General features: G+C 36.2%; 7 protein-coding genes across 15 annotated transcripts; 3 read left to right on the forward strand and 4 right to left on the reverse strand.

The window, feature by feature from the left end:
* The first annotated feature begins 5551 nt into the window (after positions 1–5551).
* Positions 5552–9508, forward strand: LOC146160491 (E3 ubiquitin-protein ligase RING2-like). The gene is made up of 8 exons (XM_083383496.1): positions 5552–5673; positions 6633–6793; positions 6946–7161; positions 7271–7374; positions 7446–7541; positions 7651–7756; positions 8640–8808; positions 8869–9508. Exons 1-8 carry the CDS (start codon positions 5599–5601, stop codon positions 8968–8970), a joined length of 1029 nt encoding a protein of 342 aa, XP_083239622.1. The 5' UTR covers positions 5552–5598; the 3' UTR covers positions 8971–9508.
* Positions 8561–24779, reverse strand: LOC146160492 (PAX-interacting protein 1-like). Its single transcript, XM_083383495.1, has 27 exons — positions 24648–24779; positions 23641–23778; positions 23270–23313; positions 22874–23051; positions 22464–22602; positions 22188–22244; positions 22040–22092; positions 21913–21962; positions 21748–21793; positions 21456–21524; positions 21079–21140; positions 20257–20533; positions 17984–18598; positions 17373–17547; positions 17082–17200; positions 16683–16779; positions 16048–16527; positions 15550–15644; positions 15087–15178; positions 14801–14942; positions 14402–14526; positions 13963–14153; positions 13427–13614; positions 12428–12596; positions 12228–12328; positions 11947–12081; positions 8561–9375 (listed from the first exon to the last, which is right to left on the reverse strand). The coding sequence occupies exons 1-27, from the start codon at positions 24768–24770 to the stop codon at positions 9223–9225; spliced, it is 4113 nt and encodes a 1370-aa protein (XP_083239621.1). The 5' UTR covers positions 24771–24779; the 3' UTR covers positions 8561–9222.
* Positions 24780–28394: 3615 nt separating this feature from the next.
* On the forward strand, positions 28395–40502 carry LOC146160493 (uncharacterized). The gene is made up of 17 exons (XM_083385411.1): positions 28395–28509; positions 29779–29970; positions 30096–30253; positions 30617–30788; positions 31140–31577; positions 32428–32576; positions 33245–33392; positions 33660–33800; positions 35461–35625; positions 35954–36124; positions 36353–36537; positions 36888–37114; positions 37918–38131; positions 38282–38420; positions 38506–38680; positions 39128–39318; positions 40310–40502. The coding sequence occupies exons 1-17, from the start codon at positions 28422–28424 to the stop codon at positions 40366–40368; spliced, it is 3012 nt and encodes a 1003-aa protein (XP_083241537.1). The 5' UTR covers positions 28395–28421; the 3' UTR covers positions 40369–40502.
* A 1339-nt stretch (positions 40503–41841) lies between these two features.
* Positions 41842–48430, reverse strand: LOC146160494 (uncharacterized). Its single transcript, XM_083384625.1, has 10 exons — positions 48334–48430; positions 47779–47920; positions 47476–47546; positions 46029–46200; positions 45826–45941; positions 44010–44172; positions 43808–43930; positions 43268–43452; positions 42944–43111; positions 41842–42331 (listed from the first exon to the last, which is right to left on the reverse strand). Exons 1-10 carry the CDS (start codon positions 48357–48359, stop codon positions 42172–42174), a joined length of 1326 nt encoding a protein of 441 aa, XP_083240751.1. The 5' UTR covers positions 48360–48430; the 3' UTR covers positions 41842–42171.
* A 692-nt stretch (positions 48431–49122) lies between these two features.
* LOC146160495 (116 kDa U5 small nuclear ribonucleoprotein component-like) lies at positions 49123–64661 on the reverse strand. Of its 5 annotated transcripts, XM_083385921.1 has the most exons (21): positions 64514–64661; positions 64180–64191; positions 63496–63575; positions 63187–63378; positions 63016–63081; positions 62200–62349; positions 61649–61750; positions 61401–61525; positions 61060–61254; positions 60708–60798; positions 59783–59898; positions 58548–58698; positions 57958–58151; positions 55496–55621; positions 54955–55081; positions 54106–54290; positions 52150–52325; positions 51652–51777; positions 50657–50870; positions 50268–50421; positions 49123–49561 (listed from the first exon to the last, which is right to left on the reverse strand). In XM_083385921.1, the coding sequence occupies exons 1-21, from the start codon at positions 64659–64661 to the stop codon at positions 49358–49360; spliced, it is 2934 nt and encodes a 977-aa protein (XP_083242047.1). In that variant the 3' UTR covers positions 49123–49357. The 5 variants fall into 5 exon arrangements, with proteins under 5 accessions (XP_083242047.1, XP_083242045.1, XP_083242048.1 ...); XM_083385919.1 differs by lacking the exon at positions 64180–64191; XM_083385922.1 differs by lacking the exon at positions 64180–64191 and having other exon boundaries at positions 63016–63054; positions 64511–64661.
* Positions 64662–83113: 18452 nt separating this feature from the next.
* On the forward strand, positions 83114–102379 carry LOC146160496 (polyamine-transporting ATPase 13A3-like). 5 transcript variants are annotated; one of them, XM_083385931.1, is made up of 23 exons: positions 83114–83330; positions 85181–85299; positions 86473–86601; positions 87649–87740; positions 87838–87919; positions 88056–88190; positions 88657–88815; positions 89733–89922; positions 90557–90713; positions 91395–91584; positions 92020–92196; positions 92574–92867; positions 93027–93113; positions 94196–94423; positions 94553–94712; positions 95100–95322; positions 95710–95773; positions 96828–96921; positions 97860–98014; positions 99282–99541; positions 99989–100143; positions 100341–100414; positions 100874–102379. In XM_083385931.1, exons 1-23 carry the CDS (start codon positions 83252–83254, stop codon positions 101429–101431), a joined length of 3861 nt encoding a protein of 1286 aa, XP_083242057.1. In that variant the 5' UTR covers positions 83114–83251; the 3' UTR covers positions 101432–102379. The 5 variants fall into 5 exon arrangements, 4 of the variants coding, with proteins under 4 accessions (XP_083242057.1, XP_083242058.1, XP_083242059.1 ...); XM_083385932.1 differs by having other exon boundaries at positions 94199–94423; XM_083385933.1 differs by lacking the exons at positions 83114–83330; positions 85181–85299 and adding an exon at positions 86279–86308.
* A 3953-nt stretch (positions 102380–106332) lies between these two features.
* Positions 106333–115440, reverse strand: LOC146160497 (uncharacterized). The gene is made up of 4 exons (XM_083385938.1): positions 115388–115440; positions 110169–112948; positions 109905–109947; positions 106333–109000 (listed from the first exon to the last, which is right to left on the reverse strand). The coding sequence occupies exons 2-4, from the start codon at positions 112875–112877 to the stop codon at positions 108876–108878; spliced, it is 2877 nt and encodes a 958-aa protein (XP_083242064.1). The 5' UTR covers positions 112878–112948; positions 115388–115440; the 3' UTR covers positions 106333–108875.
* Positions 115441–121644: the final 6204 nt, after the last annotated feature.

Consider the following 121644-nt stretch of genomic DNA (forward strand, 5'->3'; position numbering starts at 1 on the left):
TATGTTTTTAAAAAGCCTTGTAATACCGACGTTAATTTACAAATGTAGTGTGCTACCAATTATCTTGCCGAATACTTTTGTTCGTCAATTAAAAAACAAATTATTTCAATTTATCTGGGGCTCCAGCTGGGAAAGAGTAAAAAGAAACAAACTGACTGCAAACATTGAACTAGGAGGTGCAAATATGTTATGTCGATTCGTATATTTTAGCTTTAAACCTTAAATGGGCAGCTAAATTTTTGGATGTTAACTACACAGCCCCTTGGAAACTTTTAGAAAAAAATGAGTTATCTATAATGCAGCTAGAGTGCTGGGTTCGAGGCAACCTGGGAATAAACTTAAAACAAAGCGAAAAAATTGTTCCCTGCGAACAATACGAAAAATAATATTTGATCTTAGAGCCATAATCCAAATTTTCCATTCAACTAAAACGCACAGCAGGTCACTGTGGGTGTCAAAGAGCGTTAAATTTAAAAGCCAAACATTTTACTTGAAGCCTCTCATCGATGCGGGAATACACGAACACGACTTACTCGATTCGGAGGGAGAATACCTTAAGTATGAACAATTGGCAATCAAATACGACTTTAAACCGAATAACGAAGACTTCAAATCCTTCATTAAAATGATTGCTGCCTTACCACCCGAATGGGACCATACTGACGACATTTCGAAACCTAAAGTGTGTTTAGTTAGCGAATGTGCGGAGCAAATATGTGACACTCCAAAGGCGCTTTACAATAAAATTAAGCTGTATGCATCGGTTCCCCCGGAAAAGCAACAAAAAAATTGGGAGCGGGACTTATGCCTTTCTCCAAATACAACTCCTTGGCAAAAACTGTATTGTAATGTCTATAATTCAACAATTGAAACCAAGCAACGCTCTTTTCAAATTAAACTTAACCTACGTGCGATAGTAACAAACGAAGCATTACACTCCTTTGGGAAAACTGACTCCGACCAATGTGTTTTCTGTCGAAATGCCCCTAAAACTATTTCACACGTATTTTATTATTGTGTTCATATTGAAAGCTATTGGGAAGAAATAACATCTTGGATTTATTCAAAACTTTTAATTTCATTGCAAAACGACCCTGTAACTCTCTGTTTGGAACTGGTGTTGACAATGATTTGTTAAATTGCTTACTGTTATGTGCGCGCTTCGTTATATACCGTTCTAAGTATGCAAAGACATTACCGACGCTTTCCATGTTTGTTTTTATGATCAAGTCTGTAAAACACTCTGAGCATATCTTTGCTTTAAATTCAGAAAATCTCGCAATTCATAAAGTTAAGTGGGCTGGCCTTTAGCCCAACCTGTAGCTTCTTGATAGGTGCTATTTTTTATTCTCGTCCGTCTTTCTATTTTGTTGTTTCAGCGTAATAAAAAAAAAATAAAAAATGTCTGTTTGACCGATAGCTTGGTTAACTATAGTCTTCTTAACAACACAGATTTTGTCCAATTTGTAGAGAAACAACGAATGTCTGTTTGTGCTTGTGATTATTGCGTGTTCGCCTGGTAAAGTGTAAAATATTTCACCTCGATACTCTTTTCCTTCCCTGGCCATTCTGGCAAATCCAGTCGGCATTTCGGCTTAGCTAATCCCCAACGCAGTCGCTCTTGTGCTATATAGTGTCACGCGGCTGCTTGATAAAAAAACAACAGTCAAGATGCATGCCTTACTTGCGAGACGTGTTTTTACTGCGCTGTAAGCCATTTCATTAAAAGCGAACTATGCTAAATTATGTGAATGTACGAAAAATCTATAAGAGACCTGACAGTATGCTCTTTGAAATGCTACGACCGTTTGTTTAGTTTCGATTTAGTGGAGTTCTGATAGCACGATGGTCATGTCTTACCTGTTGAAATATACATCGGTGACCACGACGTGATAAGTACATGCAAATAAATCCTTCTGAATGAAATTTTATGCATACTGTCAGGTTGCATAGAAACGGTGAATTAATTTGGTTTGCTAGCGCAGTTTCTCGTTTTTAAGTATTTTTAAGCTACGCCGATTGTTATGATTTGTTGAAACGTTTGTTGACAAGTTTATGCCAGCATTATTGCTTGTCAATTTGATGTTTAATTAGATGTAATGCAGAGAAAAATCGTTTGACGCTTTAAATTGTTAGTTACGCAAAACTGTTTTAGTTATTGTTGCGAAATTATGGCCTTTTTTGGTAAAGTTTTCAAGGTGAAAGTATTACGATCGAGGTTGAACACTTCTCGTGATTTCTAATCTCAAAACCAACAAACGGATAGATTCTATCTCAACCAGCACTTCCTCAGACGTCGTTACTTCAAAAGTGTCAAAGCCACTGTGGCTATTGTCTCTGGTCAATGTTATGGTGATTGATGTTTTATATCTCACCCAAAATAACCCGACCACTTTATCTAAAATCCCTGCGTCACTTAACCGTTATGTTTCATTATAGAAGGAAAACAGAGCAGAAGGCCAAACCTTGTTGCCAATTCCCAACATAACGCGAGATTTATTTCGTTTGTGACTGCAAGCGAGCATGCTCTGGGTATTATAAACCCATGATTTTTAAGACCTTTGATACCTCATTTAACTTTCAGACGGTGTGAGATAACCGTCAGGTAGCCCACATGAAGTTACTAGCATGTAAAGAGTAACTTTCTAGAATAACCTTTTGCGCCAAGGTTTTTATGTCTGCTATACTCTTTTCCTTTCCTGGCCGATCTGGCAAATCCAGCCGGCATTTCGGCTTAGCTAATCCCCAACGCAGCCGCTCTTATGCTATATAGTGTCACGCGGCTGCTTGATAAAAAAAACAACAGTCAAGATGCATGCCTTACTTCCGAGACGTGTTTTTACTGCGCTGTAAGCCATTTCATTAAAAGCGAACTATATGCTGAATTATGTGAATGTACGATAAATCTATAAGCGACCTGACAGTATGCTCTTTGAAATGCTACGACAGTTTGTTTAGTTTCGATTTAGTGGAGTTCTGATAGCACGGTGGTCATGTCTTACCTGTTGAAATATACAAATTCATAAAATCAATATCGAGTCTCCCAGAAGACCGGGATTCGGGTAGCGCAACAACGTCCCGATCGTATAGAACCGAAACATTAAAAGCATTTATCCAGCAGTATAACTCCACCAAATCGGTTTACGAAAAAATACAAACACCAATCCTCTTTCCTCCAAAAGCTGAATTAGAATGGCACCGGACCTTAAGTTGCGGGAGTGCACGTCTGCCATGGGAAAAAATTTACCGCAACCTCTACAATTCAACAATCAAAAACAAACTAAGAAGCTTTCAGATAAAGTTTAACTTGGGCGCAATTGTTACAAATGACTCCCTTCGTTTGGTAAAACCGAATCTAACCAATGTACTTTTTGCACGCGATTATGTTATATATCAATGTAAATATGCCGAAGCTGTCCCGACTATGTTTCGCTTTCTTATAATGTTATCTTCTGTGCGAGCTTCCGAGCGATATTCGGCTTTGAAAAGAGAAGGTATGACAAAACACAAAAGTAAATGGTCGTTAGCTGCTTGAGAGCTTTTTTATTTTGATTTGTTTTTCTTGTTCGTTTTTTCGCTATTTATTTTATTAATAAAAAACAACTAAAAAAAAAAAAATAAAAACTATAGTCTTCTGATTACCTTCTGACTTATACCACCCACACAAAAATAAGCGGACATCATTTGCTGTTTCGCAATCAACATTGTTTTGCACAAATTAAAAGGGCCCTGTATAGACTGTAGAGCAGGGGTCGGCAACCTTTCTTGCAATGCGGACCGGTTTAAAACTGACATTTTGTCGCCGACCGGTTTAAAACTGAAACTTTGTCGCGAACAGGGTTTTCTGTGCGACTGGTATGCTAACGCCCTGACTCATTCCGAGATGCAATTTCAGGAAAATCAATCGGGTTAAAACATCTTATGCGTCAATCACTAGTAATTAACGTCTATGTAATTTGTCGGTTATGTAAATTTATTGAACTTAAATTTATTAAGACAAACGCAATATTTCTTTTAGTCGGCGATCGTCTAACATGTTTATTTTTTTTAAACATTTCGATATAATTTTCATCTTCTTTTAAAAAAAAGATTTGCCAAATATAGACCATCAGTCTTGTCCAGTTAATAAACAGAATGGTTGCTGCTGCAAGGTTGAATGGTTGTTTTCTGAGCTAAGGCTTAATACGAAGCAGAAGATGAACAATTCCATTTGAATAAGACTTTACCTTGAACAAGTGAAGTTGATTCATGAGGCAAATACACTAATGAGACTTGTAACTAACCCGCTTTCTTCAATCGTATGGACCGAAATGCATCTTGCACCCCATCGCACCCTCAAAAACGAAAGTTTGGGCAAGTGAAACAATGTAAACCGTTGAGTTTTTTCGCGAATCAATAAATTGCGATGTAGCCTTGGTATTAAAAGTAGCACCTTATATCCAACCAAGTCTTTTAACAAAATAACAAATTGTGTGGTGTTCTTAAGTGTAGGTACTTTTTATGACGTCACACTTATATCTAACTTTGCGACGTAACGTTATAATCTAATTTTGTGACGTCATTCCCGAAAAAATGTCATGTCCACAAACAATAATCCGAGTCTACGCCTGGGTCGTTGGAGAACTTGGTTACGTTCTAAATGTACGGTAGGCCTATAGGTTGTTTCCTAGGTCAGTGGTTACCCAATGTTTTTATTTCGTGTTGAACATTTTTGAAAAAAACAGTTCCTGGCTCACCGTTTGCCTTAAACCTTTTATTGTAGGGTCTTAATTGATCGCCCAAATCAGAAGATATATCAATTGCCTGTCTGCACTTTACGACTACAGTGGTTAATTTCTCCATAAATGCATTGATTTCAACAACAAACTGAATATTACTTTTTACCTCTATGATTTTTAGATTGGGATTAATAAAGATGTCTACAAAAACGCTAAATAAGCAAAATATGGCAAATAAAATATGAATATTCATAAATATCACTAGAAATATTCAGCCATATTCACAATTAACTGTCGAGCTAGCAATTAAGTCTACACTTTACCGACCTGAACTAGAAGACACACTCTTCCAAAAGAGCCATGTTTATTGTTCAGCTTTAATTTCACATCGGTTGTTTAATGTTCGTTCGAAAATTCATATCTTTATTAGTTAAAAAAATGCCGCAATTAAAGTACACAAACAGCAATTAATTGTGACTAGAGAGTTGTGTTTTTCACACAATTCTTCTTTTTTACGTGTCTTCAGTTATCCAACGCACACGTAGGATGAAAAAAACTTAAGATAATTTATAAATCTTAGTCATATAAGTAATGGGTACTTCAAAAGTTAAAGAAGCAACAAAAATATTTAAGCAGTAGCAGAAACTTTTTATAACGGATGAGTCGTTGTGAATGAATGCTTTCTAATGTTATTTGCTTAATGTTTATTGTTTGTACTGAGGTATGCTGTTTGGAAAAATACACAATTTTCGTGATAGGTTTATAAATATCTGTGTGTGTGTTAAATTGCGGGTTATATATTGTAGCATGTATAAGATTCACATTGTTTCCATAGGTTCTCGACAACAATATAGTCGGTTACTCCACATAACACTTAGTTATGTCCCAAAATAGCTTAGTGCAAACTACGAAGACATGGGAATTGACACCATACGAACTGCAAAGAACACCTCAGGTGTGTATTGGTAATCTATTAACGCAAGGTTCTGGAAACAACCATTAACGTCCTATGCACAATCCATTGTGGAAATAAGTGCAACCGCAAGTTTTTTTCAACCTTTAAAAAGTGCACCATGAAAAAAATTTAACCCGCACCCGAATATGTAAAACGCTTGTGTGGCATACATTTACAGTGCAATATATGCAATACGTGTGCATCGGAAAATCGTAAAGTGCACCCGGAAATTTGAAAGTGCATTGAGGTGCCTGACTGCATTCTATAATTTGTGGCCGCCAAAGATTTACGCTAATATTTTTTTCGGTTAAAATCCTACGCCGAGATAGAACAATATATACGCCAAACACGACAATTAGTTTTGGTAAATTCACTAGTTATTCCACGCCAAATGATGTCACTGGCGTGGTATTGGGCGGCAGTGAAATGCAATCAGGCCGAGGTGCACTTTTCTTACCTTTGTTGGACCTGGTCACTCTGATTTTTTCGGCCGTGCAACCGCGAGAGCTGCCATACTTTTCAGACTGGTGCACAATGTACACTTTAAAACCCTATAACCTTTTTTTTCCAGTGTAGTAAACAAGTCATTTTGAAATGACTTCAGAATAACGTAAGTCAAAGTCAAGTCTTATTAAAAAAATACCAGTCAAGTTATCAGTTGCCCAAGTCAAGTCCCAGTTAAGTCAATATTACAGTCATCTCCAAGTCAAGCCACTAATATAATAATAAAACAATAAACCATTAAAATATTATATAAGCAAAAATAAAACTAAATAATAACAAACCATGTAGCACCCGATTGTATTTTAATGCTTGGGCAAAAACACGCCACAGACGTCAACTGGCGTGGAATATCACCAGCCTATAGTCAATTTAACAGAAAAATCGATTTTAACGTCTATATTTTTGTTAACCTGTTTGTCAAATAATTTGTTCTAAATTACCTTCTTGTTTAACAGGAAGTTATTACAGATAACACAGAGATTGCAGTATCACCAAGAAGCTTGCACAGTGAACTGATGTGTCCAATATGTCTGGACATGCTTCGAAATACCATGACAACAAAAGAATGTCTGCACAGATTTTGTTCAGAGTGCATTACCACGGCTCTGAGAAGCGGGTACTTATTACTTAAAATGTTGACCCTTTTTTAAGGTTGTGGTATTAGTATAAAATACACACTCTATTTTTACAGCAGCCAGCTATGATAGATTCTAATATAATGTATGAAGTAAAAAACTCTGTGTTAAACAACAATTCCTCAATAATTAGAAACAAAGAGTGTCCTACATGTCGAAAGAAATTGGTATCACGAAGATCTCTTCGACCTGACCCAAACTTTGATGCTCTAATTGCCAAAATCTATCCATCACGTGATGAGTATGAAGCACACCAAGAGAAGGTTCTGCAAAATATCACGAAGCACCACAATCAAGCAGCCCTTACTGCAAGTGTGGAGGAGGGTTTAAGAACACAGGCAATTAGCAGGTACAAGAATGTGAATCAGCAACTTAATTGTAGCCATGTTTAACTATTTATATCCCAGTCTTTAATAATTTGTAGAAAATATGCTTATTTTGTTACATGTTTCTTGCAGGCAACAGAAGATGAAAAAATCAGAAGTGTCTACTCCTAAGCCATTAAAACCTGAAAGCTCCAAAATAGAGGCTGGAGAAGAAAAAGAAAATTCCAAACAATCAAGTAAATCTTAAATGGTTGAAACCTCTGAAGTGAATTTATGGTAAACATTTAAAATGATATTGGTTTTGCAGAGAGTGGCAGCTCCTCTCCACTGATGAAAAAACAGAAAACCGAAGAATTAGTGGCAGCACCAGAGGAGTTAACAGCAAGTACTTCAGTGACAAAGGGTATACTAACAATTTTAACATGTTTTTTTCATTTTTCTAAATATGTTTTAAACTTTCTAAATGTAAGATTCACCTATTTGATAAGTTCATATCAGTTGCTGTTTTTCAGAGGAACCAGTAATATCTAATGCCAGCAAGGACAGTTCTATGTCTATAGAACTGGAGCTTCAAGCCCATCCTGACGAAAAAGACCAGCACAATGATCACCACTCCCGGTAAAAACAACTATTGATATCAGGGTCGATGCCATATGATAATATAAGAGTTGTATTTCAGCCATAATTTATGATAAAACATTTATATTTCCACTTTAAAGGTATTTTGTTTAGAAAATGTCATATAAACCTCGTAAAAAGTTTGTTTTAGCTCTAAAGGTTTTTTTTTGTCAGCAGCCCGAACACCACCCTATTTGCACTTTTGAATTCTACAAATCATGCTTATTTTATCATAGTGGTGAAGTCTTTGGTAACGCATCTACCATATTTTTGCCCAAAATATCAGGTATCCAAATAAAATAGCTAGTATCGAAAATACCCCAGGTAGAAGGTACAACTATAAAATGGGTTTTGGATGTATATGGCAAAAAGTTAAAAACGTTTTTCAGCGATGACGCAACAAAGTTACGTAACGAATCTAGAAAAACGTAGTTTTTAGCCAACTCGTGCCCAAAATGTATATGAAAAGCAGTCTAATCGGGAGAAAGAATGCGTTTATTTGGTTAAAACTAACAAAACTTAAAACAAATAAAAATGTTAGATTTTGTCGAGTCCCGAGCCCGGCCCTGACTCTACAGCCTGTATTTTACCAATTTACGTATTAATTTAGTCTGTTTAAATGGAACGAACTTGTTTGGAAGGATTCAAATAGTCTTTTTTTGAATATTTTAATCATTTCTGCTCGTTTGCAACCGCTGTCATAAAACAAATTACGATTATGTTGTAATTTAATAGCAAGTTTATGATGTATGCGATTATGTTTTTTTATCAAAATGGAAAATCTAACTTTAACGCAATGCTACACATATGCCTTTGAAATTAATGTTACTTGTATCTTTATATATATACCATTAAAAATTACGCAGGTTTGTTATTTATTTAGGCTGGTGAAAACATCGGTTCATGGCACTGTGCGCCATCTTTCCCGCTATATATCTATGAGATTCACCTTGGAGGGACAAGAGGAGAGCACGCCAACCACATTAACTGCTGACGACGATAAACTTCCAGAATATTCCGTCTACGCTAAGACGACTAAGGGCGATTTCGTCGTGAGTTAAAATGGCATCAAACTTTAACTTGCTTATTTTACTACTTCGCTTTATTTTCAGGTACTAAAGGACGACGATACTTTAGAAACGGTTCAAGAAAAGTACTGGCAAACTGACGTCGGTCTGCAGATTTATTATTTAAAGCAGGAATCGACTGTATAAATATGTTTTGAGCAATTTCTTTTCGATTTCAAGCTTGGCACAATAAACTCATCTTTCTTATTCCGCGCAAACATGGCATCCAAAAAACACGCGTATGTTAGGAGTTGACATTCCATGTAATATACCAAACTCACTAATGTTAGGTTTGGGGTTTCTCAAAGCATTTTTAGGGCAACATAATTTTTTCGTAATAGAAAACGTAATGCGACAAATATAAGAAAGAAAAACAACACAGTTTAGGTATGAATAGCTTTACAACCTAAATGCTTCGGTGTTGATGACCTGTTTAAGAGCACCGCTGAGAATGATTTCGGCGTTGTGTATTGATATTCCTTCCTTTTTAAGCGGCTGGTAAACCTTCTCGTCGTCTGGACAGGACACCAGGTATATGCGTGTGTGTGGAGTCTGCAGCAAGATGTACAACTCTTAAGTTGCGCCTTTTAAAACGAACAGTCCAGAACAGTGGTCGGCAAACTTTTTTCGTCCCGGCCCCAAATACTTTTTTCAGGACCTGTTGAAGGCCAACTACGTAAAACCACTACGAAAACAGTGGCGGATTCATACAATTTTTTTTGAGTTGGAAATCATTAGAATGACGTCACAAAGTTACGTTATAAAACAATTGTTCTTGGTTACGTTAATTAACAATTGTTCATACGTGACGCATATGGCAAATAAAAGAATTCGAATGTTGCTCATAATTTCGGAATTTATAGTATAATTTAACAGAAATTGGACAGTACCGTCATGAGTCACACGACGCAAGAAATCATAAAATGTCGCTTTTGGGCTAAATAGATTAAAATATAAAACAGGGGTGTTCAAATGATTTCTGCCATGATCCACCACAGTCAAACCTGACAACATGATGATCCACCAAATACGAATAGTAAACATATTGGTCACGCTTTAATTTTGATGGTGCTTTATTTATGTAAATGTACCCTACAACATATTGATAACTTTGTAAAAGTCCAAAGTGAAGTGTGCTACAGCACCAAGATTGTTTCAGTGAGAAAAAAAAATGATGAGTTGGTTTAGAACGGGGTCGGCAACCTTTTTCTAGCCGCGGGCCAACACCAAACTCAGAAAGGTTTTTGTGGGCCGCACAAAATGTTATCTGAGAATTGTGCTATTAAAATGTTAGAACAACTTTTAATCAGGCGAACCTCGGATCTTTTTTTCACTTAAAAGCGTGTTTAGTTACATTTAAGGAGGCAGTAAAGTGTTGGCGCAAACAGGGTGGCCAGATGCTGGGTTTAGGATTAGGACATTGTTGGTGTGAAATTCGGACATTTTAGGACAAATAATAATTTAGCATGCACCTAGTGCAAGACTAATGGAAATTAATGGAGGTAACTGTTCTTAGTGAGCTGCCAAAATTCCTTACAAATTTACAAAACGGTTAGTCGTTAACAGCAGTGCAACAATGAAGCTTTCTGTAAATTCGATTTACTTTTGCCAAAACCGCAACACCACAATTTTATTACCGGAATTCTGTGGATGTTTTGGAAAAGGTCACGTACGTAAAAAGTTAAGGTAGAAATACTCTGCCTGTAACCTATTGTAAATCTAGCACAAATTTTATTGTAAGTTGGCCTACATTTCAATTTGAGCGCCCTATACTACACCTGACGCTTTTGTGCTGCACAGAATTACTGTAAAAATACGCATCAAATTGCGCGAAGCGCGAACAATTTTTGGATTTACGTGGTTAAAGTGGGCATAAATAAAGTTTGTAGGCCACGTAAGCCCGTGGTTTTACTTTATTCAATGTTCCAAATAAATTCGGTCAAATTAGGACAGAAAACTTACTGTCCTAATGATTTACAAACCGTCGGACACAGCAGGTAAAATTAGAACAATTTATCGTTTTTTGTTCGAATTTTAGGCCATCTGGCAACCCTGGGCGCAAAGCGCGAAAAAAGTCGTTTGTTTGGTTTAAAATTGGAGCCCAAACGTCGTCATCCATACTACTAATGGAAAGTGTAATGAAACTACTCTTAAAGAAACGCGATAACTTTAATAGTTAATCTTGTTTGGTATTTGTTAACTTTTTTAAGTCAGGGCACACGCTGCGAGCGAAGCGAGCGCGATTTTTTTTAGGTACACCGGCATTTCTTTTGAATTTCTTGCAAGCTTTTATTACATTGCCGAAAATTAAACGTGTTAAAAAATATATGACCAATATTTTTGAATACGTTTCACGTTAACGGCAACGAAGCGCTGATCTAGTTCAAAAGACAGCATCAAACGTAAACAAGTCGGACGTAGGAAGATCATTCGCGCGAAGCGCGAAAATTTTTCGCACTTGCGTATAGTTAAAATAGTCAAAAAGTAAGTATTTTATTTTTTTCAAGACTACATTAGAAGATCTGCACAAAACGTTGAAAAGATCCGGAACCGGATCGCGGTCCGCCATTTGAACATGACCGATATAAAACTTATAATAGTACATAAAAAATAATGAAATATACACGCGAAGCGCGTAAAATTTTGCCTTTACATATAGTTAAAGTTGGCAAAAAATATAGTTTGACAAGCACTCTCAGGGCCATATTTGGCATGTGGGCCCGAACCACGCTGAGACAATGTAATTCTTAGCCACTTCAAATTTTAAAATACTGTGCAATGAATGTACGGCACGCGGCCCAGCACCACATGATAAAACTAAACTATTCAAAAGTAACTCGCGGCCCACAGTTTGCCAAACAGAGATAGACCGATATATCGGATTACCGATAATATTGGCCGATATTTGGCTTCTACCGATATATCGGTATCGGTAAATGTAGGCCGATACTTTGACCGATATTTTAGTACTAAAATATGACGTAATTCTTCCTGTACAACAAACAATTTACCCATTTTTCGATGAAAAAAATTGGGTTTAGCATTATGTCAAGTTAATATGTAAAATAATAGTTTACCCCCTTTACCCCCCGTCGAGCCAATACAGTTTGAACATCGACTTACTGGTCTTGTGTTGACGTGCTTAAGCACAGCAAGAGTCGGCATCTTACTTAAAATCTTGCCCCCCGCGCATTCGACGATTTGACGGAGTATGCTGCGCTCAGGAACCACTTTCGGTGTTATCGCGAATAGACAATCCTGCAAGTAGGACTGTTGCGTAAGCGTCATTATAAACACACTTCAAAAGAGACGAATAGAGTTTTCATGTTGTTTGTACATTTTAGTAAACAATAAGTATCAACCTCACAAGAGTTAACAATATTTTTGTTCGAATGGAAAAATACCTTAAAAAGAGGTCCGCCTTTTGCCCTTTTGATGCTTTCTCTGAGCGAAAAATTTAACCCAGCCTCGGCAGTTTTGTCCACGAGGAAAAACTTTTCTTCATCTAAACAAAAAAATTTAGGCCGTCATGCAGTTTACGCCTGGGAAAATTTATTGTTCGATCTGTAAATTACTTCCCAAGCGTAGAGAAACAAGCACTCACCCAGCAACATGTTGCATTTAAAGCTCTCCTCGATCCACTCATGCGTAACGACAAAGGAGCACGAAGAAATGCAGGAGAGAAATTTAACGGAGCGTGATACGCGGTTGGCCACAAGGTGGGTGCAAAGAGTCAATGTCGTCTCCACCCGACCGTTCAGGGCTATAATTTTCTATTGAATAAAAGTATTTTACAGCAAACAGCGATTACTTATGTAGGTTATTATTCGCAGCAAAGAAAAGATTTCATAAAAATCTTAACATTCGTCCTGCTATAGTTTATTTATTTATTGGAAATATTTATTCATTAAAAAGATTTTTGCCTGCCGCCATAAGGAATAGCATTATAGAACCTGAAATGTTACGGAGACAATATATAAAAAAAAGTTTCTTTTCTAATAAAGCAATCTTTGTCAAGTGAAATAGTATCAGTGATGGTATTTTGCTAAACACGATGTGAAATCAATTTTTACAATATTTTTTTTTTTAATTTTAATCCTCCGCCCCCATACTAAAATCACCCTCAACCGCCAGTCAACTACAAAAACATCTCTCGAACCATGTTACCCAAATTTAAATCGCCATTACCATTAAACTACTTAATTCACGTTTAAATCTAATTATTTATTTGTGTTCCTATCAAAAACATTCCCCAACCACTGCACTCCCTAAAAAAATAGGCTAATCTTGTTTGCCTCGCAGGCTCGCACCACAAAAAGCTTTCGTATTTAAAAATTAGAAGTTCCTACGATTTGTACTTTTTTTACAAAATTATTGACCAATAGACGGCCTGAAACGTGCCATACCAAACTGAACCAAAACAAAAAAGAAGTTCGCCAAAAACAAGATATGTCCCGAAAATATATATTTTCGGCCCATACATTATGTCAGAACAAATTGTTGTGTGATTTAAATATTTTATTTAGCCGAAATAGAAAACACTGGTTTATGTTAGATATAATATATTTAAAGGTATATGCATAGGATGCAAGTTTTATGTTACCTTTGACAAATCTTGCGCGGTCATAGGGTCGAAGCCAGTGAAGCAGACTCTCGGCAGGGCTTCATAACACCCGCTGGTTCTGGGGCACTTCGGTAACAATGGGCTCGGGGGAAATAAGTCCGACTTGCGTTTAACTTGGGACTTGGCCAAAGTATCGGGAGATATCTGGATAAACGCCTTCCACGCTTCTGCAAGAGTTTGATTTTGTGTTACAATCGTTTTACTAACATTTATCATGAAGTGAAAACCGGAACAAAATAAACATCTTTTTATGTTCAAAGGTGCATACCGAGGAAATAATTTTAGTAATACAAAGTTACATTCTTGCTGGTGCTAGAAGTAAGTAATAAACTCATCCGACTTCATTATCCAAATGAATGAGGCGTTAGTAAGCCAACCAATGGCTCAAGAATCGCGAAAAGCGCTTTTCACATGGTAATCAAAAAAATCAATATTTTTAGAAAATAATTACCTTAAGGCAACCTTTTGGAGGAAACTAAACCACAAATAGACATACAAAATACTAGTTTACAAACCAAGCAAATGCTGGGACTTTGTGAAGTCGAGAATCATGCCATGCAAAGTTTCGGCGTCGTCGTGATACGATCGATACTTGGGCTGCATGACGTCAACTTCTTCTGTGCTCTGAAGTGTATCCCTTAACCAGCGAAGCGTGACGCAAGGTACCATCCACTCGCGTGCCTTGTCGAACTTAAGACTCTTTCCCCTGTAAGTGCAAGGTATGGACTTCCAAGAAAGGCGCGGGGTGGAAATATTTTTTGTAGATTCTCTTCACAATTGTCTAATTTAAAACAGCATGCCAAGTAAATGTATTTTCAACGACAGTTTTTTTAAGGGAAAGACAATCTCGCATTCTCTAATTACTGGTGTAATCTGTAATCTAAATTAAAATACATAAAATATATTTTCTTGGTGAGATTGAGAACTTTATAATTCAGTATTTTGCTGACTTACTTCAGCTTGCACAGAAGGGCAGTGTTGCTGCGCGTAAAAGAGCCGGTGAACTTGGCCCCACACACGAATGCCATCATCTTTAGGCGCTCCCGCTCTTTGGCGTGAAAACCGGTAAAACTTATAGTCTGCCAGTTAAAATAGAAAAAAAAGAAAAATTTCTCAAATATTACCATAAGAACTTGACAAAAAATCACGTTCACTAACGTTAGTTTAAGCGTTTCGGGGTAAATTTCCAATATTCAACTTGAAAACGGATGGAAAAATCAATTAAAAGGGCATAACAAAACTAAACTGTCAATACTTATAATAACAAAGAACTTCTAAATAAACTAAGATGGTGGAACAAGCGAGCACAAAAGGCCCTACAACGGCTCGAAAACCTAGAATAAACATCCTGACCTGTTTAGTAGCAGGTTTCTGGTTCCAAGGGTAAGGGGTGGGAAGGTGAATGGCGAGCCATGGCACCCTCAAATTTCGGATCTGTAGGACGTCGTTGAGCCAATAAACTGTCACACATCGCTTGCGATCCGCCAGTGCTTGTCTGTATATTAAATATTGGATTATTAAGTCAGAATTATGGTTAAGTTTTTTAGCCATAAACGAAAAAAATGAAATAAGTAGGCGACATTCGATGGACTTATTTTGGACAGACGTTAAAGTTGGTGGGGCTTGTATTTTTACTTACCCGAATAATGGCGTGGTAGCGGAGGCGCATATTACATGAGTGCAAGCATTTGTGTAAACAGCCTCTACAACTCCGCCATACTTTTGGATCATCTAAAAAATATTTTATGCATATTTTCTGTTGAGGAAAATAATGATTTTTTGATATCTTTATGAAAAACAACGTTTTGGGCACTTTAAAAAATAGGCATCCTACAGGCAGAACATTGCCCTCCGAGACGTTGACCTTTCTAAAAATAAAAAGGAATAGCCTCTAACTGATCAGGAATAAATTACACTTCGATAACGGGTTATACACGAATATCTGTTAAAATGTAGAACAAAGAGTTACCAAATTGTAAAATTAAAAAAATTATTCCAAATATTAAATCCTATAGGACAATTCTATATTTTAAAACAAATATATCCGCTTTTATATGACAAGACGGCCAACTACGTACAAATAGACGGTCCGGTAGGATTACCTTTTTCCATAACTCCAAAACGCTCAAGTCGGTTAAAAATCCGTCATATTCGTGAATGTAGAATATACATCCGAGCAGAAATAGGTCACTCGGAACTAAAAAGACAACAAAAAACATAATAAAACAACTCTTAACAACAAAAAGCATAAAGTAAATAGACTTAAAATGCAAATAAACTGCAGGTTAAGGAAGAAATATATATATATAAACAATTAAACAATTCTTTACAATTAAACATTCTTTCCAGGGACGGATTTAAAATCCCGACAAACTCCTTTTTTAGCCTGTTTTCAATTCTAAAATGGAAATTTCGAATTTATTTTGTTTTTTCTCTTAAGTTCCACGCGTTTTGACCGTCTTTACAGACAAAAGTTACCCTCTGCTTTTAAAAGAAATTTTGTCGAACCTAACCTAAAAAAATTGGAAATGGATTTTGTCCTAATCGATTTCGCATCCCTGGTTTAAAGTCAAAATCGAATTTTAGAACTTTTGACTTACCTCGTTCTGACTTATCTCTCGTCACGTATTTTCCGTCGATCTCTTTCACAGAACAAAGCAGAGGATCGATAAGTTTACCGCGCAACTGATCCGACTCTCTTCCGCTGTGGGGCGGCAAAGGCGGTGCAGGTGTTGGGTGTCTCTTTAAGGCTCCCTCCATGAAGTGTGTGATCATTTCCTGAGCCTCACTAACGGCGACGTTAATTGGCTGTTGTTGGTTATGGAGTGGCGGATGTTGACTAGCCACTTGCATTGGGGCGTGGGCAACCTGCTGTATTGTGGTTGGGTGCTGCTGGTGCTGTTGCTGCTGATTGGGGATTGGCATCTGCATGATTTGCTGGGAACGATGTTGATTAGGTAGTTGAAGATGGGGTGCTTGGGGCTGCTGGTTGCCTTGCATGAAGCCGGGAGGACCTCCCACTGTATGCATTGTACCGACAGTCGATGGCATCATAACATGAGAATGAGGTGGCATTACACCTGCAGCAATTTTACAACTTAATATCGGCAACTTGCAATAGAAGATCGTTTAAATAAAATGTCTTGAAAAGATAGCGTTGTGCAGAGCAAAAAAATCGCATACAATTGTATGTATCAGCTCGTCTAACACATATCTTTCTCCTAATTAAACATACCTTGTGGGCGAAACTGGGCTTGCGGTGGCATTGAAGGTGGGTGAGAACCAATTTGGGATTGCATAAGCGCGTTGGCACTTGGAGGAGTTTGAGGCTTCTAACAACGTTATAAATATTGCGTGGTTAAAAGGCATAAAATATAAATAGTATTTCCCCTAAACCCGTGTTTCTCGAAATAATTGGTGGCCCTTTTTTCTTCCTTGAAGATATGGCGGACACCATAAACTTTTTAAATTAGAACTTAAATAATAACGAGGGATACTTATATTGAAATTAGCCCGTTTTGTGGATCTTTGGAAATTTTAGGGTACACCAGTTAGAGAACCACTGTTTTACTAACATAAAATTTAATGGTTCTTTTTGTTTGATGCATTTAAACTAAACAGGAGAGAGAGCAACCTTGGGTTTATTCCTGGACCGGGGTTTCGGTTTTGTTTCTTCCTCCCCAGTCTCCGTCTTCTTTCTGGATTTTGATCTCTTTTTTGGAGCGGTACCGCTGCTTTGCTGCCCGTTCGTTACTAGTATAGAGATGTGGAATTAGCATAAAGATAAATTGTATACATAAAATACCACAAGCTACGGCAAAGGTTGTATGCTTCACCATGTTAACATGCAACCAAATTGTCTAGCGTCAGTTGGGTATATATATAATGAAATATGCAAACTTTATCACTCGTTTTTGTAAATCACCTTTAGGAAAGAGCGTTCCCTGCAAACTTGGATGTATCAAAGCAGGCTGGTCGTGGTGCTGCGAGTTCATTATTCCCTGCTGAAGCGCAATAGGAGAAATCCCTGCAATTCCTGCTGCCTCAAGTGACGAGGTGGTTGGAAAGCATGTGGCGGCCATGGAACCTGGAGATCTCTCCTGCAAACAACGACTTGGGAAAGTAATTTATATTGTAAAGCAAAAGCGTGGATATAATATTTAAACTCAAGGGTAGGATGGTTTAAAGAATAATCTTAAGGCATTCTAGAATAAAAGGTTTCTTGTCTAGAATAACGAATCAAGAACATATTTAAAATTTGACTTTTATAGTTTGTGGGGATTATTGAACATACAACAACTTTAAGTGAAAAAACGAAATTTAATTGCAAAACTATTTTCCAACATATGTAGATTCTAATCAAAAAATTATATTACAAAAGATTATAAAACCAAACTTTTTGCATAAAGTTCTGGTTTTGGTTAGGCCTGACAACGCGGGACGGGCTGTTAAGATTAATGATCGCTGGCCGTATATTTACTTCCGTCAAACTTGAGTTTGGGGGTTCAGACCCCCAAAAATATTGCCATTCCTTACCTGGAACATGAACTGTTGCTGCGAGGGTGGTTGACCTTGCATGCGATTTATCATGAACTGGTGACCTTGTGGCTGCATTTGGCCTTGAGGAAAGTTGTTGGGTTGTTGTTGTCCAGGGAAAATGTGCTGGTTGGCTGGAAACGCTGTCCCCTCCATATTGGGACGAGGCCAATTCTGCCCCATTGGGTCCATGGCATTGTGCGGCGAGGTCTGAGACCCCGGTGATGGCTGGCGTATCATGTTCATGCGAAATTGCTGCTGTTGTTGTTGTTGTTGCTGCTGCAACTGCAACTGCATCATCTGATGTTGCTGCTGTGGTTGCATGTTCGGGGGAAAATCACCACTAGGGAATCTACCTTGCATTACTGCACCCGGCCTTAATCCCATGGCCATGTTCGGTTTGACGTCGCCTACTTTTTGCATCATCATGCCACTCTGATCCATTGATAATGGCATTCGATTTTTCATCATCATCTGTTGTTGTTGGGGACTAAACTGGCCGACCTGTTGCTTAGATGGGAAAGCTTGCTGACTCACGTGGACCTGGCGGATGCTGGCATGCGGTGACATTCGGTTCGACTGACTCTGCGATTTTTTCTTTTTACTTCCTGGAGTCTGGAGAAATCGAGATGTACTAACAGATTTGGTGACAACTCGAGTATAAATAACGGCGATGATGGGTGCTTACTGCTTATAAAAAATTATAAGTACCACAACAACAAAGTTAGATCTAAAATAGAAAATGACCCTAAATCAACGTATGATGAATAACAAGATTGATCTACGTCTACTGCTGATGTAGTTGCAATGTAGTCGGCATATTTGGAAACACGCAATATATAAAACCTATATCTATAGTACAATTGTATTAATACCAACGACCCAATAAAGCCAAACACATAGTAATATCTAAGACGAAATAAGACTAAAAATCGTGGGAACAATATGTCAACCTGGCGGAATTAGCAATTTGGTCTAAACTTACTACAATAACAGTAGATAGAGTGTGGGCGCCACCAGTTTGGCATCAACATTTGAAGACCGTAGTTTGAATCGGGAGTGTTTGCCCTTGTTTGACGTTAGTTGTCGAGTTGGATTTGGTTACAATTATTGTGGAAGTTAGGATTTGGGGTCGGGTAAAAAAATGATTTATGCTGACGGGTTTAGGTCTTACAGATATAAACCATATTCTGACAATTAATATGAGTCCTATTTTGGTCTTACATCGAACTTAATCAGACATTTATGTTATCCACAATTAGGGATGTTCAAAGTAGAATATCGAATCCTTGGATTCGAATCCAGATGAGATTCGAATCCAATTCTGCAGTTTATTTCGAGTAATTGGAACCGATATAATTTAACGTTTTACCGCGGATTGTTGCGCCTAATTGCACAGACGCGTGTGGTAAGTTGGCCTGTCGCTGCGGCGACCAATTTATGGTGATTGCTTTAAATGTAACCTCGTAGTGCAGTGTTAGCGTTTTTTCGGGCGACCAATTACCGCGTCTCGCGATAACGTTCGTCTAATAATTAGGTGTCTATCAAGCCTTATTGGGCGACCAACTAACGTGCAATTTCAGGTGGGGAGTTCCCAATTTCCCTAAATGCGTTAAGTTGCAAACGTAACATTACGTTGCAAGAGGTGCTGGATGTGATCAAATGCGCTATAGGGTTACTGAAGGTCAACTTTAGGCCAATATTCAGCGAGGTTATACAGTAATGCACAGCGTAATTGTCAAGTATTCGTTATGTCAATAGTAACTTATTCTTTGCAGTACATTATTTGACTGCATAACAGATCACTTTAGTCAAAAAAGAAGCACAAAAACCCAACAATGCTTTAAAAACTGGGCCGAATTGCTAAAGAGTTATGTGTTCGGTGTTGCATTGTACTCTTGGCAAAAATATAAGTTTTGGCAACAACCTGGACAGTGGACATATTACAGCTTACACAACTGCTTCAAATGACAGTTGTTAAGAATGTTAAACATATTGGAGGTGTTTTTTTATTATAATGTACACATGTTAGCAAAAAATCCCTTCCCCAAACAAAATCGAGGTTAAATAATTTAATAAAATTATACTAGGATTCGATATTCAGGATTCGTTATTCTAGATTCGAAACCTATTATTCTAGAATACCTTGGTATTCTACTTTGAACATCCCTAACCACAATACTCCCTTATTGCTCGAGTCCGCATATTTTTGACTGATAAAAATTGAAATATGGAACAAAAACAGGAAATAGTTGTCATTGGTTACAGGTTACCTGTCCACCGCTATTTCTTCTCGGAGAACCAAGTGAACTCTTTGGTGAAGGGGACATAAATGCCTGTTGCTGATTGGGTGATATTATTGGCTGCTGTTGTGGCACCATCATCGACTGCTGTTGTCCACCAGTTGTCATCATCATTTGGTTGGGTGACATCATTCCAAAACCTTGAGCAGGTGATGTGGGGTATGTATGTGATGTCACAGCAGATGACAGCATTGCAGTATGATTGGGTGCCATTGGTGACCGCAAAGGATGGGAGGTAGGGAAGAATCTTTATCAAAAAATACCTTTTGTTGTGAGCAATACAAGTCCCTAAAGAGTGGTGGTTCTTAATCTGCGATGCACGATTAATTGTTACCAGTCGGTTAATATTTTTCCTTATCTTAGTACAGCTTTCACTAAGTGTACAATTTTAATATAGGCATCACAGAATAGAATGCACTAAGACTTACAAGGTAAACTCGTATAAGTGCTATGCTTATTTGCTGGTCTGAGCAAATGGTAACAATGCCAATAGTTGTCTCACTACAGAATCATGCGTTTAAGCCTAGTTACCAGTCCGCAGAAAGATTTTTTTTATTTTTACCAGTCAAATGTAAATGAGAATTGTTTAATGGAATACTGATAAACCTCATACCAGAGTGTTTATTTTAATATTTTTTATTTCATTTTTTTGTTTATAGCTTTAAAAATAAAAGTAGTACTAATGAATGGCTATATTTTAAAATGACTGTTAAACAGCCTACTTAAATTTATAATAAAAAACTATTTAATACAAGTTTATTGATGAAATTATGCCATTGTCATTTGCCATACCTTGGATTATTTGGCGTGGTTGCCTGGCGAAACTGCTGAGGTGGCAATGCAGCAAATCTCATCTTAAACAAAACATTATCGTTCATGTTTAATCAGCATAGTAACACATCAGTTTGAGAACAACATGTAACTTCTTAACATTACTGAAATTTATGATTTTACATTATGATGTAATTTGTGATGTCATATGTAAAAAAAACTATGGCCCCCCACTAAAATTGTGGATCCGCCTTGCAAGTTGGCATGTAATATGAAACCAATTGCCCAGATGGTCTTTTTGACCACGCTGTGTTAAATTAACAAAAACTAATAACAACAATTTGCGGAAAGTATCATCAAGACCATTTAAAATAAATTATTGATGAACTCCAACCAACCTGTTGCATCATTTGAGGATTTGTTGGGGAAAATGGTGGTCCAGGCATTAGACGTCCAGGTGTGACACTCTTAGAAGTCAACAAACAATATTGTTAACTACAAAATATGTTTCTATAAGAAGTCATCATGATTTCGATTTTTTTCTGATTAGAAATATAGGTCTACTTTATAATGAATTTCTGTTTTGTTTGAAATATTTGATTAAATTATAACAATTTTGTGTTAGCACTTAGCAGTAAGGTTGAGAATGAAACAAGTTAAACAACATAACAAGATAAAGGAGTAAATTACCTGTGAGGGTTTTTGAAGAGTTGTTGATTGTGGAGGCTGTGGTAAACTAAATAAGAAAATTAAATAACAGTTTAATTTGTTGCAATAAAACTTTTAAAATGGAAAATAATCACCTTGATCAAAATAAAGACTTTAGAGTAGACTACACTTTTAGACTACATTTACCTCGATACAGCAGAAGGTTTGCCAGAACCAACAGCTGCCTTTGAAGATTCCTTAAAATACAGGTTTATAATTCTACAACTTTTACAAAAGGAAATGACTTTAAATGATTATTTGTTTCAGGGCTTACCATTGGTAACAGTTTGCTAGTAGTTTCCACAGATTTTCCACCAGTAATTGATGCTACCAGAAAATGAACAATTATTATTATGAATGTTTTTACAGTTTCAGGTTTTTATTCATTTACATAACAAAAAAAATTAATCTATCATTCTCACCAGTAACTGACATTTCCTTAATGCCGTGTTCAACTGTTTTGGTCTCAATTTCAGGAGCTGTAAAAAACACAATATTTAAATATATATATGTACATAATAAATAAATTTGAAAAATTTGAATGAAATTTTTTAAGGTATTATTAAAAAAGTCTTGAACTCCTCCAACCAAAAATGTTTTAGACATGCACAATTTTTTTTTATTATTGTTAGCTTTTTTATAACTGTTAGTTTTTCATATAAAAATGTGTTAAAAATTGTAATATTAAATTAACTTACATTGTTTAACTTCAGGAATAATGTTTAGTCTTGGATGGTACTGAGCAGTATCAATAGTCTTTTTCTGTTTAACACAATGTAGTAACCAATCTGGTGTAACACAAATAACGCTGTGCTTCATTGCTGTGTCATACTTGCTCTGAAAAACATAAGTACAACATATTTATCATAGTGAAATGTTTAATAATGTTAAATTGAGGAAATTATAATATAAAATATGCTTAAACTTATTAGTAGGGATCACAGCTTGTGCTTAAAAATGTATACAGATTACTATGTTGTCTTTAATTTGCAAAAAACCTATAGGTTTAAAAAATTACATCGCAATTCATTCATTTATTGTTTTCAAATGTAAACCCAACACTTAATAAATACTTTGTTTTATGGAGTTAATAATAATTAATACTTACACCTTTAGGAGACGCCACCACTAGGTGTGTGACAGTTTTATTAAGAATTGTCTGACATTTTCCACCATAGAATGTGACTAATGACCACAGCCTTTCTTTGTCCTTTTTCGAGAGGTTTGAAAAAGAAACTGTATAGTTTGAAAACAGTTGGGTTGTTGAAATACTAAATCCTTCTGTTCTGTACCATTAGTCAAAAGTTAAGAAATAAATTTAAAGTATAATACTGAACAAAGCATTGTTTATTCTATTGAAATACTTGGTAAATTTGTTCATATTCCTGGGCCAAAATTGTGTATATCTAATCTTATTTGTGTTTTCACAATCTAGTGTTGTATTTTACTGTCAACCCAATTTTATTTTACCGAACATAGTAAATAATCTAACACAAAAGGATACGGCAGAAGTTGATTGCAGTTGACTGACATTTCCACCCAATTTGGCTAGAAAATAAAATAGAAAATATAGTATAACCATATGTTAATTATTTAATTTTTATTCATTGAAAAATTATTTTGGGGCTAGTCCCCTAACATTGTAGTATGATCTAGTTGATCTTTTTTATTTTGCTTATATTTTACTTGAAAATTGAAATAAAATGTTATGTAGTGTGTGAGACTAAATGCATGATTTCATATATACTTCCCATAATATTCAGGTATATAAGGTAGTCACACAAAATTCAGAAAGGCTACAAGAAATATAAATTGTAATTAAATAAATTGCTTATTGTCAGCAGTTAATAATCAAAGCAAATTGATATTATTTACAGAAACAGTTGGAATTTGCCAGACATCTTGTGCTTCTTCTGCTTCATAATGATCTGGATCTGAAATAATTGCATGTGTAACAAGGGTTTGAAGATATGATTCCTCCTTTGCCTTTTTCTTTAGCAGCTTATCTTTTATCTATAATAAATAAGAAGACTGTCACAAAGCAAATCAAAGGGGTTAAACAATAGTATAGGAACATATATGCTTATTGCAGCAAAACAAAGTCTTTGATCTATAAGAATACTAACACAAAATCCATAACTTGAGCTTCAGTTTATAGAAGTGCAGCTATTTCAGGTTAAATTTTTACATGACAAATTTCCCCAGCAGTTGCACTTATCCGCCGCCAAAGACAGGCATTTACAAAAATGACATAAAATGCTTTCTACCATGAAAAGTTGATCAAACTTTCGCAAAACTATATGACAGCATCGCAATCTACATTATCCAAAGCCAGTCTGCTTTCTGTGGCAGGTGCACACACGATTAGTTATTTTAAATAAATTTGTGTGCATACCAGAATAAGTGTGAAATATCATTGCAACGACCCCAAGGTCTAAAAGTCAGACTTTTCTGCCTTTAGATGCCCTAATTGTCGTAGACCATTTTGCTTAGAAATGCACTAATTTCTAACGGATCGGTGCAACCTGCATCCCAAAACATCGCCTTTGGTACACCAGGTCACTATACCTTTTTGGCCTTGCACCTGCAAGATCTGCTATATCTCCCAGATGGGCAGGTAACTCTGGTACACATACAGTACACCCATTAGTGATTAATGATTATCCAATTAAAAAGGTATTTTTTGTTATAGAATTGTTTTTAAGTTGGCTGCTGTTCTGTACGAACAGTAACGCCAATTTGGTTGGTTCTGGTTGTATAGTGTGTTAAAAATATCCCATGAAACGCCGACAGTGTTGTTTTAACTTGAAGCTTGTCAAAAGCATTACAAATCATGTTCGCTCGCTTCTGTGAAGACTCTTTAATAATAGTGAGAATTTTACCTTTGAATCAAGATCACCAATTGCATAAAATCTAACGTCCTTGAACAGTTCGTCGTTCGACTTTCTTTCTTCCATAGTTTCCCAGTTTAAATGCGTTTGGCGCCTCCTAATTACCAAAAACATACATGTTATTATAACTGGCCACAAACCTTGAAAAATATATTGACCCGCCAAATCAAGGGAAAACACCTTATGCAAATTAGAACACCCTAGTGGAAATATTTCGAAGTAATTGCAGGAAGTCGAACCGGAACCGAACCAGAACTTTATAAACCGGTTTTGGTCCAAATTTTCCCGATAACCCAAACAAAACCGTTTTTTGTAACTGGAACTGAACCGAAATTGTTTGAACGAACCTGAACCTTAACCGAACCCCACCCTGTCAACAAAAGCCGTTCACTCCAGCATGACGTCACAACTTCTATTTTACAAAGTCAAGTTATGCCATGTTAGAAATTTCATTAAAAAAAAGAATACTGATTGAATAAAACGTTTTATTTTTATTTTTTAGATATTTTAATAATCAGCTGCTTGTTTAAGTCAGGTAGGGGAGATGTGGGACCAGTGGATCATAGGGACCAGTGACTCGGGAGCTTTTCTCTCCTTTCCTTTAAAAATAAATGTTTGAAATTTTGGCTATGGTATCGAGATGCAACGCAATCTTTGACTACGAGTTTTCGAACAAGACGTAAATCTGTGTAAGATTTGCGACAATAAAACGATTTTTGAGGCAAGAAAGTATTTTTTTTCACATCTAATAGAATTTGTATTTTGTACTGAAGCAAAATGATTATGTATTGTAGTTTAATAGGAAAATTCTTATTGCATTTTAGTAAGGTGATGGCAAATAGTAGGCTACGCCTAAAAAACTAGTCTAAGTTTTAACTTAGGCCATGCCAAATGCAAATGGTCGCAATGGGGACCAGTGGTTCACAACCCGGTGGAGACCAGTGGATCAGTAAATTAGCAGTATTGTTCGCCTACCGAGTAAACAAATCACAGAGATCAGCAAATTTCAAACTTTAAAGTGGTCGTAACCTTAAACGTATTAACTGACACGACACAGACGATAGGGATGACGTCAAAATCGCTTCTTAAGGGACACAATACTGAAGTATGGATTACACTACAAGACCAGGTATATAGTAAGAAATATAAATTAGCAAATATTGCAGATGAAAATTGCAATTGTAATAGACGGTGTTTGAGTTCTTCTTCAACAAGATGTTCTAAAATCAATGGTCCCCAACCCTTGAACCAATGGTTCACTTGAGTAGCATTTTTTCCATGCAAAATAAACAACTTTTCTGTTTTTGCAAAATAAACAACTTTTTCTGTTTTTGACATTTTAAGTTAAATGCTGTGTTATGTTGAAGGATATATTCAAAATCATGTTAATGACTTCTAAATCCCATTTTATGAGGCAAATAAATCCTGCAGATGCAAAAACGTCAAAAGTGAACCAGTGGTCCCACATCTCCCCTAACTCTACATTTATTAAAATTTAGTCGAACTGGAGCTCAACCGGAATTTCAAAATGCTCGAAACCGAAACCGGAACTGAACCGAATCCGAAAAAATCCTTGAACCCGAACCGAACCTGAACCGGAAAAATCAAACGGTTCGACTCCCTGAGTAATTGTAATATTTTGTAAATGAGGTAGTATATTTGTTATCCAAAAAAGTGGTCCAAGATTGCTAGCAATTGCATCCCATAATGTTATTCACGCATACCTCTTTTTTAGCCTTTACACCAGGGGTCGGCAACCTTTTTGTATTCGCGGGCCAAAACCAACCTCAGAAAGGTCTCTGCGGGTTATTAAAATGTTAAAACTACCGTGATCAGGCGGACCTCGGATCTTTTTTGCGCCTAAAAACGTGTTTAATTACATTTAAGGGGGCAGCAGTAATAAAGTGTTGGCGCAAAGCGCGAATAAAATGCGTTTGTTTGGTTTAAAATCCGAGTCCACACATCGTCATCCATACTACCAATGAAAAGTGTAATAAAACTACTTTGAGGAAACGCAATAACATTAGCTAATCTATGTTGAGTGTTTGTCAACCTTTTAAAGACGGGCAAACCTGGCAAGCGAAGCGAGCGCGATTTTATTTTGGTATAACGCCATTTCTTGCAAGTTTTCATTAGCCTACATTGCCGACAATAAAAAATATAAAAAATGCTAAAAAATATATGTCCAATATTTGTGAATACGTTTTCCGTTTGTCCGCGACGCACTTGGCAGCCTTCCACGGCACAACGGTAAAGAAGCGCTGATCTATATTTCAAAAGACAGCGTCAAATCGTAAACAAACCGAATGGAGAAGTATCATTCGCGCGAAGCGCGAAAACTTTTCGCACTTACGTAGTTAAAATAGTTAAAAAGTATTTTAAAGGCCAAATCAAGTCTTTTTGAATAAATAGCAAGTTGAATTCCAACCCAAGTCGCCAGTTGCGCTCGTCAAGTCATTGTCACAAAAATAAAACGTCATACTATTAAAATTGGCAAACTTGCCTGATTATGAGCAAAACCTCTAACAAAAAATAACAAATATGCAGGATATAGTAGGCAAATTGTTTTATATGCAAAAACTAGGATAAATAAATAAAACAATCCAATTTTAAAGAACAACACAAACACCTCGTTAACGCAAGGTATTTTTCCATAAGACTTTAGTTAATTGAAGTCATTTAAATTGACCCAAAATACTTAAGACAAAAGTCAAGTCATTTGAAAACAGTGACTTAATGTACTTAGGTTAAGTTATTGACTTATTGCACTGCAAATTCAAAAGAATTATGGAAAATGAAAACTGGTTGTGTAAAATGGTACCATATTAAAAAAAATCCTTTCCACCACTTGAAGAGTTATTTTAGGATTTCTAGGGAGAACTCAAAGAACAGACTTAATTAAAGCTTTCGAAGGCGATTTCAAACAATTGCTTGATTTCAAAATCACAATCGCACCGAAGGCTCTTAAAATGTTCGGTATAGCGTTTATCAACGATAACGAGAACATGGTTCCGTTTAAAAGTGAGTTTTTTGACGACATACCTATTTTATAACGATGGTAGTCAAAAAGAGCTTATGGCCAAATTTCAGCCTCAATTACTTGGAATCATTACAACGCAAAAATCAATTTCGGAAAACCTGTTTAAAACAAAAATCAACAAACAGCTTAAACAAAATCGTATAGGGTACGGTAGATTGAGTATTTATTAGGTAAAGGATATTTTTGACATTTACAAAATGGAGAGTATCAATGTTAACATTTTATAGGTTGATGTATATTGGTCATTATGTGGGATTAAAAACGTTTCATTGTTCAAAAAAACGTAAGTGTGTAATACACATTTGTATTTTATAATTTTAAAACGATTTTCATTGGCTATATCATCAAAATCTCTTTTCGTAGGATCAACAATTCTCAACTGCTGTGACATCATTTATTTGTGAAATCAGATATAAAACTAGTCTATGACGACATGTAGCGCAATCATATCAATTAAATGCGATTAAGTGCGACGAAAAACGTGTCTGATCCTAGATATGCCGGGTAAAACTGGTTGGTCATCAACTAGCGACTGTAAGCACAGAAAGAAAAAGATGCCTGTAATAACTTAACACACGTCGCTATACCCTAATGGAGGAGCGAGCGTTGTAACGAAATACAGATCACGTTGAATTGCCTGCAGCGAATTGTGTTGTACTGGTCGCCGCTTTTAGAAAACCATTCTTTTATTCAGATGTTTTGATAGGATTAAAATTTAAAGATACATGATAAAACTAAAGAAAGCAGTGGAAATGTTCAATTTCGCAATATTGCTTGCCGCAATTGCTCAGTTGGGGTCAGCGCAAATACGCAGTAAGTTTCTTAAAAAAATAGAACGTTAGGTTTAATACTATTTATGATTTTGTTTTGCTTCTTGAATGTACGTTTCATATAGATATATTGATAATCGGCTTAAAAAATGTTTAAGTATGCAAAGCAGGTTTTTTGTAAACGTCAGAATAAAGATTTGTGTAACCCTATTTAACATACGAATCTAAAAAGCCAAAATCATATAAGTTATCAATCCATAAACAAGTCCTCAAGCTGTTGTAATTTTCGGCGTTAAGTGTAAATAGTTTTCTATTAACATAACATCACTTGACGCATAGTTACCCAATATTATACTAATAGTGCTATAAGTGTCCTATTAAATAAGATAATGATAAAAAGAAAAACATTATAAATAGATTTACTCCGACGATTTTTGCCTACATTCACTGTAAATATGTGGATTACATCATACAACGTTTAGTGCAAATATATTGAAAGAATAACGTTTGGTATGGCAGGATTGAATTATTTCTATGCCTTTAGGCAAAATAGCAAAATGACACGTTAACTGGTGTACCACATTTGCGGAATGCAGATTGAATCGCAAGATAAGGCAAATGGCTCACAAAAAAAAGTAATGCAGTTTAACATCATTCCTATACGCAACCGTAGTATGTTCCTTGTTGTTTTTCAGGATGGCACCTTTTAAGAAATATTAGAACATCCATCAATGTTTTTTATGTCATTATAAATACGGTTCTATATAAGGAAATTTTATGCTTTATCTTGCTGTTTGTACAATTTACTATATATCTATGTTTTTTTCAAGCTGAATAAAAATTAAGTCATAACATATGGCATTAGGCTATACATACTCAGTTCTAAAAACTAAATTATAGCATACTGGGCTCAGTCAAATTCGGGCTCAAGTTCCGAAGTAAACATGTCAAAATGCTACGCCTTCACCGAAAGAGTCTTACTTTGCCTTTTACTGAAATAAGAAATAGTTAAGCAGGTGGTGCGATCCATACCCCAAAACGATAGGTTACCCAGCAGGAAATACTAACAGCTGACATAGTGCAAAAAGCATCATCTAGTTGAAAAAGCTTAGTTAATATATATTTTTTGTGTTGCTACTGTCCCGTCAACAATATGGTCAACTATAGCTATCCAAACTATTCAAGCCGATAAAGTCATGTGTCTGCACTCACCAAAAGGTTTATACAAATCGCGACAATCTTTTAAGAATGCTGTTTTCCTCAAAATCGAAACTTTTTTCGAGAACATAAATCCAAATTAATTTACTTATAGTTCAGGTAAACAGTTGTGGGCTTCTTTCCCCTCCGATGAACGGCATGATATCGCGCTGCACAAGAGGCAACAGGGTGGGATCGGCATGCACAATGCAGTGCCTGGTTGGCTTCGTACCTGCCACGACCCGAAGAAAATGCGTATGTCTGGCAGGATTTTGTGTGTGGAAAGGCATCAACCCAACTTGCAAAAGTAAAAAAAACGGCGAAACTAGATATTAGGCTTATTATAGTTTACGGTTAAATAAATTATTGCCTGTATTTGAAATTCAATTTCTAGTGAATTGTAGTTATGCCCTTGTTTAACATTTACTCAAGAAATCGAATGTCCTCGGCCCGACTATGAAAACGGAAAGTTGACGATCGTGGACAAATGGCCGAAGGGTTTCGCTGGCTTGGCAGAATTCGGAAATATAGAAAGCGAATTTCGAGATGGATGGTCGGTCATCATCGCGTTTAACAAGCCTCTCGGACAGGTTTGTTTTGTATTTACAACATTATTCACATATCTTAATTAGGCGTTTATTTTGGGCAATCTCATTGAAATCTTGTTTGTTCGTGTAATCTCCTTTTTAGATGTCATAATTTTAGTTTGCAATTTGAACATTGAAGCTTTAATTAGAAATCCTAAATCGTCTATATAAAAAAGAAAAAACTAACAATAGTAAAATATTTATTAGCCTACTTGGTGGTTTTGTTCCAACTATAAGCACAGCTGATACCTTGTATTATAGGTTAAAAAGTTTCTCGCTATATACTCGGTCGAGTAATGAGAATGGAGCAAATACATGTTGAGCACTTGGACAGGTGTCGACCAAATAATAATAAAATCTGTTTAGCGAGCAAGGCTTTCCAGTTGGTCAGCCGAGCCAGCCGGTACATCTACTTCGCGGGACGCATTTACTCTCAACAACGCGCCTTTTAACAGATATCCGGACTTCAATAACACCGGGAATACCATGAGAGCTCTGTTTATCGTCGACGAGCTGGACAATGACATACCTAAACAGGGTTCGTTTTTATTCAGTTAAAGTAGTATATGAATTGAGAACAAAATAAATAGTTTCACGTCTAAAATATAAGACAACTGTGGTTTTTATATTTTTAACCTGGTCGCGTAGTTTGTTGCTCTAGGTTTTATGATTATTTTCCCATTATTTTTAAATTCTACTACCTGGTTTACGTGTTAACATTATTTTGTATTCGTTTTTTAGAGACTGATGATGCCGTGATTGGCGAAATATATTTCTCTTTTATAAACTAGAACCTATAGTGGCTGATTTTGACTGAGACAAGAAAGTCTATACTGTTTTACAACTGTGGTATATTTAATTTATTCGCTAATTCTCAAAATAAATTAAGGGTATGTCGGTCTTTACAAACATCGGTTGGTGGACGCCACATGTTTTCCGTCAACGCCATACAAGGACCTCGATGTTATCTCGTCTTTTGCCGCCTCGTCTACTCCACCAACAACAACTCCACAAGTAACTACATTGAGAACGTCCGAGCCACAAGTTTCAACAAAAGTATTTACAACAACTGCTGCGCCGCTGACAACGAGTGGGTTCCCCGTATCGCCCGAGACGACAGAATCAGAAACTGAAAGCGACCGACGTGTGACATCCAGAGAGGCAATTTCGCCCAATGTAACAGTATCTGAATTAGGTCCAATGCAAATTGCGATCAGTTTAAATAATGGGAACACGTCTGTAACGACTCCTGCGACTACTTTCCCCGGAGCGACAGTATCTACTGGCCCGAAGGAATACGACGTCGGGAATGGCAGGAAATGCAAGCGTGAGTTAAAATTCAAACAATTGTTTCTAAACACATTTCAGAGGAAGTAGTTTAACCAATAAACGATAGCGAATTATTTACCCGATTTTTCGACTGTTTAATTTATTTCAGTCAAACAGTCATAAAGGCGGATCCAGGATTTTGGCGATTCAACTTTTTAGTTGTGGCGCCACAAAGTTACTTAAAACGTGGTCATAAAATAAATATCATAAGAACCGCAGTTGTCTGTCTAACGCTTGCGTAAATTTGAAGATGTAACCGAATCTTTACACCCAGGAGGTAGCGTAAAAACATTCGCGAGAAGCGCACAAAAGGTGGTTTAGTTAGTTTAAATTGACACGACTTTCAATTTGAAGATATGAAAACACTATGCGCGAGAAAATATCCAAGTATTGCTAGATGTAATAGCCTTTTTTAACAAGATGACTGCCACAAAGACGTTATAACGTCCATTTTATACTTGTTTAAACATAAATCACATACAATTTAGCGCAAAAGGCATACATGCGTTCATCTTGTTAAACTTTCATGTTGGAGACATGTGAAATGTTCACCTGGCCATCTCGCAGATTTCCTAAGTTCACTTGTCTCAGACATATCGCTATAACGTAACTATGTGACGTCATCTCTGAAAAGTTTTATGCGATGAGAAAAAATTCATTGTCCCGAAAAATTATACTTTCACTTAATCTCGTTAAAGTGGTAAAACATTGAGGTCGAAGGGGAAAAAGCGAACTATAAAAATACATTCCCTTTAAATAACTTTGTCATACCTTTATTGTAAAGAATGGCCTAAATACTGTGACCCTTGGCTATAAAGTTTTATTTAATATTTTTCGATATTTAATAGTGCAAGGAGACCGATCATACCGCACTCAATCAGGCTGGATCGACAGTGAGAAGCCTTACTTCAGTGGTAACGCGATTGCGCAAATCGAAGCGACCATGAACGATTGGGTGGTGGTCGTTGTGTTTCAGAGGCCGGTTGTCGGTATCAAGGTAGGAAAATTGTTATACAAATTATTCGATAGTAAATAGAAACGGCTTTTTAAATGAAGCAAAACTGCACAGGGTTTAATTAATATGTCGTCTTTCATACTTTTGTATATACAGTGGTCACTATATAGTTTTGCGTAGTTTGGGATCCGTGCCTATACGTCAGAAGTAGTAACTGTGTATCCCACATTAAAGCATCACAATGAAAAACTTGATTACTTGTCTTCGGTTTTAAAAAATAGAAAACAGAAAACATGGTCTTAGAAAGTTGTGTTAGAAGAAATTACCTTATTTACAAAAACTAAAGCGCGCGTTGTTTTAATCCACACCAGAGTAAGATCTTGTACGCTTTAACCATAAAATCAAACGGGTCACTAAAAATGTTATAATTTCCAGGCATCCAAGATAGAACCAGCAAATTTACGTTTTAAATTAAATTCATCCTGAACATTTGGTATCGCAAACAAAAAGTAAATCTCCGCGTTTATTGCGCCAATTTTAAACTGTATACTTTATTTTATTATCAATTCTAATAGTTTTAAAGTGACAAAATTTTTATAATTTAAGATACCGCAAAATGGTTCACCCTTGGCCCTTATTAAAGCTACAAATCAAATACAATAAGATTTTAATAATTTGTTTTCAAATGTGTTTTTCCCAACAATACGTAGATTTGGAACGTGATGGAGGACGGAAAAGCAGAGAGCGGGCATATTTGGAGGTTCGGACCAAACATTTGGAACAGACAGCTTCATAAAGGAGAAATCAATATAAACTTTATTGCACAAATTAAACGGCAAATGGAAGTCAATCCAGATGGTAAGACGAACATAAAGTTAAAGTTATTTTATTATTTTAGCGGTTTAGCAATTTCGATTTAACGAGATATTTTTCTATTGTAAATAAAAACAAAAATCTCATATAGTATTAAGAAAAAAAATAAAGATATATAATATAAGGCGTTAAAGTAGCCTATAATGGTAGTCTTTGACGTTGTGATTACTCTTTTTTAAACCGGTATTGATTCACGTGTCTTAAAATCACGCCGTGATTGTTACTAAATTTTCTATTTTGTATTGCAAATAGGTCGCGTTTATTTGTGCTCCACCGAGTTAGATGCCAACGATCGCGTTCTATTATTTGAGGACAGTGAGTTGGATCCCGCTGACAACGAAGTCGATTCTTTCACTTATGAGGTCGATGAAAACGGTGATTTGGTGACTGAAGGTGGGTCATATATTTCATTTTTATAAGTGTTGTGGGTCGGGTGAAAAGCAGATTCATTCTTTAGTATCCTAAAAAGACTTCTTAACAATATTTTTTCACTTATTTATTAAAACAAAATATTTTTTCAGTTATTCAAATAAATAAAGTTCTCGAAATGTTTCTTCTATAGTTCCAGTAAGATTTCCTGCCCAAATATTAGAACAGGGCTTTCTAAAAGTTGCCAAACTAAATTCTCGTTTGTTCTTCTACACATAATTATTTAAGATATATATTTGGCTGTAGATTATTCATTGTCATATTTCAGCATAAACTAAAGGACAAGCACACAGGGGCGCCAGCAGAAAAATTTCCAGGGGGGGGGCAATCAGGAGCGTAACCAGAAAAACAAAAAGGGGGGGTCCTGAATTTTTAACTAAGGAAATACCCCTATTTTTCGTCTGACGTTAATGAATGATGACGTCATAAAACAGTGACAGTATGACGTCATAGAATGGTGATTACAAGACGTGATAAAAAAAACTAATTAAAAACAGCCAAATACGTACTGTAAAAGCGACCACGTGCGTCTTCGACAATCCTGTCAGGCGCCAGCTGCGAAATCACAGTGTGCAATCGTTTACTTGGGGCGAAAAAACAAACGAAGACCGTGAAATATGTGTGACTAATTGTGGTAGAATCACACATAATTCGACTATGAGTAGCGCGGTTTGCAAAGTACATGAACGGAACGAGCGCTAAATTGCGAGCACGTCTTTCACCACCTGCAATACTAAACGAAGATCGTTTTTTCCGGGTGTTATTATGCCACGATTAGCGCAACATCTTCGCCCAGCTGTGTGCCAAGTCAGCTAAATTACAAGCTGCGGTTGAGTGTAATTAATTGTGTCTATTGCACACTTAAAACGTGGTCTTACAGTATGCTTAACTAAAAATGGAGACTTTGAAGCGCGCACGACAGTCACCATTATACCTCCTTTTAAGAAACTGCTTCAGTTAAACAAATGTTGATGTTACACTAACATCGGATATTAGCGCAGAGACCGAACAGCGAGGAACATACTGCGTATAACTCGACGTTTTTTAGCGAGAAAAAAAGAAAGAAGGTTTGACTTAGCGTTGTCAATTGTCGAATACACACTTGCTAATCAGTCAACCTAAACAAATAACCAAAGAGAAAAACTTCCAGCGTTTACAGTCGACCAAACAAAAGACGAAAACGGCGTTTTGCGCTCGATTTTGGTTTCGCATTAGATTAGGACGCTTGACCCAATTGCTTAAAAAGCACGCCGCTTCGAACAGTTTGTTAAACCATGACAAAAACAAACAAAAAACGATAATATCACTTACAAAAGGGGGTCTCCCGCGCCCCTGGATACGCCACTGGGGACAATAGATAATGTATAATATTTTTAACCTTCATAAGTAATACATATTACACTTATAAACAATACTAATATCGCATTTTGAAATTCCAGGGGGAGCTATATTATTAGAAAATCAAGTTTGTAGTTTTCACAATTTTGATGACAAAGAATCTAATATCGTACAGGCTACTGAAACGTAAGGTGTATTGTTACCCATGACGGTGAATTCTATCTGGGGTTAACAGGGCGTGTATTTAAATAGAAAATCTGTAGATTGTTTGTTTTTCTGCTTATAGCTATAACCCTCGCACCAGGAGAAACTCACGGCCCGACAACCAGGCCTTATTTTGGTCCAACTACTCAACTTAGCACCGAAGAAAGATGCAGACCAAACGCACCAGGTGGCAAATTGCCTATTGTTCGCGGGAGACAAACCAAGCCGAGGTGGAAGAGATCCAGGGGTACAAGATCCACCAATATTATAATACAACCTAATTTTTTTTATCTTTTACGTAAATTCGTCCTAAACGTAGATAAGTTAAGTCTATTGCTTCTAATTTTTATCCGAATATATTTCACACGCCTTATCGAAAAAAAAAATATTTTGACCCTTTAAAAGAAAATCCATGCGCTTTTTGAGTGAGTTTTAACAATTTCAGTTTTTGCCAACACAGCTGTTTTCTCAGAACTGTTCACGCCGGAATAGCAATACTTTGTAACGCAAAACTGCAAAGCGTTGCTGTATATGCACTTTATATTACCTTTTGATTTATCATGAACATTGTACAGACAAAACTCCATATGACTACAACGAAGTCCTTCACAAGTCAATTTTGTTTTACGATGCGCAACGAGCTGGTGCCCTCCCACCCAGGTACAACCGCATTCCTTGGAGGGGTGATTCAACGCTAAAGGACGGTTGCCCTATTGGCGTTGATTTGAGTGGCGGGTGGTTTGATGGTAAGTTTCCTGTATTTGGATATAGTTAAAATCTGCCAAGCAATATAAACCGGACGAAACATGCAATAAATCCGAATGAACATGTTTTTAAAACTTCTAGGTGTTATGCCGGGTAGGCCTATACGCCATGCCGGTAAATGAATCTTGTTTGCATTTCACATTGGTTAAAAAACTAAATGACTGTACAAATTATGTAATAACCTTGTATTAAACTTACAATCTGTTTAGCTGGCGACCATGTAAAGTTTACCTATCCGATGGCATGGTCGGTTACCGTACTCTCGTGGGGCGGCATCTTGTTCCGTAGGGGATACACAGACGCAGGGGTCATCACGCGACTTCTCGGAACCATCAAGTGGCCAGTGAACTGGCTAATGAAGGCCCACACCGCGCCATTTGAGCTGGTCGCCATGGTGAGTTCGGGTATTTCGTTATTGACAATCTTACATTTTTAATGTTTTTAAAATGAACTTTTTAACGAAAACTTGAAGTATTTCGCGCGCTGACACAAAAGTTTAGATGGCATTAAAAATGTCAGGCTGCCTGGCGTTTTAAAGAACAATATACCCGACTAAAGCAAAGTTTTACATTCGCAATTGTTTACTCTAAATTCATTTACTCAACTTTAAGTAAAAGTAAATTAAAATTTAATTTTTTTCATCTAGACCTAGATGTATAATGTTAATTGTTCGAAAGACAAGATATACAATGATAACAATAACCGCAAGAAAAGGGGGTAATTAAATAGTTTCGTATTTGTCAGGTTGGAAATGGCCAAGAAGACCATCGGTATTGGGGACGACCAGAAGAGATGACGATGGAACGACCCGTGTACAAGGTTACAAAGACTGCGCCAGGAACGGAAGTTGCAGCCGAAACCGCGGCCGCTCTTGCTGCGGCATCAATCTTTCTCAAGAAGACCCACAAACCCGTTGCAACTGAAGCCCTGCGACACGCTAAGGAACTGTACGAGTTCGCTACACAATACAAGTAGGAGAATGGTCAGATTTAATTCAGCTAAAATGGTTTCTTATAATAGTGTGGGCGTAGCCTACATCAGTGTTTCTTAAACAGGCAAATGGTTCACACCAGGGTGAATTAAATTTTTGCATAGGTGAACCCAAAAAAAAGGGTTATATAAAGGTGAACCGTCATAAATGGTTGATAGCTCTGCAGTAAATCGACTATACTGAACTGTTTTTTGGTGTTTTTTTTGCTTATTGTAATAGTGAAGTTGGTTTGCACTGAGTGTATAATTACAAAAAAATGGTGACTGTGTTTTGTGCTTTTGTAGCTTTATTTTTTTGGACTCAAAAAATTGTAGATTTGCAATGGTAAAAATTAGCTTGAGTTGATCTTAAGTCATTTTGTGCTGTTATATATACGAGATAATTTTATCGTATCATGAGACAAGGGTGAATGAAATTTTGAGATAGATGCTAGGGGTGAACAAAACTAAAAAATTTAAGAAGCACTGGCTTACATACACGCAAAGCTACCAGTTTGTAATGGTATTATCACAGTATACCCATGTGGATTCCATGGCTTAAGATGCCATGTTTTTATTTGTTCTGTAAGCTGTATGCTATATTGATACACAGCGATTAGGTTTATATTTAGAGAATTAAATTTGTAAGTTAGTAAAGTTTATTGTTATAAATACACGAACTTAAAGAAAACTTATCGTTGTTATATTTTAAAGCTATGTAGTGATTTGACGTGGCAATTTACCTAACGTCGGATAAACGGCAGTCTATTACTAAATTTAACCGATATACACTTAAACGTTATAGGGGAAACTACCAAGAGGCTGTTCCCGAGGTACACGACTTTTATCGCTCATTCAACGGCTACAATGATGAGCTTGTTTGGTCAGCAGCCTGGTTGTACAAAGCAACTGGGATCACTCGCTACCTGGACGATGCAAAGCGCGAATACGCCAATATGAGAGGACAATATTTAACCTCGCATGCGTTCTCGTGGGATGATAAGCTTGTTGGTGCGCAGGTAATTCATATATATAGTTCGAAAATCGTCCGAAAAACGACCATTGTAGCAGGTATGGTTCTTAACTGTGACTTAAGATTATATTATTACAGCAAATTATTTAGTGTGATTGTAACTTAAATTTAAATATTTCGTCGTGTTTTCTTCTAGGTTTTACTCGCATCGATCACTGGGGAGAGTATTTTTAAAGGCGGCATAGAACGATTCATGAACAAAATGATGAATAAGGTAGCCAAAACTCCACAGGGGGTCATGTGGCTCGATCAGTGGTCACCTAACCGATATGCTGGTAAGAACTAAAATTGCTACATTGGCGCAAAGTAAAATTGCAACTGGACAGACTGTACTAAAGGCACTTAACCTTCACGTTTCAGCCAATGCCGCATTCATCGCTATGGCAGCGGCTGAGATCGATCCTCCTTTGCCCGACAGAGAACGTTACATTACTTTCGCCAGGAAGCAGCTGCACTTATTGTTGGGCGACTCCGGGATGAGTTACGTCATTGGAATTGGAAAGAAGTACCCGAGACGTGCGCATCACAGATCAAGGTATGATCACAAAGCACCTTTGTATGTTTTTAACACCTATAGTGGTATGTACTCACTGACTTATACATCGCCTTCTTAATCTTTTTTTTTTGTCCTTTTTTTGTGCATGTGTTATCGTTTTTATCTTCACTTGTATTTTTACACTGATGATGGCATGTTTGTAAACATTTTATCAAAATATAATGTCTTTAGTATTTTTATTAAAATTACTAAAAAACGTGTATTGTGATCCAAAATTATGATCACTTTAACCAAAATGGTGGACACCAACCTTCAATATTATTTGCCTACATTGTTCTGTTTTGTGTGTGTAAATTTAGCAACGCCTAATTGCAGAGGTTCCCACATCAATGCCACCTGAAACTAAATTTATTACATAGTAGCATATATAAAAAGATCGACTGCTGATCATAAATTAGTAACAGCTTTTTTGACTTTTGTTCACAGTTCTTGCCGACCTCCACCAGCCCCTTGCAATGTCAATACTTTCTTCAGCAGCAGATTTAACTTCTTCACCCTTTACGGGGGATTGGTTGGTGGTCCTGACAAGAGGGGTGTTTATGATGATAACAGGGCCGACCATAAACAGTCGGAGGTAGCGTGCGATTACAATGCCGGATTCCAGTCGGCCATTGCAGGTAACACAGTACAATTAAATTGAAATCCAATGCGGCATAGTTGTTTTGTAGTAAGTAGAGGAAGTTTTTAAGAGTTAAAAAATTAAAAATATAGCTTTATATTTTGAAATGTATGATATCGTATATGACTTTAAATTTAAGCAGGAAATTTATGCTAATTCTCTTTAATTAACAACTTGCATTCAAGTGTTAACATAGGCTAGTTTAAACAACAATATAAAACACATATATTTTAAAATATATATTTTAAAAACAATAAAAAGTTAAATGTCTAATGCACCTGCTCAATAAACATTTTCAAATGCAACTTTATAGTATACAATGCTTGCGCCTGCAAAGCTTGTGTTTTGGCAAAACATTGATTCCATTAGGGAAAATAATCGCTTCACAGATGTTCAAGTAGGCTGGCATTTTAACAATTTTGCATACCAACTTAGCACTGGCTCACGACAGAATGTATGACTTAGATTAGATTTCATTGAGTGTGTGGCCTTCTGCAAGGGTTCATAACATTCAGAGATCAGAAAGTGTGTTGCAAAAGATTGTGTAAAGTTAAGTTTGCAATGATCGACATCAAAAGGCTGTTATTATACGCTACAAAGAACAATGGAAACTTCGTCTCCGCTTATTTGTGAAATGTAGCACAAGAACTCTAACTGCGCCTTCCATATACACAAATCAATAAATGTTGATGTCTAATGGGGACACTTGAACTAGATCTACAAAGTTACCAGGATTCCATCTTTGCATTTTACAGTGAATACAAAACGATGTTTTTAATAACCTAAAAAAAAAACGCGACCTTTATGACTTAATGACTTCTTATGAAAAGAGTTTGAAACAACGTAGTTCTTTGGTAGTCACCAGTTTACTACTTTGTTTAGGGTACCACCAAAAAAAATACATAATGAATTTTACTACCATTAAAAATAATATATAAAAAAAGACTTTTAGTGGCTCTATTGATAAATTAAGTTTGCATTTCTTTCAGGTTTGAAAGAGCTTGTTGTTCGAAACCGTACGAGAGTAAGGACCAACAGAAGAGCATAGAATATTCAAACCCTCTTGTATTTATTGTTAACTATGAATATCAATGTTTAAACGCTATCCTTGTGTGTACCGATTAAGTTATGTTTATGTTATATAGTTCGATCTTGTTTACAACTTTTAGAAATACAATAACAACTGAGAATTGGTTGTTTTGATTTATTTTCTTAAAAGACAGCAAATAAGAAAAAAAGAAAACGAAGCTATTTAGCATTAGATTCCATTATTGACTGCGTCTTCAGTGGTGTATTGCTGAAACACAGTAGCAAAAATTGGTATTAAGCGACTAATGATGTTAAAGTAGAACATCGGATCCTTATATTTTAGTAAATAAAACTGGACTCGAAATCGAATTTAATTCTGCCGTTTATCAAAACTGTTATAATATATTCGTTGTACCGCGACAGGTTGCGTTAATTGTACATACGCGAGTAGCAAGTTGGATAAAGTACGTTGCTTTGCGACAACCTTCGCCTCATTAAGTGTCAATTAAGCGGCTAAATTTTCGTAAAATTATTTTTCTTTTTGTAATGATTTTAGAATGTAATTGGATAAATTAAACTTGGACAACCTCACTTTTCCGTTCTCCATCAGCTTGTCATAACAGTGCGATTTAAAGAGTTTATTTTTAATAATCACAACTTTATTTCAGTTCATCTTTAAGGTCCACCAGCCCAACATATTGTGTTTCTTATGTGGCCCCAGTTAAAAAAATTGCCCACTCCTGCTATGGTATATTAAAATTAATTCATCTCAAAAAATAAAAGTTAAATATTTAATAAAATATACTAGGATTCGATATTCTGGATTCGTTATTGTATATTCGAAACATTCTAGAAACCCTTGGGATTCTACGTTAAACATCCCTAATACCGATTAAAATTCTTCTTGTTGATTTACGCGACCTATTTGACTTTGTTATTCATATTTAAGCTATATTAGAGGTTCGTGCATATAGTGTATCCAAAGATATTATTATTTGTAGAGAAGATGCGGCAGCAAATTTAGCAATAATAATATCAGTTATTTAATATATGACCCACTTTATTCATTTTTCAATGATAAAGGTCTTGTTTGTAAACCGCGCAATGAATAGGTTCGCCATCCCCGGCATATACAATAATACTTAATATTTACGTTTGGCGCTTCACAAGATTGGCAGCTTTGTAAACATGTCCCTTTAAAATGGCTTAACCTTAAGTTAAGTTTGCCAAACAAACGAAGTTCAGGTCGTTTTAAAAGGTATAAGTTCAAGTACCTGTTCAAGTTAACGGTTACCCAAGTCAAGTACCAGTCCAAGTCAATGCTATATTGCAACAAATCAAGTCATTTGCAGCAATAAATACATAAACTAACTTATCTTGTAAAGAAGATGCAAAAGAAATATTCTACGTCCAACTATTTGTTTTGTTTATTAATTTCCTGCCTTTCGATATACGGTGCGAGTTAAAAAATCTGACACGTGAGCTATTTTATTGATAAGCAAATACAGTTAAACATCGTCTGTGGTGTAATTACAAGGTGTCACAATGTTTAAAATAAAAACAGAATAAATCCCTAAAACAAAGACATAGTATGACAGCGATACTAATATTCTGGTGTTAGAGTAACTTAAGTGCACTTTGACTTACTGTATTTGTGCTGGGCCCAATTAAACATTGTGCCATTAAAATGGAAATCTTTAAAAATAAAAATAACACCAAAGAAATCAGATACAAAAACGATTTCTAAATATAAGAGCATTGTGTACGAAACTAATAGTTTCAAAGATTTTAAAAAACGATAAGCAAAATATACGGGTGAGGCTTACTCGTGTTTCCAGTGGAGTTCATCGCCGTATACTTCACGTAGTTTTCTCTGCAACTCGTTTGCGTGTTCAGTACCGCGCGTTTCAACCGTACATCGGACACTCGTCTTGAACACAAAGGCGGGAAGCGACATACGATCGTGGAGGATGTCTTTAATACTGTAAATTATACACAAGTGACGACTCCTGTTGTTAGTCTATGACAAGTTAGGATTTAAGTTCGGATTTGGACATTTTTAGGTGTCACCTGACTACGTGATCACTCTTTGGCCTTTCGCTTGCCCCCGACACACGATTTCTCGTTTTGTGTATTTTGTATTCGTGTTTGTGTTCAAGTTTCTTTGTTTGTTCATTTTAGAAACTCGTAGAAAATAAATAAATTACGTTACATCATTAACCGAATTGTGTTTTATTCTGATAATGATGTTATTCTAATTTCCATACGACTGATGGGGTCCCATTAACGTATTCGCCCTAATATTTTTTATATTGATAGATATTAAGGGCCATTAAAAACGTTAATTTTCGCTTTCGACGTTAGCCATATCTTAGTGGCCAAGAAGGTGATAATCACTTAGTCATTAATCTCAAACGCCAACTAAATACTGACTTAAAAAACAAATGTTAATTCAATGCGGCGTATATCTGTCTCTTCTCTGGATTTAAACCTACGTACATTTTTTCTAACTTAGAGATAGCTTTAAAACCAATACCCTCTTGTAGGTTAAACAAGCTGTATCATAAGGTTCAACGACCAAAGCAAAAACTTACCTAGCGCCTTGTTCAGCAATAATCGCCAGAAGTTTTGCAAGCCCCCCGGACCTGTCGCTGATGACACAGTTGAAGCGAACCAGTCGGTCTTCCAGCATCAGGGCGCGATCTATGACGCGTCCCAGCACTGTGATGTCGATATTTCCACCGCAGAGAACACATACGACTCTGTCACACATAATTTGTTTTATAAATATTTGCGCGACCTAAATCATGTACTGTTTTGCTACTAGTAAATCGACTTGTTAAACGAATATTGAAAGATAAAATTACCATGGGCATGCAAATAAAACATTTGATCAAGTAAATTCAAATGAATCTCACTTTTTGCCTTTCATTTCTGGTATCGCGTCCGCCAGGATTGCGGCAAGACCGGCCGCACCAGCGCCCTCTACAACTGCTTTTTCCACCTCGAGCAACTTCAGTATTGCGCTAGCAATGTAATCCTCGGTAACACGAATCACTCTGTCGATCAGTGGATTTGCAGTTGCAAAAGCATTGTGACCAACCTAAAAAGGCCAGAAGATAAAATTAAACAAGACTTTTTGAATAAAATGCATATTAAAAAACGTATATTTTTAGCATACATGATTTTACAGCATTTTGCATGATGGAAAATGTATAATTTTAGTATAATCAGGGTCCTTCAAGTAAAAGTATACGTAAATTAGAAATTAAGCAAAGATCAGTCACGTCGTGATTTTAGTGCTTCACTAGTTTACAATTCGGCTTCCTTGCTTTTTCGTAAAAAGGTAACAACACACAGTCCATAATTTTATGAAAATACATAGGGATTATTGATTAAGCAAATATAATCTTATTTCTTTGTTGAATCTTTATGTTAATAAACAAGACAACACGTACCTCAATGACGCTAAGTCCGTCTGCGATAGAGTTGACGGCCCCAGCTTTTGATTCGTCACAAGGAACTGGTTTGCCGTGTTGGACCGCTGTCGACCACGACGGGCATCTTTCCGATTCAACTCCCTGCAAAATACGAAACAAATAGTGTACGACATGATTCGCTATGTCACTCCACTAACTGATAGAATTGTGATTAACCTACGATTATTTTGACATCTGGTTTAAGGTGCTTTACGGCGGCCGCGATTCCTCCGATTAAACCTCCGCCACCAATTGGAACCACAATGTAATCTACGTCCGGGATGTCTTCAAGGATTTCCATACCGGTCGTACCCTGGCCCGCCAAAATGTCAGGGTGGTCGTACCTGCCAATTTAAAAAATGCTCACTGCAATCGTTTGAGGAACTTTTTATAACATTCATTTTAAGACAAAGATCTATATAGTTTTAACCATGAAGTATTATATCATAATGTTTTGCTACGATATGAGTCGCGATGTGAGTTAGCCACGATATGCTTGAACCCTTGAGTCACTTTTAGTGGATTTCTTGTTTTAGGTTCTAAACAAGCAAGGGAATATGTATATATATTTATGTTTCTCATGTGACAACTTTACTAGGTTTACCATAAGTCCCGTTTTAGCAGGACAGTTTCGATTTGTTTTTGTTTAGTACTGTGGCCCAATAAGCCAACCACAATGTCTCGTTTTTAGGCGCCAAACATTGTTTTGCCAAACCTGATGAAGGGTGATACCTGATGGCGTTTTCTTTTTTCGTTTAATTGCGTTAAATGTGTATGTAATTATTACGTCGTTATGGCGTACAATTGGCTCGGTGGTGGGTTGATCTTTAGCGCATTAGATAGCTCGTAGTAGGCTATGCCTGCTGTAACTTATTTCGATAAAATAAAATCGAAATAAAGATTTGAAAAAAAGTAGCCTTTTATACGAAAGAGTACAAAGGGCGATTTGTGTAAATTCACAAATACTATACTTTGTTGTTTTGGTTTCTATAACAAGACAACAACACGTTAATTGTTTTGGTTCCTATAACATTAGTTTTTCGAGGTGTGCTACTGATTTATAGTTGTCCCATAAATAGTATTCAAAATAGTTATATACAAATTTTTAAACAATAGATAATCCTGCTGAGCACGTGGCTTTCAGGGGGGTTATTTTTCTTTAATGCAGTGTAAGTTTAGTCCCAAAATCTCGATAAAAGCCATTTTTAGCTGTTTGTGTAACGTTTTCATATCACAATGTTTGAAAAATAATTTATCAAAGGCATATTATTTGACTTAACTCGTCGCGTGGCAAACAATAGTAATACACCTATTCCCATTTTACTTGAACATTCACTCGAGAATTTGACTTGCAACAACAGGCTTCTTTACATGTTTTGTGACGTCACGTTATGCCGTAAATTTGCGACGTAGTTACACAAAAAAAATACTGAATCAACTGTTAAAAAGCGTCCCATTTTTAACTTAAAAAATGTCCTAAGCCTAAACGTAACTTATAACAGAGGTGGGAAGACTGCTGTTCTATCGACATGTTTTAAGGCTCTTTTAGCTATAGAGTAAAATCCATAATTGATATTGTTTGGTTACCTCATATTTGAATTTTTATTCATCAATGTGTTTTATTATGACAAAACCAGTATCTATGGTTTTCAAATTTACAGCCTTAGTTTTCTGTAACCTGTGACACTACGTCTACACGTCCACGTGACACTACGTGTACACGTTGATAACGACAAAATTAAATCTAAATGATATATTAGAAATTTTAAAGTAGGCCTATTTAAAGCCATTTAGTCTGTATATATATAGTTTAAGAAACACAAGTGAATCAAAAAATATTATGGCCGACTGACACCGTATTTGTTTTGTTAAATTTCTATTCAATTTTTTTTTTGGTAAAATGACAGTGTATACTTATTTGTATTAACAATACGCTACCCTTTTATTGAATTTTAACTATCGCTGTAACATAATATAACTGCAGGTGGTGGTTATACCCGTTAATATAGAGCAGGTCATTCTTCTGTCCGTACGCCATGGCATAAGACTTCGCTTCGTCGAATCGGGATCCGTGTAGAATTACTTCGCCCTTTAAATCGCGACAACTGTTCACCTGGGGGCAGAAATGTGACAATTAATAATTGTCACCTATCGGTGTTAGATCTTAGCCATCGGGTTGTCGTATATAACTTTACCATACCTTTACAGCGGGTGCCTGCACGGGCATGATCACAGTTGCCGACACCCTGAGTTTGGCGGCTTGATATGCGAGCGCTTGCGCGTGGTTACCCGCAGATGTTGTTACCACCCCCTTTGCCTTTTGCTGGTCTGTCAACTTCATGAGAGAGTAGAGGGCACCTCTATCCTTGAAACTAAGAAACGACAACGATGGGCGTAAACATGCTTGTCTGTATATTGGACATTTTCATAATTTTCAGTGCAGAATGTTTTTTGTATACATGGTAATCTAGTGTAGGCGACTGGTACATGAATTTTGTACTTAGTCGAAGTCGTGTCATTATTGTAACATGATTAACACTGAAGGTGAGCTCAATGACATACGTAACACTCAAGTTACAAATCAACTCATTTTTTCGTTTTCGGTATGACATTGAGTCAGTTACAGCAGAGTAAAGTGAATTGTTTCTGATTTTCTCACAACAGTTTGAAAGCGCCATGGTCTTACCGCAGCTCTAACGAATCGAATAAGAGGCATATTTAATAACAAAATTACAAAAATTGCAAAGCCAAAAAGGTCGAGTAAATCGACAGCATCTTGATTAAGACGTTTCGATACGAGCTTGTATCATCTTCAGTTAATGTGACTGAGAAGCATTTCAAGCATCACTTATAAGAGATGGGACGCAAACGCAATCTTCTGTAACATTCCGATCATAAGGTTGATTTTGGCAAACCCAAAGTTCTCGGATGGGCTATTGGGCTTCAGACGTTTTTAGATTGCGGCTACTCGAGTCGCTATCTATTCAAGACTGCAGCCCCGAACTGAACGTTGACACCTTATCAACACCGCTGTACCTGTTCAACACCTGAAGGTGCTAAATAAAACCCCCACTTTCGAAACTCAGACTGATAACAATTGCGTCCCATCTCTTATAAGTGATGCTTGAAATGCTTCTCAGTCATATTAACTGAATATGATACAAAGCTCGTATCGAAACGTCTTAATCAAGATGCTGTCGATTTACTCGACCTTTTTGCCTTTGCAATTTTTGTAATTTTGTTATTAAATATGCTTCTTTTTTGTTATTAAATATTGCAATTTATTATCAAAATTACAAAAGTTACATCTTAAATTGCTCGTCCATTTTGGTCTATTACACGTCCTTTAAAAGCCGTTTGGCATTTAAACAGGTATTTCATCACACTGCTAAGACACTCGAAAAAGTGGGCGTTTCCACAGCTTTTTAGCACCCTATTGGTCGACACATGTGGGAGTAACAACAGCATTTTGTGATCTCATGTAATCGGTGCGTACAGCACACGTAGGCTACGCAGAAGCCGTTTCACTCATACATGAAAAGGAAATGACGTATTTACGCGCACCATACGTCACGCAAATGCTTTATTTATAGTTCATGTACTTGGTTTACCGAGGCAACAATATTTGTTTATCTTCCTGCACATACCTTCCAGTGAATTGCATGTATTCTTTTTTGAAGTACAGCTCCAAGCCCAGCTTTGGTGACATGCGGGAATACTGTGCATAAAACAACATTCTATAAACTTTGACATACCGTTAAGATGTATTGCGGATGTATTAGCAATTCACCCGTTATAAAAGGGTGGTATTTAAACGCAGCAACGAAACAAATAAATTAATTTCTTTGCATGTTTAGGCCTTTGTCGTAGCGCTTTCATGGTAAACAGACAAGTTAACTTCTTACTACATCGTTAAATGGTAACATCGTTTTTTGTTTGCCAATACCCACCGAACATGGCGTCCTGACGACACCTCCTTTAATCATTTGATAGGCGTTGGCCACCCTTTCATATGTCACAATAACCGGATTGTTAGGGTCACAGTATGGATCGAGAATATCTTCATCTTGACTTACCGACGAACCACTAGGGCTAAAATTCAACAATAGGTCTGTAAACATATATTACCCACTTGTTGGGGTAACTATCTAATTCTATAGTATTAATTCAAATTTTGATTAAATGTTATTAACGTCCTTGTCAATTGTTGTTGTTTTAAAACAGAGAAAAAAATTCGTATATATATATATATATATATATAGTATATTCCCGTACAAATACGAAGAAGTAAACTACTAAAATGAATGGGTTACTTCAATGAGCGATTGTGCGATTTATTTGTTTTTGTCCGGTGTGAGTAAAACATTTATGTAGATCATTTAAGTGCAACTCTTTTGTTACGACCAAGTTACAGGTTTATACTAACAATGAATTAAACATGTCGTAATATGTTAAAAAAATCATATACACAAAACTATTCTAACAAAATTATGCAATTCACTTACCTCGAACCTCCTTTTAATTCTTTCATTTTGTCAACTACACAAACAAACAATTAAATTTTGTACCTCTCGATACAGGCCAAACCTACTTGAAAGTTTAGTAATAAAATGGCGAAATTGCCTCTGCGTTGCTGCTTTTACGTTATTTCTGGTTTTGTCGGCACGTTACCATGGTTGTGACGCATCACGAAAAAAGAGCGCTATGACGAAACAGATAATATTGCCTAGTCATACAGCGAGAACAAACTAACTACTTTATAGCAGCAGTGCAGTGGGCAAGGTTCACTGAGAGTACTACCGCCTCGACAGTCCTAGTGAGCGATCTGTTGTGATGCATATGGGGACAATTTTTGCTGGACAACAAAAACAATACCGTAGTGCGTAAATTGCAGACTTTCTAGTAGTGAATTTTTACATTGCCTACAAAATACACTTTACTCTGCATTATGTCATGCAGATGGGATTGGCATAACTTTGTATAAAACATTTTAGGTTTTTTGATGCTAAACTTTAAAAAATAATGGGTTCCTAAACTTCTAGTGTAAGAGAGACTTTTGCTTTATACTAAACATTGCCTGGTAAAAGCCTTTCTTCATTTCCATTTGTTGAACATCATTCCCAATAAAAACAATTATGTTGTATCAAATTTTAGCTGTGTACCAAAGGTTTGTAAGACCGGCATTTGAACGTTTATAATTGAGTCCTGGAGATGCAGGACTTTATGATAGGAACTAGACTAGACGTTGAATGTCATAACACTCTTTCATATGTATTACTGTTTGGCTTGCGAGTAACAAATCGTAACACTTTTAAGTTATGAAGGCCGGTGGTGTTTGCCAAACATGAAACAGCAAAACAATTTTAAAGTTGTATTTTAATGGTTGGCGTCTTACAAAAACACCAAAAATGTCTACGATTATGAAAAGTTGTGGCAGTAGTCCTTTCTTTCAGCCAGAACGCCGGCCAGCTGTTGTTTACAGTAACAGGAGCTCCCGAAAAGGTAGTCGATATTTTTAGTTCGGTCTCGTCAGATAGGGTAATTGAACATGACATCTTGACGGGCCAATTCTAGCAACATAGGGTCGTCGAAGAACTTGCTGATCGAAACATCTTCGCTGAGGCCTTTGCGACGTCGTGTCTTCACCATGAACTCTCGGGCCAGGTGGGTGGCCGGCTGGGGCTCCAGGGGCCGGATCACAACACTCTTGTCCAGGGGGTCGCCGGGGACAATCTACGTTAATTCGTCAAGAACCATTAATAAGTAATACCTATTTCTGTTTTTGTTTCACGATATGTGCTGGTATATTTTAAATGTTAGGTGCTAGTATTTGGTCATATTAATCGAATGACCTTTGGTCTCGTTAAGAGAAGCTTTTTTGTCAGACAAACTTTTGGACGAATATCGTTAGTCGTTAAAAAAATCTAATGTTAAATATTAAACTGCTATTATTTATAAATGGTGGGTCATATAGATTCAACGTTAGTTTAAATGACAGTTTTAATGTTAAATTCGAATTTCGCTTGATTGTATGTTGTGATTAATGATATTGATCGTTAAACCATAAACTGTAATAGGCAAAAATGCTAAATAACTTATGTTAAAGTACGTTTTACTAAAAAAACAAACAGAAATCATGGTAGTATGGTAATAAATTACACGGTGTTCACAACAATTTACCCAAACAATAAATACGTGTCTTGATTGATATAGCGTGCTTTGTCATAGCCCGAAGCGAAACATTGCAGTCACGGTATTGCTTAAAGGGATATACTGGACCCAACAACGCTTGCTTTTAAATGAAGGGACGGCGGCACAAATGCAGTGATTGATTGAAGTAGGAAACGGTGGAACAATATGGCACTCCGATGTTCACAAGTTGGCTTTGTATGCATGGAAGTCCTTTTAGCAGACATAAAGTAAACTAGCTTACGATTACCTGCCAATGGTGAAAAACCGATAAACAGAAAGCCTGTCCTTGCGTGTGGGTGCGAAGGTCGGTTTCGAATCCGAACGAGTCGATGGCGGGAAGGAATGCCTTGATGGTGTACAGGGGTGAACCGGGAACGGGGGCGTCCTGGGTAACATGACCCCTGAGCAACAATATTTTAGTATTACCGATAAATTGTAAGAAGTAGATAGTAAATAAACGAATTTAAGGTGATTCGATAGCGCATATGTGTTTACAGATTTGGCTGACTGAAAAGAATTAATTTCACTAGTAAAGTATTACAATACAACGAGACAAAAACAGACAAACAAAACAGCAAAATAGGGGAAAACGAATGACAGAATTCTGTCGCATGCGAAACTTAATTGCCGATGTACCTGCGTCTTGCCAGCACTGTGTAGACGGCCGACACGCAATCGGCGGGTGCCATGACCTCGACGAACATGTATGGCTCCATGAGGCGGGGGGTGGCCATGAGAAAGGCCGAGTAGGCCACACGGCGGGCGGTGGGGATAATCTGTCCCCCTCCCCTGTGCAGGGGCTCGTTGGCGATAACAGCATCTAGAATCTTGAACTTGACGTTGCGTATTGCTGCGCGTTAAAGAATAACGTGGTTTCAAATTTTATAATATATATGTATGTACAGTAGGGTTGTTCAAAAAACACTTTTTTGTCAAATTTCAGTGAGGACCCCCTGTAATTGTTAGGTTTTTAAAAAAAATAAATTACCCTCTCCCTGAAAAAAATGTTTTTTTTCTTATTTTACATTGCTTTGTAATTGAATAGCTATAAATAAATCTGTTTTGCAGTAAAAAAGTGAGTAGTCTTTTTAGCACATTTTTTTGAACTTTAAATAAGTAATTGATATAATTGTGTAAAGACTAAATGCACTATTTTATTAATTTGATGTCATGTGTGCTGCATCTACTTTATTTTAAAATTTTAAGCCATTTTTTATACAAAACAGCCTATCAAATGTTGTTGAAATATGACATTTGTACCATGACTACCCACTTTTTTACTGCAAAACAGGTTTATTTATGGCTATTCAATTGCAAAGCAATGCAAACAATTTTATTTTTTTCAAAAATTTTAGCCCAAATCTGAATTTTCAAATTGACGTAGCACGGTCAATACTGAACCAAACGTGCTCAGATTTGGTTTGTGGGGTTTTTAGACGCAACCTAACAATTCCCCACTGAAATTTGGCAAAAAAGTGTTTTTTGAACAACCCTAATGTACAGTATAGTATAGCAAAGACGTAAAGAACGTCTCTCTTATGGGTTTGTGAATCAGGTTCTCGCACACACTGTGATTGAACCAAACGTATTTTTCTAGTATGGTGCAGAGATGTCGAATGGCAATATCTTACGTTCGTCGCACAGCGGTCCCTCCCTAGTTCCCCATTGAAAACCTTGCACAATGCTATCTTTGACGGACCCCAACAGACCCTTGTCCACTTCGGACGGGAGGGTGTCGTCCACTAAAATGTTGGGACCTAAACAAAATAAACACAAACTGTTTAAACTTATCTTCTCAAATGTCTTGTGTGACTGTCTGTGTCTTGTGAAGAACTGTGTTAGTTTTTTTCTATTTTGTAGGCATGCATTGCGTTCGCGTAGTGGCGATTTAAAATCGAGACGAGGCCAACCAGAGTACTAAAACTTGTTGTCGTCACAACGTACTACTTCTACGAGTCGATTTTTTTTCTTTAAACAAATTTGTTTGTTTTTTTAACAAATTTGTTTTCAAAATGTAGAAAACAATATGCACTTTATAATATACTATCGAGAATCAAGAAAAAAAAAGGTTTTGCAGGCCACATCATACTTCACAGGCAAGGAAAAAACAACTTAATCAACTGACTGACCGGAGTTGTCGGGACCGAACGCCCAGATTGATCTTGCAGCAAGCAAATCCCAGTCGTATTTGGTCTGGAAGAACTCGCCCAACCTTTTCCTGTTCCAACCAATTTGAACCACCTCACGCTCGATATCCTCTGCCAGTCCTTTCTCCAGCGGTTCGGCGATCATCGTCAGCTTGTTTCTGTTGGTAGAGTTCACATTATGAGGGAGATCGAGAAATGAAATATTTTCCGACTACACATGCACCACACATGGGACCTGCTTATAGATAATAGCAGGAAATAATTTTAATTTGAGTATGTCAGTGAAAACACTTGACTAAAGCGTTTTACGTTACTTTTTACTGTGGCACACTTACAGAAGTAACAATATTACAAAGAAATTACGACATATAAACACTTGTTCGCTATAGATCACCAAACATTTTTTCCTGACGAAAATTGCAAAATGTTTATATAAAGTCATAAAAAACACCTGCAGTAGAATGACAGCAAGGTGTTTATTTAGAATATGACGTTTATTTAGAATATGGGTTTAGAAACTATCTTTTTAAACACCATAAAGTTACGTCTCGATATTAAATTGGTTGACTATTTTTCGTTTGTTATTTAATATTAGGTTAAATAGAAAATCGTTATTAGGTTTATGAAAAGATAAGATATTTTATGGCTAATATTAATTTGGTTAATTCCGCGGAAAAGGTTTTTGTGAATTAGAATTGAACTTAAGGTTATAAAGAATCAGTCGAAAAAAATGTAGGCTCCTCCACTTGAAAAACAGGAAATACTAGTCTGATTTGATATGATCTCATTTCAAATATCAATGATGTAAGCGGTCATGCGAGTATAAATTGTATTTTGGTCACCAGAGACCACATAGCATTTATTGAACTGTTGTTGACAAAAAATTCCATAAAAACAAAAGGCAGTCTAACAGGAATCGATAAAAATAACTGATAAGAAATCTCCTAGACTTAACTTGCGAACTTCGGAGAATGGCGACGGTGCGATAATTTGTGGGTGTGTAACAAGCGGTGGTGTCGACAATGACGCACCCCGCAAGTCGACCAATCACGCCAAGGAATTTACAAGACAAAACTCATTTTATAGGTAGGTGTAATTTCGCATCAAATAGACGCCTTTGTAATGTGGCCTATCAGAGACAGCAAATTGTGGCGGGGCTCACCAAAACTACCGGGCGCTTTGTGAGCGTCTAAACTCAATTGTTGTCGCGTGGTATAACTATTATGACTATATTGTTCGCCCGGCAGAAATTCGATTGAAACTGTGAAACAGCCATCAAGAAATAACTTCAACAAAGCTGAAAAAAAAATTACCATGCTTTAAACAAGTGGTAGTAAAAACTAGGGTTGGGCATTTGACCGGTCAAATAAAATCCGGCCAATTGACCGGTCAAATACTCGTCAAATAGGTTAAATATTGGTCAAATACTATACACACTATCAAAATGCAATTGAAGTTAAAATAAACCTCGATTTTAACTTTAAATAAATATATGAACGTTTTGGCGTGTGGTATACCCTTTGTGGTATACCCCGACTAGTGTTTCCTTTTATGACAAATGCGATTTATCATATACCTGGATTTATTCTAAACAAAATAAATCTACTTTGCTATTACAAACACTTGTTATCAGCACAGAACATGTGTTTGCATCAGGTAAACCCTACCATTTTACATTTGAATTCTTTAAGAAAGTTACAATCAAGATTATTAAAATCTCAAATCACAAAAACAAAATTTACAACATTTGAATCCAATATGAGTATTTGACCAGTTAAATAAAGTCCGTATTTGACCGGCTTGCCAACCCTAGCAAGTTGGGATTTTAAAATTTAGATATAGATTTTTGGCGTGGCCATACGGCGTTGTGAAATGTTCGATAAGGGAGGTGAAGCGAGATTTAAACAAAGTAACGTTTGCACAGATTTGAAAACTCACTTCCGATTCGGTGTCTCGGCAAAGCACTTTAGTGATGACGTGTCGACCACGGTTTCGCAGAAGGCCACCACCGGGTCGGCCACCTTGATGTCAATCTCGGCGTACATGCGACGCAGATCGTGCATCACGCAGTCCAGGTACAGCTCGCCCGTGCCCAGCACAACGTGCTCGCCGCTCTCCTCAACCTGGGTATCAGTGTAAATTAGCACGAGAAACGGTTGTGACAAAATTCGGTTTTTAACAATAGATCGCGTTTGCGCGAATGGAGAATAATGAAAATCTTTCACAACTAAGAGAAAGACTAGGCCAAGGGTGGACAAATGTATTCAGTGGAACATCCATTTGCAGAAATCACAAGTGTACCATAGCAAAGAGCCTCAACATTATTTCAATACAAAAACGGTAGATAATGTAAGTTCAGCAATAATAACAGAATTGTAATATGAAAAAACGGTAATAATTAACACAATATTAATAACTGTAATAACAATATAACACGCACAATATTTATCAATATCAGTCTTTTGTTTGATTTGTTAATCTCTGAAACCTTAGCAATGAAATTACGTTGACTTGCTGTTAACTAACTCTTTGGATTCTATGTCTAGTGTTACGGCATAAACGAAATGCTGGCCTAAATAAAAAAGAAAAAGAAAGAAACGTTCATAAACGGTACTCTTGGAGTCTTGGCAGCCTTTCCAATTTTTTGGGAATTTTACGATTCGACTAGAAGAGCCACAAAAAACAAGCCGGCGAGCCGCAATTTGCCCACCCCTGGGCTAGACTGTCATTGTTATTCTAAAAAAAATTAGAATTGTTTTTACAATTATATATATAAAACATTAAAACCTTAGTCGTGAGAAGAGGGTAGCTTTTGTTAACTTTGCGTAGGCCGTCCAACATTTTGGGTAGTTCGGAAGGATTGACAGGTTCGACGGCAATCTTTACTACAGAGCTCGTACAAAATCGTAGTGGCCTGCGTATGTAAGACGATATAAATCAGTTATTGTGAAACCATTGTCTTTAGTGGCATATGTAACGCATCACACACATTCGAAAACATCAAAAAGAGTCATTTATGTTTTAGAATCACTTTGACATCCTCCGGCATATATCTGTGGTTGCCTTACTGTGGTTAGTCTCCGTGACCTGATATAAGCAACATACAGTATTAGATACAACCAACATTATACAAATTCAGTAAAAAAGTAATTACTGAATTTATTCAAACAGTAGTTTAGCTTTTATATTTGGAAAATATATCCTCTAACATTTAACATTCGACAGTATAATATGTCTTTAGGGTCTCTTGTTCGACTCCGGTGACCCTAATACTATAGTAATGGTATTATTGGAATACATACATTTGATCTGATTGATATTGTTGTACCTGAAGATATGCGCCTCCTCGTTGCCTCTTGATTGCGTGATGGTGCTTGTTTTTACCACAGGTTCGTCCACACCTTCCATCAGAACCCAATTGCCTGCTGGAACCCTGTTTACCTCTACAGTGTACCTTGACAAATATGGTTGCCGTATGTTTATAAAAGTTGTGCTACATGAGAATAAGCTAACGAGTTTACAACAAAACGGCAAAATTAAATTACCAAAATAAATATATACAAAAATTCTTGAACAGAAAACTTGTCTACCCCTGGTGGGCACAGATTTCGGGATAGCCAGGCATATAAAATTATGGTGGTCATTTTAAAACCTACGTAAAGATAGCCACAGTGGTGAAGTTGCCAAGAGTTATCGTGTGTTCTAAGAACGAAAAGCTTAACAAATGTTACAAATGAGAGATGTCGCCTTGCGATTCGGGTGTGACGTGAAACTTGAAACAGTAAACAAACAATGGACATTAAACAATACTTTCGAAAGCAACGTTTTCGTTATATTACCCTGCGTTTCAACAAAATACATATCAGGGTTGGACTTAAGCACGCAAATCGCTCCGGGCGAGTGCTGATTGACACCCACTCGCCCGACTGTCGAGTGTATTCGGCGAAAAAAATAATTAGTTGGCGTGGAACGACTTGTGTTAAGCACCACTACTAAGCGAAATATTACTTAGCGCCAGTGATTTCCATAAACACTAAGATGCAAATATATTCAACACCACACACATAGTAAGGTTAATCGAAGTCACGTTCGAAGCTCGTAATTAAGACTCTTTGTCCCCGTTTAAAAAATCACTTACCGGCAAACAATCAAAAGACGCGCAGTGTTAAATAGTTATGACTTATGAGGTTGATTGTTTACCTTAAACGTTGTTAATTTTCAAATGTTTAACCCAAGGGTCGGCAACCTTCTTTTATTCGCGGACCAAAACCAAACTCAGAAAGGTCTCTGCGGGCCGCACAAAATGTTAACTAAGAATTGTGTTGTTAAAATGTTAGAACTAGTTATGTGATTCAGGCGGCCCTCGGAATCTTTTTGCACTTAAAAATATGGTTAATTCCATTTAATGAGGTATGAAAGGGCGAAAAAAAGCCTTTGTTTGTTTTAAAATTCGGGTCCACTCGTCGTGATCCATACTACTAATAAAAAGTGTAATAAAACTACTTTGAGGAAACGCCGAGTGCACCTAGCGAGCGCGATTTTTGGTATACCTGCATTTTTTTTTCAATTTCTTGCGGGTTTTTATTACATTGCCGGAGATAAAAAATAATAAAATGTTAAAAAATTGATGTCCAATATTTTTTAATACGTTTTCCGTTTGTCCGCGACATACTTGGCAGCCTTCCACGCCGCAACGGTAATGAAGCGCGGATCTAGTTGAAAAGACAGCTTCAAAACATAGGACGCGAAAAGATCGTTCGCGCGAAGCGCGAAAATTTTTAGCACTTTTGTGGTTAAAATAATTAAAAAGTATTTGAAATCGACTAGTGTCTAGTTTGTAAAAGAGGCGGGCCGGATGAATTACATTGGCGGGCCGGATAATATTTGTAAGCAGTGTTTTTTAAGTTGTTTTGAGGGACCGAAACGGCCCACTGAACACTACGATATTTTAAAATACCGCCAACTTGCGCAACTATAGCTGAGAATTAGCAATTAGTCTACGTAAGTATGTTGTTGCGATCTATTAAATTTCATGTCGGACGTCGGTCAACCAAGCCAAAGTTTAAAATATAACTGTCTGTAAATCATTTATATCGCAATTATTGTATGTTTAGATACGAATCGAAACCTTTGCAGACGCCCTTGGAAAATTGTAACGACCCACTATAGGGCGTCGCTCAACACAAAACCTCTGGTGCATAATTGCATATGGTCGTTAACTTTGCGAATGAATGGTTCAGGTGTAAATTTACAATTATTTTATTTAGTCATTATTTGCTGTTCAACCAGTAACTATAGTGTTAGGCGGAATGTGGCGATTTGTTTGTGGCGCGAAGCAACCTGCGGTGAAACGTCCTTTAAGCACAGAAAAACCTGAATATGGAAAAAAAGAGAGCGCGAGGATTTTTAGAAAAATGGAAAACAGGCTGGCCGTGGCTACTAAGTTCTTAGTGTTTTATTTTCACTAAAGATTGTAAAAAATATTTCGGCTAAAATCATTGTTTTTGAAATAAACGACCAGACTTTTATAAAAAAAAGTAAATTTGTATGTAGGAAATAAAGTTTGTATGTAGGAATTATGCAAAGTTTGTATGTAGGAATTATGCCTAACCCAGACAAAACCGTTAGAATTACTGCAAAAAGTTAAAATATTGAAGTCGAGCTCGCGCCCCCCTTAGAATTGTTTGGCGACCCCGATTAAGAACCGCTGCTCTAATGTGTACTGTATAGAGTACATTACGGTAAGGCTACTTTGGTAACGCTTTTCAAGTAAAATCGCGGCGGCCCAACCTTGCTTCGGCGATCCACAGCCTCCCCATGGTTAGCACACGCGAGTCCTCCTCGTCTTCCAGGGTGTAGTTCTCGCCCAGCACTTTGACTACGTCACCGGAGTGCACAGTGCCGCTGATGACGCGACCGAACACGCGGAAGCTGACACCGTCCTCTGTCGAGTACATCTTGCACGTGTGGATCATCAGTGGACCCTGGATGCGAAGTTGATAGTTAGCCCCACCTTGCGGACAACGGTTAACCAATTAAAATACAAATCAATGAAAGCCGATTCACTTTTCGGAAGGAAAAATATGGTGTAACTATGCTTATTTACGTTATATCAGTGGCTCTTAACCGGGGTGCCATTTCTAATGCTCAAGAATGCCGAGAGATATTTGACATTCTTTAAGAATCTGATTTTTGCTCAACTCTTACAACATTTTTGTAAATATTAAGTGGAATAAATCCAATTATAACTTCCCACGTTGTACAGAGGTGATGTGTGTTGCTCCAGTGCAATCTATTTGTTATTTCTGAGGGGTGCCGTTAGCTATAAAAGGTTGAGAAACACTGACGTCTGACGTATATTGACAGCAAAAGATTTTCACCTCTGGGTCGCAGGTGAGCATGGCTTGCACGAGTTCCGAGTCGTCCTGTGGCCCTGTGTAGGTGTGGGGCACTTTTATCTGGGCCGCTTGCTTCGCTGAAGGTATGTGATCTACACACATGCTTACGAAACCGGAGAAACCACCCATGAACCTGGAAATAATAAAGCATGCTGGAAAGGTCATGGTAACAAGTGGCCAACAACAGCCCCGCCGATTTTTTTTAAACGAAACGTAATAGTGTTGGCCAACAATCTTTACAGCTCGCCCAAAAAATATGTTTCGCCAATATTTTTTTCATTTCTGTCGACAAACGACGAATGTCTTTGAAGGCCACTCACTATTTATACGGCTTACCATCTTTTTTTTGCTCTTTCAAAAAACTTTTGAATGAACCATTGGTAAAAAGCTTTTAACAATATTAAATGCGATACACTGAAAGTAATAAACTATTTTCTCAGAAACTAAAACAGTAAGCGGCTACAAAACGTTTAGAAGAGCAGCAACAAAATTTTGTCTGCTTTATTTTAAACAAATCGTTCGGATTGCAAAGATTTTAGGCCGAGAGAAAAAGTATATTGGCGAAAGCCATGCCCGTACAAATTTTCAGGAACCTTTGTTGTTAAGATTTTAGGCGAGAAAATAGTGACAGTTTAGAGCCGCTGTACTTGTCAAAGCAGCCCTAAGTAAATTAACGACTAGACATAAAAATACAGTATGGCTTTTAATGAATGATGATCGACCAATCTATTTTGATAGTGGTAAAAATCAAAATGTCCCGCTAGTCGTGGGGAATAGTTGGTTGACATACTTTAAGAGTTGATGCAGAAATAGGCATTTCACAGAAAGATTTATCATTGTTTTAGGGGAGCTGAGCACAACAAGTTTCCGTAACTGACCAAGTTTTAATTAGTCTTTAATTTTACCTTTCAAATATAAAATCACACGCAATGTCCTGGTTTTTTATTATTAGTTTTATAATCAACATGATTACCGATGGTTTGGATTTTTTTTTTACTCTTGTTTTGTGAAATAAATATTAGGCAATTTTTGGCTGAAAGTTGTCCATACTAGGTATTTAGTTTACTGAAAATTGATTGGTTGAGGCAAATGAAAAAGCAGAATAGAATTTTTTCAAAGATTTTTAGTCAATCTTATACATGTATGACCGCTTTATATAAAGTCTGTCGCTCTCGATCTTCATGTTTATGTGTTATTACTGTGAAAAAAATAACTACCTGGAGCAAACAAGACGCAAGAGCGGACGAATGTTAATTTTCATTTCTTCTTTAGACAAATAAACTCCGAGTTCATCCAAAACGCGAGGAAGGGTGGAGTCCACATCACCGACAACCTTACAGTAAAGCAAACGTTTTATTCGGTCATAGTGTTCACAACTATTTGCCGAAAGAAAGTAAAATGTTTTTTAGAACAATGATACAAAAATAGGAAATAAAATTTCTCATACAAAGTTGATGACTCGTATGTTTGAAAAAGTTGCATGAAGCAATATCAAGTAGAGCAGGGATTCCCAACCTTTTTACGATCTCGTACCACTTGGACGCTCTGTAGTGTAATGCGTACCACTTGGACGCTCTGTAGTGTAATGCGTACCACTTCTTGCAGAACAACTAGTTTGATCAAATCATATTTTTTTCTATTTTTAGCTTATACAACTAGCATAATTTAACGCTACTTGTAGCTTAAGCTATAAAACAGTAGATTATATCTATCAAGAGCCATCATTTGACTTAATTAACGTCCAATGTCCCACAGCGTTGTACGCTTTACAAAGTAACTTTGCTTCTTGTCGACAATCGACATAACCTGTATTTTGTAGATCGCATTGTTTTCGAATCAACAGGAACAGTTACATAACAATAGGAATAGGTTTCGGGGGGGATTTTTTATGTGAGCAAAACCAGATAAACAAAATATAAAGTTGTGAATCCAAGGTTTTGTGAAAAGAATGGATGCTACTCACGTACCACCTGAAGAACCTTCGCCTACCACTAGTGGTACGCGTACCACAGGTTGGGAACCTCTGAAGTAGAGAAATTATGAAAGTAATAAAATACATAAAATTTTGTGTTAGACTAAATTCTAGATTGTAGAAACCTGTATACTAAATATGCAGTTCAAAAAAGAAGATTACTGACAAACCTGTGCAAAAATCTTGTAAAGGGGTTCAAGCACAAACTCAATAAAACTTCTCTGTGCATTTGTATGTGGTGACTTCTTTGTAAAACGGCGCCTGTATAAAATGTGTAACAAACACAATATATTATAGTACTAGTACATACATAAATTCTTATCATATGTATTTTATTATAAGTTTATAACCTTTGATTATTATTCGATACTAGGTTTATTAACAAAATCTTACTACATTTTTTCTGCAAACCTTTGGTGGTGAAATAAATCATATATACACTACAAAATATAGGTATTGAGAAAGAATTAAATAAGAGTAAATATTTAAACTAATAAATCGCAGATTAGGTGTTTAGTTTACGTTTTGGAGTTGAAGTAGATATCTCCCCACAGTCGCCGTGCAAATGCCTTGGCGTCAAGTTCTTTGCCAAACTGCTGTACATAGATGTTGGAGAATGAAGCAAGAGTAAAGCAGAAGGCATATTGCGAGCTGGCAAAACACACGTTTCCCAGCAAAGGTGAAATCATTGGAATGTCAGAAGTATCACTGTAGGTGCTGTAATGAAGTGTAATTGTTAGGAAAGCAAACAAATGTTTATCATGTTTAGTATACAAAGAAGCAACTATATATTATATATTTATGGGTTACAAATTATTAAATGTAACAACAACAAATCAATAATTTACAAATCTGACTCCAACCTGAGCAAACCATTGACTTCATCAACTATATGCCGTAGTTTGTAGTATGCATCAGTGGGGGGAAGTTTGAGCTCCAGAATAAGACGGTCAATTTTGTTAATGCACACAGTAATTGCTAATCTCTCCTGCAATTGATTGAGTGCATTTTAGCATTAAAACAAGCTTAACACAAATAATATAACAGTTTGCAAAACACATACATAAACAATAAACATACATATATATATTTACAAACCACTACTGTTTACCTGCAATGCATGTTTCAATAGTTGTTCGGTATTAAGCATAACACCTTCTGATGCATCAATGAACAAAACAATGCCATCACTCATTCTCATTGCTGCAGTCACCTAATCAAATAAACAAGAAATGAAAAGAAATCAGTCAAATCACTATATCTCAGAATGATTTTCATCAAATCAATACTGGCCATTGCACCTCTAATTTTCGTTAAGCTATCCTAGTATAAATAACTTCAAATGATTGGTGTAGATCAGTGGTTCTTAACGGGTGGTCCCCAAATATTTCTTAAAGGAGGCAGAGCCCATTCTACTGCCATATTTAACTTTTTGTACAGTAATTGTATTGGCTTCATGCTACATTTAGTAATCAACCTGCTTTTATGTGGTCCATGCTTTACATCAAAATTACATCTGTAGTTAAACCTGCAAAATATAGTTAATGATTTTTCCATTTGCAAGTAGTTTTGAGCTACTAAGTTTTACCTATTTGTCATGCTCACATGACTGTTTGGTAAATTTTAAATGGTTTAACTGAAAGTTATTTATTGAAATATAACCTCATCTGAAAAGTTGACATGTCCTGGAGTATCCATAATGTTCAACAGATAGCTTTTATCTTTAGTGTCTGGTAGGATCAGCGTAACAGGTTGAGTTTTTATACTTAATCCTCTCTCCTGTTCTGTTAGCAAAGTGTCAGTGTATCGAAGCTGAAATGTGCAAAACATATTTAACTTACAAACTATAACTAAAATATGAACAAAACAATGTACCAAATAAAAAACAGTGTTGTATCACATTATATTAGCTTAGTACAGGGGTGTCCAACTCAAACATGCCGGCGTGCCAATTTTTATCTTATAACTTCTTCTTGTGCCAAAGTTTCGTAACCGAACCAGTTCTCTTTAATCACAAAAGCTTTTACCAAAAATAAGAACGTTTATTTAAACTTGAAAAAAAAAACTGTCTAGTAGAAATGCGCATCACTACATCAAAGTGTCTCTCGGTGAGCTGACTTTTGTTTCTTCACACCAAGCTATATAATATTATGTGAATGCTAGCCTCCACACAGCATAATGTTACTATATCAAAAGTAATTGTTGGTTGTCATGATTGCCGCGATTATTTTATATTTTAAACAAACAATGGTATATTGCAAACAAATTGGCTGTATATCAAACTTATTATTTTCTGACAATTGGCTGACAAAACAAATTGAGCTTTTATGGCAATTGGCTAAATAACAATTTTAGTATTTTTTGGGAAGGGCTTGCGTGCCATTTTTTATTAGGTCGTGCCGCTTGTTGGACACCCCTGGCTTAGTAGTTGAACTGATGGTATTTTATCGTAAGAAACAAAAAATATAACAAACTTACATCTTTATCTTCACGTTTGGCAATATCTGAGTGTGTTTGCTCCATTAGGCAGTCAACAAAGTTAGTCTGCAATTCATAAAACCATGTTAAGGTTTTTTTACTGAATTAGTTTTCTATATTTATTCGATTTAAAAGCTATTATGAATAAATCAAGGTCAGAGAAATTTAAACCTTGCCATGGTGCAAATGCCCAATAAGCGAAACATTGCGAATCAACTCTGAGTTGTCCATCATGTCAGCAAGATATTCCATGTCATATGAAGTGCTAGGTAGTTCTTGTTCGACCAATGCAAACTTTTTCCTTTTTATAGGAGCGATGATGGGCTCTGTCAATGGCTGGGCATCTTCCTCTTCAACTATGGTCTATTTTAGAAATATTACTCTTGTACAACAATAAAAACTATATACAAGTTAGGACATCAAAGATAAATATTTACATTTATATCACAAAACAGTAAAAAAAATCCAAATCCACAATACCTCAACTTCTTGTCCATACACTTCTTCGTGTGTAGGATAGTACTTTTTGTCTTCATGAAGTACCACTTCCATGCCAGTACCTAGCAATGAAAAAATCACGATTTACGTTTATGAACAACCTATTTGTTTCTAAAAACGATTTTGGACACATTTTTTTATAACTGTACATACTGAGAGCTCAGACAGACAAGGGCCAGATTGAAAAAGGAAACATAAAATTTCAGTTGCATAATTACCATTTTCAATATTCTTTCATTTTATTGCCATGTCAATTATATGAAAGTAACTCTATTACAGCTGCACAAACTTTAGCAGTTACCTAATTTGAGACATGCATTTTTGAAGCTTCTCAAACATCTTCACCTGTTCATTTAAATTTTCCAAACTGGCGTTGAGCAGGATTTTGTAATTATATTTAAAACAATTTTTTACACTTTGTATATAATAAGCAGTAAATTTAAGTACATAGTAACAAATTAAGCGCAGTGTAATACATTAAACCTTTTATATATATTCCAAAATTACGTCGGGTGCCTTTAGAAGATTTAACAAAATCAGTTGTTTCTCAAGTTGCTCCCCTTTGAACCTATGGAACTCGGTTGGTAAAGTAAAGAAGGTATTGCCGAGATCATGAGTTAGAATTTCTACTGCACGCTAAATTTGTTTTACCCTGAACTAGCTTACACACTTTATCATCTGACTAATGTAGTCTTTTATAGGCTCCCTGTGTACTATGATATTAGTGCTGGTATTGTTGACACAAAGCGGGCTTCTGAAGAGCAAGATCACAATTGGTGTACAACTAATAACTGTGTATTTATGTCCATTACATTCCAAATAATTCAATTATTTTATTAGTTTATTGGTTTGTTTTATTTTACCCGTGAAATCAGTTTAACAACCTGATATTAAGAATTTTAGGAAACATTCATGTATGACATACACATTGTTGCCGTTAAACAAGTTAAACTTATTATACATTTGTAGTGAATTTCTATGATTAAAAAAAGGCAGCCACCTTGTTCATTATCAGCCACTTCATCATTGTCCTCATCATTCATCCCATCATCTTGAGGAGATGGAATTGACTCAATTTCTTCCTCCTCATCAGAGTCAAGATCTGGTCCTATATAATTTCCAAACTCATCATACATGTCAGTATCCATTATGAAGGTTCCTAATTATAGTTTAGGAGAGGCAAAATTTCTCTTTTGTCACTTCCGGCTGAAATGATACAACACAAAATCAAATAAAACATTTAATTCTGCAATATTATTAAGAACCAATCAACCCATTTTTTATCTGCAACCCCAGAGCAATATTTAAATATTAAGATTCTGTATTAAACTTGTGATCACAGAAATGATGGCCCTAAACTTTTACCAGTTTAAAGACTAATAAAAAATATGTTTTTTTATCGTTCTAAGTTTTTGTGCATATAGGTTATGAATTTTTGTGCCTACTTTGACATTTCAGTTACCTTTAAGCCTATTTTGTAATAATAAAACTATAATTAAACTTGCAACCTACATTAAAAAAATAGAGCACATTTGCTCAAGAGTGTACAAAAGTTGAGCCTGTTTTTCAAAATACAGTGTTGTGTGTCGGTTCTACTTTTTTTGATAAACATGATCTGTTATGCAGTCATACTGGAAAGAAAAAATGTTACTATGGCCATAACCAATACTTCAAGATTATGCTGAGAATAACCTCGCTTAATATTAGCCTAAAGTTAACCCTGTAGCCCATTTTGTCCAAGCCCAGCATGTTTAACAAGGGAATGCTACAGTTGCAACTTAAGGCAACTCCGGACCTGACATTACATGATAGACACTTGCCCAATAACGCTTTATTGATAACCATTTAATTATTAGGCAAAGTAATTGTCACCTGTTTTACTTTTGAGTAAGGATTTTTGGCGCTGGTCTAGAATCCTACCACAGTTATGAAATCAACGCACAAAATTGAGTTAGGTTGCGGGTTAGCGTTTGGGTGTGGGTGGGTCAAGTATTATTATATTCTTTATTTAATAATAATACTTGACCCACCTTAACCCAAACGCTAACCCGCAACCTAACCCAAATAATGCGCGTTGTGGTAGGATTCTAGACCAGCGCCGGATTTTTAAGTAGATGAATTTTACCTTCTAGGCCTCTTATATAAACTCTAAGACAAAGCTAAAGCCGAATTTAAAGTGCTGTCGGCATAGTTTTTTGTACTCGCTAAATAGTTCTCTAGTTTATTTAGAATAACAGAATCAAATGAATTATGTGCGAAATTTGAAACCGGTCTGCATTTTATCACACATTGTGCCGAGATCTCAGCGGTGCAGCACCAAATTTTGAGGTGTGAATTGTAAAATTAGGGTTTGATACACACCTCAGGTTCATAAATTTAGTACAACTCAATCTTTTTTTCAAAAATAAATATGCAAGTTACTTATTTAGGTGTGCACAGAAACTGCTTTCTCAAAGACTCATGTGTAGCGCACCAGACTAGTGCTTTATTTTTTTAGTCGACCCACTTTTCTAAATTAGCAATAAAACGTTCGAATTCCAACAAAAAAATATAATATGCATAAACACGTAAAAACAGACAGTCGTACTCCCGACGTACGATACATGCAGTATTTTCTTAAATATTAGGTAAATTCCCGCATAAGCGGAGAAAAAGTAAATAATTAAATTTATTTTATTTTTAAACAAACTTTTCTAAATTATTACAAAATTGCCCAATATTTTTATGGTGCTTTATTTATATAAATGTAGCCTACAACATATTGATAACTTTGTAAGAGTCAAAAGTGAAGTGTGCTACAGTACCAAGATTGTTTCAGTGAGAAAAATGATGAGTTGGTTTAGACCAGGGGTCGGCAACCTTTTTCTAGTCGTGGGCCAACACCAAACTCGGAAAGCACAAAAATTTAACTGAGAATTGTGTTATTAAAATGTTAGAACAACTTTTAATCAGGCGGACCTCAATTTTTTTTTTTGACTTAAAAGCAGGAGTCGAACCGGAACCGAATCGGAACTTTATGAACCGGTTTTAAGCCAATTTTTGTCGAACCGTAACCGAACCTGAACCGTTTTTTATAAAATTTTAAGGAGCCGAACCGGAACTGAACCGAATACTTTGAAAGAACATGAACCTTAACTGAACCCGAACCTGTAAACAAAAGCGGTTCACTCCGGCATGACGTCACAACTTGTATTTTGCAGAGTCAAGTTATGCCATGTTCAAAATTCTATGAAAAACATTTGATTATTGAATAAAAAAACGTTGATTTTTGATTATTTAGATATTTCAATAATAAGCTGTTTATTTTTAAATTCACTTAACTTAGATCAAATGACTTACAAAACTTAAATTAAATGACTTATTAAAACATTATTCTCTACATTTATTGACTCAAATTTTTAGATTTCACGTAACTATGTATCCGAACCGGAACGTTATGAACCGGTTTTGAAATAACAATGGTTGAACCGGAGCTGAACCGGAACATTTTGAATTGCTTCGAACCAGAACCGGAACTGAACCGGATTCCGAAAAAATCTTTGAACCCGAACCGAACCTGAACCGGAAAAGTCAAACGGTTCGACTCTCTGCTTAAAAGCGTGTTTAATTACATTTAAGGAGGCAGTAAAGTGTTGGCGCAAAGCGCGAAAAAGGGCGTTTGTTTGGTTTAAACTTCGAGCCCAAACGTCGTCATCCATACTCCCAATTAAAAGTGTAATAAAACTAGAAACGCGATAACTTTAATAGTTAATCTTGTTTAGTGTTTGTTAACCTTTCTAAATCAGGTCGCACGTGGCGAGCGAAGCGAGCGCGATTTTTTACGTATACCGGCATTTCTTTTAAATTTGTTGCAAGTTTTTATTACATTGCCGAAAATAAAAATGTTAAAAAATATGTGTACAATATTTTTGAATACGTTTTCCGTTAACGGCAACGAAGCGCTTATATAGTTCAAAAGACAGCATCAAAACGTAAACAAGTTGGACGCAGTAAGATCATTCGCGCGAAGCGCTAAAATTTTTCGCACTTACGTTTTTTTTTAGTTAAATAGTCAAAAAGTATTTGATATGGACTCGTATCTAGTTTGTCAAAGAGGCGGCGGACCGAATGAATTACATTGGCGGGGCGCATCCGGCCCGCGGGCCGCGGGTTGCCGACCCCTGTTTTAGACTTCAGGTCTTAATAGCATCGAATTGGGGCTTTCTGTCGCTAACTGATATCCTCAAACGCTCACAAAGATTAGCATTTGGGAGTCTCGTTCTATGCTTGATATTTTACAAAATTCATCAACACTGACAATAGGTATTCACATAAGACACTGTAGAAAGTTTATGTTTTCAAGACTACATTAGAAGATCCGCACAAAAGGTTGAAAAGATCCGGAATCGGATCGCGATCCGCCATTTGAACATGACCGGTATAGAATTTAATACAACTTCACCAGAGATTCGAAGCTAATCAAAAAACACGTACAAGGTCTTGATGAACTAGTTTCTTGTTAAGTTTACCTTAAAAGTAACCCATTTTTCGGGGACAATCAAGGTCCCTGTGATTCTGTTATATCTGATTCTTATCAGAGGTTGCAATAGCATTACCATCCCAGGTAAACACAATAAACAAGTTTTAACGCTCTACTTACATTAAATTTGTGACAGTCAATTTTTTTTTGTGTTAGTTAATTTAGTAAAAAATGTGAAACCACAGGGATATCCTAAAATGAATATAAGCATGCTATCTCTTATAATAAATGGCAAAGTTTGCCCGTCATATGTTTGCCGGTCGGATTTTTTCTTGCGTAGCCTATAACCCAGTGCAAGGTATTTGCTTAAATATCACGCAAGTCTAAACCAGGGAGTCGAACCGGAACCGAACCGGAACTTTATGAACCGGTTTTGGGACAATTTGTTTCCTAACCTTAACCGTACCCGAGCCGTTTTTTGTAAGATTTTAAGGAGCTGAGCCAGAACTGAACCAAATAATTTGAAAGTCGTGATACCCTAGGTTCACTTACAGCATGACGTAATAACTGGTATTTTACAGAGTCAAGTTATGCCATGCTCGAAATTTTATAAAAAAATATGAATATTGATTAAATAAAACGTTGATTTTTATCTTTCAGATATTTTATTATCGCGTGCTGTTTTTTTAATACGTCACGAAACTTAGATTAAATGACTTACATTTCAAAGATTATTCTCTACATTTATGACACACATTTTTAGATTTAACGCAACCTATATATTGTATCCGAACCGGAACTTTATGAACCGGTTTTGAACTAACGATGGTCGGAATGGAGCTGAACCGGAACTTTTAAATTGCTCCGAACCGAAACCGGAACTGAACCGGATTCCGAAAATATCTTTGAATCCGAACCGAACCTGAAAGGGTAAAGTTAAACGGTTCGACTTCCTGGTCTAAACAATTGATGTTGTAGCTTAAAGTTTGACGTTTATTAGTAATTCTGGACCGATAACTTTTTATGGACCGGGTTTCGTCGCTTAAAGGTTGTATGACATGATTAGCGAAGCGATGATCGACGTATGCTATAGTCGAGCATTTTATCGTACAATTTCAGAAACAACACACAAATCTGCACTTTGGTTACATGACAATAAAATTGTCACAATATATTTTTTAAACCATCGGCAACATGCGTCTCCAGCAAATTCTATACCACGCCAGTCGAAAAAGCATTTAGTTCAGGGGTGTCCAGCACGCGTGCCAAATGTGGCAGTCTGTTTATGATGTCATAATGTACCCTATTTTTAATGCCACTAATAGCAAACATACCATACGGGACCAACTGTAATAAATAGAGGGTAAAAAACAAAAATATAACGAAGGATACATATTAATTGGATTTACTTTTGCATTGGATCGCGATGGTAGGCCTACCAAGAAAACTCGTGTTTTCTCTGTGGAAATGTATTGATTTATCTTACACATTGAAGTTAATGTAAAACTTTAAAGACAGTATCATCTGGACATACAACGTAACAAACGCGTAGCTTTGTCGAAAACCCGTATCACAGTTACATAACTTGGTATGGTTAATAGTTTTAAGTTAGGAGTCCGTAAGCTTGACTTTTTTTAAGGAGTCCGTATTTTTTAAAGGAGAGCACTGGGTTACGAGTTTGTTTGACGTTCCATGCAGCTTAATATGGCGTTTACTGCAGAGGTGTAGCAATTTTCACTTTTAAACACGATACGGGTTTTTCTTACGTTATGTACACCATTTGGTACCCGGATATCGAGTTTGCTTGAATATCACACAAGTTGAACGAATACTGCTAGCAAACGGGTCTATACTGATATATACTTTGATTGGACATCAGGAAACCTACACAGATATCGTACAACAAACCTTCTCAAGAATAATTTGATAGTGATGAATACTAAACCCTGATATGACTTCTTTCTTACATTGTGTTTAACCACGCAACATTTAAACATTTCGCAAAATATTGTGCTTATTGCAGCAGTTTAATTAGGCCAATTTTAGTGTTCGATGGGATTTTTCTCACGTTTGGCGCAGTTTAGCACAGTTGTTACAAATGTAGGCTACATCTTCTCCAATCACTTTGAAAAGCAAAAAACACATCATATGTTTTTTTTTATGTTTTTAAATTTCGATATAAACGAGGAGGTTTGTGTGTTGTGTGTGCTCTTCAGTGGGCTACATGCTTTGGGACCTGGGGGAGTAAATCGTCGCTGAAAAATAGGAGCGGCGACGTCGTAAAAACCAAGTCAAGTAAAATATTGTCTGGTAAAAATGAAATTTTATGGGGCAAAGACTATGTTACTAGAATGTACGTCTTAGCCCATTTGTTAAAAAAAAAATTAGCCCCAAAAGGGCGTCCTTCGTCCTATCGCATAACGTCAAAAACAACATTTGGGCAACTTAAAGTTAAAACGATATAAATAGCGAATCGATTAGGCCTAGCCTAAATCGGTAATGGCTTAATCTGAAACTTTAACCAAATAGACAATGTGGTGTTCATATGATTACTTTTTAAGACGTCACGTTTAGATGTAACCTATTGTGAGCCATGGCTACAAAATTCGTAGATCCCGCCTATGCACCGTGTTATGTTTTTTTTGTAATTACTGCATTCTTGTAATATCTATTCCAAACATTTAATAGCAGGAAATCGAACCGAACCGGAGTTTTTTTAAACCGGTTTCGGGTTAATTTTACGAACCGTAATCAAACTTGAACCAATACATTAAATTAACCGATTATTTTGTGGTCGCTTAAACCAGGGCTGCGGAGTCGGTTAAGAAAGCCCGAGTCCGACTCCGGCCAAATGTTAGATTTTGTCGAGTCCCTAATCCAGCTCTGACTCTACAGCCTGTATTTTACCTATTTACGCAACTAAATTAAGGTGGATTTTCTGCAATCCACTCATATTGGTGTCATAATTGATCCACCCGCATTACATGGTTTAAAAATATTTCACCATTTGCTATTAAACATTTACAACTTACATTTTGCAGTTTTAAAATTTGATACTGCGCATACAGACGTCGGACTCGGGACTCGTTTTACGCGGTCTTACTCGAGTCCGACTCCGGCAAAACAAACCGACTCCGTCGAGTCCCGAGTCCGACTCCGAAAGAGATTTTCTTTGTCCAACCTTCATTAAACCAAAGTTATAATCTCTTTGATCAAACCAAAGAGACTTTAACAAATGAGATGCAACTCCTAGTCACGTGATCATTTTCCACGTTTAACGAATGCATTTTGGTTTGGTCGTATGATACGGTTCGCTGCATATGACGAAAGCCTTGGTTACGTCTTAGTTACGCAATATTTCCTGTTATCTACATACTAAAACAGAAAGTTTGTGAGATGTAAGTGTGTGGCAAGATGTTCGCCCAATGTTACGTCACAGTGGAAATGTTACGTCACACTCAATGCGGTTTACAACACGTTACAATGTGATTTTATCACTTACCAAGATTTTGTTTAAGCATGTATCCCAGGCCCCAGCGTTAGTTAATTTAATATAGGTATATTTAGAAGTTTTTTTGTTAGGCAGAGTTTAAGTAAAAGATAGTCCAAGTTTAACGTATCCGCGCAAAACTTTTTTTCAAGCGCAATTACCTGCCGGGAAATAAAAAAATAAAAGTAAGTATATCATCCTTGGCAAAAAAGTAAAATTTTAAAGTTTCCAACTAAGACTATTAAGTTTCCAACTAAGACTATTAAGTTTCCAACTAAGACTGTTATGTTTAAGGACTTATTGATACCTGTTTACGCGTAAAATTTGGGTAGAGTTCGCAAATTTACAAAAAATTGAATTTTTGCGTTTATTGCAGTAGTTAAACGTAAGCATTTTTTTTCAATGAGGATTTTCTCACACTTGACGCAGTTTAGCACCGGGATTACGTATTTGCTTAAATATGACGCTATTAAGCAGGTCTAAGCAATAGGCCACTTGCAGCTTGCGGTCACGTGACTAGTTACCGCATAGCAATGCGTTACTGGAGAGCAAGCTAATGTAGTAGCTGCTGTTAGCAGATACGCGTTACCGAAATATAGCATTCAGTTGATGTTGTTGTAGAATGGAAATCCTATTTATAATTCTGTAAAGTGGGAGCGGTCTATCCTACAGCAGATAATCCCCATAATCAACCTTTTCCCAACTATTTATGCTCTAGTTATTTAAACCATTAAGTTTTTTCCGGCGTCCTAGCGGCTAAATAACAAGACAAAAAATATATACGAAATGGATTGTATTCTTATGAGCAAAACCATATTATTGAGTGCTGGATTAAATATTACTCTTCAAATTTTAAATGTTAGGAACATCCCAGCTAACAATTTGACGTCGCAGCGACGTAGATTTTTGGTTTAAGTTTGGTCGATAAGACGTTGCAACCAACGTTATTTCTACGTAAAAACGTCGACACTTTACGACCTAGATGCGACGTTGTGCAACTACGTTGTTTATACGTTCATCATAAACGTTATTTTTACGTAGAAGTGTCTACTCCAGACGACGTAGATTCAACGTTGCAAATTACGATGTTCAGCGACGTTATTTATACGTTTATCATGAACGTTATTTTCACGTAAAAGTGTCGACACCAAACGATGTAGATGCGACGTTGTGCAACTACGTTATTTAGACGTTTATCATGAACGTTATTTTCACGTAAAAGCGTCGACACTTTACGACCTAGATGCGACGTTGTGCAACTACGTTATTTATACGTTTATCATGAACGTTGTTTTTACGTAGAAGTGTCTATTCCAGACGACGTAGATTAGACGTTGCAAATTACGATGTTCAGCGACGTTATTTATAAGTTTATCACAGACGTTATTTCTACGTAAAAATGTGTGATCCGGACAAAGTTCATGCGACGTTGGAAACTACGTTGTAAAACTAGGTTATTAAAAGCGTTCACATTGTTATTTTTGCGTAATAGTTTGGACTCCATGCCCTACAAATTACGTTTGCAATGGAGTTACAAATTACGTTCGCAACTACGGTATAATGCGCAAAAAAGAAACATAATAACGATGTTTTGCACTTTTAAAACACTTATACTTGTTGTAACATATCTGACTGTAATTATTTACACTTGCAAATTCTTACTAAATCTTCTAAACAATTACCATCCAGGAAAATATAGAAATAATATAGTATTGAAGTAAAACAAACACGGCAGTATAAAAATGTTGACAATAAAGAACTGTAAAAAAGACAAGAAAACTGAGAAAATTGGTCTGTGGACCTGCAAAACACACAAATTTTATAGTGTTACTTAAATTGCTCTATTACACTAACACAGTCTAAAAGACAAAATTGAAAAAGTTTTGCATTTCACAGACTATGTGTAAAACAATGCACATTAAAACAGGAAAGTAACGTTAACAACAACAACGTATTGAAAAAATAAGAACAATACAAATCCAGCGGTGTAAAATAAAAATCCAGCAGTTTAATCCGAATCTGAATGCATGTGTGATACATCGAGAGAGCTGTTGGCAAATAATATAAAAATTAGGGAATAGGGAAGTGACTGCTAGGGCTATAGGGTCAAACAGGGGAATATATACCTTATAAAAATGGCTCATGTGTTTGTCAAGCTAAGGAAAACCCCATCCAACTTTCATCTGTTTAAGCTGCATTAACTGGGAAATGTGATTAATGACTACAAACATAACTTTTAACTTTATTTACCTTATGAAACCAAATCGAAATGAGCAAAGCCAAAAAAAACTAATTGCAATGATTTACGTGCTTCTGCATGGTACAATAAATGCCCAATTGGTTGCCTTAAACAAAACATTTAAAACAACCTGATAGTTATTTCATGTTTTTGATTTTTTTATTATGTCAGCAAAGTGTTTTGTGATTAATTGTTCTCACTATTGGTAATATTATGATCCAGACGTTTGGAATCCTAACACAATTCAACCATAGTTTCAAAATTTAGATGTGCCATTTACTAATTTAGCCAAGCACAGAAATTTTATATCACTGTTAATGTATTTTCTTGTGCAACCTGAATTTGTTTGGTAAAATTTAGGATCAAGAATTTTTATCTCATTTTTTTGCCAATAATAACATTTAATACTGAATATTAGTATTTTTTACATTTTTTTAACTTTGTTTTTATATTAAAAAAATATAGACCATTCTTAGTACTAGTCTATGGTATAATTTTTTCCCAATAATTCTGTCATATTATGTTTATTTTGCCTTTACTTATTGTGTGATAGCGTTTTGTGCTGTGTAGCTTCTGGTCCACAGAATGCAGACTGGTCAGAAATATATAAAATTAAAATTCTGGTGACATTGTATAACTATCACTGGTAGGTTTTGAAAAAAATTGCTGCCCAAATAAAGAAATTTAAATGCAGCCAGGATACATTTTAAAGTCTTTGTTGTTAGCATCTAGGGCAATTGCAAGCATAAAACAAAACAGCAAGAGTCAAATAAATATAATAATTAACAAAAATCTTGAAAATATTAATCACTAATTTACCTGTAAATATTGATGAGCAGCCAAGTTCATGAGGAATATCTTTAACGTGTACCCTTTTTCAAATCCCACCTTGAACTTTTAATCAAGCCTTTAGTCGAGATCTTCAGTAATGAATTTTCAAGTGTTCATTTGGGGTTTTATGCACACCCAAGGTATTTACGCTGGCATGATACAAAGATCAAGATTTGCATTAAAATTGTCTAAAAAGTTTGGGTGTTCACTCGCTGCAGAATGCAATTGGGCGCTGGTCTAGAATCCTACCACATTGATTAAATCAACGCACAATATTTGGGTTAGGGTGCGAGTTAGCGTTTGGGTGAGGGTGGGTCAAGTATTATTATATCTATTATTTAATACTTGACCCACCCTAATCCAAAATGCTAACCCGCACCCTAACCGAAATATTGTGCACTGTGGTAGGATTCTAGACCAGTGCCTGCAATTGCCCACAGAGGTAATAGAGCTTGTTTTTCTATGTTAGATGAAAATTAGTGGAGGCTTTAAAGTCATTTATTCAGTAAATTATTTTTTTTCCTACTTAAAATATAAGTTATAAATAAAACTACAAATACAGCTTAGACTATTTAACCTGAAAATATATTTGATAACAAAGCCTAATCTTCATGGTTTAAGGAAAACAACCTAAATATCTAACAAGCAGTCCTTAACGCTGAGCTGCCAAAACTTATTTTGAATTCCAATGTCCCGATAGCAAATGTTCAAACTGGACTGTGATGTCATCCGCATATTGGCCAATCACGAGTTTACGCGCCGTTCGAAAACCGCGAAAAAAAAGCAGCAGGGAGCGACATTCTTGTCTATCCAGGAAACTGCGTCTATAGCGGTCGCTGCGCTAAGTACTTTTTTATGCGATTTGTTTCATGTAAAGACAATGTTACCCTTACTAAAATGCTATCTTAAATTAAGTCACATCTCTATTTTATGTAAGCATAACTAAGTATACTTCTTTACATTTTCTAAAAAAGTTAATCAAAACACATTACAGAAAAAAACAAATATTTTGTACTTAGGCTACATAATCCCGAGGCATTCCTTAAAAGAGAGCATTTCTATTTAACGAAAATTAAAACTTGGAAAGTTAGTTTTGACGTCGGCAAACAACGTTTTTTATACGACACGTATGACATTTTGATTCGATTGTACTTCAGCTCAGTCGAAAAAACTGTGTATGACACGGAAATTCGTCTAAAATCAGTTACCTTCAACGTAAGTAGGCTAATTGATGTTGTTTCTACCTCACGTTTAACGTTTTAATAGGGTTCCTTTGACGTTTGTATCAACGCTAAACAATATTAATGAAATGTTTTAATTTATGTATAAAATAGTCTAAAACAAGTTGACCTCGATGTCAGGTACCTATATACCTTGTTGTATACGTCACGTTTAACGTTTTAATCCGGTTGCATTGTGGTTTGCCGTAACCTTCGAAATAACTACGATCATTCAAGATGTTGCAAATTTGGTCGCGTTTTAGTTTTTCGTAATGTCAAGAAATAAAGTTATTGGAACTTCTGAAAATAGCATTTAAAATGGTTTCAAATAAGTTATCTTCAGCGACAGTTATCATTGCTTTTTGCATATACGCCACGTATGATGTTTTGAATTGGTTATATTGAAGATTGTAATAACGTTGAAAAATAACGTTATATTAACGTTAAAAATGACGTATAAAATAGTCCAATTCTAAACACAAGTAAGCTTCGATGTCAGTATTTACCGTAGTTTTTACGTCACGTGAAGTTCTAATTAGATTGCATTGCTGTTAGTTACAAACCAAAAAATAACGTTGTTAAAACGCTTAAAATCACGTCCAAAAAGCTGTCAAAGAAGTTAGCTTTGACCTTAGAATTCAACGTCATTTATACTTCACGCGTGACGTTGTCAGTTACTTGGATCTTAGTTTGTCGCAACGTCAAGAAATAACGTTATTAAAACGTTTAAAATTACATCCAAAACGGTCTTAAATAAGTTAGCTTTGACGTCAGAAATCACCGTTGATTGTACGTCACGTATGATTTCCTAAATTGGGTCCATTGTGGTTTCTCACGACAACGTATGAAATGAAATCAAGTTTACTTTGACGTGAGTAATTAACGTTGCATGTACGTCACCTATGACGTTCTAAATTGGTTACATTAAGGTTTGTAATAAGGTTGAGAAATGACGTTATTAAAACGTTAGAAATGATGTATAAAATAGTCATAAAAGAATTATCCTTGTTACAAAAGGTAACGTTGTTGTTACGTCACGTTTTACGTTTTAATTATATAACATTGTAGTTAGTCAAAACGGTAAAATGACGTTATTATAACGCTTAAAATGGCGTCCTGGTCTCCAAGAAATTAGCTTTGATGTCAGAATTTAATGTTGTTTGTACGTCACGTATCACGTTGTAAATTAGTTACATCAATGGTGGTCACAAAGTTTAAAAATAATGTTAGCAAACCGTTCGCTCTGACGTACAAAATAGCCCAAAACAAGTTATTAGCCTCGAAGTAATTAATTAACCTTGTTTGTACGTCACTTTGACGTTATAATCAGGTTACTTTGTGGTGCGCCACAATTTTTTTAAAGAATACCATTGAATTGAAAAAACGTTTAAACGACGTCAAAAGTGGCTGAAAAGACGTTAGTTTTGACGTCAGTAAACAACGTTTTTTGTACGTGATTTATGACGTTTTAAAATAAATTGCATTTGGTTTGTTTCAACGTTACGAAAGAACGTTAATCAAACGTTTGAAGTTACGTTAAAATTTGTCTATAACAAGTTAATTGTGACGTCAGAAATGAAATGAATTTTACGTCACGTATGACGTTCTAAGCTGGTTGCGCTATAGTTTTACGGAACGTTAAATATACAGCGTTAATTAAACGTGTAAAAGACGTCTAAACCGGTCTAAAAATGTTAGATTTTACGTCAGTAATAAACGTTATTTGCGTGTCACCTATGACGTTGTAAATTTGTTTCATTGTGGTTCGTCGCAACGTTAAAAAATAACGTTCAACAAACGTTCGAAGTGACGTCCAAAATGATGTAAAACATGTTAAGATCAACGTCTGTAATCAACGTTGTTTGTACGTTACAAATGACGTTGAAATTTGGTCGCATTGCGGTTTTTCTTAACCTTAATTTTGACGTTAGTGCAACGTTTTACATTACGTTTTGATAACACGGCCTCGACGTATTTTCTTAACGTTCGTTTGGACACATTCCCACAACGTTTACTTAGTTTAAAAAAAATATCCGAACGTCGAAAAAACGTTGTGTGTTAGCTGGGATATTACCAAACAATTTTTTAATACAAACTGATTTTGGGATTCTGATTGGTGACGTTTTCGAAGAAAGAACTTCGCGGCAAAATGAGTTCTAATGGTAAGATTATTTTTCTTTCACTTCGTATGACAAATTTAGAGCAGTATATATATAAAATGTGTATGTTCCAGCTCTTGGGAGGACAGACTTGACGTTGTTTCCGCCAATTACATTTGCCGAAGTGGAACGGGCTGTGAGAACACTAACAAGGCCTATACATTTTTTGCTGAGCCAGGGTATCTACATGATATGAAGTGTAAGTCGACCAAATGGTATATAACCGTACCATATTTCATTGCTTTACTATAAAACATTTTCCCAGAATGGTAAAAACGTAAAACTTTAGGTTGCAGCTTAATAGCGTCATATTTAAGCAAATACGTAATCCCGGTGCTAAACTGCGTCAAACGCGAGAAAAATCCTCATTGAAAAAAAATGCTTAGGTTTAACTACTGCAATAAACGCAAAAATTCAATTTTTTGTAAATTTGCGAACTCTACCCAAATTTTACGCGTAAACAGGTATCAATAAGTCCTTAAACATAATAGTCTTAGTTGGAAACTTTAAAATTTTACTTTTTTACTAAGGAAAATATACTTACTTTTATTTTTTTATTTCCCGGCAGGTAATTGCGCTTGAAAAAAAGTTTTGCGCGGATACGTTAAACTTGGACTATCTTTTACTTAAACTCTGCCTAACACAAAAACTTCTAAATATACCTATATTAAATTAACTAACGCTGGGGCCTGGGATACATGCTTAAACAAAATCTTGGTAAGTGATAAAATCACATTGTAACGTGTTGTAAACCGCATTGAGTGTGACGTAACATTTCCACTGTGACGTAACATTGGGCGAACATCTTGCCACACACTTACATCTCACAAACTTTCTGTTTTATTATGTATACGTGACCGCAAGCTGCAAGTGGCCTATTGCTGCTGCAACCTAAAGTTTTACGTTTGGGAGTTATTCTCAATTGACAAACGTAACGAGTTTTCGTTACTGAAAAGATGTATTGCTTGCTTAGCCAAGTGTTGTGCGCTATAGTTAACCGACATGGCATTTAAAAAAATATGTTTGCATTATTTATCTCTTTTACTAAGATCTTACGAATAACCGGTAAATATTCCATTTCACCTGGGTAACGCCGGGTATTTCGTCTAGTAGGGAATAAGCGAAATGTGTGTAAGTTTTTTATTGCTGTTAAAATTGTTGCGAAAACCACTTCTATGGTTTATATACCAACCGGTAAAATCCACTTTTTTCAAAATGAGCAGTGTTGAGGGTAGTTCTGGTTCTGATAATTTTTGGACTCAATACGGAGCTAGAAGCTATCTCAAACGAAGTTGAGGATGAATTTTAGGAGGTCTACGAAGAATTTTTAGTGGAGGAGATAAAGATCACTGATCTCTATTCAGTGGCCCGTATATGCGACATTATGCGAACGCCCGTATATGCGACCTACAAGCGCCCGTATATGCGACACAAACGCCCGTATATGCGACCTCGCCTACCAACCCTAATGATGTTATTTACGGTAAAGACTACTAATTTCGGAGCTGGTCTAGAATCCTACTACAACGAACATCATTTGGGTTAGGGTGCGGGTTAGAGTTTGGGTAGGTTGTTGCAAATTTATTATTTAATAGTTTTAGCAATACTATTAAATAATCAATATAATAATACTTGACTGACACCAACCAGAAACCGATACCCTAACGCAAATAATGTGCTTTGATTTAATAATTATTTCAACCCTGTGGTAGGATTTCAGGCGCTCTTTCACTATTGTACGTAAAAATTAATAAAAATTTTTTTTTCTTCAAATGCAGCTTACCACAACGCATGTTGTTTGGGTTAGGGTGCGGGTTAGCGTTTGGTTGAGGGTGGGTCAAGTTATTATTAATAATAAACATAATATTACTTGACCCACCCTCACCCAAACGCTAACCCGCACCCTAAACCAAACAATATGCGTTGTGGTAACCGGTATTATTATTTTTTTTTTTGCATAACTTTTGACGTACAATAGTGAAAGAGCGCCAGATTTCATACCAGCGCCCTAGGTTCATTTGTTTTATGTACGATACTTCAATTGAGCCAAAACAACATAGCTGAACAGGACATGAACTAGAATGTTTTAATGTTTCAAAAGCAGTATTGATACCCTGGTATTTGAAACAAATTAGAACTCAACTGGACAACGGTTTGACTGCCCAATTAAAGACTGTAATGTACGATAAATGTTGCTTTTAGATCAGTGGTTCTCAACCTGGGGGTTGTGAAAGGAGGTCACAAGAGGTTGTCTGGGGGGTTGTCGTCTGCTATTTGCCGAAAACTTAACAGTACACGAAGCAAAAACAAACATTTGTTTAACAATTGCATAAATTTTTTTTTTTTTTTTAGTGAACCAGCTAGTCGTCTTTATGACGTCACAAAGTTGAATTCAAATCAATGGCATAGCTCCAGTCTAATAATAGATTTGTCTAGTATAAATAGGAACGGTTATATACAACCCATGTTATGTTATCCTCTATTTAACAACATTTACACAAAATTTAATTTTCCTTTAAAACTGTTTTTTCTCAAAAATAGGATTTTGCATAGGTTGAAAAGGGGGTCGCGAAATCCAAAAGCTTAAGAAACACTGTTTTGGATGCACCAATTGATACTAGGTCGACCTCTTTTTGTCTATTATAGGTGTTATTCTGCATTATTTAGTGCCAAGATACAAAGAAAGTCGCTATTGGCCCAGATCGCTCCAGCATGCTTCCATTAGTAACTAATAAATATAAATTGATTTGGGTTATGCTGTTTGATTAGCCTTTGGGTGGTGGTGGTATTATTATATTGAATCCCTAAGTTTTGCATTATTTAAATGTTTTTCATTAGTGCACAGTATTGAGATTTTTCACTGGTCCGCTTGATAATGAGAGTGCAACATGCCTAAGTAGAACGCTGAGTAAAACCATAAGCCCAAATTAGGAAACTATAAAACTGCAACAGGGGAACTATAAAAGTGATATGGGAACTATAAAAGTGCAACAAAAGAAATAAAGGTGAAATAGTATTGATAAAAAACAATTCTAGGCAGAACGGATATTCGCATACGCATGCCAACATTTTTGGAGACTTTTATTTTGTCCTGGTAATTGCTTATGGGTAAACACTTGCGTGACTGGCGAGTGTGAACTGTAACTCAATGGCAACCTTGGTTTATTAAGGTGAATTATGTGTCGTTTTTAACTACTTTGCTGTTAAATAGACTCTTTACAATATATATTCAATATGTATTGTCCACAAACACCACAATGTTTGAATTTTAAGAATCCAGATGTGCTATTTTAACTTGTACATTTGTGTAAACAAATTCAGGAAAATTCCATTAAACAAAAATTTGTTTTAAATGTAAAACACCTAAGGATATTGCATTCCAATGTAATTCAGCCAAAGATCTTTGGCATTTATGCTTGCCTAAAACTTTTCCAGTGATTTATTGGGAGTAAAATTACATTGTTTTACAATAAAATATTGTATCTCCTGTGTATATCATAGGTTTTGGTGTAAGATTATTGCAAACCAAATTTTTAGCTAAAATTTTTGGCAGACAACAATTGTAGAATGCAGTCCGGCCAAAGGGGGCGAAATAACACACCTGCTTAGCGCCTTTTCGCCATGAGACCTTGTATGCGTAGCGCCGAGCTTTCAGGTGTGCAGTCATACTTTAATGCTCACTTGATTTCTAATTCGTACAACTGGGCAATACAAAATTTACAACTTTTAGTGTGCAAAGAAATTGTTTTAAACTTATATAGTATGTTTGTATCAGTCCCAGAATTCAGACTGGTACATATACATATATAAGTCACTGTAGCCATATAGCAGGGATGGCGAACCTTTCTCATCCCGCGGGTCACAAACATGACTTTAATTCTTACAAAATGCTTAAGTGGGTCATATTATTTGATTATATGGTAATTTTATACGAAACTTTGTTGTTGCGTCATTTCAATTGTTATTGTTTGGGTTGGTAATTCAAAGTTTTGTGGCGATTTTCAAATTTGGGTTCCAACAAATATTAAGAAGCTAAATCTACATAATAAAAGAGAAAGTTTGTGAGATGTAAGATGTAAGTGTGTGGCAAAATGTTCGCACAGTCGGTGATGAATCTAATATGAAATACGAGGAATTTAACGTTGCCCCGCTTTAGCTCAGTGGTAGAGAACTGATTTTGTGAACCAAAGGTCTTAAACATTACGCTATCAAACAAGTCTAAGCAATTGCTGCTGCAACCTAAAGTTACGTTTGCGAGTTATTCTCAATTGACAAACGTCATGGGTTTTCGTTACTTAAAAGTTGTATTGCATACTTATCCAAGTGTTGTGCGCCATAGTTAACCGACTTCACATCACATGATTTGAAATTTCTATGTAGTGACACTTAGTTCAAACGTTTAGGCATAAGCAAATTTGTTATGACATTTAAAAAAATATGTTTGCATTATTTATGTCATTTACGAAGATCTTACGAATAACCGGTAAATATTCTTTTGGGTAATACTAATTTACGGAATGATGAATGGTCGAAACGCTCTCTAATGTAAGTGTTACCCCGTTAAAACAAGTATTAAACCAACGCACAATATTTGGGTTAGGGTGGGGGTTAGCGTTTGGGTGAAGGTGGGTCAAGTGTTATTATATTTAATAATGATACTGTAAGCGTTCCGACCATTCATCATTGCATAAATTAGTGTTACCATACTCTTTGTAACCTGGGCAACGCCGGGTATTTCGTCTAGTAGTTTATAAATGCTGCAGCATTTTTTATGGGATTGTAGGAGTTCAGCAGAAAGCTTTTCAGCATGGTTTAACCAGGGTATTCACAATTTTCTGTCTGCGAGCTCTTAGTTTCCCGCCACCCTTTTTTAATGCTTTTAGTTGGCTGCTATTCTGCAAGCATTTGTTGAAGTGCAGTTTATGTAGGCCTATACTTGTGATCCTAAAACACTTGCCGCAACCCACAGATTTGACAGCCCTGATTTAAATAGTATAGTGCTATTCATGAAGAATTGTTTTTTATATTTTCTCTTTTCCTGAAAATGATTGGTAACGTTTCTGTATTTTTAGAGAGACAAGTGGGTCATAAAAAATCCATGGCGGGTCAGTGGTTCGCCATCCCTGCCATATAGTATACCACCCAATCAGAAACATTGGTCAATATCTGCATTTAAATAACTGATTGTGTTTTCATAGTGATAACTATTTAAAACAAAATTGGTACTTTTTCTGTACTACCCAATTGCATCAGGATTCAGTTTCACATGCAAATGCCTGTAACACATCTCCGAAGTAAAAATTCAGCATACAGCTAGCGGGACCTTCACCAACATCAAGCATGGACCCAGTCAGTCAAATAGACAATGACAGATTTCCCAATGGAAGTGAAACCCCATTGCTGGCACCTTCCTTACCAGGTATTGATAGTTTCACATTGTTCAGAAATTTATCTTTTTGTCTGCTTTATGTTAAAATTTTGTCTGCATATTATTCAGCAAAAAAAATTGTTTTGAAAGTATAAAATCACCCTGCTCTTTGTGACAGCCTAGAAAGCTTAAAAGTGAATTACAGCACTCATTTTGGCCTTCCTGCAACCAATCTAGAGGCAATGTCATTAAATATAGTCACAATTTATCTATCGGTTCTATCAAAAATTTTGAAGGAACAGTTCTTAGACAACTTTGGCTAGGGTCATTAAATACCAATAGGGTATTGTAATATAGTACAGGATTGCCGGTAATCTAGGCTTAAGATATTATAAGGATGCAATTCAGAATTTTAAGCCAATAAATATTTAGCATGACCCTTGTGCCGATGTGACACACCATATTACTGTTTACTTTTCCTGGTTTGCAGCCAAAATCCCTTGCAAAAAGGGCAAATGGGGCTTGATAAACTGCAAATTATTTTGGATCTTTGCAGTTATAGTTGGTAAAAACATAGAATGCCAAATGTGTAAATAATGCAAATTTTGTGACGAACAAGCAAAATTTGATATGGGACACCCACTGGTCTGCCAACTAGCAGTTAAGAACCAATGATGTAAATGATACACAACTATGTTACTTTCTCATCTTCAATAAAGCCTTGATTCTCAAGTCTTTCTGTCTGCAATATATTCTTTTTCCCAGACAAATCTAAATATAGGGGCATGTACATATTTCACAATATAGCCATTTTTGACATGCCGCAATAAAAGCATATAAATTATTCTTGTTTTTAAAAGGATGTCAGGTTTTGGCAAATATCTGCTTCTGCCTTCTCTATTATTAAAGTCGCACCATTATTAAACAGTTTGTGAACAGATAAACTAAAGAAGGGTGTAAAGCTTATACATATTCTGTTTTATATCTTGATATATTGTAAAAAAATTAAGTACCAAACTGAAAATATGGCTTTGGTTTGCAATTATCTCTCAGTATGTTTAGTTTTATTTCACTTTGTTGTACCTGTACTTAAATTCTCTAGTGATCCATCAGTAAAAAAGGGAAAATGTGTTTTACTCCATTGCTCAAGCGCGCTAAGTTAACCCTTTTCTTTTGCTTTGCATAAGTACTCTCTTGTACTAACGCGACTGAAATGTTTGAAGTTTGCATAGGATATCACTAAAAAAAGGTAACTTAACAACATACATCATTTTTTTGTTGACAAAGAACAGTGTAGGCATTTTTATAATATGTGTTCTGCAAACAGAGATTTAAGAAAGGGGTTGGAAAGTGCTGGTTGTGTATTTTGTAATCCTATGAAAATCCTGTGTGTACAGAAATGTGCGTTGCTGTGTATATTTTCCTTTGAAATGTAAACAAAAAGTAATAGCAAAAAGTAGTAAAACTATGACATACCTGTATGTGTCATAAATCACTTAAACTAAATGTGTGTTTTTGCACTATATTCAAGTGAAAAACTTTGTTTAGAAGTTTTACTTGGAAAGATTAGTTGATATGTACATTACATTTTTTATACTGAAATTAAAAAAAACGACTAAAATATTTGATGCTATTAACTTTTATAATACCTGTTGAAACAGTTAATAAATATTTTGGATAGAATTAAGCAGATAGGACAGTTACAACACTTACTCATTAGACACAGAATTGCTTTTATGTGACCAAAGTTCAACAAGGTAGTTTACTTAACCCTATTTGAAATGCAAGCAGAAATAGGTTTTGCAGATAAAACCATGTTGCAACCTCATGTGCTTACATTTCTGTGTTGGCGTCCTCACAAATATGTTTATTTATAAACAACAAAACCTTTTCTGTCTTAGCTGTTTCAGAAAATAATGCAATGTTCCACTGTACCATCTACAAGAATACTCCAGAGGAATTGCTTTGTATTGGTTACAGGAGAAGTTGGTGGAAGACTTTATTGGTTGTCATTGGAACTGTAAGTAGAATATCCTCATTGCACTGTGTCAGTCTTTAATTTTTTTTAACTTGGCCTAATATTTGTAAATTGATTATTGAGGCTTCAATCGAATGCATTCCTTTTTTGAAACCAGATTGGCAGAATCTTGACAGCCTTCTGGTGACAGGCATTTTGCACCTAAATTTTTCGTTTTTTTGGCCACTCCCCTAAATTTAAATGATAAGGAATGTATCAACCTTGATATATTTAGGTGATAAACAAGGCTATTAATAAGTTAATTAATTACCAAAACTGTGCGCTGTAGGCGCAACATTTTTTGTGACATAAACACATATATAAGGGGGATGCTAAAGTACACCTGCGGCCTGGGGGTGCAAAATGCACAAGTCTGCTTTCCTTACTCTAACAGTGTTACAGTAGATAGATAAGCTGTTTTCAGGTGAACTTATGTGGAAACATGCACCTCAAAATCAGTTTGGGAGAAATTTTTAATAAATGTTGCTTAAAAATAACGATATTTATTATCAAATTGAAAATAATTTGTTTGCTGAGGTTAGAGTCACACAGTCAAGTGCAACATGCCATAGTATGCATGGTGGCTATGGGCTGAACAGTTCTGCTTAATACAGAGACACAATCATTGCACAATAAAATAAATTCCTTCTAATTGTACTAGGTAAGGTTTCTACATCCTTTGTATCGCAATTAACACATTTAAAAATAAGTTAAACGCATTTTAAGTTTTTTTGCTTTGAGTATTTGTTTCTGTGCAACCTTGCAGCTGTTCGGCCAAAGTCTCACAGCTTCACAAATGCCAATTTATATCGAGGAATGCACATTTTTATTTGTGCTCAATGTGTCACCCCCTTTTAACCTAAAAAACTATTTGCATTTTGTGTGATGTTTTTTCTTAAAATTGGACTTCAGCGGCACACAGCTTTCAATGGAATAGAACGTTGTCAAGTTCTTGTTTTTTCAGTTAAACAGGTTAAAAGGAAGATGTCACATTTCAGTAATTTCTTTTTAGGTAATTCAGAAGAAATTTTACTTTTTTGTATATTTCAATCCAAAGTTTATTTAGAACAATTATTTAATGTTGCCGCCCAATATTTTAAACTACATTATAGTATTGTTAACTGAACGTATTCATCCTAAACATATTTTGTATGATGTGCTTATTTTCTATTGCAGTTTTTTAGTGTGGGATTCCTTATGCTGGTTTTCTACTGGCGCCCAGACTGGAAACTGAAATGCACTCACACCAAGACAAATTTTGCAAATGTAACAGCTGTCAGTCTGACTTTAGTTGACACCAATGAGGTATGGCAAATAGGTTAATTTACAGCTACCTTTAAAACCATTACCACCCTAACATTCTATTTAGAAAGCACAATTAAGTTTCTATGACTTTGCTGTCACTGAAATTTGACTAATTTTACAATATTTAAATATTTCATGCATTTTACAGATGGCCCGATAACTTTTGTAGCTTGATTATTTTTAAACACTTTTCTTTAAAAAGTTCTAATTATAGGTGGGTTTCTATCACCCCCAGATTGGATGTTATGTTTTTGACAAGAACAAATTATGTCATGACAATGACTTAAACATAATTTTAACATGGCAATAAGGCATGGAATTCCCAAGGGTATATACTGCAATCCAGGGCCTATCCAAAATTCCAAAAAAAATGTGGTTCAGTGAAAAAGAGTACGCAATTGCAACCAAATCTGTAGCATATGCTAATACAACCTATTTTAAGGGGCAGCTATACATTAGACTCAAAAATGCGCTTGACAGTCAAAGTTGGACCAATTTTAACCCCACTGAAGTTGTTTTGTGCAGCAATAATTATTATTTTTTGTTTGTATAACATTGTCCAATATTTTTATGGCCTTAAATGCAAGATTGTTTTTTTGCGTGAATGAAAAATATAGTAACCTAAATAAAATATAGTACTGGCTGCTGGATATCTTTGCTGTTTGAGTATTTCACCTAACCTAAAAGACAATTTTGCTATGAATATGAGTTTTTTTCCTAAAATTAGTTTTACCTTTGTGTTTTCATCTGAAATGTTATGTACATGACATGCACAAATCCCAAACATTCTTCTTGGAAGTGAGATTTCTAGTTACAATTTCAATTACCCAAAACTCTAACGGCCCAGTCAATTTGTAATACTTTGCATCTATACACAAAACGCATGTCATTATTATTCCACTATTAAAGTAAGACTCATTTCAGTAAACCATTTTGTTGGAGTTTAAATTTGACATCATCCAAAAGATTGTTAACGAAAATGGTCTAAAATGCAATAAGACTTACACATTGAGCAATGAAAAAGTGTTAAAGTTATTATTGTTGCAGGTATTTGTTTCCTACATTGACCTAATGAATCAAGAAATGGCAAACCTTATGTCACAGGCTTATCCCGAATATGAAGTTTCAAACTTACGCAGGTAAAATTAAAACCAGAAAAATAATATGATAGTTCAACTTCATGGCAACCTTGTATGTTTTACTTATATATCTGATAGCTTTTCATATTATTTTCAGTGGATCACATGGTACTAAGGAGGAAAATGTTAAGTTTTTTAAACATCATGATACCTTGTTCGTTTGGGCACGTTTCGATCATGTAAGTGTGAGACTGGTGCTGATTATAAATGCATTTTTTAATTTAATACAAGCAAATCTGTAACTTTTTAAGCTTATTACTTGAGTGTACTTAAATAATTATTGATTCAGCATTAATATAGATTCATTTTTGCTAGGCTTTTAGGCCTTTAAAAAGCTTGGATTGCCGAGCTACTTTGGCTCAAATTCACCAAAATGCAACCTGTGGCTTGTCTGATATCGAGAAAGAAAACAGAAAAAGTTTATTTGGAGAAAATGTCATCACTGTTAAGGTAAAACCTTTGACTGATTTTTGTTACCTTCAAAGTTAAGTTAATACTGCATTTTATTTGATTAACACTTAAAGATAAACTGATGCAGTTTGTCTAAAGCGCAGATTATCACATAGAATTTTAATTAATCGTGTTTATGTTAAAAATTTACTCTTCTTAAATGTAAACGTTTCCACCAGCAGATGTGCGTAAAAGTAGCTAAAATTAAACATTAATTGAAGCATCGTATAAACTTTATTTACAGTTGAACATAAAAGTGTGTCGTTATAACCAACATGCTAGGGGCCAAGTTTTTTTATATGAACATGAATATTGGTATGAGGTCAGTCGACAAGATAGCTTAGCTTAAGTAGCTAGTTATGGTCGAGCATTTACAAGTTGTTCAAACAGCGTTTATTAATATTTTTATTTTTCTGATTATTAAAATACATTATTTCAACAGATTTAATATTTTGACTTCCCATAGATTCCATCTTATTTTTACCTGATGGTTTCGGAAATACTAAACCCGTTTTACATTTTTCAACTATTTGCCGTGATTTTTTGGTGTTTTGACGAGTATTACGTCTATGCCACTTCTATCTTCGTTATCTCTATCATTTCGGCAATCGCTTCGCTTATACAGGTAATTTTCATGTTTTTGACGATTTAAAAGCATTTAGAAATAAACTGTGGTTATTGAAAACTACAACTTGCGTTTTCTTTGTTTAGCATAAAATTTGTCCACCTTTTCCAAAACAGTAGTTTTACATATTCCTAAACTTATTTCCAAAGCAGCTGTTTCTGTAGCAAAAAATATTTACAGCAGCCAAATTTGTTCTTGTTCTGATTCATTATCCAAAAATAGCTGAAATATGTGTTTTTCGTCATCAACTGTATTAATTGTTGTTTGTGGTATGGAAGTAATTAACGTTCAATCATCGCATACCAGAACTACTTTAATTTTTTCTTCAGTAAAATAGCCCAGTAGTGATTAAGCCAGAAAAGCAGTAAATAACGGCCTACCATGACGTTTTATCAGAAAAACTCCAACTGGTTATGGCTGCGATGAAATTGCTGATGCTTGTGCTTGGAAAAAGGCGCTAATCCGTGAATCAATAAATGCCACTGCCTTATTGTTTCATAGACCCCGAGTTATGATGCATACAAAAAAAAAACATGCAGGCAAAATAACGTTGCTTTTGCAACACCAACATAACGTTAAAAGTATATTTTTTGCCTGCGTTTCATCAACCAACTATTTCAAGGAGAGATATTTAGCTTTACACTGTAGCTTAATCGCACCAATTGTTAAAACTTCCGCTTATTCGAACAAACTAAAGATGCATCAGATTGGTATTTAATACCGCTTGGTTGTTGTTTATTTCATAGTAAGACAGACTTCCACCACTTTACCTCTATTTTATATATATATGTAGCAGTAATGTGGTTCTTGTGATTAGGCCTGTAAGGTATATTTGACATTTCTAAGCATTTAAACGCGTTATTATGAGGTTTTTTCTAATGATTTCTTCGTTTAAGTTATACCTTTTTTTCATTCAGGTTCGTCGTGAGCGCGTCAGCCTTCATGACATGGTTAAGTACCATAACGAGATCAAGATGACTGTGCTGCGTCGGGACCCTCATGGGAACCGCCCTGATGATGTTTGGGGGAAAGACCTAGTCCCCGGTGACGTCATCGTCATTCCTCCCCACGGTGCTCAGCTGGCGTGTGACGTTGCGCTGGTGTCTGGTAAGTTTTGAAAGATATTTTTTATTTACCGATAGTGTGTACGAAATGTTTAACTATACTCGCCCTAATGAAATACTACTTGCCAAGAATGCCAACATGCTTCCTGCGAATTTCCACCTACTACATGTTTATTCAATCAGCATTACTATCGGCGTGTTTATTTAAATTCATGGATTATGGACAAATGAAATGTAGTTATGTGCACAACACTAACAGATGTTTTATTAAATTTTTCCAACAAATAACTAAACCATATTGACGGAGAGTGTAGTGTCATCTTGGCATGTTATGAAACATACTTTGCCAAAAATTGGCTTTGGGTGTGAAAACTGCAATTGCCGACCATTGTCTTTCTTTGTTACAGGAAGGTCTTTCTTTGCTGCTTTAAGCTCATTTCCTACACATTATTATGACTTAATGATTTTCCTAGGAAAATTTTCTTGTGTATTATTTTATATCTGCAAAACACAACATTTTTTTTACAATCAAACCTAATCTTTATTCGTAGTGCAAATTACCTACACTCGTGTCTCGAGGTAGTCGTGACGTACGTTGCTTTAAATATACGAGAACTGTTGCGCTTTGCCTAAAAACGTTTTAAGGCACCTATGTTTTATCACAATTTCCCTCACAGGAACGTGTATTGTTAACGAGAGCATGCTGACGGGAGAGAGTGTCCCCATTACGAAGACTCCACTTCCTAGCAACGACAATGAGATGCGGCATATCTACTCCGCCCAAGCGCACAAGCGACATACTCTCTTTTGCGGCACTGAAGTGCTGCAGACTAGGTAGCGTAAAGTTCGATCATTAAAATAAAGAAACACTGGCGTTGAGTTTAGTTTGCTATACTTTCCCAAGCTGTAATGGTATTTGGTTGACTATTCGTACTGTCCTAATCGAATCGAGGTATAGGATCACTAAATGACTAGGGTTGAGACACATATTCGATTGATTTGTTACGATTTTGATGCCCACTCTCTTCTCTCCAGTCACCAGATTTATGTCACAGAGGTTTTAGGTTTGTAACTGTATCACTCACTTGAATTTTCATTTTCAAATGTTGGCTTGTTTAATTAAGGATGGCTCGTTGCAACTCATAAAGTATTCACTAGTACATTACGTAACACATTGAGAGGGCTTCCACAACTTTTAATCCACTATTGCAAAACTTTTTTTTCCTAGCGGCACTTAAGTTTTATATCTATTTGTTTTAGGGTCCACAGTAAGGTGCCGGCACAGCAATTGACACAAAGAACACGAGAAGCTTGTGCATTTTAACACTAAAAATGCGTGTGTTATGAAGGAAAACCACAGTAAATAAACTAATTTGTAGGTTGGAACAGGTTATAGCTTATATTAAAAAAATTGAAATTGCCTACTAAATTATGCAACACAATCCAGAAAGAGTTTGTAGCCCACGGGTTGGGCAAATTTATGATCGCCCCTGCCAAAGTTATACAAACATGTAGATTTTACCCTGGAGAAGACGTCAAGGGCGTAGTGGTGAGAACAGGATACCACACTGCCAAGGGACAGCTGGTGCACAGCATTCTCTATCCAAAGCCGGTGGACATGCAGCTGCTTCGTGACGCCTATCGTTTTATTGGAGTTCTGTTTTTCATCGCCATGTGCGGCTTTATCTACACTGTCATTATTGAGGTAGCGAATCTTGTAAAAGTGGTATCTGTACTTTTTGCGACCTTTTTTATTTAACAGTGAAAAACAGAACGTTTCTCGTTTTCCGCATCAGCACGCAGTTAAAGTAATGTGCAACTGCACGTTGTGCCCACTCGCCTCAAAATCTCGTTGCGTGACTCAACAATTTGGAAATCTATTATTTACCCAATCTTTCTGTTTTGCAAAAGTAACTCAAAGCTATCCTACAAATTAAGGTGCCAATAAAATAGTTATTTCCTTTAGCATGGCACTTCGATTTTTTTCAGGCACTTTATGGCCCAGGCAACTTGGTCAAACATCAACTATTTTTAAAACGGTATATGTAATTAATAAAAGTCTGTGGATAACTCCCATGCTTATACTGTTATATAATAGCAAACAAATGGTGAATCTTTATAAAAACTCAATTTGTTTTAGGTTAACAATAATGCATCGCCAAGGACCATCTTCTTCGACTCAGTGGACCTAATCACTATTTCTGTTCCACCCGCTTTGCCTTTGGCGATGACCATAGGGATCATTTACGCACAACTTCGCTTGAAGAAACAGGGTATCCATTGCATCAGCCCCCAAAGAATCAACATAAGTGGTCAGGTAAGTTACAAACTCAATTGCATTTGGCAGTGTGCCATAAATAACTTTATTGTAGGTAACAAACGAGTGAAGGGCGTGCAAAAATGGGCTTTATATATAATGTAGTTTAATTATATCTAATGTTAATACTTTTTTCAGGCGTTCATAATCGAGCTGTATTCCGTAGAGATACCGCATTTCTAACAATATAGAAAGAAAGCATTAACGATCCATGCATTTTGCTTTTGCGACGATCTTTAAAATCTCTACAAACCGTAATATTTTTTTTGTAATCTATACCGACAATGCTTAGCAAGCGTCACAAACTTCGGACATCTTTATTTTGTTTCAACCCGATTAGCGCATCCGACGGTCAACTTGCCTTTAATTTGCTTCAGGTTGACGTGGTGGCGTTTGACAAAACCGGAACGCTTACCGAGGACGGCCTTGACTTACACCTTCTGCTTCCGGTCAATCTCGCGCCCCTGGACAACGTCGATAAGGGCGTGTCACCCACTTTTATGGCCGAAGTGGAGCCGGACAAAATGGAGCAGCTCCTTAAACCGGACAGCTCTATGTTGGCCTGCATGGCAACCTGTCATACACTCACCATTATCAATGGGGTCCTGACAGGAGACCCACTTGAACTGAAAATGTTCGAAGCAACCGGTTGGGATCTGATTGAACCAAAGGTATTTTTTCTCGCGTTTTTGCTAACATAACACAAAAAATTTAACTCATACCCGCTTGAGGGGAAAAGTGTTAGTGTTTTTGTTTTGAGCATTGCTGAAATTTCCAAACGTTAATGGTTTATATCCAGTAAAGATCTTACGCGTGATTTATAAAACTAGGTTGAAGACGCGGCCAAGTACGACCAATTGCAAACCACTTACGTGACGCCAAAAGTGAAGAAGGAACAAACACTCGTCGTTGTCGAGGCAAGTTTATTTTAAAGTTGGTGTTGCTGTGTAAAAATGCGCAACTTCGTATCTTCAGATGCTGTTAATGTTTTCACTAAATAATTAATCTACAAAATATTTTTGGACATTTCTTTCGAGTTGTTTTTTTAAAATGTGGTAACTGCTAGTAATGTACACGGTATAATAGTGAGAAGTTATGTACAACCTTTATCAGTCCCCCGTGTTAAAGAGCCACGTGCTATCCAGTGGTATACTGTACAAGCCACGTGCTGTGTATATAAATTATTTTTTTTTAATGTTATTTTATGTTAATCTGTCTGGCGAGTTTCTCCCAAGTTCAATGTACGGGACTACGCTAAATTACAAACACGTCGTGCTAATACTAAGCGAAGATCGTTCTTCCCATGTGTTATCATGCCACGATTAGCGCAACATCTGCGCCGAACAGTGTGCCAAGTCAGCTAAAACACAAGCTGTGGTGGAGAGAAAATAAGTTATGCCAATTACACACTAAACACGTGTTCTTAGAATATGCTTTTAAAGAATAGTTTTGCGGTAACTATCATTACATAAAAAGTCCACTTTGAACAGTTACAGTTAGAAAACCTTTTAAGATATCTGCTTCAGTTACTAATATTCCATTAATACCAACGTAGGACATTAGCGCAGACAGCGAGAAACATTAGCTGGGCCTAACTCGTTTTAGCAGGAAAAAGGGAAAGAAGGCTGGACTTGAAGTTTTCAATTGTCAAATACACAGTCTACTTGCTATTCAACGAACCTGAACGAATAACGAAAGGCGAAAGTTAAAAAATATCTGACTTGCGTTTACGGTCGACCAAACAAGAGAAGAAAAACGGAGTTTTGCGTTTGATTTTGGTTTTGCATTAGTGACGCGTGACCCAATTACATTAATAACATTGCCGCTTCGGGCAGTGGGTTAAACCCTAAAAAAACGAACAACAACGATAATATCACTTACGAAAAGGAGGGTTTGGACCAGCCTCACTAGATACGCCACAAGTCCTTACTGAAGCAGGACAAAAATATCACCTACCCTGGTAATGAAGTCTAACAAAAGTTTATTTAAATTTGCTCAGCAGGACGACGCAGTCAGTGGTAGTGACGAACTGGCCTCGATGTCACGTGACATCGGGATTCTTCGTCAGTTCCCCTTTACGTCTTCGCTACAGCGAGCCAGCGTAATCGTTAAGCCGATGAGTTCCGCACAGCGCGACATGGTCGTGTACGTGAAGGGAGCGCCCGAGACCGTGGCGAAGCTGTGTGTGCGCCATTCGGTGCCTGGCGATTTTAATCAAGTGCTGAGGGTGAGTGTAGTTAATCCCTTGTTAATCTATCGACCTTTTCGTGGTAAACAGTCTTGTTATCTGGTTAATACCACCACTCTGAAGATTTTTTTGTTTCCTAATCATTAAGTAGTACTGATCGCTGTTCAGACCTACACTAAGCAAGGCTATCGCATGATCGGCATGGCGACCAAAGCACTTACCACGACTTGGAAGAAAGCGCAAAAGATCGAGCGCTCGGTGGTCGAGAGTGATCTCCAGTTTGTCGGGCTTATGGCGCTACGCAACCAACTTAAATCCGGATCCTACAGTAAGTGTAGATCGATTTTATTTACGGGAGGTTCTGTACAGCTTCGGGTGCAGTTGCCATAAGGCCAAGTTGCGTAAATTGCACGACGACAAGATAAAACAGGACCAAATGTTTTCAATGGGTGTCATTTTGGAAGGCTTTTAGTTAAAAGAGCATTACATTTTTTAGTTTATGCTTAATGACAGAAAGACAGTGCAGTAAATAAATTTGTTAAACTATATTAAAAAAAGAGAAGTCAAACTTTTATTTCACTTATCAGTAATTGCTATTTTATCTATTGGTCTTGATTTTTCATCGGTTTCTAAACTGCCAATCCTGCCGAAATGTCCAATCAAAACAAAAACTAGCACTATCTATAGTGAATGGCACTTATCCTATTTCTGTCAGAGGCACACGCGAAGCTATACGACGCCAACATCCGCACCCTAATGGTGACCGGCGACAATATTCTAACGTCGCTGAGTGTCGCTAGAGAGTGTGGCATGATTGGACCAAGTGAAGACGTTCTACTCGCGCACACCACGCCACCTAACGGCACCACCCCAGCCACTCTGAGGTGGGAATCTTCTGAAGGCTTCACCAGAAATTCGTCGAACCGTAATTCGAGCACGTAAGTAGATCGAGCGCTTTCTTGTAAGGTTGTAAATTTATAGAATACATTTCTCGGTATTAATATTCTTGTAATCAAAATGAATATAATTAATGATGAATCAGTGATTTCTTTGACAAAGCTGTTATATATTTTTGCTATATTACTTATACGTACAAATCCGGTAACGCTTGATTAGATTTTCCCAAGCTGATAAAAATGTCTGAAACTCTACCAAGTCCGCCAAACATTTATTCCGTTGCATATGCCAATACGACAAAGAACTTTCCCTGTAGGTCAGATTTTAAGGTAACTTTTTCTGTTATTTTATCTCTGCTGACTTTTCGAAGGTTCGCGATACTTTGAAAACTGTTTATAGTGTTTTTTTACTTCCTATTTGTTTTGTAGAAGTTCGCCGTCAATTTCTGGTGACGAGATTATACCTCACGGCCATACATCCATAGCAATGAAGGTAACTTGCTAGTAGAGCTTCGTCCAGGCTTCATATTTTATGAAAACTGATAAACTCCATATTTATCTGTATCTTCCCATGTATTTTTTTGGGAGAAGTTTTTATTGGACTTTCGTAGGTTGTATTAAAACAAGCACTGTTTTAAATTGTAGAATAAACTAAAACAATAAAATAATTTATTTGTTGCGTTTATAAACCTTTTTTTACTAAAAATGGTGGTATGTACCTAAAAAAGTAAAAAGATTGTTTTTTCCAATTTTCAGCATAATGGACACGATAACAAGTAACTCTTATCGATTTTACCAAATCATGGATTGTAAAATGTTACTATTTGAAATTAGCACAAAATGAATAAATGTGTGTTTTTATTAATGGAAGAAAATACAGGATTGGTTTCTGTGTCGTTTGTATGCTCACATTTAAAAAATGTTTCTGACGTAACAGCAAGTTCCTTATTATAATATCCCAAATAAATATTTAAGAGTAGGTCGTATTAGAAACACGTGCTGTTCAACATTTAATAAAAAAAGGTTATTTCAATAAGTCAAGAAACGATATGCAATTCTATCCTAGATAAAGATGTTTTTTGCTCGGGATACGCTTCACGAGTTTGTCGTATATTTTGTGTGTATCGCATTTTGTCTAACAGCCGTTGTGGTTCAACATATGTTTTTCAAATGTAAATTTTAAACAACCCCGATAGACATAATCTTTTTTTATTACTTCGTGACAAAATAATGCAATTAAATCAGTAATTACAAACACGTATTGCTCGATCACGTATACCCAATTTTAAACGCATTGTATGACATGCATGTCTGGATCCAGGTTTAGTATATTATGCAAAATACGAAATGTTAGAATGTTGTTTCTGTTCGCTCTATTAGAACTATACATGACACGAATGTTTGAAGTAGTTATTGTTAGATTGGCCGTTTTTTAATAGGCGGTTGTTATTTGAGCCAACAAAGCGCCTTTATTTTGTTATCAGCTTGCACAAATTCGTCTCGTTTTGGTATATCCCATCCGACCAATACAACGTGTTTGTTTTCAGCCTTCGTTAAACTGGCACCTTGCAATATCCGGTCCTGACCTGACGATCGTTAGAACTCACTTTCCAGAATGGGTCGAGGTGCTCGCAACGAAAGGTAAAGAAACCGTGATTAAACGCCTTGCTTTCCTGTGTAATTTAGTAATAATGATCAAAACAGCTCTGGTAATTGTAACAAAGGAAATTATGCAACTATGGAATTATGCAACTATCAAATTCATTAATTATGCAACTATCAAATTCATTACTTTCATTGTGTTTTTCCATATATTGCACTGCGTTCGAGTTCATTCAACCCGAAGAAGGCGATTTGAATAGCTTGCCGAAACGTTGGTTAACAATAGCAATTACCAGATGAGCTGTTTTTGATTTTTATTACTATGCCTGGTAGCAACAGTTTACATACCGTTTAGATTAATTTCGATAACTTTTACAGTGCTCCGAATATTGCATTTTTAACGTTTGATCTAATCTCAAGAATTTAAAATAACTGGCAACGCCATCCTAAATCGTTAAAATTTACAGCGATTTGGCGAAGCTAGAAAAAAAGACCTCATGTTGCCACCTGCGTTTACTTTCTGAGGGGTAGTTTTTGTTCTTTTAAAATATGATTGTATTCCTAAGTTGTGCACTGTAGCTTTATAAGAATCTCTTGATTCTTAACTTTTGTTTTTGTCAAAATGTATATAAGAAAATGTTAAACAGATTATTTTTTGTCGTGATCATAATTATTTACCGGTTGCTACCGGGTTTAATTTTAACGTTAAACGTAACCGCTTCGAACACCGAGTTAACTAGAAATAAAAGTGTCATTTATTCAAACAATAACCAGCAAGTTGTCTGAAGTTTTATAACCCGCGCAAAAACCTGGTACCACAACTAGCTGCAACAAGTGACGGCAAGCACACGATTTGCGAGATAAAAATACTTGAACGCCTAAATAAACTAAGAATCGTTTCTTGCAAACGAGAAAAAACGAATTGCCGCTCTTCCGCCGTCCTCACTGACACGCAACCGTATTTGCCTAACGTCCAGGAACCGTGTTCGCTCGCATGTCTCCTCAGCAGAAGACAGACCTGATGGAGGATCTGGAGGAGGTGGGCTATCACGTGTGCATGTGCGGCGACGGCGCCAACGACTGCGGTGCCCTCAAGCGCGCCCATACCGGGATATCATTGTCTGAATATGAGGTTAGAGCCCGCAAACGATAGCCTGAGTTTTTTTTTTTTTTCGATGATTTACCCAGTGTTCAACTTAAACCCTTTTTTTCTTTTTTTTGTCATTTAAAAAAAAACTGGTATCGCATTGTTAACACTAACTTAGTCGCGTCTTTTAATTTTCGGATGGCATTTCCTCTTTTTCCATGTACCTAATGAAGTTTCGCTGTAATGAACTATTCTCGATACGATTTTTTTATGATTACCAAGTAATACACTATTCAAATCAGTATTTGTGTTATAGTGACATTTTTTACGGCCTTGTTGCAGCCAAGTCACATCACGATCTGAACTTTACTTGAATATCAAGCACTGTTGGTATCATTTCGACTCGAGTTACAGAATTATTTTGGTCGTCGTCATGCGTGTTCTATGCCCTAAATAGGAAGCGTTTTCAGGGGTCATTTATTTAATGAATTTGTACCATGTTCTTGAGTTAAAGAAATTATGTTATGAACGGGTCCTTAAACCGTTAGAGCTATGCTATATGTTAAGTGTTAATGGTGACGATACGCTGTTCGACAGACACGGCAACCGATACACAACAGCGAGTAAAAAAAAGACTGCCGAAAAAGGCGAATCTACAGGCATTCCCTTATATACAACAATATTAAGTTTAAAAGTTTAAACTAATTGTGTTCATAAAACTAAACATTTTTCCTCTTAAACGCAGAACCAGGTATTTGCGGAATTTAGTATGCTAAATGTATTGACATGCTGTTTATGACAACAGTTTAGCCGGCGTTCTCGATCAGTTTTAATAGTTAAATAAAAAATTGTTATGTTCCGAAACAGCTTAGCTGTTGTAACCAAATGAATTCCATAACCAAATGAATTTTTATCATCAAAATGTATCTGCAGGCGTCGCATGGTTTGAGAATGTTTTGATAAAAATACCATTAAAATTGTGTTTTAAAAGACAATGTTTTGACAAATGCCTGATTTTTATATGGAGGAATTTAAGCTTTAATATGTATTCTTACTTGTAAACTAGAGTAGAACAAGCAATTCTTTTGGTATACAGCTGAGCACTCTTCAAAAAAGGTACACTTACTTGACCAAACTTTATTGTACCCAGTAATATGTCAGCACATTTTTGTTCGTTTGGGCAGTGTTTTGTATTTAATGTTTTATAAACGCTTGACTATTTTTTTGACATCGCTGAATGACCGTCATATTTCCACAATTTCTAAAAATAGTTCGTGCTGCCAACAAAGACACTTGCATTCGACCCCCTTAGGCGTCAGTGGCAGCACCCTTCACTTCCCACACCGAATACGGAATCGATTGTGTTCCGACCCTGATCCGCGAAGGCCGAGCCGCTCTAGTGACGTCATTCGGCATGTTCAAGTTCATGGCGCTCTACTCGCTCATCCAGTTCTGTTCGATCACGATCCTTTACAACGACGAGTCCAGCTTCAGCGACCTAGAGTTTCTTTACGTGGACCTTATCATCATCGACCTTGTCGCCATCACTATGTCCCGGAACCACGCCCATAAGTTTGTGAAATGTTCTTCTGTGATAGTTGCAGTGCTGCCTATGTAGTCGTGCGTAACCGTTCAGGTAGTGATGAGGTTTCCGACCTGTTAATCTGTGGTACAAACATCCCCAACTGGCAATTCCCCTTTCATTTGGTACGTTAGGTGTTACTAAAATTAGTTTTACTGAGTTTTTTTTGTACAGTACCTGAGATTGATTGTGATTTTTAGTCAAATATCAACGTTTGCATTGCAATAATACCTTAATTTTCAATTATTTATGATGGTTGGAGAGCCGGAGCAAATGTAACTGGTCCAAATGGAGTTAAAAGTAACAACAACTAATAATAGGAAGAAAACTGTACTTTAAAATTTTACGTAAATCAATTTAACAGTATGATAACATACCCCTTCTATATTTTTAACTTGGTCAAAGTATTAGTCACATGCCGTTTATTTACGCCTCAGGCAACTCCATCCTAAGCGTCCTCTTGCTAGCTTGGTTTCTCCCGAGATGCTCTGCTCTCTCGTCTTCCAACTGCTCCTACAACTTGCCTTCCAACTCACCGTCTTCTTCCTTGTAAAGGAGCAGTGTTGGTATACTGAACTGCCACCGGCAGAGGGTAAAGAGTTTTCGTGTAGTGTGGTAATTTAAAAAGGAATTGGCGCTGACCAATTGACGCTAATGCTAGTGCTTAACTTCTCAGAGTCAAGTTTTATACTTACTTTGTAAAGCCCCAGTCTCACTTCCTGTTCCACTCCGTTGCATGGACAAAAATGCATTTGGTTGTATTTTAACTAACTCAACATACTTTTTCAGTTAATAATTCAACGTTCAATGGTACAAGCATCGCATCCTGTCCACCCTTGGCGCGGGTTCCTGATCAATCACAGGTCGGTAAAGAAAATTTTCAACTATTAATCTTATTGCACGCTTGCCAACAGGGCAATATTAACACCAAAGTTTATCTTTATAACTTTGGTGTTAATATTTCTGTGAAGTGAAAGGTCGGGGTTAATGTATCGCAATAAAATGTTGTACGACTGTGTTATAAATGTATGGACACCTTTATTGCCTTTCATAACGATTTGTGGAAGATTTAATTCTTAATCGTTAAATTTTAATATTAGGCTTTAGGTTAAAATGATATTTGCTTGCAAAGTAGAAGCTCTTCCTGGCTGTAATTAATTTTTGTTTTTGTCAATTTATATTTCAGTCTGTGGTGACTTTGCTAGTGACATTCTGTCGTTTACCCAATACTTATCAGCTTACAAGCATTAATTCTAGTGTGCATTGTCACACTCGAGAACGCACAAAAGTTTAACAGCAATTTTCGCACTTGCGATATATAGGTGGAGAACGAAGACAACGTGATCTTGTACGAGACCAGCGCCATCTTCTTTCTCTCCTGTTTCCTCTACCTTTCGGTGTCGGTTGCCTTCTCGCGGGGAAAACCCTTCCGCACCGCCTTCTACCGCAACTACGGCTTCGTCTTTAGCCTTCTCCTTCTTGTCGGCTTTACAGCCTTCCTCATGTTCGCCGCTCCTCTCCCGCTCGCCGATTTCATGCAGTTCCGAGTCATCCCCGACGCCATCTTCATCACCTACATTCTCCTCCTGGCCCTCGGCCACTTCATCGTCTCGGTCTCTTTCGAAGTCTTCTTCATCGAGAAACCGAAAATTTGGAGCAAGATCAAAGGACTGTCGCTGTTTCGTGGTGTCTCGAAGGCCACGCAGAAGCGCCACAAGGTGGTGCTCCAACATCTCTCCTGCCCCGTGGCACCTATTGACGTCACCGTTTCTGTTGGCGACGCAAACCTTCCGCCGTTTCCCCAAGTTGGCCATGTGTACCGCGCTGCTAAAATGGACGAAGTTAAGCAGTCTCCATATTTACACAAGACGCATTTGTAGCAAAAAACTAGTAAACAACGCTTATGATCAACTTAAAGGCTAAAAATAAAAATACCACACAAACTATACATTTTAAACATTTACACTTATGTTGGATGTGTCTATCTCTTTGTGAAATTTATAGTTATCGATGGAGGGGTTTCTGTGTTCCATAAATAGGTCTTTCCGCTACATTACCACTGCAATAACGGCATGCTTGACATACTGTTTATTGTTTTGCTTTTACCATTATATAATTAAAAAATCGGTTTAATAGTGCGAGGGAAGAGTAAACTACTAAAATGAATTTTAACTGAAGCAAAGGTCGTCTTCTTTTGGAATGAGATAACTTTAATGTTTATCTCAAAAAGTATTTGTTTTCATAACACGCCTAATTTGTTTTATTGGAATTTGCCGTTTTAAATCTGGACATTTCGCATAAAAGTTAAATTTCTTGATTGTGCATGACGCGTTTTGTGTTATGCAACTCTTGTTTCGTCATCTCATCACACCGCAACTGTTTTCCTGATAAATTGTAAAAGATAGACTTAAAAAATATTTATCGCGTTCATAATACATGTTTTGGTAATTTGTTCCCGTTCCAACGCATACATCAATGAAATCAACGTTTTTATAATTTGTGGACACGACGCCTAATTAATTTTGTATTTATTTATGTTTTAAACCAAGGCAATCTAAGATATAAATTCTTAATCGTTGACGAACGTGATTTTAAGGAACATTTTTTAAATGTAACTTTGGCATTACCTCTAGTTTAGCTGCTTTGTCACCTTACAAGTTTTCAAATAGCAAAATTGTGGGTCGTCTTTAAATATTGTGTGTGATTATTGTGGAACTGGTTGCGTCTAGCGAAATTTATAAATGATACTGAAGGGAATGTTTGTTTCAGAATTTGTCGTAATGTTATTTTAAATTGCTTACACAGTGCATGTAATCGCAATAAATGTAAACAGCTTTATAAAGTCGTGTTCCTGTTCAAAGCGTTTTTTGTCAGGAAGTTTAAGTAATTACTTAATAGGTCATAAAAGCAATGAAGCATAAATGAAACGAACAATTTATTACCTAATATGTGGTACCTAATATTTCTACTGATCAACTTGCTTAAAAGGAATGCAAAATGCCGATCCAATTATCTGTAACTGTTCTCTTACATTTGTGATTTATTTAATCGAAAAAAGTTTGTAAAACAGTTAGGCCAACAAAAAAGAGTTATTACATGCCTGTTAAAATGCTGTTTTATGAATTGATGTTGTAATATAAAAGATTTACCGACTCACAACTGGTGCGCATATAGTTCTAGCTATGCAGGCAATGTATGTCAACAAATGTTCTATTTTTACTGCGCTACTTATTTAAGCGAGGCCAGGAAACAGTCGATGCTTATTTAACTCTACAAGAGGAAACCAAGCGCATGTACTGCGAGCTTGTCGACCCAATCGGGCTGAGCTAAAAATCGCCATCGACCTTCTGTAAGACTTCCCATTGGCCTGTAAATCCCTCAGTCGACAAGCTTGCTTCAGCTCAATAAGTGCTCTCAGTCCAAGTATTGTTAGTCAATTTTCTCGTTGGTATTTGCACCAGCACTTTGGTGGTCATTGCGCGGACGGGTTTTGACTGGCGGTTGACACCTAATTTTAACCGACTGAAAATATTTTATGTATTTTTAACTTTTTGCAGCTGCTGGCAACATTCTACCAAAGCTTACAATTGGCGACATAGGGTACGAATTGAGAGGAATATGGCACGACTCACGTCCGGTACAGAAATCACTTCGTAATTGATTTTTCCCGGGTCACCTCACGGTCGGTGGGGCGAGTGACGTTCGGTTGCCACAATACGTTTGATTTCTCATCGGTGAAATTTTATTTTAGAATTTGTCACTCTGACTACATTCGTTCATTGGCAAGCCCTCGGTGATAATATCGCCGTAATTCATTACCCGCATCTTTTAATTAAAAGCCCGTCCACGTTGTATAAAGGAAAATTACAAAATAAATTCTGCTTTGCAAAGTACTATCTCACTTGGGCGGTATTTTTATCCGCATAAATAATTAACAACTTAATTCTAACAGTCATGCCTATAATGTAACCTGTGTGTGTTTTATTGATAAATGCGTTTTTTCTGACGTAAAAAATGTTAATAATGGAAGAATAATACATTTCTAGAATCCCAGAAATGTCGCTGTTTAATTTGTTCCCACATTGGAGTGAAATAATTTGTAAATAAAGCTATTCAAACAGCTGTGCACGTTTAGCAATTGTCCACGCACCCTTTATGTGGAACCTTTTACTATAAAGTACACATTTTGTCTCTTTAGGATTTTTACAATGCAACTAATTTTTTTAGTTTTGACATAGGCATTGCTGTTCTCTATACAGTGCACCCCTAAAAGCAGAACGCGCTGTAAAGAATTAAATCTTTTTTTAGTATTATTTTTTGTTATTTTCGCTTTTTATAATGCTGCTGTTGCAGCGATAATGTAATAATACGTGAGGCAATGTCAAAAACATCTTTTCAACTTTTCCGTTGAAAGCATTATATTGCAGGTTTGAAAACCAGTTTTTACCGCAGTGTTATGCATGCATGGTGCAGTTCTTTAAACTGCCGTTGGGTATTTTTTGTATAACCGCTTGTTTAAAGAGTAGACGTTAAGTAAAGCGATTAAAATCGTTAAAAGAAAAACCGAGAAAAAATGAGCGCCGTTCCGGTTGTTAAATCCTCCGATGTTCACTTTCTATCAAAAATCGTATTCTACCTTTTTCGATTTTACGTCTCGGTCTGAGCCCCTATTTGTGAGTGGCAATTTAGCCATTAGCTGTGTTATAAATATGTAACTTTGGATTAGAAAATGCATTAAATAGACGTGAACAAAATTGCCAAACGTTTGCCTTCAAAATTATAATACCAAAAACCAACATTGCATTGATTTTAAAAGATTTACAACAAATAGTTCAGCAACTAACTCTTGTGCAGGTAGGCTACATTTTATTTAGCCTTGTCTCACTAGTTTTACAGTAAAACAGTATAGACTTTCTTGTCTCAGTCAAATTCAGTCACTATAGGTTCTAGTTTATAAAAGAGAAATATATTTAATTCGAAAGAGACTGATGATGCCGTGATTGGCGAAATATATTTCTCTTTTATAAACTAGAACCTATAGTGACTGATTTTGACTGAGACAAGAAAATCTATACTGTTTTGCAACCATTCGAAGTCATTGTCGTCATTAACGTGCATTAGGACGACGAGATATCTTCATTTTTACATATTCAGTTTGCATTAGTTTTACAGCACTTAGGAAAAAACAACAACTTTAAGTAATTGCTGTAAAGAAAACCTGCCGATTCCTATACGCGCAAATATTTTTTTTCTTAAACTTTTAATTATTTTTATTGCTAGATTTTACTGTCAAAAAACGTGTTATTTAGTTAATGAAATGTTTCGTTTCTAGTTTTGGTTTACGTCTATTTTTCCTAGTAGCCTACGTGACATGACATTGTTTTATTAACCACCATCCCTATCTAAATAAATAGGACACATCCTGTTGGGTTGGTTTATTGTGCTTCAAATCAAGACAGACTTCTATTTTCATTTGGTATTACTCGCTCATTTATTTCGATCGTCAAAGTACAGTAACTATAACACGGCTTTTAATGACAAGACTAGCGTCGGTCATGAGCATAATCCTATTTATAAAGTTATTATTTATGCTACTTTGGTATACAGGCAATGCTTAGTAAAAGTTTACAAAATGATCCTTGTTGTAACAATTTTTTAGATGTTTTCGTATTCTGCAGTTTGTAAGTCTCTGTCAACAGAATTCCACACTAAAATTTCTGATTATCATCGCTTTGAGTAACACTAAATCTATGTTTTGTAGTCAAAATTTACAAATGAATTAATTTAGGTAAATTAGTTTAAAGTTTGATTTCGTATTGGTTCTACAAATTAGTTGCGGAACAAAGCACTGTTATTACTGAAATGACCTTTGTACTAGGGGTTAACTAAATTTTACGTGACGTAGCTTTCAGTGGAAGTGTGTGCTTGACAGGTAGGAAGGAAATCAATCGCGGCAGCAAAAAAAAACGATGGAAAATACACGCGGACGACGGACGTGTTGCGAAACAGCAACAAAAACACGCATGACAGCTTATCCGGGGCCCAATTAACTGCAAATGATAAATAGATCGCATTTCGTTGCCAATTTTTACTTTCTTTTACAAGCAATTTGCGGCGCTCGTGTTTGTTACAGAGGGGACCATCTAACTTTTAAAAATATAGTTTGCTGAATTTTACAACTTATTTTTTATTGAAACTTAAATAGTTTTTAACAGCTTACAGAACTTTTTGATACCACAGACAAAACCTTCGTTCATCTAAGTATGCCAGCGTTTTACCTCATTTTTATCTTGTTCAGTAATGATGTCAAATAGAATGGAACAATAGCAATCACAACCGAAAAATAGGCCACAACAACAAACTATAAGACGTCACTATACGGAACAAGCCGCGGATATTAGATCGAATAAATAGAGATAATTAGAAAGACAAACAAATGAAATAGGAGGGTGGAAACAAAAAGAGAGGCTCACTGGCGGTTTAACGACCGAAAGTACATGATTCAGTAAACAGTTGTTTTAAAATTTACAAAAATATATTTTTTCGAGATAAAACAATTGCATTGTTTTCGAATTTCAAGTCGTTTTTGTATGTATATAGTCGAAGTGCGAAAAAAGTGGAACCATTTTAGACGGAAGCACCCTATGGCAATGTGATATCTTACGGGTCTGCGTGCTTCTTCTCTGCAAAAAATGGCACCAAGATGTTTTGTGGGTAAAAACATCGCACTGTATATTGGGTATGTTTGATTGCGTGTTAAGTTATTGGTTGCATGTGTCACTGCACTGTTGGTTATGTATTATGCATGTTGCTTTGGGGCTGTTCACGAACAAAGAAGACAAATATTACAAACATTCAACAGCGTCGCTGTTTTACAGCAAACGGAATTTGAGCAACTGAATAAAAAAACTAAAAACTAATTTCTGCTAAAACAAACTTTGAGTTTGCTGTAAAATGAACAACGCCAAATAAAGAATGATCGCATTTTTCAAACGCCAAACAATTACCATGCCGGTATGGACATTTTATTATTACAAAAGCTATAAAATGAAAAAGGGTTACATTTTAAAACACGACTGCACAGAGCAATTTTTACTGAAGTGTTTACACTTAAACAGCATTAATGTCGTATTGATACACCAATCAGAGACCCTTTAATGACAACGAACCACGCCCAGTCGAAAAAAGCGGCGAGATAGTAAGGGGAACAGAGTACGGACGTCGTGCGGATTTCGCGAAAAGCACACAAACTACGAAAAAGGACGACAATACTGCATTCCATATTGCTAAAGGACGCGACACAACTTAAACAATTCCAAAATGCTAGTCAAAAGCTGTTTCTGTTAAATACACTAAGTCGCTACAAGACAAATAAATATGATTAGATAAAATTAGTGGGCGTTGACTAAAATATACTCTAACGTGTTTGGTGTTTGCTTGTATTGCTAGGTTAATGCGGTACGGCTGTAAATGCGCTACTACAAGTGTTACTTAACAATTTTGCAAACCCGACAAACAAGGCTGTGATTGCCCATCGGAAAATGGCTGACCACTATATGTGAACAGTTAAGCCAATTTGATGATTGTCGATGTTTCAATCACAATATCAAATGGCAGCCCACATCGCAAGAACGTGCAACGTTGTTGGGTCGGCGCAAATATAAAGTTTTAATTTTAATCCTAATCTAAGACAACAACGAACCAGCAAAGCACAGCGCAGCGTTATTTGTTGACCGCATGTACGTCGCTACGATAAACAGCCTATGCAAGAAGGAAGTTCGGTTATACACAGTTGTTTATCGACTGTACAAGCGATGTATAATCCCCTGGGCGAAATGAAGCACTGAACAGAACCTTGGCTTTAAAAAAATATTTAAATTTCGACGGCTTTAGAAAATGAACATGTTGGATTCTCATGGCCTTAGAATTATAGATTAGCTGAAAACTCTTGAAGGCGCACGAATGACGAAATAATCGAATTGCCAAACTGAACAGCAGCGATTGTTTATCTGTGATTTAAACGCGACTCGGTAATCATATAAGACCTTTTTAAAAATTAAAAAAAAAACGATTTTAATGATTTTTTTAAGGCAAAGCCCGTCACCGTTTTTGACGAAACTTTTCCACAAATTGTTTTAACAATCTAAGTTCAAAACAAAACATATTTTAATCTGTTCGCAAGCGAGCACGTTTTTTATCAAACAGCCAGTAGTTTAACAACAAATTGACACATAATCAGGCCGCCAATTTGGAGGCTTTCAGACGACGATTTACGGGCTACACCGCTGTTCAACAATTTTAACCGAAAGTGTGGTTACGGAGCGGAAGTAGTTCTGTGGATAATGACAGATGAACAAGTGGCATCGGACCACTCCCCGCACAAGCGTTTGAATTTTTCTTTTTTGACGAAATTATATGGTCGCAGTTGCGCCGTGACAGACTAATTTTGTTTGCGGATGTCAAGTTGGTTATAACAATTGGGGTAAATGTCGGGGCAACAACTATAATTAAGTTAAGCGTTGCTGCATTTTATATGCGTGTTTTTCGGGAGCTTACTGAGAGAATTTCAAGAGTAAATAATACATTGTATTTTTATGGCCAAATTGACCATATTTGCAAGAATGTACACTTCTCTGAAACGTCGCCAAAGTCAAGTCGACGCAGCTAACAAAACGGTAATATTTAAATATGAATATATATGACAGGACGCGCAACGTATCATACAACTTGACACTAAACAGGCCTGAACAGTAAAGACAAGGGGAGGCGATATTTTTTCTCGTATAACTGTGGTTCCATCTTTAAAAGGACCCTAAAATATTTAGAGGACGACATTTTGGTTACAGCCACGAACAACCGAAGCACACGATGGCAAATACTCTAAACTGTGCGATTAAAAACGTTTAAAAACAAAAATGATTTTTAACAAAAATGTGAAAAGGTAGTGTTGCACAATTACTAAGCAAAGTGATTTAATTTACAGAATTACTGGAAAAACATGACACTGCTAGAGGGAAAATAACGGCCCTTGCGTAAATATAGAATGCTGCTGACGCTAAGTTAGGTAGACCGACCTACAAACAACATAGAAAATCAATAAAAATAGAAAAACATAAAGGCTGACACTGCAATAGCAATTTTAGTATGTATAGATAGTAGTAGTTCGTTGTGTGTGAAAAACAATACTGACTATAGTTCATCAAAAATAATCTTTGCTTTGATACAAAAATCGATTTGATCGAGCAATATACAATAATATAATTAAATATCCCATTAACTCTTTATCACGAGCTTCGACAGACAGTCGACCACTGAATTCCGCATTTATTTGATGACGAGGTTCAGAGGCTCATCGGCGGCAGTCTGCTCGCAGTCGCTTTCCCAGGCTGCCGAGTGACACGGTACCAGCGCAGTGGTGATGCTCAAATCAAGCGGCTTCTCATCGCAACCTGAATCAATATAAAAAGTAGTGTTCTATTTCAGAGCGCGAATTAATAACGTTAGTTACAGCCTATAAAGTAGCTATACTGTATTACTGTATCACGTCAAATCAGCTTGGTATATTTTAGAACGACTATTAATGTCGAATTGTCTGCGGACAATGCAGCCATAAATTCGCATCATTGTACAAACGATTTTCGTTTCTATTTTATACAGCCTGAAATTATAATCTCTTTGGCCCCAAAATTTTTAACATTTACTATAAATGTACGATGGCAGCGCGAACACCACATAGCGGGTCATTTAAAAGAAATAAAAAACGTTAAAAATATAATCTGCGTTGTTGAATTGAAATAATGACATACAGTAGTTTTATTGCTGATTGAAATGCCACGCGATTTTCTTGAGTCATTTCGAAAAAGCGTCGCGATCATGGTGTTTTAGGAGTGTTGTGAACATTCAACTGGAAACGAGTTTCAAGGGAATGTATGTGATACTGTGCCGTTCGCACTCGGTATGGTTTCCTGCGTTTGACATTTCCATATTGAAAATAAACCTACAGCGCGAAATCAATCAGGGAGTGATATGGCAATGTGCAGTGTAAAAATAGGAACTCGATTAACAAGATAACAACAACAGTCTGCCACGCTTTCAGCGAAACTAATTAATTGCAGGGCGCTTTTCGGGGAAGTCAAAAGAACATACAAACTTGTCACCATCGCTCATTTATATTTATGCGTTGATGCACGCTCTGCCATAACAGTTCGCTAACGTAATTTGCATTGAGGTTTTATTATAAAAATCTATTAACAGTTTTTACAAATAGTTTTGTACGTAAGAAAAACTGTGGCTTACAAAATGCTTTTAAAGCTTGAACACATTTTTTCTAAAATCCTTTAGTCCCATACTAACCTTTAAATTGTGTTTCACTGCAACCATTTTCATAGAATTCATCCTACACAAAAAATAAATAAAAAAATGTTTGATCACAGATTCTTTGAACAATACATTCTAGATGTTAAAAATAAGAGTGAAAATTAATTCTATACTAAAAATTAATTACAGATCCTGTAATGCTCAACACACAAAAATGTTGAATCAATAAGGTTGTGTATTTTTATTTTATTTAATACAATCCAGAAGGTAACTCCACTATTCCTATAAAATGTACTTTACCTCATGGCCCTGTTGACAGCTTTGAAGTTCCATCATTGGAATGGGAGTCAGTTCCTTGTAGACAGGGGTCATGTAAGAGCCATGGGTAAACTTTCTTGGCTTTGACTTTCTTCTAGTTGACACTGGTTTGCAAGAGACTTCTCTATCCTGGTGTTTCACAGGATAAGGCTCACACTTTGAAGGTAGGAAGGCCTTGCGTTTACTTACATGAGGAATGGCAGCAACTTCCCTTGCAGGAACATGCTGAAGACTGGGGGCAGCATTGCTCGAATAATGAGGTGGTACAGGAGAGAGAACATGTTCCTCCTTGGCTCCAGTAAAACTCCAGGAAGAGCTTTTTATTTGGGTATGATCATTTATAAATGAGCCATTTTGATACATAGGCAAAGCTTTAGGTTCATGACTTGCAAGGATTTCAAATGAAGGTTTCTCAAAACCTGCTGTCATTAATGATTGCACCGGTGGCTGATTGGAGACTTGCATTGATTGGAGACCAGTGATCTCACGGTTGTGGGTACGAAGGTGAGTGCTTAAGTACCAGTATTCCTTAAAACCTCTACCACAAACATGGCAGATGTGGTCCAGGGTCTTTTTATGTGACCTCATGTGGATCTTGAGATATCCGGGAGAGGGTGATACTCGGCCACAAATTGGGCATCTAGCTGGAGAGAACTTTGCGACCTGTTCATTGAGAAGCACCTCATCCCGCTTGCTGATTATCTTCTTAGCTTGAGATGCTGATTGCATGTGCATTTTATTTTGAATAACCATGTTATTGTGGGCGGCCATATACTCTTTGGGATGGTGACGCTGTATGTGTAACTTGAGACAATTGTGCTGTGTTCCAGCATAGCCACAGTAGGAGCATTTGTAAGGCCTTTCTCCTGTGTGTGATCGCATGTGAATCCCCAAAACACTGCGATACTTAAACCACTTCAGGCAAAATCGACATTGGAAACCTTGCTGGGAAGAAAACATTTGCTTCTCCATGCCTGGTACCGTTTTGAGAATTGGATTTTCGGACTTTATATAACTGTTTTCAGGATGTGACAGTTCAGGCTTTGGTAGCAGGGTTTTGCCAATTTCTGCCAAAGACTGCATTGCAGAGTTTCTATATGGCTGTTTGATCTGCTGATGCACAGAAATGCTGGGTTCACTAAGACTTGAAGCAAGAGGGGCTTTAAATGGCATTGACTTAAATTCTTGCAGCCTTTCTTCTGTAAGGACAGTCTGTTGTGTATAAGACCTACGTAAATCTTCTTTTTTTACCATGCTCCGAAGAAGTTCCTGTCTTAGTGCTTGTTTTGCTTCACTCTGAATTGGTTCAAGTGTTGGTTCTGTTTTCAATTCACAAAGGTTGTTTTCACCTTTAATAAGACAGCTTGTAAGTGGGTTAAATTCACTCACAAAAGCAACTTTTTTACTGTTGGTAATACAGGAATCTTGTGAAGTAAGATTAAGACATTCCATAAAGATTCTCTTTTTATCTGAATTTGGATCACTACAAAACAGACAGGGTTTATTCATCCTTGTCTTAGGGTTACCGCATTCTAAGACATGACCGCTTAATGTATGATTGGAAAACAAGTGGCCACAATCATTGCAAGCTGAAAACAAAGACACATGCGATTCCTTTGATAGATCTTCTTGACATGGTTTTGGCTCTGACATATGGGGCATTTCATGCCCTGTAGATGGCACTGACTGTGTTTGATCTTTGATAGGAATTTGATAAGTAAACTCAGGTAACAAACTTTCTTGGTCATGAGTTAGATCATTAATATGTGAGCGCATGTGGTTTTTAAGATACCATGTCTCCTTGAAAGCTCTTCCGCAGATGGAACACACGTGAGTCTCTTCTTTATGTTTTCGCATGTGGACATTTAGATATCCTGGACTGGTCGTTTCCCATCCACATACTTGGCAGTAACAGAGCTTTCCTTCAGGCTTGGTGGGTTTTTCAACTGTTTTATTCATTTGAGTAAACTGTGTTGGCTTTGTTTTGATATTGTTTTCCAGAAATTGCTTACAAATTTGCATTGCAGCTGAATGCAGTTGTTCTTTGCTTGTAGGTACAGGAGTAAAACCATTGTTGTTGGAATTAGTGTTGTCCCATTTCCATTCTTTGCTATCGAGTTGTGAAACCTGTGGCAAGTTCCGTGATCGTGCCATTTCAATAAAGTCTTTTAGGCTCTCACTAATTCTTCCCATTCCACTCTGTCCAATGTTGTTTTGGCACTTTTTAATCAACTCTACCACTTCTTGGTCAAGAAGTGAGCTGTGTGCTTGAGATTTTTTACTATCCAGGAGTGAACTTGAAGTGGGATCAATGTTCTTGTCAATGTTGCCCCATATCCCACTATCAGGTATAATATCTATGTTTGGGGGAAGGTCTTGTCCATGATGTTTTTTCATGTGTAACTTTAGGTTTCCCTTCTGCGTGGCACGGTGGTTACAAACAGGACAAACAAATGGTTTTGCACCGACATGGACTCTCATGTGAATATCAAGAAGGCTGCTGGCACGAAAACTTTTTCCACAAACTCTACATACATGTCGTAATGTCTCACTTGACTCTTGTAAGTTATTTAGATCGGCTGTATGAAGCGAACCATAGTTGTTTTGGAGATTTGTATTTAAAGCAGATAGTAGGACATTTGTATTGCTAGACAATGATGTCAGTTGTTGGAATGCACTTGAATAAGACATGATAGGGGATTTACACCAACCAACACAAAACAATAAACAAACTGCATCAAAATGGTATTATCCAACAAATCCTGTAAAAAATAATAATGATTTTTTGACAAACTTTGGTTTAAATAAATTCATAGCTAAATGCTAATGCTTTATGTTTTACACTTGGTTGGGTTAAAGGCCTGGATAAATCAATCACAATCTATTTGTTAGTTAGTATTTTTTTAAACTTTTAACAACAAACAAAAATTTGTAAAAACACATACAAGGCATAAATACTTGAGTCATACAACACATTTGACAGACCTACTACCTACCAAGCCCAGAACCCTGATTTTTAAAACACAGGCAATTTCCAAGAATAACATACCACATCCACTGGCCATGTGCAAAACAAACAATCTTACAACAGAAACAGCAGAGTGCATGGGGCAAAGCTCGCAGAGGAGGGCACAAAAGAAAGCATTGTGCTGGAAGAGAATGAACTCCCACACTTGGATACACAGCAGTACGATTGCGATACAGGAAAAGTTGTGATTAAGTAAATACCAGACGGCTCTTAAAAACACACCCAGGCAAAAAATAAGTTAGGATCTTGTGCGGACAAAAAATCACTTGTGTTTTTTAGGCCAGCCTAGCTTTCTGCTCCATCAACTTTCAAGAGATTGCACAATAAAAACAGTCAAGGCCTATTTCCATTATGTGTCTACACAAACGCAGTGCACCAAATCAATATTGGCAAGATTCACATGATTTCTAGAAATAACTTTAGTGGTCACCTTATAGGCTTTTTTAAGGTAACACAGCTTAACTTATTTTAACAGCCACAAAAAACACTTCAAAATCTCTATAAAAGCAAACCAACGTATTTAATACACAAGTAAGATTTGCTCAAAAGTAAAGTGTATTTGCTGCTTTTGACTGAAAAGTTCGGTAAATTAATCAAATATATAATGCATTAGTAGTTGTACCACATCCTGCTACACCAGGCTGCAAAATAAATACATATACATTCATAAAACATGACAGTCTATGATCATCATTATAATCGCATATGGCAGCAGTGCCTGGGGCAAGACAAAAAACATATGTTAGCATATGATCATTAGGCCTTGTTAAACAACTGGGCAGGATATGGACAGCAAGAAAAATAACAAGTTGGGTAAATTGTGGCCCAATCAGACACCCTACAATTGTGCTTTATCACTTATTAACTGCTGCTTGAATTGCCCTGTCAAATTACAGGCTGGGTACTGGCCTTTGATCAAGATAATTCAAGCATGTTTTTTTTCCAAAAACAACTCTTGCCTCTTTTCCTCCTGTCTGACATTCAAAGCAGCCCCAGGCATTTTGTATATGAAATTACTTTAATAATTGTTTGCACACAAAACACTCTTTAATGGGAAGCAAACCACAACATTTAGTTACCGGACTAAAAATATGCCCTCTTTATGCCGCTATAAAACAGTGGTAGAGTTTCAATGCATGATATTTAGGTCAATAGGAAAAAATAAACTAGGTTATTTATACACCATTGTGGCCTCAAAATAGCTGTTTACATTTTAAATAGGTTACTAAGTTATCTGTTTGAATGGAAAGATCAATATAAAAACATAGATATAATATAGATATTTAGACAAAAATAAACATTACAGCTTCCTGCCAATATTTATAAATAAGTATGGTCAGCAGCAATGACAAAGCATGTTACAGAAATAGACAATATTTTACCACCAACATAACCATCCTTTTGTTATTGTTCTAAACCAGATTTATTGTTTTAGAAAGTAAAAAACAACTGACAACACCAAATGAATGACATTGATTAACAACAGTTTCTAAATAAACCATTATTGTCAGATAAAAACTTGACATGAATAAATTAAACAGGATATAAATTATTCAACCAGCCACGCCATTACATTTTTAATATAATTTGGGGACATAGCCATATTTTATAGGTGAACATGTTTTTTCCATTACTTATTTAAAATCAACAAAGCTTGGTTAATGGTTGATATGCTACAATGTCAAGAAAACATTTGTTTTTTAAATGTACAACAACAAATTATGTTTTTTTTAGTTTTATTAGATGTCTGTGCAGCAAGATGCGACTAGTTTGTGAATCAATAACCTTAATGTAAAATATGCAAATCAAATATATTTATATTTTTAATGCTTTGATATATTTCTGAAATGTTTAACCATGTAATTACAACATATGTCAGAGGGAATCTTGCTTCCCCAGGGAAATCACTTGAATAAATGTCTGTGGCATTAGATCATAATCAACATTTTGTGTAAAGCGTTCTGAAGCATTATCAATAATTAATATAAAAAAGGGGCTGATGTAAATCTACAGAAATGACATTAACAGAATTGGGACCAAAATCACATGACATGCTAACAGCATTAAGCAGAACTTTAATGGATTTGTGAAATATGTGTCTGGTGAATAGCATAATCATATTATAATTGACTTCATTCAATGCAAGAAAATTATTTTTATAGAGCACCCTTACCTTATTGATTGTTGCTATGAAGGCCACCAAAACAAGAACAATTAGACTTTTTTTAATGACAGCCCATAAAAAAATTACATACAATAAAAAATAAGTGATTTTATCCACAAAATTTATACTTCAAAAAATTTGCTGATGATATTTAAACATGATGTATGGCTCACAAAATTATTGGCTTAATTTGAAACACACAATTGAAAAGCTAGTTTTCTAAAAAAAAAAAAAACATTACAGTGTGGTGCATAGCTTTGTCTCCCTTTGTTTATAATAATTATATTTCAGTAGCTTTAGGGGATAAATTGATACATTATGCTATAATTAGAACTATTAAGTTACTTTTGCAGTCATGTTTAAAGCAATGTTTTTGTAAACCTTGATTAATGTATTTTTTTAAATAAAAATGTAAGATACTTGGATAATTTTATAAATATTGATACTTGGATAATTTTATAAATATTGATACTTAGATAATTTTATAAATATAATATTGAATAATTAGATCAAAAAAGTAAATAGAAATAAAACATTGGTATGGAAATATTTTATTGTTTACTGAAAATGTAGACAATTGGGTAACACTTATATGGCAAACAATTATAAAGTTTACCAAAGTAATTTAGTTTTAAGAATACTTAATAAGTTGATTTTCATAATTTTTTTTTATTAATAATATAGTATAATCCATTTTTGAAATTAAAACTTAAAATACCAGTTTGTGGTCACAAAATGAATTAGAGCATCATACTTAAAACCAACATCTTCCAAAATCCAAAAGTATTGCTGGGTACCATCTATGCAAGTTAGTTAAAAACAATAAACTAGATATGGCGGATCAGGAATTTCTAAACTTTTTAGGCTGACACCAGTTTTGATATTTATATAAATGTAATAGGCCTACTTATGTAAAAATAGTGTAGGTCCACTTATGATTCCTATAGTAATGTAAGACCCAACAGGCCCATCTGAAAACTATGAAAGATCTCAATGAGATCTTGCGGGTGCCATTTTTAGGTGTGCAAAGAAATTCATTTTAAAAAATACTTAGGTGAGCAGCTGCCAGCTGCTACACATTGCAGACTAGAGCCACAACATGCAGCAAAATCAACCATTGAGTATTCCTAATTACATCTATTGCTCTTCTGATATCATCAGAACTGTATGGTTATCAGCAACAATTTTTAACTTTACGCGAACAAACTTAAAAAAATAATGTAAAAGTGCGCCGATAAGTCCTTTTTAAGTTGATCCCTTAAATTAACTGCCATCAATAAAGGAAACTCTGTTGCCACATGTCATACAAACTTTGCTGATACAACGCCACGTTTGCAAGCTCCAACTAGCTTAGTAAAACATATCTTTTAAAGAAATTGGGCCGATCAACAAACAAACAAACCCATTACGAACAAAACGCCGTGAAGTCAGACGGCGGTTCGGGTTGTATACAAATGTTGTTGCCGTGTGCTTTGGTGCGTATCCAAGTGAAGCTAACACAATTTAAAGGCATGCGACAATAAATGGCGAAAGGTAAAACTAGCAAATTAAACTGAAGAAGTGCTTCGACTTGCAACGGCAATGTAAATTAATAATTATTTGATTGAATAGCAATATTTCTGAAAGCAATAGACAAAATCTTGTTAAAACACCATTCCAATTAACAGGCCTACACTTAAGGCCGAAAAAGTATGTAAGGTGAGAGAAAATTTGTATCTAGTAAGTTTCTACTTGTCCGAATATATCGGAACCGATAAAACGATGTTAGGTTGGAATATCGGTACTCGTCCGATATACGCGTAATATCGGTCGATCTAATAACAAGTTACAATGTGGGTTTTAGCTATGGTTCGCTATCTACGCAACGTTTTTTACATTGAAATAGAGATTTCTCCAAAAATAATAAATTATTGATCGACAGTAACTAAGACTTTACCTCTAAAGCAAGTGCTTCTAAAAACTTTACTTATTAAACACCTTTATATTTTATCATCGTAGTGACATCATTTCGTATCACATCGCGCAGCCGTAATTTTTGCCCGTTCTACTCTTTTGCCTCACCAAGCGTTAGATCGAAAGATAAAAAAAAACAGCCATTTACACTTCTTCTATTCGTCCACGAAATAGCATGTTTTTCTCATTCTTAACATGTAAAATATTTGCACGAAAGTTTATTTACAAGTTGGCAGAACTTGAAAGGGGGGGGGGGGGGGAGGAGAGTGCCGTTTTCATGAAAAATGATATATTGCTTTCACAACGTTAAATATTATGCGACGGAAATCATAAAGCAGTGTTGTACACGCATTTTTTTTATAAGAAACTTAAAAAAAAGGTTTCTTAAATTTTCTACTGTTTTCTATTGTTTAAGAGAACAATAGAACAAAAGAATCTATTGTTATTTTAGAGAAATCCGAGTACTCAGTTTCTTATAAACTTTTTTTACCGCGGACACCTAAAATTTTTTTTGACGTCGTGTGGACCACAATAGGCACAAATTTTCATAAATCTGTTGATTTCGGTCTAAAAAATGTGAAAGTAAAATGGTGTCTAAATACAGTCAGTGAAAAACCACCTCAAAAAACAATATCAGCCTGACGAAGTTAACCGCTGAGTTCGACAGAACTTGGGGTAGAAAATGTAAGGACGAAAGATCACTGGTACAAATAAAACTGTATTATTGTGTTTTGGCAAATAATTTTGCTGTTAACTGGGGCCCAGGGCTGAGGAGTCGGTTAAAAATAACCCGAGTCCGATTCCCGAGTCCGACTCCGGCCAAAAATAAAAATAAACCCGAGTAAAAAATGTCCAAATGTCCGCTTTTTTCGCATTTTGAGTTAGTTGCTCATACTTTTCGCGCGAATCGATAATGTTTTTGCAATATTGCTGCTGTTGTTGTGTGTTATCACATCTTTTGAAACACGATAACGCAAAGTTTAATTTTTGAGCTTACATTTCAATTAAACCCAATTTTTTTCGCGCTTCGCGCGACCGACGACAAACTTCACTATTTTCAAGTTGTCTCAGTGATATTCAATTAAAAATGCCGAAGTGCTTTTCGTAGAGAGGGGGGGGGGGGGGGGGGGGGGCGCAAGGCATGGGAAAATTACCAAGGGGGACACGGCTGAAAAAGATTAAGAACCACTTGTCTATGGCATCAGGTGGTTCTCAGCAGAAGTTTTCTTTAAATTTAGACAACAATAAAGCAAAATATAAGCTATACATTATAATGCTGAAAAGGAAAACTCTGTTTACTGATGAGCTAAGCCAGAATTAAGTATCCGTGTTTCAGAAAAGGACGTGTCAATTTCGAAGCTGAATGCAATACTTGGATATGGCACGTTTTTCTCAAATGTAACAATTCTACTTTCGTTTTACTTGCAGGCAAGAAAATGTCCTCTTTTAAGGTGCTGAAAATATGGTAGCCCTACTCTACAGCCTGTATTTTACCCATTTACGCAACTAAATTAAGGTGGATTTTTTGCAATTCACTCATATTGATGACATAATTGATCCCCCCGGATTACATGGTTAAAAAATATTTCACCATTTGCTATTACACTACAACTTACATTTTGCCGCCTTAACAGTTTTAAAATTTGATACTGCGCAATTTGCGCATGTGCACAATTTTGTTCGGGGGGTGGGAGAGATGACGTCACAAAGTTACGTAATAACGTAACGTCACAGAATTACGGCAAAATGTGACGTCACAAAGTTACATCTTCATGACGTCATCAAAAGTATAACCGTATAAACACCACGCAGTTCGTTTATTAAGTGTTAGATTGAACCGGTGTTACTTTCATTACAAAAACAATAACCATGAAATCGCAAAGTTTTACCTAACCTAAACCCCATCCAAAAGTACATGACTAACTCCCCCCAAAAACGTTTAAACCTAACCCAATTTCTAAACCCTATCATTACCCCCACCAACTCCAAACAGGGTCAAACAATCCGGTGCCAAAACACAGGGCCCTAATAGCGCCAATCAAACTAGGGCGTCCAAACGTCTGCTAAACGGCCGATGCCAAACCGACGGCCCCCGCTTGTCCTATTCCATTTCTCTACAGTCCAGGCGTTATTTTGACCATTTAGGTCTTAGAACGATGTATTTAGGACATATTCTGACAGGTTTGGTTTTGTTTAGACGATTTAGTACTTATTCTGTCGTGAATATTACTGTGTATTAGCTTTATTATGTCGTTGGCCTTCATATTATGGTAGCCTACTATATATTATTCTGCTTTAGATATTGTTGCTTTGTAGGTCTCATTGTGTGTTCCCGCTTAAGTAACTGTTAGGCCAGTGTTTCCCAACCTTTTTGACACTAGTGCCCCCTTGGGCTCAATAATATTTCATATCGCCCCGCTCATCTTGCTTTACAGTAAAGTATTAATCGTTGCCTAACATTTATTGTCTTCACTTTCGTTTCGATAAGCTGTCAGTCATGTTTTAGGTTGTCTAACATACATTCACTATAGGAATTTATGGATACATTAATTCACCAGGTTATGTAATTACCAGGAAAAATTTAACTTTCAGCACCAATACATTAAATCAGGGGTCGGCAACCTCTTCTTGTCAGGGGCACCAATCAGACTCAGAAAGGTCTCTGTGGGCCGCTAAGAATTGTGTTATTGAAATGTTAGAACAACTGTGAATCAGGCGGACCTCGGATTTTTTTTCATCCATACTACTAATTAAAAGTGTAATAAAGCTAGTTTGAGGAAACCCGATAACCTTAGTGTTTACAGATAGTGTCATTCAGTGTTTGTTAAGGTCTTAGTCCTGGCGCACCTTGTGAGCGAAGCGAGCGCAATTTTGGGGGGGTATATCAACATTTCTTCCGAAAAAAATCAAAAAATGTTAAATAATACATGTCTAATATTTTTGAATACGTTTTTCGTTTGTCCGCAACGGTAAAAAAGCGCTAATCTATTCCAAAAACAGCATGAAAACGTAAAGAAACCGGACGTAGAAAGACCATTCGCGCGAAGCGCGAAACATTTTTGCCCGTAATATGTTTTGGCGAGCCGTAAGTTGGCGACCCCTGCTTTAAATATACAAAGGTTTTGCCGCGTATAAAACTGTGAACCGCAACAACAACCAACAACTTTACATTTATTACGTAACAATGGTCAGAAAACTGCTACAAGTTCGCAGTACGAAAGTTGCCATTTAAGGTTAAAAGTTACCTACAGTCCTGTTTGTTACTATTTTTATGTGAACTTTTTATAAAATTTAGCCTATAAGTGGTTTTATGTAACGCCCCCTTGAGTGCATTCAGCGCCCCACAAATTAGAAACGGACCCAAAACGCCCCCTTGTAACTCGCCAACGCAAACAAGGGGGCGGTACCGCCCACGTTGGGAACCTCTTTGTTAGACGATTTAGATTTTATTATGTCGTTGGTTCTAATGCTATATAGTATTGTCGATTATTCTGCCTTAGATATTGTTGCCTTGTGTGTTCCCCATCCGCCCCAGGCAAACACATATATATTTGACCAAAAATTGCTCGATTTTTTAAAAAAAGTGAAGCTATAGCCTGGTCTAGATACTAAGTTTAAAACTTGCTAGTATATGCTTAAAGCAGATAAAAATTGTTTTTTTTAAGACTGTTTTAAACAACCGTTTTAATTGCTTACCGGAAGAAAATCAAAGAAACTCCAAATCAAGGCCTTTGTCATAAAAACATAACTTCAAAATATCAAAATGGTAGCCTAAAGTTGTCTGATTTTGAACAATAATTATTGTTCAGCTAAAAATTATAATTCAACTAAAAATAACAAAAAACGCAAAACATATAACCTACAAGCAAATTGTTTTTTGCACAAAATTAAGATAATAAACGAATTTTACTAATATGAAAAAGATGATTATGAAAACAGTTTGTTTCAAACCAAGTCATTTATCTAAAAGACTTGAGTATGGTCAAGTCATTTTAAAACAGTAACTTAAATGTACTTAAGTCAAGCCAATTGACTTAAGGCTTTACAACACTAACACCTTGAAATGCAAAGATGGAAAATAATGCATCTTCTAATTTTTGTAAGTCAACTTTCAACCATAAAACTAAAAGGCAAATGTTCAGGGATTTACTTTTTTTAGTAGTTTGTATTTTAGTTTGATTCGATTAATTTTCAAAATTGAGATTGTGTACGATTTTCAAGACGTTAGATTCACGTGATTGGAACAATTGGGTCCAGCATGTCAATCTCCTTGATGGAGCCACATTATTTCGAAGGGGGAGACATTGGCCACC

This window comes from Ascidiella aspersa, chromosome 3 (assembly GCF_963924565.1).
Source record: "Ascidiella aspersa chromosome 3, kaAscAspe10.2, whole genome shotgun sequence".
Lineage (NCBI taxonomy): Eukaryota > Metazoa > Chordata > Ascidiacea > Phlebobranchia > Ascidiidae > Ascidiella > Ascidiella aspersa.

Bases quoted from the DNA above. Each gene is read 5' to 3' on its own strand.
- LOC146160491 (XM_083383496.1), top strand. From the start codon at position 5,599: ATGTCCCAAAATAGCTTAGTGCAAACTACGAAGACATGGGAATTGACA. The intron at 7,375-7,445 runs GTAAATCTTAAA...TTGGTTTTGCAG, and splicing joins AGAAAATTCCAAACAATCAA to AGAGTGGCAGCTCCTCTCCA. The intron at 7,542-7,650 runs GTATACTAACAA...GCTGTTTTTCAG, and splicing joins AAGTACTTCAGTGACAAAGG to AGGAACCAGTAATATCTAAT.
- LOC146160492 (XM_083383495.1), bottom strand. From the start codon at position 24,770: ATGTTTTTGGTAATTAGGAGGCGCCAAACGCATTTAAACTGGGAAACT. The intron at 16,780-17,081 runs GTTGCTCTCTCT...TAACGTTGTTAG, and splicing joins GGTCCAGGAATAAACCCAAG to AAGCCTCAAACTCCTCCAAG. The intron at 14,154-14,401 runs GTAAGTCAGCAA...TTGCACTTACAG, and splicing joins GCCCTTCTGTGCAAGCTGAA to GGGAAAGAGTCTTAAGTTCG.
- LOC146160493 (XM_083385411.1), top strand. From the start codon at position 28,422: ATGATAAAACTAAAGAAAGCAGTGGAAATGTTCAATTTCGCAATATTG. The intron at 29,971-30,095 runs GTAAAAAAAACG...CATTTACTCAAG, and splicing joins CATCAACCCAACTTGCAAAA to AAATCGAATGTCCTCGGCCC. The intron at 38,132-38,281 runs GTAATTCATATA...GTTTTCTTCTAG, and splicing joins ATAAGCTTGTTGGTGCGCAG to GTTTTACTCGCATCGATCAC.
- LOC146160494 (XM_083384625.1), bottom strand. From the start codon at position 48,359: ATGAAAGAATTAAAAGGAGGTTCGAG. The intron at 47,547-47,778 runs GTGGGTATTGGC...TTTTATGCACAG, and splicing joins TCGTCAGGACGCCATGTTCG to TATTCCCGCATGTCACCAAA. The intron at 45,942-46,028 runs GTATGGTAAAGT...TTCTGCCCCCAG, and splicing joins TGCAGGCACCCGCTGTAAAG to GTGAACAGTTGTCGCGATTT.
- LOC146160495 (XM_083385918.1), bottom strand. From the start codon at position 64,661: ATGGATACTGACATGTATGATGAGTTTGGAAATTATATAGGACCAGAT. The intron at 60,799-61,059 runs GTAAACTAAACA...CATTTTATACAG, and splicing joins ATCTACTTCAACTCCAAAAC to GCGCCGTTTTACAAAGAAGT. The intron at 52,326-54,105 runs GTGAGTTTTCAA...CTCTACCAACAG, and splicing joins GCCGAGACACCGAATCGGAA to AAACAAGCTGACGATGATCG.
- LOC146160496 (XM_083385931.1), top strand. From the start codon at position 83,252: ATGGACCCAGTCAGTCAAATAGACAATGACAGATTTCCCAATGGAAGT. The intron at 88,816-89,732 runs GTAATTTTCATG...TTTTTCATTCAG, and splicing joins CAATCGCTTCGCTTATACAG to GTTCGTCGTGAGCGCGTCAG. The intron at 100,144-100,340 runs GTAAAGAGTTTT...ATACTTTTTCAG, and splicing joins TGAACTGCCACCGGCAGAGG to TTAATAATTCAACGTTCAAT.
- LOC146160497 (XM_083385938.1), bottom strand. From the start codon at position 112,877: ATGTCTTATTCAAGTGCATTCCAACAACTGACATCATTGTCTAGCAAT. The intron at 109,948-110,168 runs GTAAAGTACATT...TTTTTTGTGTAG, and splicing joins GCTGTCAACAGGGCCATGAG to GATGAATTCTATGAAAATGG. The intron at 109,001-109,904 runs GTTAGTATGGGA...ATATTGATTCAG, and splicing joins CAGTGAAACACAATTTAAAG to GTTGCGATGAGAAGCCGCTT.